The sequence below is a fragment of the Malaclemys terrapin genome, chromosome 1 (genome assembly GCF_027887155.1).
Source record: "Malaclemys terrapin pileata isolate rMalTer1 chromosome 1, rMalTer1.hap1, whole genome shotgun sequence".
Taxonomy (NCBI): Eukaryota; Metazoa; Chordata; order Testudines; family Emydidae; genus Malaclemys; species Malaclemys terrapin.
The window spans coordinates 248,530,103-248,674,281 of NC_071505.1; the positions used below are offsets into that span (position 1 = coordinate 248,530,103).

The 144,179-nt window shown below is 40.8% G+C and overlaps 1 protein-coding gene across 3 annotated transcripts; it reads left to right on the top strand.

Moving 5' to 3' along the window:
• The first annotated feature begins 9,093 nt into the window (after window positions 1-9,093).
• On the top strand, window positions 9,094-74,358 carry NDFIP2 (Nedd4 family interacting protein 2). 3 transcript variants are annotated; one of them, XM_054011859.1, is made up of 9 exons: window positions 9,094-9,241; window positions 34,376-34,529; window positions 35,788-35,921; window positions 37,103-37,162; window positions 42,080-42,167; window positions 62,071-62,195; window positions 65,562-65,628; window positions 70,498-70,603; window positions 72,580-74,358. In XM_054011859.1, exons 1-8 carry the CDS (start codon window positions 9,206-9,208, stop codon window positions 70,599-70,601), a joined length of 768 nt encoding a protein of 255 aa, XP_053867834.1. In that variant the 5' UTR covers window positions 9,094-9,205; the 3' UTR covers window positions 70,602-70,603; window positions 72,580-74,358. The 3 variants fall into 3 exon arrangements, with proteins under 3 accessions (XP_053867834.1, XP_053867825.1, XP_053867816.1); XM_054011850.1 differs by lacking the exons at window positions 37,103-37,162; window positions 72,580-74,358 and adding an exon at window positions 71,484-72,573 and having other exon boundaries at window positions 9,098-9,241; XM_054011841.1 differs by lacking the exon at window positions 37,103-37,162 and having other exon boundaries at window positions 9,101-9,241.
• The last annotated feature ends 69,821 nt before the right edge of the window (window positions 74,359-144,179 follow it).

Sequence of the window (144,179 nt, forward strand, 5' to 3'; positions counted from 1 at the left end):
ATATTTTTCTGGGATACAAAGCATGAATCTCATTTTTTGTTTTTAACAGAAACAGAAACACATAATGAATTTTACCCTGTACCACCTCCATATAGTGTAGCTACCTCTCTTCCTACTTATGATGAAGCAGAAAAAGCCAAAGTTGCAGCAATGGCAGCTGCTGCAGCAGAAGCTGCCCAAAGAGTATGTGAAATATCTCTAAAAATCTTTTGGGGAATCTGTAAACAAAGTTGATTTTGATAATGTACAGTACTCTAAAGTACTGTTTTAAAAAGCATTTAGGCCCACACTTTAACCTTTTTTTATAATAATTGTTATTGAGAGATGTCTTTTGGATGCTAAATAGCTTTTAAATTATAGTTAGATATTTGCAAGGCATTCTGAAGATGTGAAGTGCTATAGAACTGCAGAGCATTTCTTTGAAATACATCCGTTTGCTTATCACTTTAAAAAGCTACATTCTCTGTTAGATTTTGATTCTATAGCTAGTACATATCTGGAGGGAGAGGAGGAAGCAGATTCATTGAGTTAACAATTACAATTCCTGGGATAGTGCTGTGATATTATGAATGGCTTCTGATGGTAGCAAAGAGGTAACTTAAGTCAGAGAGGTATGTTGCTTTTTATTGCTGGCAAAGAAAAAATGGACACATTGAAACGAATATTTTTGATCTTTTAGAGCAGGGGTCAGCAACCTCTGGCACACGGCTCGCCAGGGTAAGCACCCTGGCGGGCCGGGCCAGTTTGTTTACCTGCCGCGTCTGCAGGTTCGGCCAATCGCAGCTCCCACTGGCCGTGGTTCGCCATCCCAGGACAATGGGTGTGGGAAGCAGCGCGGGCCATATGCCAAAGGTTGCTGATTCCTGGTATAGACACAACAATATTTTGAAAATAAAAACTAATTTGGCAGAATCACATGACACTTCCTTTTACCCTTTAGGATATCAGTGCACTAGCTGGGCTAGCCAGCTGCACAGCCTTAAAATGGAAGAGCTCAGTATGTCAAAAGGACTGAAGGTTGAAAAGTAAGTTTTTTTTGTTGTTTTTAAGGACCTGTCTACACTCTGCTGCAGTGGCACAGCTGTGCTGCTGTAGCTATGCCACTGTAGTGCTTCAGTATAAGACATCGCCTATGCCGACAGGAAGGGTTCTTCCACCTCCCTGAGAGGTAGTAGCTAGGTCAGTGGATGAATTCTTCCATTGATTTAGTGCTGTTTAAATGGGGACTTAGTCATCTTAATTATACTGCTGAGGGTGTGGATTTTTCAACCCCCTGACACTTTGTTTAAACATATCTAATTGTCTAGTGTAGACCAGGCCTAACAGTTTGGAAGTCTTTAAAAGCACAGTGCATTGATTAAGGATCAATCACATAAATACATTGTTATTACTAATGAACGATCTGTGATGACTTCTCAGTTGGGCTAGGAAACATCAGCATTACAGCTTCACTGGTTCTATGGGTCCTTCTGGCTCCATCCCATAATTCAGTCCCTCTCCTCTGGCAATTTTCTGAAAAATCCATGCTCCAAACAACACTCTTGGACACTCTGGCATAGCTGTGTCCGGTAGGGTTACCATATTTTGTGCCTCCAAATGGAGGACACTCCACGGGGCCCCGCCCCCGCCCCCAGCCCCGCCCACGCCCCTCCCCAACTCCGCCCCCTCCCCAAAGTCTCCGCCCCCTCCCCTGCTTCCCGTGAACATTTGATTCGCGGGAAGCCTGAAGCAGGTAAGGGGGAGTGTGGGGGGAGGAGGCGCGGCCCAGGCTGGCCCCCCGGCGGCTCCAGCCTGGGTCGGCTCGGGCCCTGGGGTGCCGGCCCCGGCCCCCGGCCGACCACCCCCGGCCCGCCCAGCACTGCCGGCCCCCGGCGGCCCTGCGCACCCCCCAGCTCCCGGCCCCGCGACCCCGGCTCCTGGCCCGGCCCGGCGACCCCGCAGGCCCGGCCCAGCCCCGCGGGCCCGGCTCCCGGCCCCGCGACCCCGGACCGGCGCCCGGCCCCGCGACCCCGGACCGGCGCCCGGCCCCGCGACCCCGGACCGGCCCCGCGACCCGGCCCCCCGGGCCCGGCTCCCTGGCCCCGCGACCCCGGACCGGCTCCCGGCCCGGCCCCCGGCCCTGCGACCCCGGCCTTCCGGCCCCGCGACCCCGGCCCGGCTCCCGGCCCCGCGGGCCCGGCCCCCTGGCCCCGCAACCCCGGACCGGCGCCCGGCCCCGCGACCCCGGACTGGCTCCCGGCCCGGCACCATGCTCCCGGCCCCGCGACCCCGCACCGCCGACCCCAGCCAAAAAGGCCCCGGCCGAGCCCTCCCTCCCTCCTGATTTTCCTGGACATGCCCGGCTTTTGGGGATTTCCCCCCGGACGGGGATTTGAGCCCCCAAAAGCCGGACATGTCCGGGAAAATCTGGACGTATGGTAACCCTAGTGTCCGGAGTCTCAGAATGCGCCACTATAACCATGGTTTTAAGGGGTACTATGTAGGGAAGCAACAAAATCATTCTGGGAGGGAAAGGGCAGAAATAGCTCTGTGGATCTGCTAAAACACTGAAAAGCCATTTAACATATGACGGGGCAACTTGCTTCTTGCAGTGGAAACACCCACACAGTATGTGTTGTGTTATGTTAGTTGGATACAAAAGGTTAAGTGATTTATCAAGAAACAGCCTGGAGTTTAAGCTTTGACTCTGAATTTTCCTTGCATTTGTAGCTTAACTAAAAACAAGTTGATTTTTTTTTTAAATAATCAAAACAAAAGAAGTCTCGGGGGGAAAAAACCTTCCATGTCATCTGACAAACATGGCTTGTAGTACAATAGTGATGGAAGCTTAATTAAAAAGCTTTAAGAGATACTACTTTGAGAACATACATCCTTTATAGTAATACTCAGTTGTCTGTTTGGTTTCTGTGAGCAGCAAGTGCCATCTACAATTTGGATCCAATCTGGAGAAGTGGCATGTCTTTTGTACTGCATTCCTCATAGCTTCCAAAAAATAAACAAATGTTGTAACCTAGTCTGGCAGCCTTGCTCCTAAGTTCCCAGTGACCTTTGGCTAACATCCTCACAGCATCATACAGAATGCTTTCTGCCCTTTTATTACTTGTTATTACAAGTTATTACATGACTTGTACTTACTCTTGACTCAGCATCCTCTGAAATTTAGGTGCAACTTCCTTTCCTCTGTGGTACCAAAAGGATAACTCTGTCACAAGTCATCAGATCCAAATCTAGTTATCTTTAAGAGAAACAAAGTGTGTGGGGTTTTTTTTTGTTTTTTTGTTTGTTTTGTTGTTTGGCATGCAGTAGAAACAAAGAAGAAAAATCAACACAGTAAACATTAAGCAGAGTGTAAACCTTAGTAGGTCAAATTAATCCCTACTATAACTCAATATATGTCACTGGAGTTACTCTTTAGCCCATCTCATTTAATGACTATGAAACATCTAGCTAGATAGGCTATATGTTTAGTTATTTAGTATGGTATATATGAAAAGGGTTTGTTCTGACTCAATGTATAGGCTATCTATGTGAGACACGTACTTCAGATGTACTTCTTTCTCCTCTCTTTGGTTATAGTCTCTTCCCCTTCTGAGGCAATAATAAATACTCCAAAATTCAGTATACCATAGCATAAGTGACAACTGTGTTATCTGAGTCAGTCCCTACTAGAATAATTTCCTCCTGTTTCATCCTAAATTGATTTTGAATATAGTGGAGTTACATCAGAGGTTAATTTGGCTCTTTGTGTTGTGAAACAGCCCCCTCTCATGAGTCATCAGCAAGGTTTGAATTCAGGAACTTCGGTACTAATGCACAGAGCTAAAAGAGTAATGCCATTAGGATTTGATCCAAAGCCCCAGGAAGTCAATGGGTATCTCTCACTCCATCCTATTTATATCATCCACCTAAACTTAACTTTGTCCCTTTAAAGTGCAAAAATATATGCAATGAGCTTCTAATTAACCCTTTCCCTATCTACCTTATCATAGGGCAGTGGTTTTCAAACTGCGGGTCTGAATGTAAGGCACTGGGTCACGGTGGCTCTGGTCAGCACCGCCAACCGGGCTGTTAAAAGTCCCGTCGGCGGTGCTGCTTGGCTAAGGCAGCTAGTCCCTACTTGTTCTCATACTGCGCTGCGCCCCAGAAGCGGCCAGCAGCAGGTCCAGCTCCTAGGCGGGGGGGCCACAGAGCTCCGCGTGCGGCCCTTGCACCAAGCACCAGCTCTGCACTCACATTGGCCGCTGGGTAGGGAGGTGCCTGCGAGTGACAGCTGCACGGAGCCGCTTGCATGCTTCCGCCTAAAATCCGGACCTGCTGCTAGCCATTTCCGGGGCACAGCACAGTCTACGGTGCCAGGTCAGGCAGGAAACACCCCCGCTGTGCCGCTGACCGGGAGCCGCCCGAGGTAAGCCCGTGCCTCTGCTCCAGCCCTGAGCCCTCCACATACCCAGTATGACAGGTTGGATCACAGAAACCCCCTTCGGCTGCCAACTGATGTGCGAAGACTACTTCTGCCCCTGCTTACCCTGCCCTCCCAGCTTGGGACTTCAATGCCCTGCCTGGTTTGAGTCAGACCCGCTAGCCTGCTGCAAACCCAGACCCAGGTCTGAACCACGTTCCCTAACAGCTGTAGGCTTAAATTGAAAGCAGTTTAAGAAGTGCTCCTCTCTTAAACACTCAGATGCCCAACTCCCAATGCGGTCCAAACCCCAAATAAATCTGTTTTACTCTGTATAAGTATAAGGGTAAACTCATAAATTGTTTGCCCTCTATAACACTGATAGAGAGATATGCACAGCTGTTTGCCCCCCCAGGTATTACTACATACTCTGGGTTAATTAATAAGTAAAAAGTGATTTTACTAAATACAAAAAGTAGGATTTAAGTGGTTCCAAGTAATAGCAGACAGAACAAGGTGAACTACCAAGCAAAATAAAATAGAATACGCAAGTCTATGTCTAATACAGTAAGAAAACTGAATACAGATAAAAAACTCACCCTCGGAGAAATTCCAGTAAGCTTCCTTTTACAGACTAGTCTCCTTCTAGTCTGGGTCCAGCAATCACTCACACCCCCTGTAGTTACTGTCCTTTGTTCCAGTTTCTTTCAAGTATCCTTGGGGGTGGAGAGGCTACCTCTTTAGCCAGCTGAAGACAAAAAGGAGGGGTCTCCCAGAGGCTTAAATAGACTTTCGCTTGTGGGTAGAGACCCCCTCCTCTCTCCTATGCAAAATCCAGCTCCAAGATGGAGTTTTGGAGTCACAAGGGCAAGTCACATGTCCATGCATGACTCAGTTTTTACAGGCAGCAGCCATTGTTTACATGCTACCCTGAACGTCCTCAGGTAGACTTCTTATGTTGATTGGAGCCTTCCAAGATTCATTGTCCATTAAGTATTTCTTGATTGGGCACTTAATTTGCACATTCCTTTCTCAAGAAGCTGAGCAAATGCTTTACTAAGGCTACTTAGGGCTTGGCTACACTCGAAACTCCAAAGCACTGCCGCGGGAGCGCTCCTGCGGCAGCGCTTTGAAGTGCGAGTGTGGTCACGGCGCCAGTGCTGGGAGAGAGCTCTCCCAGCGCTGCAGGTACTCCACCTCCCCAAGGGGATTAGCTTACAGTGCTGGGAGGGCGGCTCCCAGCACTGGGGCACTGTTTACACTGGCGCTTTACAGTGCTGTAACTCGCTGCGCTCAGGGGGGTGTTTTTTCACACCCCTGAGCGAGAAAGTTGCAGCGCTGTAAAGCGCCAGTGTAGCCAAGGCCTTAGAAATCAAGCAAGTACACAGCCAATATTCATAACTTTGAATACAACAATGACATACAAAGAGGATGAACAGATTCAGTAGATCATAACCTTTACAGAGATATGTTACATGGCATATGTAGCATAAAACATATTCCAGTTATGTCATATATACATTCATAAGCATATTTCCATAAAGCCTTATGTGGTGCACCGTCACACCCAGGGCCCCTTCTGCACCCCAAACACCTCATTCCTGTCCCCACCCTGCAGCCCTCACCCCCATAACCCCAACCCTCCGCCTTAGCCCTGAGCCCCTCCCACAGCCCAAATCCCTCATTCCAAGCTCCTTTGGGTCGCGGGCATCAACAATTTTCTTCAACTAGGTTGCCAGAAAAAAAGTTTGAAAACCACTGGCTTAGGGTATCACACATTTTAATATAAATTTTACACTGTGTGTGTATGTATCTAAATTTTTTATATATTTTACTTTTGAATTTCCCCAGGAAACACCCCCTGGTTCTGCTCTATTGTCCCCTCCTCCCTGCAAAACCAAAATAAGAATACTAAAAATCAATTCTCACCAAGGCCAACACAACAAAGCCCCAACTGATCCTGTAAGCAGCTCTGCTTGAGTGGACCCTTCCACCACACAGAGCCCCACTGAAGTAATAGCGATGCTCCATGGAAGCAGTGTGCAGAATTGGGCCCCATATTTGGAGTTTCTAGGCCATGCTGCTTTGGAGATATAAAGAAGCCAAAAGAGTAGGGTTGTCGATTAATCGAAATTAACTCACACAATTAACTCAAAAAAATTAATCGTGATTAATTGTACTTTTAATCGCACTGTTGATAAAATACCAATTGAAATTTATTAAATATTGTGGATGTTTATCTACATTTTCATATATAGTGTATTGTGTGTTGTTATTGAAATCAAAGTTCATATTATTTTATTACAAATATTTGCACTGTAAAAATGATAAACAAAAGAAATAGTATTTTTCAATTCACCTCATACAAGTACTTTAGTGCAATCTCTTTGTTGTGAAATTGCAACTTACAAAAATAGATTTTTTTTGTTACATAACTGTATTCAAAAACAAAACAATGTAAAACTCCAGCGCCTACAAGTCCACCCAGTCTTACTTCTTCTTCAGTCAATCGCTCAGACAAACAAGTTTGTTTACATTTACAGGAGATAATCCTGCCCTCTTCTTATTTACGTCACCAGAAAATGAGAACAGGCATTCGCATGGCACTGTTGTAGCTGGCGTTGCAAATTATTCACGTACCAGATATGCTAAACATTCATATGCCCCTTCATGCTTTGACCACCATTCCTGAGGACATGCTTCCATGCTGATGACACTCATTAAAAAAATAATGTGTTAATTAAATTTGTGACTGAACTCCTTGGGGGAGAATTGTATGTATCTGGCTCTATTTTACCTGCATTCTGCCTTATATTTCATGTTATAGCAGTCTCGGATGATGACGCAGTACATGTTGTTCATGTTGTTTTAAGAATACTTTCACTGCAGATTTCACAAAATGCAAAGAAGGTACCAATGTGAGATTTCTAAAGATAGCTACTACACTCCACCCAAGGTTTAAGAATCTGAAGTGCCTTCCAAAATCTGAGAGGGACGAGGTGTGGAGCATGCTTTCAGAAGTCTTAAAAGAGCAACACTCTGATGCAGAAACTGCAGAACCCAAACCACCAAAAAAGACAATCAACCTTCTGCTGGTGACATCAACTCAGATAATGAAAATGAACATGCGACAGTGTGCACTGCTTTGGATTGTTATCAAGCGGAACTTGTCATCAGCATGGATGCATGTGCCCTGGAATGGTGGTTAAAGGATGAAGGGACATGTGAATCTTTAGCACAGCTGGCACGTAAATACCTGGCGACACCGGCTGCAACCAGGGCCGGCTTTAGGAAGTGCGGGGCCCGATTCGAACAGTTTTGACGGGGCCCCGGCAGGGATGACTGAAAAAAAAAAAAAAAAAAAACGTAAAAAACACGTGGGGCTTGTACTCACCGGGCGGCGCTCCTAGTCTTTGGCGGTTTGTCCTTCACTTGCTCTGGGTCTTCGGTGGCCGCCGAAGTGCTGCCAAAGACCCAGAGCGAGTGAAGGACCCGTCGCTGAAGTGCCGCCGAAGACCCGGAGCGCTGCCGGGTGAGTAAAAATTAAAAAGGAGCCTCTAGCCAGGGAAGGGATTCTCGGCCACTTGCCCCCACCCCGGCGGCCGTGCCACTGGGCGCGGGGCCCTCTTAGGCGCGGGGCCCGATTCGGGGGAATTGGTGGAATTGGCCTAAAGCCGGCCCTGGCTGCAACAGTGCCATGAGAATGCCTGTTCTCACTTTCAAGTGACATTGTAAACAAGAAGCGGGCAACATTATCTCCTGTAAATCCAAACAAACTTGTTTGTCTGAGTGACTGGCTGAACAAGAAGTAGGACTGAGTGGACTTGTAGGCTCTAAAATTTTACATTGTTTTATTTTTGAATGCAGTTTTTTAGGTACATAATTCTACATTTGTAAGTTCAACTTTCATGATAAAGAGATTGAAAAATACTATTTATTTTATTTTTTTTACAGTGCAAACACTTGTAATAAAAAATAAATATAAAGTGAGCACTGTACACTTTTTATTCTGTGTTGTTATTGAAATACTGGTAATTATATTTGAAAATGTAGAAAACATCCAAAAATATTTAAGTAAATGGTATTTTATTATTAACAGTGCAGTTAATCACGATTATTTTTTTAATCGCTTGACAACCCTACAAAAGAGTTAGAAAAAATGTCAAAAGTGAAGTTCAGATACAATTTTCAAAACATCAGTTTAAAACTCCTCTTCTGTGTTTTTATTATTAATTATTATTATTATTTTTAAAAGCAGACATCCCAGAAGAATCCTGCACTGGGGTAAGATGTAAAAGTTAAAATGTCTGGAACAGGGCTTTCTTTTAGAGAAGTTAAGAGAAAGAAATCAGTCCTACAATGGGAGCTGGCCTGGGGCCCAGTGGGGAGTGTGTGTAAGGGGGAGCCCAGGGGCGTGTAAGGGACTGGGAAGGGCACAGGGAGAATGTGAGGGGCCCGCCGGGTACAGGGGTGTGAGGCGCACAGGTGTGTTGGTGTGTAACACGGGCTGGGCCCCGACGTGCACCCCCCGCTTTATTATATGCGTCACGGGCGGCGCCCTCACCTTCGTGCTCCTCCGCAGGGAAGTGGCTGTCGCGCCCCGCCCCCGGAGGGCGGGTCCGAGTCCGGGGAGGCGGTGACGGAGCGAGGGGGCCGGCTCCGGTTCAGAGGCAGCCGCATCCGGAGGGGGAAGGCAGGGCCCAGCCGCTGAACCAGGGCGGTAGCCGCGAGGGGAGAACGAGCCAGCGAGCGGGCGCGGAGGAGCCGGGGTTGGGCCGCGCCACTGTCTGTCCGCGGGCGGCCGGGATGGATCACCACCAGCCCGCCAGCCGCTACCAAGTGGTGAGTGACCGGCCCGGCTCCTTCCGCCGCGCGGGGATCCTCGCTGCGGCCCAGGCGGCTCTGCGGGGCCGGCGCGGGGGGAGCTCACCGCGGCCACTTCCCCGGCTGCGGGGCCTGTGGCCGGAGCCGGGGAGCTCGCACCCTGCCCGAGTCTCTCTGCCCCGGGCGTGGCGGGACGTGGAGCTTCCGCCCCATGGCTGTCACGGAGGAGCCGGCCTGGGTCAGTCTCGTTGCTGTGTTGTTTTGCTGCCGGGACGCTGACGCGGGAGGGGAGCCGGGGAGCCCGGCTTGTTGTGGTGGCTGTATCGGGGTCAGGGGTGGTTACTTCACAGCTTCCGCGAGGGTGGGGCGCTTGGAGGCCTTAGCGAAATGGCTCCGTAGCGCTTAACCTTGATCCCCTTTCGTGGCCCGGCGGCCGAGTGCCTGGCACGTAGGTCGTCCTCGCCCAACCCTTCTCCTGGCTCCTGAACAGCCTTATTTTTGGCGAGTTGAAGGGGAGGAAGGCTTCAGCGCTTCTGCAAGTTAAATCACAGACCGATGTCTCCAGTCATTGCTCGACAAAGATTTATCCAAAGGAGTGAATCTCAAATTAATGACTTATTTTTATATCTGCCTGGCATTGAAAACATGGAAGGGAAATGAAGAGGGGCAGGGGAATTTCCCCAGTCCGGCCTTCCTTCCTTCATATGTGGGCTGGAGTGAATTCGTGTTTTTTTTTTTTTCTTAAATCCTTTTCTGGGTAATCTGTAGTTACCTGGTTCGGAGATATGATTTCTTGTATATGGTCTCATTGGGAGAACTATTCTCCAGATTTTCAAAGAGTCACGTTCAGTTGCTTCTAGATTAAATACACCTTTCTCACTGTGTTGTTTCTCCCTTCCCCAAAACAGTACATTGTCAATGGTGACACTCCATCCTGAATTGATTGTATTATGTCTCTAGTCCCAGTACCTATATTTAACATCACATACATTATGTTTGTAAAATGTAGGCTCAGCAATAGTCGCAAGAGTGAGTTAGAGCAAGCCTGAAGTTTTAGCCTTACTCAATAACTTCCTTATTTTTTGTGGCTTTTAATCATATTTTTAAAGGACCATAATGTTAAAAAAGGTTAATTTGTGTGATGAGTCATAATTATATTTTATTAATATGAATTGTAACTAACTCACTTGTTGTCCAAACTCAGAAGTAAATAATGAAAACAAACTAGTCAGTTTCACTTATATTTAGTCCATTTCCTAGTCTTTCTGGATCTCAGAACCTATTTGGATGTAAACATTTCTGCTGCATTATTTGCAATCTAAAATAAATGTAGATATTTGTGTTGAGATAACATTTTTAGAGTCCTAAAAAACTATTTTTTCAGAACCCACAATGGGGTAGTTGTTAACTCTCCCTTTGATAGATGGGATGTCTTTCACGTGTTACTTGAGTGCTTAACTTGGGGACAGTGCTGGATCCCCATCTGCTCTTGGATAATCACACTGCAGCAGTGTCCTGGAACGTTTTTACCACCAGTACTTTGCCAGCAGCCTATTTCTTTCTGACATAGGCCTTGCTTCTGTGATTGATGTCTTTGTCACGTTGAGACTGGATTATTGCAGTGTATTCCATGGCTACACCTTAAATCATTCTGAAGAATTTGACATGGCCCAAATTGTGGCAGCCTGCTTGCTTACATACACTGCAACCAAGAGGCACTATGTTAACAGTGCTCTTTGATTTGCACTGGCTGCCTCTTGGTTTTCAGGTGGAATTCAAGGTTTTATCTTTGATCTATAGAACATTACAAGGAGAGATTTAAAAGACTGGGACTATTCTTCTTGGAAAAGAAAGGACTAAGGGGGGTATATCATAGAGGTCTAAAATCACAAATGGTGTGGAAAAAGTGAATAATGAAGTATTAGTTACCCCTCCATGTAACATAAGAACCAGGGATTACCCAGTGAAACTAATAGACAGCAGGTTTAAAACAAACAAAAGGAAGTCTTTACGCAATGCACAGTCAACCTGTGGAACTTGTTGCCAGGGGATGTCATGAAGGCCAAAACTATAACTGGATTAAAAAAAGAATTACATAAATTCATGGAGGATAGGTCCATCAATGGCTATTAGCCAGGATGGTCAGGGTGCAATATCCTGCTCTGAATGTCCCTAAGCCCTTGATGCTGGGACTGGATTTGGGGTTGGATCACTTGATGATTGCCCTATTGTGTCAAAGGGAATTAATTGGTCTAGCATGGGCCACTGTCAGAAGACCGGCTACTTGACTAAATGGACCTTTGGTTTGACCCACTATGGCCTTTTTTTATATTCAACAAAGGCCTTGCATTTTGATCCACCTAGTTATAAAAAGGGGAGAGGGCTGCTGGTAGAGAGTTCTTCATATTGGCACCTTCCTTCTGAAATACCCCATTGCTCCAAGGTCTCCAAGGTCTGAAACAACCTTCTTGGCATACTGTAAAGCCCATCTGAGCAGAATTGGCAGAGGGCGGACATTGTTGAAAGTGTAATTCGTATGGTAGGAGTTTGAAGTTGTATTAAGCCAGAGTGACATCGTTCTCCCACTACGAGAAAGGGACCAAGTTACCTTCTCCGTTGGATCATATGAATTGGTACCATAAACTCCCTGAACATTAAATCTCACCAAATGAGGGTCAATCCATCCTCATCATCATATCCACTCATTATACCCCACACCCAAACATAGCCACTCTATGAACTTCATACCCTCATATCTCAATACCTGTACTTTGACCCATCAACCTTTTACCCCCAATCGGGGATATTGCAGATTATGTATTCCTTATGCCACCTGATCTTAAACTAAACTTTGCACCCTCGATAATCTGTACGTTATTCCCTAGTAACCAGAAACTTCTATGCTCAAACTGTTCACTTTTTTTTTAACATCATCTTAATAAAATTTTTAATTCATTTGATTGATGTGTGCATGATGGAAGGAAGAAGCATATGTCAGCTTGTTTTTCATGTCCTTTTGTTTTTTAAATATGAATAAGGTGCCCAGATTTTTGGATGAGTGCCCTTGTGGGTGGAGTTCCTACAAGTGCAATTGAAATAAATGCAAGAGGTAGTTCAAATAGCTCACCACATAAATTACCTGAAAATGACTACATAAAGGTTAATGTAAATGAATTTTGTAATTATAGCAATTTTTGCTATTAACTTCATTCAACTTTTTTACATTAAAATAGTGTGCACTGAACTTGGATTAGGTCACAGTGAGAATAACATGCTTAATTTACAGTATATGCCAACATTTTGAAAGGGTTATTGTTGTATCATAGGAAGGACCATGACTGTTTCAGTCATATTTTATCCTGTCCATCAGCATGCAGACAGACCTGACACTATCAACTGTATCAAATACAATTGTGCACATACTGTAATGGCTCTAAAGGGTGGAAGAACCAAAACTGTTTTAGATTCACTGTACAATATTAGCACCTTGCCATGACAGCACATAATCTTATTTTGAAGATGGTAATAGGCGTTTCTAATACTTGGTTTTGTGAGCCTCCCACTCCCTATTGCTAAGCTCATTAAATCCAACCAGTACCATAACTGCATTGTGTGTATCTTTTTTTTCTTTTTTCTGGTATGATAATAGCAAATATGGATTTCTTTTCTTTTCTCCCTCTCCAGCTCTTTGAGCTGTTTTCTCCCCAACCTTTCCTCTTGCTGTGACTCCAGGATATTTTTTCTGGTAAATACATCAGGATGATGAATTAATTCTCCTACTATTGTTGACTGAATAATTAATGCTTCTATGGCTTTTGAGGAAGTAGATCATCAACTTCCCGTAAAAAGTTTTTCAAAAAGATCATTTTTGTTCAGTTTAATGAACATTAAGTTACAATTTTAACTCAACACACACTGTTCTGCATAAGAACTTTTGACTCCAACATTTCCTTGCTTTATTTCTTTGACAGAATTTATTGAAGATTCAAAATATTAAAAGAACAAAACTTTCTCTACCATTTTTGGATAAAAATACAAATATATTTTTAATATGTTAAATTGCAGTGTTTTAACGGTTGTATTTGCAAATACAATCAGGGGAGGGGGAGAGTTGCAAACTAAGACCCATAAGTAGATCAGAGTGTTATGTAACTTTCTCTCTCCTAGGACATGTGTAATTGGTAATGCTCTCTATACCTCCTTTTCTGTTGCACTTCTGCTGTGCTGTGAACAACTGGGTAGAATTTTGTCATCCTCATCCTATTGGGATATGACAATTGTCACCCTTTTTTCATATTTTCTTCCTTTTCCCCTCAGTAACTTGTAAACTGAAGTCTTATTGGTTCAAGTGCTTTACAATTCGAAAATCTCATTATGAACGTGAACAGTGCTGCTATGCCCTTTTCTGTTTCGCCCCTTTGTCTCCTTTTTCCTGCTCGGTTCATTGTCAGGTAATTGAAGGGAGACATCAACCCTAGTGGAATTGTAACAGCAGAGAGAAATTTCTTCAGTAATCAGTTTTCCCCACAGCTTCTTATTTGTATGCTCGTTTTCTTCTTTAATTAGGATAGTATTATTCTGGTGTCTAATTGTTTTAATTTTTTTATTCAAACATGTCTGCAGAAAAATCTGGCTTTATTTTTTTTTAATTGATATGTTGGTCCCTATTGGAGTAGAACACTAGCAATAGAGTAGTTAACTGCAAATATATAGAAGCTAGGGCTGTCAAGCAATTAAAAAAATTTTAATTAATCGTGCAATTAAAAAAAATTAATGGCACGATTAAACCATAATAGAATACCATTTAAATATTTTTGGATGTTTTCTACGTTTTTCAAATATCTTGATTTCAATTACAACACAGAATACAAAGTGTACAGTGCTCACTTTTTATATTTTTTGATTGCAAGTATTTTCACCGTAAAAAACTAAAATAGTATATTTCAATTCACCTAATACAGGTACTGTAGTGCAATCTCTTTATCATGAAAGTTGAATTTACAAATGTCGAATTATATTAAAAAAAAAAAATGCACTCAAAAATAATACAACGTGGAACTTTAGAGCCTCCAAGTCCACTCAGTCCTACTTCTTGTTCAGCCAATCGCTCAGACAAACAAGTTTGTTTACATTTGCAGGAGATAATGTTGCCCGCTTCTTATTTATAATGTCACCTGACAGTGAGAACAGGCATTCTCATGGCACAGTCGTAGCTGGCGTCGCCAGGTATTTGCTTGCCAGATGCGCTAAAGATTCATATGTCCTTTCATGCTTCAACCACCATTCCAGGGGACATGCATCCATGCTGATGACAGGTTCTGCTCGATAACAATCCAAAGCAGTACAGACTGTCGCATGTTCATTTTCATTATCTGAGTCAGATGCCACCAGTAGAAGGTTGATATTTCTTTTTTGGTGTTTTGGGTTCTGTAGTTTCCATATCGGACTGTTGGTCTTTTAAGACTTCTGAAATCATGCTCCACTCCTCGCCTCTCTCTCCGATTTTGGAAGGTACTTCAGGTTCTTAAACCTTGGTTTGAGTGCTGTAGCTATCTTTAGAAATTTCACATTGGTACCTACTTTGTGTTTTGTGAAATCTGCAGTGCAAGTGTCATCATCCAAGACTGCTATAACATGAAATATGTGGCAAAATGCGAGTAAAACAGAGCAGGAGATGTACAATTCTCTCCCCAGGAGTTCAGTCACAAATTTTAATTAATGCATTATTTTTTTAATGAGCATCATCAGGATGGAAGCATGTCCCCTGGAATGGTGGCTGAAGCATGAAGGGACATATACATCTTTAGCACATCTGGCAAGTAAATACCTGGTGATGCCAGCTACAACAGTGCCATGAAACGCCTGTTCTCACTTTCAGGTGACGTAAATAAGAAGAGGGCAGGATTATCTCCTGTAAATGTAAACAAACTTGTTTATCTTAGTGATTGGCTGAACAAGAAGTAGGACTGAGTAAACCAGTAGGTTCTGAAGTTTTACATTGTTTTGTTTTTGAGTGTAGTTATGTAACAAAAAAATATCAATATTTGTAAGTTGAATTTTTCATGACCAAGAGATTGCACTATAGTACTTGTATGAGGTGAATTGAAAAATACTATCTCTCATTGATCCTTTGTACAGTGTAACTATTTGTAATAAAAATAATCTATACTTTGATTTCAGTTACAACACAGAATACAATATATATGAAAATGTAGAAAAACATCCACATTATTTAATAAATTTCCGTTGGTTTTCTGTTGTTTAACAGTTCAATTAAACTGCGATTAATCGACAGCCCTTATGAAACTTGTAAACCATTAAGTTTTAAAGTTTGGGATAGTGTTCATGTTTGTGCCTTTCTAGGAAATATGTTGTTTTGCATTACTAATAAATTCCAGGGTAAAATTTTCAAAAGCACCAGAGTGCTTTGGGTATCTAAGTCCTATTGAAAGTCAGTGGGACACAAGTGCTTAAGTCGCTTAAGGAATCTTTAAAAATTTTTACCCATAGTACTTGACTAAGGTCCTTGATGATCTTTCAGCAAGCAATGTTTTTTCAGTACTGAAGAGTTGCCATAAGATCCAGAACGACGTTATTGTGGGACCCAAGGCAAAGTAACGTGGTTCATTCTGCCTTCCTCTGAGTAAATCAACCATGTTCATGTACAGTTACACCCCCTGCCTTCCCAGGAGGACCCCTCAGTTATGAAATTCAGTGGTTCCTGATGAACATCCCTTCCCACTTGCAACACACATAGTGGAAAACCAGGAGATGTAACCAAACAATAACCCTCTATTAGGAAGGTCCCATTTTGCTTATAAAACCTGTTGCAATCTGCCATCTCTGAGTCACATAATTCCACATATGGGAATTAGGGAGGATGCTCTGGCTGCTAGGTCATGAGTGTGTGTGTGTGTGTGTGTGTGTGTGTGAGATGTCAGGCTCTAAGTAATGGATGCTATGCAGGGTGTAGTCTACTGATGATTGCTGTGTTTTACCCTAGTGGTAGGCACATTCATTACGCTCTAATCAAGATAGATAAGTTATTTAGAAAATGTAAGATCATTGTTCTGCAAGGTACACGTGTCTGGACCTCGATGTTACAGTAGAGGCAGGTGTGATTTAGAAAACCTAACACCATACATAGTGCATTAAAAGATAAAAAATATTGTTCTTTCGCTTTACACGCGGGTATACATTGTGATGCACAGTTATTTGTGATATCAATTTAAACAAACTTTTTCATACTTCTTCACATGCTAAATTTTCTCAGTTGTCTTTTCCATTTTGTGAAATTGTGCTTTTTTCTGTATCATTACAGTAGGTTGAGTGCTTGTAGGGTTTTTGGTTTATAAAACATGCATCCAGTGCAAACACTGGCTATATTTGCAACTAATTAAAGTACCACAAGCTAGAAATAATAAAATACATCAGTCAGTTCAGCTTCTTCAGTTGTCACCATGCAAGCATTCAAATTAAATTGAACCTACTCAGGAAACTTGGAAAACGCTTTAGTTAAGTCTCCTCTTTTTTCCCCTCCCTCATCCCGGCTCCCCATGGCACTGAGCCTAAAATTTGACTGACAAAGATATTGGTTTTCCATTTTTATTGCTTTATGATGTATGTAGAGAGAGAGAGACTGTTTACATTAGAAATTCTGATCCTGTTGATCTTGGAGAACCTTCTGATGACTGGTATCACTGAATAGATCAAACTAATTTATATAACAATATTCCATTGTTTGGTTTTTTTCCCCCATTGAAGCAATTGTGATACAGTAGATACAAGGTACCGAAAATTGAAGATAGTGTTTTGCTTTTAAACATCTGTTTAAAAACAATGAAACATTGCCACATCCCAGTGACAACCTTTACAGTCTTCACTGTAATGCCTAAGACAGTCATACTGACATTTTTAATGAGTATAAATCCACTGTCCATTGAAGGTTAAAATTTTCTTCAATGCAGTGGGCTTGTGCAAGACTTTGTCCTCCTTAAGCTCCAAGTTATATAGCACAGAAGAACTAATGTAGTGAAATGAGCTGTACCCTCAAAGAACCGGCCTCTTGCATACTAGCTCAGTCTGGAATTTAGTACTGTACTGAAATATATAGAGTAACTTATTAAAAATGAGAAAATAAGTTGATGTAATCATGAATGGACAATACTTTCAGCTGCAAGTAAAAGCTTTTTTTTTTGTTTTTGGTTTAATGTCACGAGTAGGTACATTTTCATTTGAGTAACTTTAATCAGTTTTTTACCCTTTCATTAGTGAATGAAGGAAGATAGCTATCAAATTTCCTCTTGATATAACCTCAGATAGGGTGGTGCTGTTTTTAAATCTTTTAAAAATATATATATAAACAGCAGATTCTATGTGTACATAATTTCATTTGCAGGCTAAAATTAAAGTACATGGTTTTTATATACGTGGTAAACTTATATTAGTTTATGTTCGTGAGGTAATACGTGTCTTAGCTTGGCCATGTACACCTGACAGACCAGGCAAAATGGAGTGGTATACTTTTACTTTGACTAATCAGTAAATTGAGCAATATAAACAAAGAAACAAAATAAATCTGAGTTCCTCCACTGTTCTGGGTTTCTCACCTTCATGTTCCCCAAATCTAATTGTGAAATGCAAGTGCTCATTGACCTCCAGTTCCTTTTTGAATTGCTGAGCTGTTCATTAACAAGCCAATGTATGTCTTGGGTCATTGTGAAAGATAAGGTCAACTACTTTCTTACGTTTGCATCATACCTTATTTTTGGTGTTATCGTAGCGCCTAGAAATCCCAGTCATGGACCAGTATCCCTTGTGCTAGATGTACAAATGCAGAACAAAAAGACAGTTCCTGCCCCAAACAGCTTACAATCTAATATGTCACAATCAGGTATGAATGGACCTAAAAGAGTAACGCCAGTGAATAATGGTCAAAGGCTTGAATTATTCTTCTTCCAAATTATTTTCTGGTGTTTAAGAATTCTTAATACTGACTGGCAAACCCATCGGCTAAAAATGGTAAAGTGTAACATTGTGACATACCATATATTTTCTTAATTATTAGTATTTTTTCAAAGGTAATGGTTCTATGCAGGGTGGATTTGATTGAAATCAAATTGATTTAAATCATGATTGAAATCACTAGTCAGACTCGATTTAATCATGGATTTCTGCATAAAAGTGCATTCTTGATGGTTGTTATAACCTTAATACATATTCTTCACAACTCACAGATGTAGGTTTCATTTTTAGAAGGTACACACTATATTTTTAAAGTGATTTATTGTGAAAAGTTTTCACATTAGTTTTACAGCTATATCAGAAAATGACTGATTGTTTGGTTATTTCATTTATCAAAGGAAATTGAAGCAGATTTTATGAAGTCCTTGGGAGGTAAACTAGCTCCAATTCAACAGGTTAATTTTTAATATTTGGAGGGTTTTCTTGTCCTGCTATATTAGGAGGCGAACATCACTAGACAGACATTTAAATTGTTTTATTTAACTGAAACAACATTATGTATTCTGGACTTTTTTTTCTTCAACAGCAAACATAATATTTTAACAAAACAAGCATATGATATATATATTTTTAATTTAGTTAAACATTCAAGTTTAACAAAAACAAACCTGATTTTAAAATTGTTAATTAAGGTACTGAAGTCCCAAGCTGGCAGGGAAAACGGGCTCAGAGGTAGTCTCAGCACATCAGATGGCAGTCCCAACCGTCACAATCTCACTCAGTTCCTTCCAAATTTCAACAGCGTCAGCAATAAAACAGCTATTTCCCTGCATTTTGTTCTAGGCTACAGAAATAGGCTTCAGGGTACTCGGCATGTGTTGAGCATTTCTCTTAAGCCCAATGTTGAGAACTTTGGCTGTGACAGTGCCATCTACAGTAACTCTCCACTTAACTTCCTCTCACTTAATGTTGTTTCGATCTTATGTCCCTGCTCAATTATAGAACATGTTCCATTTAAAGTTGTGCAATGCTTCACTATAACAGTTTGGCTGCCTGGTTTGTCCTCAGTTGGCAGCCCACCTATCAGCTCCCCTATGCCCCCCCCCCCCATCCGCTGGCACACCCCGCGGATCAGCCCCTTACCCCTCTTCCCCCGGCCTCCTGCCCACAGCAATCAACTGGCTTGCGGTGTTCAGGAGGCAGGGGGGAGAAGCAGGACTCGGCGTGCAGGCTTCCCCTCCCTCCCCTGCCTCCCGAACGCCACAAGCCAGCTGATTGCCTTGGGCAGGAGCAAAGACTGGGCGCAGTTCCCCCCTGCCCACAGCAGTCAGCTGGCTTGCAGCGTTCAGGAGGGAGGGGGAGGACGGTGTGCGGAGTAAAGGGGGGGGAGGGGAAGAAGAGGCAGGTTAAGTGTCGGGGTTTGGGGGAAGGGGTGGCGTGGGTGGGCCGAGGGTTGAGCCCCCCTCCCCCCATCCCTGGTGCTTGCAGAGTAGGGGAAGCTGTGCAACGTGCTTCTCCTACCCTACAGCACCTTCAGCCTCCTTGCCTGCCTCATTGTCTCCAGTGCCAGTGGGCTGTGCCTGTGTGGGGTAAGGCGGGGGTACCACCCAACTCTAGTACTGTACTGTATGGCAAAAAAATTCCCTGGAACAAAACACTCCCATTTACATTCATTCTTATGGGGAAATTGGATTCTCTGAACATAGTTTGTTAGTCACATTTTTCAGGAACATAACTACAATGTTAAGTGAGGAGTTACTGTGTTTGTTTATTTCAGGATTTTGTTCACAAACTGTCATCAGATTAGGCCCCAGCCATGATCCCCGTCCTGCCCTCCGAACCCCTTGGTCCCAGCCTGGAGCACCCTCCTGCACCCCCAACTCATCCCCAGGCCCACCCTAGAACCAACACCCCCAGCCAAAGCTCTCACCCCTTCCTGCACCCTAACCCCCAATTCCATGAGCATTCATAGCCCACCATACAATTTCCATACCCAGATGTGGCCCTTGGGCCAAAAAGTTTGCCCACCTCTGCTCTAGACCTTTTGCACACTACTCAATTTCTCTTTCATATACTTTATCCAGCAATTTGCCTGTGACATCTGCTCTGTTGCGTGGGACTGTATCCTGGTCTTAATGACTGAACCATGTTAATGAAGTGTAGGTTTTCAATCATATGGAAAGGAGCGTGTGTTGCATAAACAAACTGGGCAATTTTTCCATCAATTACCTCTTCTTTGTAATCTGGTTCTTATCACAAACTTCTCTATGAAGATGGAGTGTTTTGGGTTTTTTTGCTACAGGATATACTGTGGCTATGTGACATACATGATGTGACTGAAATGCTATCATTGGCAGATAACGCTGAAACTATAGAAAATGATGGTGGTGATCTTGAAAGTGGATAGTCTTCAGAATCCTGTATGTTGAGGATAGATTCTCCTAAACAAAATAAGTCAATGCAGTTATTTAATTATTATTACCGTACTGCTCATTTAGTATTACTCATTGCATTCACTGACACTCAGTATTACTTTAAAGGTGAAATTGTAAAAGGAAGATCTGCCTATTTCAGCTATTTATTTATTTTTGATCACAACTGCATCTAAAATGATAGTACCATAGAGTAACAACTATATTTTTTGCTCAAACATGAGAATTCAAGAATAGTCCAGAAGGAAGATAGGCAGTCCTTAAGAAAGAAGTATGAAATAAAAAAGTTTACCAACCCGAAGATCCTGCATGTTCAGACATGTTCCTCTCATCATCTTCAACCCAGCTTCCTCCTGAGCATGTTATTTCTGGAGAGACAAATCCACAGTCTGAGAACTGCAAAACGAAGTATCTCTGACGGTATCTTCTAGACCAATGGTTCTCAAAGCCGGTCCGCCGCTTGTTCAGGGAAAGCCCCTGGCAGGTCGGGCCGGTTTGTTTACCTGCCACGTCCGCAGGTTCGGCCAATCGTGGCTCCCACTGGCCACCGTTCTCCGCTTTTTCAGGCCAATGGGGGCTGCGGGAAGCGGCGCGAGCCGAGGGGTATGCTGCCGCCCTTCCCGCAGCCCCCATTGGCCCTGAACAAGCGGTGGACTGGCTTTGAGAACCACTGTTCTAGACTGAGCACTGAGTCCCATTGGATAGATAGAAAGATTAACCTAAATCTTCTGTAAAGAAGCCCCTGGAAACCCATATGGTTGGGTCCCTAATCCATGAACTACTGGAACTCATTTACAAAACTTTTCTTAGACATTATGTGAATATATTGTCTCATACTATAGAATTAGAGTTTATAATCCCTATTCCATGATGATCTCTTTGAGCTATAATGCATCTGTTTTTTTTCCCTAAAAAAAAATACGATTTTTTTTTCAAACCATTGATTTTTATCCACCCTGGTTCTATGCATTTTTTCACTCATTACTTGTTTTCTGGGTAAGTAATACCATTTTTGCTCTGGTAATTGTTTGTCTCAGTGTTTGAGGGGGAAAAAAAGATCCTCTTACTCAGCCTGTACTTGAAAGTTGTTAGTATATTTATATAAACACTTAGAAGTTATTTTCTCTTGTGGGCTTTCCGAGATGTCACATCTTCTCAGTTGTAAGAACTGTAAAGGACTATCATAAATTTGTCATCTTCAGTGCTTGAAACTAATTTAATTCTTTTATCATCTTATTAGTAAGATGGGTTAATTAAGGTAATGTAACATTTTTATTATTGGCTCATTTTATTATACTTTTATTGTTAACTCCTTTAATAGAAATTTACATTAAAAGTATCAACTAACTGTGTGTCAAAGCAAAGAATCTTATACACAGAGCATGTAATGACATCTACATTTAAGGTTGCACAGGCTTTTCCATTTTTAGCTGCTTAAACTTTGTCACTATTCTACCCTTGGGGCTAAAATTTAGCAGATATGTTCTTATCCCTGGGGTGTGTGTGTTGTTTATGCAAAATCAGATGTTTTTGATGGTGAAAAATTATTTTCCCATTTTAAAAAAGCAACAATATTTTTACACCAGCTTTAGGTGATAGATTTGAAATTTGGCTAGGAGACAGTTCTTAGGTTGTGGCGGAACCTTTTGAATCATCTGCGGCATGTCATCACAACCTGCACTTAGTGTGAAGCAGTCTTGTCTCTGCCTGCTGTGGATCAGCTCGCTGAAACCACCAGCCTCTGGCAGCACAAAGCGCTACTTTCCGGGCTCACTCTTTCCGTACTGGTAGCGATAGACATGCACCAAGCCCCGTGTTGTTGGAGCATTCCATACAGCGTCCAGTCCCTTATCCCCTGAACACTCACAGAATTACCAGGCCTGCTATTCTCAAAGTAACACTATACACCAGCTTGTAAGATTCACCCCATGACCAGCACTTTGCTTACCACTACAGCACTTAGGTATATTTGTTTTGTTAATATCACACAGTTCTCTTCCTTGTTTTCAAAGATGCCTGGTTGAGACCCCTTTTTCATGAAGCAAAAGCACTGTCATCCTTCCCTCTCTCTTCCCCCCCCCCCCCCCCCCTCTCGAGTGAAGGGTGCCAGCGTGTTGTCTTGCCTCCAAATAGTAAAGCAAACCTTTGGAGTGCACCCACCAGGTAGGATTTTCTCCCCCTGCTGTTTTTTTTTTTCTTTTCTTCCTGTTTGATTCTTTTTGAAGTCTCCACAATTCTTCATTTGCATTCAGTTAAGGTTTGTGATGCGAGACCTGTTGTGAATCAGTCAATATTCAGTTTGCATGGACATTTCTTGTCTGATAGAACCTGTTTGGCACCTTTGCTGGTGACTAATACCTTTAAAACAGACTTTAAGGTCGTATTTTCAGTATATATACATAATTCCTTACATAGCATTTGTACATACATTTCACAATAATATGAATAACCAGTGACACACTGGATTTCATTTGAGACTTCACATGGTATTCTTTGGTGAACCTGAATGTACATACCAAAATCAGAAGATTGCTGTAACGTCCTTGCAAGTTGGTAGTGAGGTTCTTGGGACATGTGTACTTGTGCAGAGCCAACCATGGGAAATTCATGGGCAGAGTTGTGCATTTCTCTGTGCTGAGTGAAAGAAGCACCACTAGTGTTGAGACTTGCATTTGTGCCTTGCGGGGTGGGGGGAGAAGAGAGAGAGAGCATCGAGAGAACAAATCTAGGGAAAATGATTCTGCACAGCTACTTTCCCCACCAAAATGGCGTGGGGGTAAGAAACTGCAATTGAAGCAGTATAAGGAAAGGCGTTCTCCTGGCTCAGAGCCTAGAACATGAGTTACAAACGTAACTGGGTTTCATAAAGCTGAATGCTCACAGCCCATATTTAGCAAGGCCTCACACCTCTAAGACAAATATAATGTCATCTATGCTTTGCAGATGAATAACTGAGGATAGAGGTGGCCCAAGGTTAAAGGAAGTTTTGGGGAGAATTGAGACTACACCCAGGGTTTCTGATGTGGTAGATCCAAGTCTGCTCCATTATGCGCTAATATCTCAAACAAAAAAGTATTGCATCTCTGTGCTTGGCCTTGATATTTGAAAGATGTGGTGGCTAGTGTTGCAATGCTCTTAAATCCTCAGTTGAAAAAACACAATGTAAATGCAGACTGTCATGAACTCTGTGTTTTCCAGATTTGGAGGGGGAAAACCAGGGATTGAGGGCAAGAATTTAAAAAAATAGAGGTCTAAAATTAGGCCCTTAAGTGAGATTCTCAGAAATGCCTAAGTCATTTAGGTGTGCAAGTTCCAATGATTTTCTGACAAGATAATTAGGAGTTTCACACTCTACCCCTAAATCTGTACTCAACTTTTAAACTGTTTTAGAAAAACTTGGCAATAGGCATAACCACTGGGTGTGAAATCAACAGGCCGTCTAATCAATATTTGAGTGAAAGTATGCTGTGTTGTGCATGTGGGGTGAGCAAACTTAGCTGTGTAGTGAATGTCATTGATTGCACATTTTAAATATTGCACTTTGCCACGTGCATGCAAGCTTGGACAGGTCACTTAATTTTTCTCTTTTAAATCTTTTCCTCTCACCTGTAAAATGATGCTACTTATTAGTGCTACTTTATAAAGTGCTTTTTAAACCTAGAAATAAGTGCTGCTATTTCCGTTTCATAAATGTGAAAATGGACACACATTTGATTTCCCTGGCTGGATTTGTGGTTAGTGGATTTGTGTGAACATTGGCAAATAAATTAACTTCTATTTACTTTACTAATCCCATATCTGAAATGGGACTACACCTCTATAAATTAACAGTGGAAGCAGCAAGTGACTCAACCCTTGCTCTGTCTTAGCTCACCCCATATCACAGTCTTTCGTGCAGGTCTTTGTGGGACAGGCAAAGACTCTGATTTAGAAAAATAAAATACTAACTTTGAATGTTATGGACCTAACAAGATGTGCAAAAATCTGTCAATTTGTTTCTGTTTGCAATCCCATTCCTCTCTTTTTGTGTCATTTTAGGTTGCCGGAGACCTGTCTCCTTTTTTATTTGTAAATCACAGATTATATAGTGAATAAATATTTCTACAAATATATTAAATATAATTATGTAACACCATTAATATTTGTAATAGAATAATACTACATTTATTCATAAAGTAAAATAATGGTCTTGCTGCAAGCAGTATACCACTAGAGAAATTGGATCACAATAAAAATTTGTGAATGCATTTTAAGGAAAATAAGTCAAGCCAGCAGACCACTTCAAAAAACAAAAACAAAAAAAACCCCTTCCTCTCCCCACTCCCCATGCTTACCTGTCCAAGGCCTGTTCTACCAGCCTTATGAGTATCTTAACTTTGAGTGGTCCTATTGATTACTCACAGAAATTGAGTGAAAGTAAAGAGAGTGAGCTTAAGGAACTATTAAGCTGTTCAGTCTTAATCAGAACAAGGCTATGTGCAGCGTTCTTGCAAAATTTCACTTCCTCACTCAGTAGTATATTTAATTTCTTTTTTTGACAGGCATTTTTTAAAAATACTATTTGGTCTCTCTCCAGTGCTAAAAGCTGGATGAGTAGATTTTGTGACCCTTTTGCAAGGTTGATGTACAATATATGTCACAATTTTTAGTGTGCCAGAGCAGATTATTAACAGGGTTTTGGAAGTCATTAGTATATTTAATAATAATTGGCATGTTCACCTCCCAAAAGTGTGTGTGGTTTTTTTTGTTTTTTGTTTTTTGTTTGTTTTTTTTGTGTGTTTTATAAAGGTATCATTTTAAGCATGGGTTTAGCAGGAAAAGAGAAGTGGTACTAAGGAGGTATTAAGTCACTTCTTAAGTGTTCATAGCCTGTCATCACATGCTGGAATTAATGTTTCAGGGCAGTGAAATACTAATGTTTTGACTAGAGCTGTCCATTAATTGCAGTTAACTAAAAAAAATTAATCGTGATTAAAAAAGTTAATCTCTATTAATCGCACTGTTAAGCAATCAAATACCAATTGAAATTTATTACAGGTTTCAGAGTAGCAGCCGTGTTAGTCTGTATCCGCAAAAAGAACAGGAGTACTTGTGGCACCTTAGAAACTAACAAATTTATTTGAGCATAAGCTTTCGTGGGCTTATGCTCAAGTAAATTTGTTAGTATCTAAGGTGCCATAAGTACTCCTGTTCTTTTTGCAAAATTTATTACATATTTTTGTACAGTTTTTCTACTTTTTGAAATATGTTGATTTCCATTACAACACAATACAAAGTGTACAGTGCTCACTTTATATTTATTACAAATATTTACACTGTAAAAATGATAAACTAAAGAGAGTATTTTTCAATTCACGTCCAAGTACTGTATTACAATCTCTTTATCGTGAAAGTGTAACTTACAAATGTAGAATTTTGTTATTACATTGTCTTAGCAAATGACTGAACAAGAAGTAGGACTGAGTGGACTTGTAGGCTCTAAAGTTTTACGTAACTGTACTCAAAAACAAAACAAACAATTTTGTTTACATTTATGGGAGATACTGTTGCCTGCTTCTTGTTTACAATGTCACCTGAAAGTGAGAACAGGTGTTCCCATGACACTAGTGTATTTTTCTCCAAATGTCTTGAATGGTGGGCTCACTGTAGTGTTGTGTACTCTAGTCCTGTAGTTCTTGGATAAAATTAAGAAATTGGTGAGCATTTCAAAGGTCTCTAATATGCTCTTTGGTGTCTCAACACTTTTTTCTAAATGAGAACATTATGGAATGTGGAATCAGTTCTTGAATATAATTTAATAATTTTAAATGAAGCCTTTTTTGAACTTATAGAATGGTCTAATGATATGTGGCTTTTAAAGTTAACGTCACAAACATTTATTATTGCATAGGCATTACTAAAGTTATCTTCATTAGTCCGCGTACTCCTAGCATTACTGATTGTCACAGTTCCTAGGCTAACCACACCTCTCACTGCTTTTGGTCTCCTTGAGTGTACTTCGTCAGGCTGCTAGCTGTCACCTTTCTCAGGATAGAATCATGTGATTTCCCCCACTCTTGTACTGGGTTCTGGGAGTAGTCCTCTGGGTATCAATTATGATTACCTCTGCTGGTCTGACATTTGCCCAGCACCTAAAATCTGTTTCCTCTGGCAGCAATGACAGTGGTAACTAGTGACCAAACATCCTTCTCAAAGTAAAATATTATTTACTTAGAACAAAAATATCTCAGTGAAAACATTTTAAAACAATAAACACTCTGCCTGCATGCTTGCTTCTTTCGAAGGCTTACCATTCCCTGGAACTGGGGAAGGCTCAGGCTTGTTTACACTTCTGCAGGAGATGTGGCTGTCTGAGGTCACTGACAGCTTCTAGCCCCTGGCAACTGACAATCACCCCCCTATTGTCAGAGGGCTTTTAGCTGGTCAGTATCCTTTTGATCTCGTTTATTTGCTGGAGACAGGACATAGGATTGTGGAAGTCGGTAGTTTCACCTGTTGTCTTTCAAGTGTGTGCTGCGATATTCTTATCTGAGGAGCAATTGATTTGCCTCCCTAAACAGTCCCCATTACATTCAAGCATTATAGGTGAATAATAAACATATTGGGGCAGTAGAATAAGTTAGTCTATTTCAGTAATTAGGTTACATATCAGATCTTAAACTATTCAAAAGCATGTCATCACACTTCATTTCAGATTTATTTTAAGGAAGAGTCTGATCTTTGACTCACCGTTGCATACAATTCTGATCTAGGAAAGGGCTGTACTTTGTACAGGTCACAGCAGATTCACAAAGCTACATGCAATGTAACTGTAGTCAACTACCTATTACTGGTAAGTATTGAACCGAGAAACACAAGTAATTGAAAAGTCAGAAAATTGAATGGTGGAAGCTAATTCAGTTTGCCTTTTTTCCCTTAAGCAATAGCTTCATACAGTTATTTCTGTGTACATCAGCAAGCATACACAAGGCAGCTTCAGGAAGGTACCTTTTCTATAAGTAGTTTTAATTTCAAAGTTAGCATGTTAAATAATAGAATTTAAAATTTAAATGTTATAAATTTGCATGTGATTTAAGCTAATATATATACACATCAAATTTTAAAATAATAAAAGTACATTTTTATCCCATATGTAATTTACATCTAATGTCCACCTTATTACTCTGTATACTGAAACATCTACAGACCATTTTATAAAAACAGTTCCTCCTCTCGGTTAGTTTGTGTATGCAAAGATTAGCAAAAAGTTGAGCTGTGTGCATGCATATATGAGGTGTTCTTGTATATCATTGGTTCTCAACCTGCAGCTCGCGGGCCACTTGCAGCCAAATCAGCACACAGCTACAGTCCATGTGACCTCATTGGCATACAGGTAGTATATATATTGTGTGGATGCCACCCACATTACACAGAGAGAGCTGCATATGCAGCCTACAATGGTAAATAGGTTGAGAACCACCATTATATATGAACACACATGGTAGCTGTAAGCTGGAGTTGGGAGTAGCAGGAAGTTCTGCTCAGGGAACCCAACCTTCAGGCAGCAAAGATGATCCACTGCAGAGCATAAGGAGGATTTGTTTACAAATGTCGAAGGCTGTGTGTCTGTCACAGAATACTTTCCATGACTTCTGCAGCGGCCGGTGCTGCCTCAGGGGCTGTCCGAATTGGGCAGGCACTGGGCAGTTTGGGTGTGTGGGAGGGGGCTCAGGGCTAGGGCTGGGGGTTGGAGTGTGGGAAGATGAGGGCTCTGGCTGGGGGAGCGGGCTCTGGGGTGGGGCCTGAGATGAGGGGTTTGGGGTGAGGGTGCGGGCTCTGGGGTAGAGCCAGGGATGAGGAGTTTGGGGTGCAGGCTGCCCCAGGGGTTGCAGAGGGGAGAGAGGACTTGCACTCCCTCCCGCCCTCTCTTACCGTAGCAGCCCGGGACTGGGGGAGAGGTGCATCTGCGCGGCCCTTGACAGCTTGCTGCATGGCTGTGCGGCTTAGAGGGAACTTAAGAGGGGAGGGAAGTTGGCTTCTTATGTGGGGACCAATGCTGGAGACTAAAGATCCCAATATTTTGTATTTCTCACAGAATAGCAGGTTTAGTCTTCAGGTTGTTTGGAGAGTGGTAAAACATTAAATGCATATGTTTGAGTAGATGAATGTGAAGACATGTGAGGGGGCAGGTGGAAGAGAGTACAGAATGAGTTAAAAAGTAAAGTATTGAGAGATTTGAGAGTGAAAAGTGGAGAGAAGTAGACAATACAGTAAGACGGGGTGTGGGGGGGAGAGAAGACAGCTATAAAGAGGGGGAGATAGAGAAAGAAACAGACACTAAGGAAAAGAGAGGGGGAGAGATTCCAAGATCTGTTTCAGGAAAGAAGGGAATAGAGGAGTGAAGCCACAATGGAAAAGAGGGGATAACAAAAATGAGAAATATAATAAGTTGCACTTTTAAGTTACTAAATAAAAAGTTTGACAGTTAGCATTAAATACAGTATGCAACAGTGGTTCTCAAATTTTGTACTGGTGACCCCTATCACATAGCAAGCCTCTGAGAGCAACCCCCCCTTACAAATTAAAAACATTTCTTAATATATTTAAGACCATTATAAATGCTGGAAGCAAAGCGGGATTTGGGGTGTAGGTTGACAGCTTGCCAGTGATGGAGAATCGGTAAACTGTTTGTGGCTAACTATTCTCACTGTTAAAAATGTACACCTTATTTCTAGTCTCAATTGATGTAGTTTCAACTTCCAGCCATTAGATTTTATTAAACCTTTTGTCTGCTAGACCGAAGAGCCCAAAAAGACTCTCGGAAAGACTGTTTTGTGGTGACTGTCTTGAAAGAGAATTATTTCTTATAAAGCATTTCCTATGTGAAGGTCGTTGGTACTGTTATATGGCACAGTATCCCTTAGGATAAAATTTATCTAGTGTAAGAGGATAGTCTCATTATCCATATCTTATTTTTAATTGTTTGTATTTAGTAGCTTATTGTGGCCGAAATGCACCAAGAGTTGGCCAATCCAGTTTTAAGCCACTACTCCATGAGATTAGCAAAGGTGGTAAAATACAGTATTACATTATGACAATAACAAAATAATGTTTGAAATCACATAGACGCAGATAGTTTGAGGAAAGGGTTGACAAGTGACAACCACATCCTGTATGGCTGCATGATTAGTTATGAAGATAGCAAAAATATGTTAAGTGACTGGAAACCAATAAATGTCAATGACGAAATTCATTTCTGTAGTAACTGCCAGCTCTAGTGAAGTAACAGGGATGAACTGGGCTGAATGTGTCACAGGATACGTGCAATTCTCTCGTATAGTTTCTTTGCATTTTTGACTGTCATGGGATCTAACTGTGCTTAAAGAGATCAGCAAAATGTCACCACTATTTCAACAAGCTGAGACTTCGACATATTTGAATGAGATCCTTATTCAACTGAGTTGTTCTTTCAGCAGTCAGTCAGCATTACAACAGAGGAGAGGCAGACTCAACTTATGCAAGTAATGAGATTTATGCAAAACACACACAACCTTCTGAAGGTAAAATGAAAGGTATAGACAGAGTATATGATACAGATTTTTTTGGTTTGTATTTAGATTTAGAAATATAATGGGGTGGGGGCGGGGGGGGGAAAGCAGGCCACCTGCAGCCATTTTCTCTTCTTCCTTCATCCCCCACTCCGAAGACTTTTGCAGGAGTAAGCAGATGCCATATTGTGAGTTTAATGTTCTATTTGAAGTCGTACATCATTTGACATCACATCTGGTTGCTGTGGAAATGATGTGTCACAAATAGAAAATGAGTACTTCAGTTAGGGAATAAACTATAGAAGGAGATGCAGTGTTGTCTTCTTTTTAAAGACACATGGTTATGGTAATCAGAAGTGAAGTGTGAAAATCACAGGTAATAGTCCTATCATGCATTTTATATAGTGCCTTTCATCCTAAAAGATTGAAAAGAACTGAAAGAATTGCAGATTCTGCCACTGAAAAAAACAGCCTGTCCTGGAATTGAGTATGTCTGATAATTTTAAGTTGTCTGAGATACAAATTCTTTATAACATAACTTACAATTATTCAGAAAAAATAAACTATTTGTGTTTAAAAATTGTGTGTGATAGAAATGAATGATTTGGACTGTATTGTTTGTTCTCCAGTGATCTCCATATGTCTTTGAACCTTTGATTTCAGAAGAATCATTGTTATACCTAACTCAAGACCCATTTAGAAATCCAAAGAATTTAGTTCATGTAATGTGACCTTGATGCCTCCTGAGCCGGCAGCGTGTGGCAGCTTTGAAAGGGGGATGGGAAATCAGGCATCATATAGTCAGGCATAAATAATTCAAGGGGAATCTAAACCTGCTGATAGAGGCATGCTCTGTTTAACAGTAAAGCTTTGTACAGTCAGCAAGATATCTTGATAAGTATGTGACCTGCCATAGAATGTCAGTTAACTGCTGTCAAGCAAATTGATTTGTGCTAGAGATGGCAAACTGAATTAAGGTTAGGAAAACAAAAAGATGTTCTATTTTCTGCTGCCTTTAACTAACAGAAAATTGTAAACATGAAAAGAGAGGAACATACTACTGTTCGAAACCTGTACTTAAAATGCATGAAAAAAATCTGGTAACTGAGAGAGTTTTTCCTCAAGTTGTTCAATTAGTCGTAGGAGCCTCCTTGACACACAGTGGTTAGCACATAAAGTCTTCTTAACTTGGCAGCAATTCACTTGTTATGATGGCAAAAATAAACAAAATCTGTTTTCTCTTAATGGAATGGCATAAATCAGAATACTGTTTTAAAGCAGTATCCTGATGTATTTTTTTGAAAATGTTACTATTAAATATCAGCTTATCAGAATGTAGTGACATAGCCGAAAGAGGAATTGGCATACCATATCAGATCATTTAGTCCAGGAGGATACTGTGTCTGCCAATGATAGCATCAGGTGCTTCAGAGAAGGCCCAAGAAATCCTGTGGTGAAGGATCATGGAAAAACCTGTAGACTTGGACTTCTTCCTAATCGTCATCAGTTAAAGATTGCTTCATGTCTTGGACTGTGGGGGTGGTTATATCCCTTCTGATTTTCTGTCCAACATAACTGGCTGATCTTTTTGATCATACTAAGCTCTGGCCTCCATCATATCTTGTGGCAATGAGTTCCATAGGTATTGCTTATTTAAGTGTTGCCTTATATAACTTGTTTCTCCATTTCATAGAATGACCCCTTGCTTTTGTAATACAAGAGAAGGTAAATGTGTTGAATGATCAAAGAATTATTTTGTATACCTCTGTTATGCCTCCTCACTACACTAAACAGCTGCAGTCTTTTCAGCCTCTTCATATGGGAGTTTTTCCTTGTCTCTTTCTTTGCCATCTTTCTTTTGGACCTCTTCTATTTTTGTTCTTTTTTGAGATAGGGTAGCCAGAACTGCAGATGATATTCCAAATGAAGGTGTACCATCAGCTTCTATAAAACATATTTCCTATGTTCGGCATCCCAACACTTGAGCTGTCTCCAGAAGAAACATTTGGGTGTTTTATTGAAGACTTATAGTTAATTCAGAACCCAGCAGTTTGCATTAGTGCAGTCTGTTTTTTGTTCCACTTTGCCTTGATAGTCATGATCGAATTTTGTCTGTTTGCTACCCCTGTGCCTAAATTGTTAGGTCATTCTGAGGTTCCGCAGCGTTTTCTCTAGTCTTCACTAAGCAAAATAATTTTTTGTTACCTGTATATTTTTCACATTAATGTTCATTCATCCACTCGTCTGGATCAGTAATAAGATACTACAGGTCCTGGAACAGATCCTTGTGGTACCCCAGTATTAACCCTTTGTCATAATGAAAGTTGATCACTTATTCCTACTGATTTTCTGTTTTACCCACTTCCTGATGGTATTTTTACCTCTCCTCTGATGCATAGTTAGTTCCTTGAATAACATCTTGTGAGGGATTCTTGACCAAGACTTTTTTGAAAGTCCAAATAGCAGATAAAATATAGTTTATTTTGTGAAACATTTAAAGATTTCTAATAGGTTAAAGAGGAACTGTTTCCTTTACAGAAACTATGCTATCTTCTTATATAATTTTTCTCAAGGTGTTTTATAATTACTTAGTAACTGTCTTTTCAAACAATGTATTTGCAGTGGAACTAAGTTTATTGGTCTGTCATTTCCCACAATATTTCCTAGTACCTTTTTTAAAATGATAGGCACTGGGACAATATTTACAACTTTTTGGTCCTCTCTGTCATATTAGGTAATCTGTTTTATTTTTAAAAAAACAGGAGTACTTGTGGCACCTTAGAGACTAACAAATTTATTAGAGCATAAGCTTTCGTGGACTACAGCCCACGTATCCGAAGAAGTGGGCTGTAGTCCACGAAAGCTTATGCTCTAATAAATTTGTTAGTCTCTAAGGTGCCACAAGTACTTCTGTTCTTTTTGCAGATACAGACTAACACGGCTGCTACTCTGAAACCTGTCTTTATTTTTAAAGTTCCTCCAAATGTTTGCCATCTGTTTGGGGACTTTATCCCTTACCAAACTTATTCAACAACCTCCTCTTTTGACATATCAATCTCCAATAGCACTTTATCTTTTCTTTTTTAAACAGAGTAAGACTGAGATGGGTATCTCACCAATATCTCTTATAGTGAAGGTTGATGTAAAGAAATAAAGACATTACAGAAAAGATAACTTAAGTTATCTTCCTTAATTCTATTAATCCAAAGAAACCACTAGTCTTCATATGCTTAATTTCATATGTTTTCTTTTCTTAGCTTTTTGCTCTTCAAATCTTTTAGCCTTCCTAATACCAGTACTTTCTACCTGCCATAGCTTGTGCTCCTTTCTTTTGAATTTGTTAGATTGGATTTTCATTTTCTGAAGGTTATTTGTTTTGGCTCAAACAACCACGAGGATTTTATGTACTTAAGGGTGTTAGTGCAGCATCATGCCAAATGAGGTTTTGTTTTATTTTTCTTTTAAATCCGTATACTTGCCTACCCAAATTCTTCTCCTATAGATCATGTTTACTTGTATACTTCACTGTAAAATATCTCTAAAACACAAAGTTTAAAAAAAGAAAACCTGCAATACCGTAACTGATTACTATAAAAGTATGTGGGAAAGAGATTATTGGTAGAAGCAGGGGCTTTAATAAGAATATAGACTGTCTCAGAATTTGAGTTGAGGAGACCATAAAACAGAACATGCATGGGTACAAATATCAGATAATTAGATAAACAGACTAGGGTGTATTACTTGCCTTTGGATTAATACAGTGAAAGGGTAAGAGTTGTTCATCTGTTTTGATTTTTAAATGGATTCATTTTGTTCATCTACACATACATACCATATATTTTTTAATGGTTTAGGATCGTCAATACTTTTTTAAAAAAGCTTTTTGTTTCAGTGAAACTCATTTTAAGCATCAGAATCAGTTTGATAGCAGAGGAGGTTTTAAAATGGAATGGAATTGTACTGAACACCTTGAGGTACTTTTGAAGTGATTGCTTACAGGTTGCTGTTAGAAGTACTTCGATAAAAGTCTCTTGTGTCTATTAAATCTTAACTGTTGGGTATATTAACTTAGTCCCTGAATTTATTAGCAGAAGTTTTAAATTATTCCAATAAGCTAAAAATAGTGCTAAATTTCTGTTCTTTGGTAACATCTGAAGGGGTTAATGTCAACGTTTTACTTGTATATAAAGAATTCCCTAAATGTGTTTTGAAATTTTTGTGTTTTTCAGCTTCACAATGAAGATGATCCTCCAGAGTCAACTGTTGAGGAGCCATCCACTTCTACAGAGACTGCACAAAATTCTCAGCCAGCAGCTTTATCTGAAGCAGATGTTTCTCCTCCACCTTATTGTAGTATTGCTGTAGAAGCAGCTGCAACCTCAGGTATTTTTCCTTTATTATATAACAGCTCTAGGTAGTATTACTGTTGGAGAGGATCATGAGTCAGCTACTGATTTGGGGGTGTATGATGCCGCCTTTTTTTTTTTTTTTTTAATACTTACTGTTACATCCGTGGGTCACCTTTAATCAAGCATGTTTCTCTTTTTTTGTGTGTGTGGTTTTTTTTTTTTTTTTTTTAACCAAAACCCAGGCAACTTTTGGAATTGTGCTGACTGCCTAAATTACCATACTGTGCAAATAGCGTATTATTAGCTCAAGATATCCCTTAATTTTTTTTTTTTTTTAAAGTTCTGTGTACTTTAACTCCACAGTCAATCTTTGGCTCTTATTCAGAGTAGTCCCCAGGTTTGCAGGATCAGGGCCACAATGCATACATTTCCCATGTGGATACCATGAATAAATGTCCACACATATGAAGTATTTGCAAAAGAAGCACCTCTGCTGGCGTCATTTAATCAGCTGCAGAATCCGGTTATATGCTGATGCCGGGGTATAAAGGGAAGCCAAGTACTAGACACTTGTTAATATTGCTTGGCTTTGCAAGGTATTAATATTTTGTACACATAAGTAAAATGTCCTAAAACAAAATTTGTTGTCCATGTTACTTTTTTAAAAGCAATATTTTACATACTAACTTAGCAAAATCGAGCCATTCCAAGAATAAGCAATTGTCCTGCCTCAGTAGACCAACTTCAGTTTGCAGCAGGGCTCTGTAGTTGATGAGATGTGACATGACCAGGAGAGGCCTCAGTTCACTAATTTTTTTATTTATTTTTTTTTTTATTAAAGGATCTGAAACTTCTTTTAGGATGTTTCTTTGCACCCTTCTTCCACCATCAGATACAATAATTTGCATATGAGTGGAACACTTGCATTTGCTTTTTAGCAGAATGTAATCTCAGTTCCAAAACTCTTTGCCCTTTTGCAGTATCTAGGTCAAACTTTAAATTAATTACTTTTGAGCTGCAGCACTAGGCATCTTTAAATTTGTGATTCACTCTTTCCTGTTCTTTAAAAAAATAAATAAATAAAAAACCGAAAAACTTCTCACAATGTCTGTAAACACTTATAGGTCAAGTTGCTGTAGAACAAAGAGACTGAAATTAATGACTGTACAGTTTAAATGTCACCAGCCTTGCTGTTACTTTAGTGCGCATTCTTTAAGATGGCTGTAGTCTATGGTTCTTGTTGATATTTTTCTGAGATACAAAGCATGAAACTCATTTTTTGTTTTTAACAGAAACAGAAACACATAATGAATTTTACCCTGTACCACCTCCATATAGTGTAGCTACCTCTCTTCCTACTTACGATGAAGCAGAGAAAGCCAAAGCTGCAGCAATGGCAGCTGCTGCAGCAGAAGCTGCCCAAAGAGTAAGTGACCTATCTCTAAAAATCTTTTGGGGAATCTGTAAACCAGGTTGATTTTGATAATGTACAGTACTCTAAAGTAGTGATTTTAAAAAGCATTTAGGCCCACACTTTAACCTTTTTTTATAATAATTGTTATTGAGAGATGTCTTTTGGATGCTAAATAGCTTTTAAATTATAGTTAGATATTTGCAAGGCATTCTGAAGATGTGAAGTGCTATAGAACTGCAGAGCATTTCTTTGAAATACATCCGTTTGCTTATCACTTTAAAAAGCTACATTCTCTGTTAGATTTTGATTCCATAGCTAGTACATATCTGGAGGGAGAGGAGGAAGCAGATTCATTGAGTTAACAATTACAATTCCTGGGATAGTGCTGTGATATTATGAATGGCTTCTGATGGTAGCAAAGAGGTATGTTGCTTTTTATTGCTGGCAAAGAAAAAATGGACACATTGAAACAAATATTTTTGTTCTTTTAGCACAGGGGTTGGCAACCTCTGGCATGCGGCTCACCAGGGCCGGGTCGGTTTGTTTACTTGCCGAGTCTGCAGGTTCGGCCGATCGCGGCTCCCACTGGCCGCGGTTCGCCAGCCCAGGCCAATGGGGGCTGCGGGAAGCGGCACAGGCTGAGGAATGTGCTGACCGTGGCTTCCCGCCACCCCCATTGGCCTGGAGCGGCGAACCGCGGCCAGTGGGAGCCGCAATCGGCCAAACCTGCAGACGCGGCAGGTAAACAAACTGGCCCGGCCCGCCAGGGTACAGCAAGCCATGTGCCAGAGGTTGCCAACCCCTGTGTTAGCATGTTAAGGATGATAATGTTGCACTGGCAACCTTAATTATGGTATTTCCTAACTTTTGAGTGCTTGACTTTTCAACCTTACTGTTTTTCATGTAGCATTTTTGTGTGTAATCTGTTTTATATGATATCGGTACATGTGCTCTTCCACCCTCTCCAGCCCCAAGTTTCCCCTTGTTAATTCATTTCTTTTGAAAGATTCTAATCGCATTTTCCTGGTTTTCATTATACATTTAAATTCTAAACTAAGTGACACATTTAAAAAGTAATTTAAGTGAAAACAGAATATTTAAAATAATGAAATGGTTTGTTTGTCTGTAATAAATGGCTTTCTCTTAACACTGTTCTTTAGTTCTTTTGTCTTATGTTTGTTTTACATGCTTAGCACGGCCAGTTTAGGGAGTCTAGGAGTCTGTTTGATGAAATATTCCTCAGTCCACCAGAGGTATGGTACAGTTCTATCTAGTTTAGAAATTGTTGTGAATTTTCCTGCTGGTAAACAATGATGGGTTCCCTTACCCACTTCAGAATTATCTTATCACCATTGAAATCTCAGAATTGTTGCATATGCTAAATATGTGCCATTTTAGAATCTGTATTTGAATTATGCTAATATTTATATCAACCCTTTTTTCAGGGGATTATAAATACAGTTAAAACAATTTATTCTGAAAACCATTTGCGTTATATAGAACTGCACCAGCTAACTGTCAAACGGGTTCCTTAAGACTCTACTCTCTTAATTGACTAGCCAATTTTTCTTAGGGTAGACCCTACATGCCAAGTTTCAGTTACAAGAAAGTTATAAACCCCTGAAAAACATTCATAATGGAGCTGATGATAGAACCTTATTCATAGTGGCAGTAACAGGTGCCACTAAAATGGAAGATGCTGGAAAGTTAGTGCCTTTCTGTTTACAGGATATGCTATTGTATTTGTGATACTTACCAGATTGCAACATTTAAGGAGGTAAAACGCATTAACAATCTTGTAGTTCTGGTCTTCAAAAACAAATCAGTTGTATAGACAGAAGTATATCATAAGATTTGTAACAGTTACAAAAAATATGTATGAATTTTTCGGGCATAAAGTGACCAGGTGTCCCGGTTTTATAGGGACAGTCCTGATTTTTGGGTCTTTTTCTTATATAGGCTCTTATCACCTCCCCACCCCCTGTCCCGATTTTTCACACTTGCTGTCTGGTCATCCTATTTGGGCTGCATAATCCACTATATGAACTATGCAATAAAAGGGGTTAAGTGAATTAAAGTTTTTTTGTTTAGCTCTCTAAAGGCATCAAGGGCTTACAGTTGGGAAGCAGAGACAGGTCTTTAATTTTTATAGAATGTTTTGAATCAACATAACTGTGACAGCGTTTAAAAGAGAACTGGATAAATTCATGGAGGTTACGTCCATTAATGGCTATTAGCCAGGATGGGTAAGGAATGGTGTCCCTGGCTTCTGTTTGTCAGAGGTGGAGCTGGATGGCAGGAGAGAGATCACTTGATCATTACCTCTTAGGTTCACTCCCTCTGGGGCACCTGGCATTGGCCACTGTCGGTAGACAAGATATTGGGCTAGATGGACCTTTTGGTCTGACCAGTACGGCCGTTCTTATGTAACATTATGTGTTTGTAGCAGTTTCCACCTATTTAAAAAAAAAAATCTTTATAACAAGATATTAAGCAATAATGGGGATTCAGTTCTGGTCACCACATGTCCAAAAAATTAAAAAATTCAGAGACCCCATTAAAAACACCAGTAGGAGGCTGGGGGTATTTACTTTTCAAGAAAGACTGAAACATCTAAAACAAAACTATACAAAACAAGATTTTCTGTACAGTAACTCCTCGCTTAGTCGTCCAGGTTAATGTTGTTTCGTTGTTACGTTGCTGATCAGTTGGGGAGCATACTTATTTAAAGTTGCACAATGCTCCCTTATAACGTTGTTTGGCAGCCGCCTGCTTTGTCCACTGCTTGCAGAAAGAGCAGCCCGTTGGAGCTAGCTGGTGGGGGCTTGGAATCAGGGTGGACCGGCAGCCCCCCATCAGCTCCCTGCTCCCCTAAGTTCCCTGTGCAGCAGCCGCCCAGCAGGCTATCAATTTCCAGCAGTCCCTCTCCCCCCCACCCCCCCCCCCCACTGCCATGTGCTGCTGCTGCCCTCTGCCTTGGAGCTGCTCCTGGGAGCCTCCTGCTTGCTGTGCGGTGGGGGGGAGAGAGGGAAGAGCGGGGCTAATGTCAGGGTGTCCCCTTCCCCCCCCCCCCCCCCGCTCACCCCATTTTTATAGAGCGGGGAGGGAGGGGACACGACAGGGCTCAGGACGGAGGGAGCATGCTGGCAGCGGGGGCTGTCTCAACTTGCTGATCTACTTAAAAAGGCAATGTACTTAGAGTGGAGTTGGCGTACTTAAAGGGGCAATGCACATCTCTCTCACAGGTACACGTATTTTTGGTCATACCTGCTGAAATATTACTTCATTTGTAAAATTATAAGTTTTATATTTTGCTGTGGCTAAAAACAGTAAATAAGCAAATAAATAATCTTGCTAGTTTGGTATTATATGTCTGTTTTTCCCTTAATGTCGATGAACTAAAATAATATTAATATAAAATTAGGACTGATGTGTGTGTGGGGGGGGAGACTCTTTAAGAAGCTAAAAGAATTTATTTTTTTCTCTCCTGACCATTATGCTGTTTGCAGCAAGAGGAAGTCTGTCTTGCCACTTTTAAACAACGGCATCATAATTTTTTAGCTTTTCATCACCTTATGCACTTAGCCTTAAGTACACATCTTAAATACACATTTTCAACCCTTCTATTAAAATTCCTCTAAACAGATAATACAGATTTCACATGTATGGATAAGAATTTTATTGTGTGAAATTTGCTGTTTCTAGTTTAGCGTTTAAAATTGGACCTGGAATAAGATCAAACAACAGTGAAAGGGTCAGTGTTTGGGTGTCCAAAGTTACATGAAGTGGCTTTAAAATATTTATATTTTTGGTACTTTAAAGAGGACTGTTGTACACTATTTTTTGGTCAGTTACAACTTTGCATTTTTGCCATGTAAATTCATAATCATCAAATTAAATGAATATATTTTTTTCTCTAACTGTATCATGACACCTAAAATTCTATGTGTAGGCAAGACAAATGCCAAACTACGTATACATCTTATCTCAATCTTCGATTTTGATAAGAGGTGAGACATTTAAATCATTAAAACAAAGCAAGGATTAGGTATTTCAGTGTTTTAACATGACTGAGGAATTTTGTGGATCATTATCTTGTAGGTGTCTCCTCGTATGTGACTTGACTTCTTTAAGAAGGTAGAAAATAAACTGTGATGCTTATCCTGACCACTGGTTTACAGTTGTGCTAGAGGTCTGCTATGGCCATATTTTGAAGCCCAACCTGGATTTCCCACCCACCTGGAATCTGTCTGCACTACCATCTCTTCTTTTGGGCTCTGCCTGGTGGGGACTTTGTGCCTGTGAGCTGTCTCTAGCTGCTTCTTGCCCATGGGGTTGGTGGTGCAGCAGCTGTATGTCCCATTCCTGCCCATCTACACCTCACTGCACCGTATGGCATGCTGAGTGACTGGCACTCAGATTCATCAGCACACTCACTCCTCAGTGTGCACACCCAAACCTAACACTTGTAATTGGCTCTTGTTGGGTGCAGGCGCCTGTTGAGTTGCAAAGATCTAAATTGTGCCCCCTGGTGGTACCGTGTTAGTGAAGCTTTTGATTTGCTTTGATACATTATTTTGAAGTGTGCTACCACATGAGATTGTCTAGGATGGCAATCATTACTGTAACAGGAGCTTACTTTGTGCCCATGACAGTAGTTCATGCTAGAATTTCCCAAAATGTACATTGGGAAGCCCTAAGCAGTGTAATTAGGGCTTGAAAAGAAAAATATTTTGTCAGAGGAAATGACAGCTCTAATATAAAATGTGTACTACTTAGGTTTGATTGGATGTGGTATAGTGTTATAGTGCATTCATATTTAAATAAATCATTTTATTTAAACTTAGATTATTTAATAAGTGTGTATATATTTGGGATTATGTAAGCCTGCAAGTTTAGCATCTTAAGAAACTAGGTACTTCACTGTGTGCTATATTAAACTGACTTTTCTTATTCCAAATACTTAAATTTGGAAGCTTAAAAGCTGGAACTTACCCTACTTTGGTAGTGTAAAATGTTCTTATGTAAGTTGTCCCCTCTTCTAACCCAACAACTGAAAACTGTATGAAGATCTCACTTTAAAAAGATGAATTAAAATACTCTCTAGCTCTTGCATATAAATAAATATCTTAATACATATTATGTCTTTGTATTTGTACAGGTTGTGCCCTACAAAAATCTAAATTTTTGCTAGTGCTGGGATCTGAGGCTTCCAATAGACCCTTAAAATCCAGTCTTCACCAACAGTATTTAAATGTGATTGAATTGTAGTTACATAAAAAACGTTTAGCAATAAGGAGCTAAAATGGTAGTCATAGCTATGGGAATTATTTAAAAATGTCTCTACAGTAAACATCCTTGTGTATAATTTATAAAGTATGTTGTGTTGAAAGATGACACTTTACTTAAAAACAAAAATCAGAAACCTCAGTGAATTTTGTGGTTCTAAAAATGTAATGATCCCTTGAACTTCAATAAAAATGTCAAGTATTTCTGATATGGTAAATATTAGTCAACATACAAAATATGAATTCCTTGACAACTTAGTGGTATCCTCTCAAGTTGGAAGAAAATAATTACCTGTTACATGAGAATAAATAGCATTTATTAAAAGTAGTTCATGCTAGAATTTCCCAAAATGTACATTGGGAAGCCCTAATGCATTTATTAAAATGGATATTAGCTATTATGTCTACATATTTGGTTGGCAAGTACACTGCAATTATTGTCTTCTGTTTACATTGAGTACATGAATAGGCGATGTTAAAATACATTGGGCTAAATTCATCCATGGTGTAACTCAACTACTGAAGACAGTGGAATTACAGTGAGGATGGATTTTTTTTCTGCTAGGTGTTGCACATCATTTTGTCTCTCAAATGGTCTGTAGCTCAATTTAAACTGAATATATCAATTTCAATGTATGTGTTCCAGTTTCTTTCTCGAAAGTTCATTTGAGTTTCATTGATAACTGGGCTTTATCATAGTAAAGCAATAAACTTCATTTGTCTATAGCTTAATAGACTTAATAGTATTTTGTTCTTTTGAGGTTCATTTATGTAGATCTGCCATCAAATGGGAATCTGATGTTTTGAAAATCACAATTAATAGTTTAAATCTGCAAGATGATGCATTAGCCTAAAGTTAACTTTCCTTCACTATAAATCCAGGAAGAAGAATATCCACCTCGGGATGACTTCAGTGATGCAGATCAACTTAGAGTTGGCAATGATGGCATCTTCATGTTGGCATTTTTCAGTAAGTTATTTTTACATCCCAGATATTTGACGTGTATAGTTGAGATTTCCATTGGAACAGCGGAATATGAAAGATAGCCATAGTAAACTGCATGAACACACTGTAACAAATGGAATCTTTTTACTTATATACAGATGTAAAACAGTACCTGTTACTCAGAAAAAGCAAGTATGTTGTGTTTTTTCAGTCACTTCTGAGAATGGTGTTAAAACTAACTTACACCTGTCACAGATAGGTCTGAACAAATCCTCAGTTAATAGCCTCAGGAATATCAAGATTATAAGGTGGACTGCATCATACAGTTCTAACAGCTGCAGAACTGCTAACTTGAATTAAAAAAATCTGGATGGCAGAAATGTGATTGATTACTCTTCTACCTGAAAATCTACCTGTAATACACGTATATGGGCGGCTTACAGACTAAATAGCTATGGAGGGATTTGTTCAGACCTACATAGTATTAATTCTTTTCAGTTGAACAAACTTAGGTATGTAAAATATAACTTTAAATTATGATCAGTTTAATAATGTAAAGCACTGTCTCCAGATAATCTTTGGATTGCCACCAACACTGCCTTAGCACTTACATTCACTGAAACTGTGTGCTGTGCACCATATACAGTAAAAGCTTTATCTGGCATGTTAGGGGAATCGGGGGAGGGGGGGGCGGCGGTGCTGGTAAGTGGAAAAATTCTGGTTAACTAAGATGGAAGGAGTTTGGATGTGGGAGGGGATGCTGGATCCAGGCAGTACTCACCTTGGACAGCTCCGCATAAGCGGCTACCTGTCCCTGCTGCTCCTAGGCGAAGGCATGGCTAGGCAACTGCCTCTGCCCGCAGGCGCCACCTCCCAGCCAACGCTTGGGTTTAAAACACCAACAGGGAAGAAGGAAATGATTTAAAGTTCTGCAAGTTGTTATGTTAAAGAGAAATGGGATGAAATAACGAAAGGGGTACTTCAGCATGGAAATAAAAACTACACACTTTCCAGAGGGTGAGATCAGTAAGAGTTTGGAGAATTGTCCCCATTCCTTGGGGTATGTAAAACTAGATAATTCTGACCTATTCCCTACAGTACATTTTCTTGTGGCTTGCCCTAAGAGAGACATAACTCATTTTCTGTTGCTATGTCTACACTGCACATCACTGGCAGTGGTGTGTAAGGTATGTTTTGGTACACACCACAGTGAAAAGTAGGTAGTGTTCGCGCTGCACTGTGTAGCTATATGCTTCTGTGAAAGGCACTGGTGAGGAGAGACAGCAAGGAAAGGCTCAGCAGTGGGGAGCTGTTTGAGCACTGGGGAAACTACACTGCTAAAAATAGTTGATGTGGAGACACTGCTTGAGCGAGTAGGGTTCAGATGTGTCCTTACTCTATTTGCCTAAGCATTGCCTTACCATCTGCATTGCTATTGGTAGGGTTCGTGTAGTGCATGTGCTGTACATGCCGCTGAAAGGAGTGTGCAGTGTAGACACACCCTATGATTGCCTGACTAGCTTCCAGCTTTACATTGTGATTTTAGGTGATCTTTGGTTTAAAAAAAACCAGATTTGCCGCTTTTAGTTTTAATTGTGTAAAACAGCAAAGGGGTCATTCATTATCTAAACTTGTTTTAGCTCAACTGAAAGAGAATCAGACAAACTTCTACTGTCCAGCTGGTGTTCAGAATCAGTTTATGATCTGTAGCTACCATCTAGTGGTAAAACTCTAAATTGCATTGAAAGTCATGTTTTCAAGCCATCTAGTGGCCATGTCTGTATTTTACAAACGGGAGGGGAAACCTCAGTGCTGGTACATTTAATTATATGATTTTTTTTTTTTTTTTTTTTTTTTTTTAATCTAGAGTTCTATATAAGCAAATATGTTTCCTTATAGAAATATAAATATAGCATGTGCTGGAAGTGGTACATTGTAGGAGTAAAATAGTGATTCATATCGATAAAAACAGCAGAATGAATAGTAAATACATCTTTAGTAGAAGCTATTGCTGACATTAGCTGCCTTCGCGTCATGTAAAAAATGAGACATGGGAGTTCAGTAGCATCTTATTTTTATGCTGTAAAATATTTGTTTCAGAAGAATTATAGCTGAACAGCAAATCTGGACATAAATTAAATGATTAAAACTAAAAATATTGAACATAATTTATTTTTTCTTCATCCAAAATATATAGCAAAATTGTATGTGTCTTTAGCTGAGCCCTCTTCAGGATCACATCTTAATGTAGACTGAGTACGCGTTGAATTCCACATTCAAAGAGATTATCCAAAAATCAGATAGTGTAAGGATAGAAATGAATAAATGAGAGAGAGCCAGGTTTAGTAATGTTGAAGAACATGGCAAGAGTTTAGAACAATAAATTAATCCATCAGAGCAGATTATGCCAATTTTCTACCAATATTTGGACATAGTTGTAAAGGGAAATGCTGAGGTTAAGGAGTATAAACGAATAACAAGAAAAAAGTGCCATGCAATGAGGCTTTATGGCACATGGTAGAAATTGTGAGGATGCCAAGAGAGATATTCCTAATTGTTCTTAGGTGTGTATTTCTGGTATCTTAAAGCTTAAGAAGAGTGGCTAGTTCTTGTTTGAGTAGTGTCCCTGTGGGTGCTCCACTTGAGGTGCACATGCACCCCATGTGCCTTCGATCAGAGTTTTTTGGCAGCAGTACTCGTTCGGTCTGCCCATGCACCCCAGGCATCCTCTTGCCCTGTACTGAGGGTATTTAGAACTGCGACAGCTGAACTGCCTTGAGTTCCTTCTCAACCATGCTGGCCAAAGATGGAATGTGCATAGTACTCAATACTTGTTCTTTATATTTTCTTTTTATAATAGCTTTTCTCTTAGTGAGTTAGTGTGGTGTTTCTTTTTGGGGGTCTTTTTTCCATTGGTTGAGGCTTTTGCCTCCTACCTTCATGCCCCCTTGTTTGAAGAAATCTGTATTTATTTTTGGGGCATGCCTAAGTCCCCAGGTTTCTAACGTTGCCTCACTTGCTGGGAGTCCTTCCCAGTTAGCGATGGCAACTTGCACTGTTTTCTGTCTTCAGAGATTCACACCTGCTTTCAAAGTGCAAAATCTGCATTAGTTTTAAGAGCTGCTCCAGGAGGGGCAGGGAGATTAACTTCATCTCCTAATGATGAGACGTTCCTTTTGTCCAGTGTCCAATCCAGCCCTGGAGACCACATCCCCCACCCCACCCAGTACAGTGGTTTCCAAGCAACCATTGTTCCCCATCAGCCTCTGGGAGACCTACAAATGACATGGGGAAAGACTTCTCCCTAGAGGAGTACTGAATCTTCTCAAAGAGCATACCTCTGAGATGCATTGTAACAAAGACCCCATGCCCCTCAAAGGCTTCCACAGAAGCTTCAAGTAGTCTTGGTACAAAGAGCTCTAAATCAAAGCCCTCAAGCACATCTAAATTCCACAGTACCAACTGAAGACTTCGGTACCATAGAAACATGACTCTGCTGATAGAGATTCCAGGGACTTCACATAGAAGAAGTTGGCACCTCCGGCAGCTTTGACTGCATCTTTGGTACCGCAGCAGACATTCAAGCAGGCATTGGTGCCTCCAATACCTTCCTCGGTGCTGGAGGCCTCCACATGTGCAGCCCACCAGGTTCCCACACAACTGTACCCAGTGCTGCAGGTTCAGGTTTTCCAGGGATTTGCTTGTCTTCAATGAACTTGTTTCCTTTATTGATCTCAATCAGACCCCCAGTACTGCAACCTCCACTATCTCCAGTACCTCATATGTGACTGGTACTACCTGATTCCCCAATACCCATGCATACGGAGAGACAAACCATCATTCCTCCTTTGTTTGTGCCTCCCTTAGACTGTGTGGATGAGAGCTCTTCAGACTCTCAGATTTTGTTCAGGGCTCTTAAGATTCCTGCCTAGACCACGGTCTCCTGAATTTGCTTCATTGAGGGGTACTTGTAAGCTTGGGAGACCTCTATGTGCTCAGCACCCTCTTTGGTACAATTAGTCCTGGATACCTTTCCTGTTCCGTTGTTGTCCCTCCCTGGCCGTATTAGGACCCTTGGGCTTTTATCACCAACAGTTCTCCAGGGTTGCAGGGAATGCCAGTGTCAGCACTCAATCAGTTCCCTCCGCTCCTCCACAACAATCTACACCACTGGTGGAGAAGGTTGAGGATCAAGAAAGGAGAGCTGATAAAGAGGCGACCCCAGAGACTATTATTTCATCATCCTCCCGAGATGAAGTTGTTATGCCTTCTCTGTTCCATAGATGACTTGAAATAATTTCAGAAGTTGATACAAAGGGTAGCAGATGCTCTTCATATCCCATTAGAAGGATTACAGGAAACCAGCACAAATTGCTGGATGTTCTTCACACACCATCTTCAACACAAGTAGTCCTTCCAGTAAACCAAGTTTTGTTAGATCCTGCCAAGACAATTTGGCAACCCCCCCGCTACTGGCTCCCTGAATAGCTGAGAGAGCAGACACAGTACTACGTTATGGCTAGTGGTTCAGACTATATTCCCATTCTGCACCAAACTCCTTAGGTGTGGATTCAGTAATGAATCCACAGTCCCAAATGATAAAGACCAAAAGTGCAAAGACTTTGGTTGCAAAAGTTAGTTGTCTGCCACCCTGCAATGCAAAATTGCTAATTGCCAGGTGATTTTGACAAAACATAATGACATTAACTATTCAAAATTTAATTCCCTATCGAACATCTTCTGCAAGAGCTGAGGGAACATCTTCAGGCTCTCATCACAGAGGGAAAACTTTTTGCAAGGACATCTTTGGGAACTTCTCTTGATTCTTCCACACAGCAGCAGCCCACTCTATTTTTACAGCTGTAGTTCTGTGTCCAGTGTTGTGGAAATCCCGAAGACTGCAGCCACATGAAGTCCAGAACACTCTAAAGGACCTCCCCCATGGTGGTCTTAACTTAGTCAATAGACAATGATTTCCTGCATTTGTTGGAGTATAGGGCCACCCTTTGGTTGTTGGGTGTATATAGGCCTGTAAACAGGGAGATTTAGTTTGGTTTCAGACAGCTCAGTTTCCCATCTCTACCATAGGGTGCTGGAGCCACCTAAAAAGAAATCCAGAATGGAGAGGTGAAAGTTCTTGATCATTCCACCTGAATTGATGCAATAGCCTTCATCGACAAAGTTTTCATTCTGACCATAAACATGTCCATTATCCAGACCTGATGCTGTACATTCCTGCCCCCTCAATCGTCTCACTTTTGGGGATCATCAAATTACCTCCAGCAAATGGATTTTGGGGGTCATAACATTGGGCTTTTCCATCCATTTTTTTTAGGATCCTATCAGTATAGACTCCTTCCTTGTATTCTCTACTGTCCCTACACAGCTTCACCAATGGTGAGTAATAATCTTCTTTGAGTGCTTGCATGTGTCCATTCCAGTGTAGGGGTATGTGCGTCCCTAGATAGTTGCTGGAAATTTTTCCCGTAGTGGTATCCTTTGGGTCTGCTCTAGCACCCCCTGGTGTTACACACTCACAGCATCTGTATGAAGGGCCCTGCCAAGCCCACTCCTCTTCAATTCCTCCTTACTGCCCATGACGGTTGCTGGCACCCTCATTGCCTAGGCAGTTCCTCTCTTAGTGGATTTTCTGACAATTTTAGTGTAAATAGTTATTACAGTTTTTAGTAATTAATGGAGTTTTAATAGTTCTATATGGTTTGGACTCCTCCGCTCTTAGATAGTGGAGCTGTCCACTGTCCTGGTGCCGAGGCTTGCCTTGTTCACTGTGGTTCAAGCCTTGAGCTTCATACAATACGTCTATGCCTTTGAGCAACCTGCACTTGACCTGCCTCAAGTGTTTAGGGGAAGCTCATAGGAAAGTCCACTGCCAAATTTGCAAGGAGTTCAAGCCCCGGACCCAGAAGGACTGAGTTGCTTGATTTGAAGGTCTTCCTCATGGAGGCGTCCCTCAGACTGGCCTTGGAGCTGTGCTCGGAGTCAGCACCAAGTGCCTTGACCTCGGTTCAGCGCGCTCCTCCATCATCCTATGTCTCCTGGTATCGATTGTCTTCCCTAGTGCCCAAGAAAAAACATGTCCAGCAGTCCTCCCTGATCCTTGTTCAAAGGATAGAGATCATGGGGGCAGTACTCGACTTGATGTAAGCAAGGGCTCTGCTTCTGGACAAATGGCTCCTCTTGATTGTGTCCCTGATAAGATATCTCCAAAGTCATCGGATGACGACTGTGCAAAAGTGCCTGAGTCTTATAGGTTACGTGGAGTCATGCACATACATAGTGCAACATGCGAGACTAAGACTCAGGCCTCTACAAGCCTGGCTAGCCACAGTCTACTCCCTCTCTTGCCATCACCTGGATTCTGTGCTCATGGTTCTGGTACAGGTCCTCAAGTTGCTGATATGGTGGCTGCACAGCCTCATGGTATGTGCAGGTGTGGCCTTCTCTAGCCATCCTTGTTTCTGGTATGCAACACATCAGCCCTTGGCTGGGGAGCCCACCTGGGGTCCCTCAGATCTCTAGGTCTTTGGACTCCAAGAAGAGCTTTTCCTGCACATCAATGTCAGGGAGCTCAGGGCCTGCCAGGCATTTCTACCCCACCTGTCACACACATCTATTTCGATCCTCCTGGACAATATGACTGCTATGTTCTACATAAACAGGCAGGGCGTTCTGTGCGTTCTTCTCCGCACCTCCCCCCCGACCACCACCATTAAGCAATCAGCCTGTGGGAGCTCTGTATCAATCACTCTATCAATCTAGGGGCATCTTGCCTTCCCAGGACTCACAACCAGCTAGCAAATTGCCTCAGCAGACCTTTCTTCTCTCACCAGGAGTGGTCTCTGTCTAGACATTGAGGGACATCTTTCAAGTGAGGGGGGACTCTGTTGCACTTTATTGCACGAGTCTAAATGAGCCCATGGGTCACTGCCAATTCATGCCTGCAGCTCCTCAGGCACATGGCAGCATGAGCTTTTGTCACGGTACATGCCTGTTTACATTTACTGTGCTTTCAAGGATAGTTTATACCTTTAACAGAGACACTCTGAACAAGTTGCTCTCGATTCTCAGCCATGTGCTAATTTCTCTCAAGTAGTGGAAGAATCCAAACCAGGTATGCTGAGGAGTTCCCTTCAGCCACCCCCCTCTCCCGCTTTCACAATAGTTTTGGATGCGTCACTTCTAGGATGGGAGCTCATCTACAGGTCCACACTGTCCAGGGCACATGGTCCACCAAGGAGTCTGTCCTACATATTAACTCTCTGGAGCTCAGGCCTGTAAGATGCTTCCCATCATTTCCTCCCTGTGACAGAAGGTCAGTCTCCAGTACAGATAATGTAATTAATTGGCACAGTCCTGGACTCAACAACGGCCAGAGCTTTCCTACCTCAGGTGAGGTTTCATACAATGCAAAGCTTTATTCTAGACTTAAAGGCTCATTTGCTCACCACAATGCAAAACTGTTCAAGGCTACTCAGTAACATGTCAGAGTGCACTTGGGTAGTCCAATACGCCAGACTGCCTTTCAGACTTCTCAAGGCTGGTTGGCTGAGGTGCGCTCATCAATGAGACACCACATAGACATGTTAGTGCACATTCCAAATTGGATCCAATCTGCCTTAGATTGGAGGATGGATCCAGCCCATATTTATGAGGAATTTCCCTTTGTCCTGTCTCAGCTATCTTTTACCTTAGTCACAGATGCCTCGGACCTCGGATGGGGAGCTCAATTGGGATCCCTGCAGATACAAGGTTTCTGGTCTCTCCCAGACTTGTCTCCACTCTCTGATATTTATGTGTAGCTATCTGATTAGTTTGCATGGTGTTCCTTCTGTGCATCAGCGAAAGGGACATGTTGGTGCTGACTGACAATAGTATGGTCCTATTTTATGTAAATGGATGGTGGGACATCCAGTCCTCATTACTTTGCCCCAAAGTTATTCTGCTTTGTCTGCATTGCCAGCTCTATACTTCTGAAAGCAGCCTACCTCCCAGGGGCTCAGAACAGGATTGCAGATTGTGTTAGCGTTGTTTATCACCACGAGTGTTCCCTTCACCCAGATGTAGTAAGGTCCATTTTCCAGCTCTGGAACATCCCAAGTGGATCTGTTTACGAGAAGACGACAGAAAACGTCACCAGTTTTGCTCCTGGGCAGGTTCATTAATGAATATTTTTTCACTGCAGTGGTCAGAGGGTCTACTGTACGCTTCTTCTCTCCTGCCCCAACCCCCCTTTCTTCTGTACAGAGCTCTGTGCCAGGTCAAGCCGGACAAGGCCCAGGTTATACTGATCCTTTTGGTATGGCCCATCAGCATTGTTTTTCAGAGCTCTTGGACTTCTCCATCAGTCCACCATTGTCACTCCTGCTTCACACAGACTTGATTTCACAGAATTGTGGTCATCCCCTCCACCCCAGTCGTCAGACCCTCCATCTGACGACCTGAAATCTTCGTGTTTAATATTTAGCAGAGAAGTTCAAGATGTGCTGCTGAATAGTGGAAAATAGTCAACTAGAACCTGGCTAAATGGAACAGATTTTCAGTCTGGTCCAGACTGGAAGGGGTTTGCTGGTTCTTGCTTCTATTCAGCATGTGCTGGACTATCTTCTGTCTCTAAAACATCAAGGATGGGCAGTTAGCTTGGTCAACATCTAGAGGCTATATTAGCATTTTATCCACCTGTTGATAACAGTTCTTTTCCACCCCGATGGCTGTAAGATTTTTAAAGAGTTTGGACAGATTATTTCCACAGGTATAGAACCCTGTTCCTTCATGGAGCATGAATCTAGTCTTAACAAAGCTAATGGGTGTCTCCCCCCTGCCCTGCACACACACACCCCCAGTGACCTCTCTGTTGCACCTTTTGATGAAGCTGACATTTTTAATAGCCATTATGTCACCCAGGAGAGTGGTTGAGTTGAGGACTCTAATATCAGATCCGGCATATATGATTTTTCTATGCAGAGAAGTATGTTTTGTCATCATCCAAGTGGTCTCCACTTTTCACATTAACTAAGCAATCTTCGTAATGACCTTCTTCCCAAAGACTCGTGATAATACGGGGGAGGAGAAACTTTATACTCTGGATGTTCAAAGAGCTTTACTGTTTTATCTGGAATGGACTAAACCTTTTATGTCTTCAACTCAATTGTTCATTGCATTTGCGGACAGAATGCAGGCCAGTCCTGTTTCTACTCACTGGATTTCTTCTTGGATATCCAGTTGAACTTGTCAGTCACAAGTTGGCTAACGTGAATCTGCCAGCTAGCGTTGGGTCAATAGACTAAGTCCAAGGCAACCTCCATGACTTTTTTGGCCAGCGTTCTGGACATTGGCGAAGCGGCAACCTGGTCATCATGTCATGCTTTGGCTTTCACTACACTACCTCTCAACGACCTAGAAATGATGCTAAATTTGGACAAATGGTTCTCCAGTCCCTCTTTAAAATAGACTCTGAACCCACTTCCAATTGGGACTGCTTGCGAGCAGCTCCTTATAGTGGAATGGACATGTTCAGTCACTCAAAGAAGAAACTGTTACTAACCTTTCTGTAACTGTTTTTTGGGATGTTGCATATGTCCATTCTACAACCTGCCCTCCTTCCCCTTTCTATCGGAGTCTTCCACTAGGAAGGAACTGGGGTGTGGGGGGGGATTGGAGATGGCTCCACCCTTTACGCCTGAGCTCTGTGCAGAAGGCAGCAGAGAGTGCTCAAGCCACCCCAACTGGTACTGCTAAAGGGAAAACTTTCTGAGAACTGTGAATTGGAGTATGCGCACACTCGCAGTGGAATGGACATGTATAACACATCTCGAAGAACAACTGTTATGGGAGGGTAAGTAACTTTCTTTTGTTTTTTCAAGAGAAACCTGTCTGATCTGTTTCTTTACCATTTCTCCCACCCTGCTGAAGTTGCTTAGGAAGACTTTTGTCCTAATTTGGGCCCCTACATTATTTAGTACAGTAGTAATGAGAAGGAGTGGTTGGGAATCCAAGTAATGGTGTATTTTTTTTTTCATGTGCTCATTTCTCCTTGAGCAATTCTATAAAGTCTCTTCATACAGCAACGATTTTTGTATAGGATACTGAAGTATACACAGAAGAGTAAAAAAAAAAAAAATGAAACAACTTCATGAAAAATTGCTGATATCCCTTTTCTCTTTTGACTGCCGGATGTGATCTCTTGATATTTTTAGCCTGGGCTTTGGCTCATAGGTTAATGTATCACTATTTAACCTAAACATATGGCACACCTCTAATGTAAATGTCTACTAATGTACTATTTCAAAGAATGATGCAGATACAAATGGCAATCTTAACCCATTGCTCTGTGTTGGGATATGTTTTTACATATAAATCTTTTACATCTTTTTTTGTGAGAATCCTCTTAGGATGGTTCAGTATTATACTACTACAATTTCATAAGCCTGGGCTTGGAATTGAGCGCGAATATATCCGGTGTTCAATAGGCAGTAGAGTGGAATATCTTTAGTTTTCATTTTGAAATCCAAAGACTTCGGTAGGTGTTAATTTTGTAGGAGCTTTAAGTGAAAGTTCTAGCTGTTATCTATTTATTCTAAAGATAAAAATCTACCATTCAAAAATTTAAACAGTATAAAAAGTTAATGTATACACCTGCCAAGTATCAACTCTTGGATGTAAATACTGGAATATCATATTTGTATGTATTAACAGTGGGCATATTGACATGTGAATTGGCTAAAAGAAAACCTTAAATGTCAGATATCCAGGAAGGCAGCTTTAGTTTTGCTTCAGCTCTTCAGTATTGAATGAAGCAGTTGTGCATTGTAGTGATGCATCATGCTCCTTGAAGGCTGCTGCTGTTGATTTCAAAAACAAACCGGATTCCAGTGTTGTCACTGCAGGTAAATTAAAAAACGTTTAATTCTGAGAGCGTGACTTTAATGAAAGCCAAGAAATTCAAATATGGCAGGCAGTCTGTACTTAACTTTAATGTCACAGAGGCAGTGTCTGCAGGAGTGTGAGGAGTTCAGAGGACATTAACATGCAGCTATGTCTTGAAGTCAGCTGAGTGCTGCCTTGCCACTTGCTATATGGATAATTTCAGCATATTGCTCTTAAGTCTAATGGTGTTCTTACCCTACTTACGGGGAGTTTTAAACATTAATACAAAAAGTTTTATTTTAACCTTTTTTTAATAGTGCAAGTTTAGTAGACAATTACACCTTAATAGATTTTTTTCATGTTTTATAAATAGCCAAAACTATTTTTGGGGAAAATGACTTTAAAACTGCTGTAGAGACCTTAGCTAAAGTAATAGTATAAGGCTAGGAGAGACCCCTATATCATCTAGTCTGACCTCCTGTATATCACAGGCCACCAAAACCACCCTAAACCCTCTCACTAAACTGAACAAACAAAACTAGACCAAAGTGTTACAGCCCAAAGGAGACTAAAATATTGTGTGCTCAATGAAGAGACTAGGAGGGACCATGGTGCACCAATGCCTGAGCCCCCTGCAATGGCAGGAATTAATTGAGATATACCCAGATGATCAGGAACAACTATCCGAATTCCATGCTGCAAGAAGAAGGTGAAAACCTTCCAAGGTCACTGCCAGTCCCGCATATAGTGATCAGTTAGACCCTGAACATGTGGGCAAGAACCAGTCAGCTAAGCCCCAGAGGAGGTGTGTGTGGGGGGAACTGATGCCACTTCAGAGCACTCATCCAGTCTATCGAGTGTTCTGTCTCTACCTATTCAACCTCTGATCCTTCAGAGCAAGGAGACCAAAACAAACAACAAAAAAACAGAATATACTGGCAGTGGGGATTGGAATCCCTTCCTTACCCTGTAGCTGACGTGCTGAAGCCCTGAAGCACGAGATTTTTAGCGCTGCTGAACCAGGTGTCACGTCATTGCAAGCAACCCAGTGATATGACGCTGCTCATAAATTTGTTCATCTCTCTTAAGTGTTTACGTTGTTTGTCTGCATAGCTTCTAGTGGAAGGCTGTTCCAGATCACATTTGCCTCTTTTGCAGCTGCATCCCATTGGTGGCTCATTGACATCCTATGATCGACCAGTACACCAAGTCTCTTCTCCTGTTACTTCCAACTGATGAGCCCCCAGCCGGTAGCAGAAATTCTTATTAAGCACTAAGTGCATGATTCTGCACTTTATGCTATTGAATTTCAGTCCATTTCTGTTACTCCAGTCTTCATAGTCATCCACTTTCTGTGTAATATTCCGATACTGCTGTGTATTGACAATGCTTCCCGACTTTGTACCATCAGCAAATTTCATTAGGACATTCCCAGTTTTTGTGACAATAATAAAAATAATAAATCACGTTGGTCCTTGGGGAACTCCATTAGTAACTTCCCTCCAGTCTGATGGTTTACCTTTTAGCACAACCTTTGCCTTCTCTTTAAGCAGTAACTTACCCATCTTACTGTTCTTGTCCTAAACCCCATTTTTCTAATTTATTAATTTCCCATACGGTACTGTGTCAAATTCTTTACTGAAGTCCAGGTATTTTGGATCTACTATATTTCTCTCTCCCTACAAAAAAAAATAAATTGTTTTTAAATCAGTTTTACCTTCTCAGAGGGAAGGCAGGTTAGTTGGGCACGCTCTACTTTCAGGAAACCAATGTTGCATTACATCTGCTTTTCCATTTGCCTCCATGAATTTAATTTACTTTTCTTCATCATTTGTTCTAAAGCTTTGCATACTACTGAGGTCAGACTAACAGGTCTGTAATTGTTTGGATGACTTTTTCTGCCTTTCTTAAATATAGATACAAGGTTAGTTCAGTATGACTGGAGAATAACTAACCCCAAATAGATAGAATTAGCAAAAATCCTTGCGAATGAGCTAGCAATCTCGTGTGCCAGTTTTTTCAGTATTCTGGGATGAAAAATATTAGGTGTCCCCCCTCTCCTCCCCCACCCCAGATTTGAGTGCAGTAGTAATTGCTATTTCTATACACACATTTCCATCAGCCGTCCTGCCTTCATATCCAGGTTCCATCTTGTGATTATTGAACACAGAGGTAATGTATTAATTTAGTTTTGGGGCTGTAGAGATTATTTTTTAAACTCATCCCCATCCACACTGCACAGCAGCCCAGCCATATCCATCCATCCTTTTTATTTATATAACAAAATCTTAAATTAAAATAAATGTTTGACAAGAGCTAATTCAGCTTGACTTTGGGCAATTCTTACTTCATTCATATGTTTTCTAACCTCCATGATGTAGCTTTCTTTGCTGATCAGTCCCTTTTTTCCATTCCATATAGGCTTTCTGCTTACTCCTGATAACCTTTTTAAACTGATTATTCATCCAGTTGGGTCTGGAGCCTTTCCCTACAAGTTTTTTGCTCCTGACTTGGGGCACAAATTTCAGATAGTAACAATGGTTCTTCAAGTTGTCCCCCTATGGGTGCTCCACAACCCGCCCTCCTCCCCCTACTTGAGAGTTCTCATTTATGACTCTGTGGTACAGAAGGAACTAATGGGGATTAGCCCATGCACGCTGGCTAACCTTGTGGCGCAGCACAAAGACAACGCATGCGCGGGCCCAACAGACACTGCTACTGAAGTTCTCCAATAAGTAGCATAGGGACACAAATGCACGTACAGTGGAGCACCCGTAGGGATACATCTTGAAGAATCCTCATTACTGCACAAGGTGAGTAACTTCTTCTTCAGAGTAAGAGGGGCCAGGGGAAAAACACAAGGCCTGCCTCTGGCCTTTCCTGTTTTCTACTAAGTTCTTATGTACTATTATTTTTCCATTTCATTTTCAGTGGCTGATCTGTCTCCTTGTTTCAACTGGCATAGTATCCCTGTCATTTCTGTATTACTGTAAAATTTGTCCAATCTTTATAAAGCTAGTATGCATTTCTTTATAAATCATGACTTTTGGATTCTGTATACTCATCTGAATATGAATCCAGAACTCATTTTCCAAGTAGACTTTGGGCCCTGGATACAAGCTCCTGAATATGCACTAAAGGTATAAATATTTGTGTTCTGCAGTTGTGTATCACTTAATCTCACTTCTTGTGTTCTACTCTAGAAATGTTGTTGCCATCTAGATTGTGCTTGTGTATATTCTTTTAAAGCTTAACATTTCAGTGGTTGATATTACTGTTGGTTCTTTAATGTTTTTGCAGTTCAGATCATTGAATTGTTTTTTAATTTTTAGTTTTCTTTGATATTAGATTTTTTCTTCAAAATGGGTCTCCTCCCCTCCCCCAACATAGATAAAAGTTCAGTTGTCATCAAAGCTGTTTTAAAGATGAGGGATAATCATACCACTAATGCTTGCAAATCTTACTCTTGCCTGATTTTCTCAGAAAATCTATATTAGAGAGAGCGACTACATTACCTTTATGATTTTTTAGGAGCTTCTGAGCCTCAGATTCTCAGATCAACAGCCAAACTTTCTTAAAGAGAAAGAGTTGTATTGTTAGTATTGATAAGTATAAGTTCCAGCTTTTTGTGGGCCGTTGAGTCTGATAGCTTCACCGCCAGAATCCATCACACTTCTCCCTTCTGTCAATTTTGATGATATTGAGATTTGAGCATGTGCAATTTAAAAAAAAAAAAAAAAAAAAAAACCACTATCCTACCAAACCAAAACACTAAACCCACAATTTTCCCCCTGGGAAGAGGGTCTGAGAGAGAGAATAAACATGTATCAGATGTTAGCCTGGTGATTGTGTGCTGCTGAAAGTAGGGTTACCATATTTAACAAATAAAAAAATGAGGAAGCTCTACGGGGCCCTGGCCCCGCCCATTTCCCATTCTCAGCCCTGCCCTGACTCCACCCCTTCCCCGCCCTGACTCCCACCCACACGAAAAGGGCTGCCCGAGCGCTACCGGTTTCACAGTTTGCCGGGCAGCCCCCAGACCCTGCGCCCCCGGCCGGCGCTTCCCAGCGCAGCTGGAGCCCGGGAGGGGAAGCGCCCAGCCGGGGGTGCAGGGTCTGGAGGCTGCCCGGCAAACCGTGAAGCCAGTAGCGCTTGGGCTTCCAGCAGCCCCTATGCCTCTGGACCCTGCGCCCCCGGCCGGGCACTTCCCCTCCCGGGCTCCGGCGGCGCAGGGTCCGGAGGCATGGGGGCTGCCCGAAGGCCGTAGCGCTCGGGCAGCTCGGCTCTTAAACAGAGCTGAAGAGTCGGGAGGAGCAGAGCCGCCGCAGGAGGGGAAGTGCCCGGCCGGCATTTTCCCGGACATGTTCGGCTTTTTGGCAATTCCCCCTGGACGGGGGTTTGATTGCCGAAAAGCCGGACATGTCCGGGAAAAACCGGACGTATGGTAACCCTACTGAAAGAGACTCAGATGGTGGTGGGGGCAGTATAACCATCAGTGTAGAACAGAATGGAAAGGGAGTAGAGTAGAGCTCCTTTGGCACCGAAAATATTAGTGGTATTTTAACTGCTGAGACTCTTTGAGGCTTATGATTTTTTTCTTTTTTTAACCTTCTGCATCCTCTGTTGCATGGAGTTCCTCTGAGTGAAGTTGTCCTGTTCCCCCGCCTTTAAGGCTTAAGACACAGAAGGCCATGTTTGACCCAAATAGGATCATAATAGGAAATGGCAAAAAAAAAATTTCTTTATAATTTTTCTTAAGAGCGAGAGATGTTACTTGTAAAGGTTTTTTTAAATGTGGCAACTTATGTTGCTGACTCTGAGTTCTTAAGCTGTTTCAATACTGAGTAAAGTGGTAGTGTTTTTGGCAGATCCCGGATGGATAGTCCTGGAGACTGAAATCTTTCCATGGTACAGTACAGTATGAGCAGCAGCAGTGACAACTGCTCTGCTAATAGGCTTCAATCATATTTTGGAACAATCCTTCTACTGAGAGCGAAGAATCTAGAACTCCTCCTTTTTGTCCCTTACACAGTGGTGCCTGCTAGCCCACAAGATGGTGTATTCTATACAGAGGACCAAAGAGGGGCTGCATTGCCGCCTGTCCCCAGATTGGCAGAGGGTAGAGTAATTCCATCTTTCCCATCAACTTAATTTTGTACACAAATCCTCTTTGTGCAAGACATGGCAGTTGGGAGGTACAACCCTAGAGGGTAACTAAACCGTAAGTGAGAAACAGCATGGGCTTTATATAGCACTAGTAATGCCAGACAAAAACTTACTCTTTTTTAAATCAAACTACAGAATTAGTGGAAGAAAGGCAACAGATGTTGCCAAATTTCAGAAAACCATCTTACGATATCTTACTTGAAAATTTCATATTAGCTGAAGTCTAAGAGGAATGTCATTTTAGAAATGAAAACTGGCAAGAAGTGAAGACTACATAAGGTAAAAAGAAAATTGCACTTAGTTAGGAAATGTATGCTGAACACTGCCTCTAATCAGGAGAGGGCTTTGTGTGCAGAAGTAAGTTTGGTGGTTTTTTTTTTTTTAACTTGCAAGTTTTTAAATGGTAATCATGTACATTGAAAGCTGTTTCCACAGCCTTGTTATAAGCTTGGTAAAGACTTGAGGGCTTTCAAGACAAATTTCTGGGTTGAATTCCATTTCACTTCATGTGTGCACTTCAAATATAAAGTAAACAAAACGTAATGATAAATAGGTTCCACTATAGTAGATAGCAAGAGTGCTTTATATAATAAAATTAAGGGGTCCGTGTCCCCCCCTTCATTGGTATGCTTGGGAGATTCTTTAACTTTGATGCATGTTTGATAAAATAACTTTGGACTTCTGTCATTTTCCCTTCAAAATATTTAGGCGGCTCTACATCAAGAGGAAAAATTTTGTCATACTTAAGTTTCACTTGAGTTTTCCCAAGTGAGTGCACAGAAGTTTGTAATAGCTTGAAAGTAAGCTCTATATTTTTATTTTTGTCAGTTAAACTATTTTCCCTGTAGAGATTTTTTTATACAATTCTTTAGACCAGTTTTTTAAAAAAAGCTATTAAGAATTCCAAGATGTACTGATATCTAGCTCTATCATACTATACTATAGAAGTTCTATTTATTTATTATTGTTCACTATTGAGTGTAAGAGTCTGCACTTCATACCAAATAATTTGCTGTCTAACTCCTCCCATTGAAAAACCTATTCTTTTCAAGAATGAGTAATAAAGTAAAAGGGCTTTGATCAATGTAGTTGTAAGAGTGAGTGCACAAAATTTTATTTTGTAAAGCGCCTTTTGTGTTTCACAATTGTGTTCAGAGTACAAATTGCGGCAAACTAGCGCGATTGACTGCACAAGTGATATAGTGCTAAAATTAATGGCACCAGCCTATAAAGAAAGCAGGATATAAGTGCATTAGTGAGAGAGTAGCTGAACTAACTGAAACAGGGAGTGGTCTGTATTGTAGAGTTATTTGATTTTTCAATGAGAGCACCCAATGCAGGAACACCTGGGCAATGTTCCTGAAGCCGAAGGCCTTGAGAAGGAGCATGCAGCAGCTGCTCCGTCAACTTTTGCCTGTCATGGACCCACTACTGTACTGTGATGCACCAAAGAGGGCAGTGCAACTGGCAGGCAAGGAGGTGCCAATGGGGCCTGCTGTGCTAGTGGGGAGAGCTGGTCCCTTGACAGTGGGGCCTGGCACATGTCTGGTTGGTACCCATAACAGGCACTCCCATTGCACAGCATAATGGGCAGCTGTTTCCCACTGTCCAGCACATGGCCCAGACTTGCTCTTCTAGCTGTACCCCTTTATTGCCCTGGGGGATTCTGTGGGGAAGAGTCACCCTGATGTGCTTTTACCCTGTCCTGCCAATAAAGTTACTGCAATTGTAACATATGTCACAGCAAATGCTTGAAAGGATTCTGTTTAACAAAGATAGCACCTGCGACTCATCAACTCACCTTTGCCTTGTGACCATGCCCTGTTCAGGGCAGAGAGTACTCCTTGCCTGTTGACCCTATGCAGGAGGTTGATTTAACCCTTACAGGACAGGAGCCAGTTTTGCCACTGAATCTGTTTGACGGGTGGAGGAACAAGAAGCAATTAAGGGGGGACTGGAGAAGGAAAGAGCCACATGAGGGGTCTCAGTATTGGGGAAGGCGGGGACTCCTGTGTAAAGGAACCTTAATCTAACCCTGGACTGGGGGTGCAAGGACTCGCCTTGTGGAAAGGGCGAGCAGAGGTCACAGACCCTTCCTGGATCTTGGGATACTGTATATCTGGAACATTGGGATGGGGGGGACTAAAAGTAGGGAAAAAAGCATAGGCAATTACCTCCAATGTATTCAAATATCCAGAAACCAAGTATTTGGAGTGCTGTTTTCCTGACAAACATTAACTGTAGCTCCAGTCAGCTAAGTTATGGTGCAAAGTATATTGTTTTACACTGGATTTCATTTATGGCTAGAAATTCTGACTACTGAAAGACAGCTCCCTTTGGAATATAAATGTACTAGACAGTAATCAGGAGGGGACAAGCTCAGCTTACATCAACCCTGTATGGATAAGTCATTGAAGCTTACAGCTAGAAATATGTAAGGAGACCTTATTGATCTCCCTTTCTCTAAGCTAAGCAAGAATTCTGGCAGACCGACTTAGCCTCTATAGTCTCTCCCAAGTGGTTGACAAATCAGGAAGTAAGACACAGTATGTCTGCACTGCAGATAGGGCCATGCCTCTCAGCCCAGGTAGACAGACATGTACTACCTTTGTTTGCGCTAACATGCTAAAATAGCTATGAGGATGCTGCAGCGCAGGCAGTCGCACAGGCTATCCACCTAGGTACCTACCCACAGGCTTAGGCAGGTTTATACTCGGGCAAATAGCTTATGCTGCACCATCCGCACTATTCTTTTTCACACACAAGCTTGAGCAGAGGTTACATGTTTCTGTCTGCCCAGGCTGGGAAATTATGCTCCCAGCTGCAGTGTAGCCAATACCCTTTGATCTCTTCAGTTTCCCACCGTCTCATCCACTCCAGAACTCTTTTAATCTTTCTTGTCCTACTTCTCTCTCCCAAGTGTTCTGGTCCCTTTAAAAAAAGAAAAAGGCCAAAAGCTTCCAGTTACTCCCACTGCTTGGAGACCATTTTATTGAGAATTCGCACGCTTTGTCCATCACCTACAAGCTGATGTCAGTACAGACCAGACATTATCATTCTCACTTGCTGACTGCTGCTAAAACTGTAAAAGGCCAATCATTAAGAACTTGTATGAAGAATGAGATTGGTCTGTTAGAGCAGTATGAAAATTTTAAGCACAGTGGTATTTTTGTGAGACTTCCCATGAAAATAGATGTTATCAAAATGTATCCCATTTACCTGAATAATATATTGCAGATTATATTATACCACCAAGTCCTGGTATCAGATTTCATTGATACCAAATCATGGTGATCACAGAGTCCTGTTCTTGTAATATGTCAGCCTCTCGATAGCTATTTTCACCTTATCAATTTATAGCGCAAAATAAATATATATATTTTTTTTATCCAGACTCGGCAAATCTCTGCATAGAATGAGTCAAATGTCTGTAATTGCATTTTCCTTATTGTTAATCTTACTACGATTTTCATAGTTCTAAGACAAATGTATCACTTCATGTATTTATCTAATTCATAGTGCTTATTCGATGTTTATTCCTGTGGTTCTGTAGCTTCCAGTCAGAGTTCTGTGGAGGATAGAACACTTCTTTTTTTTTTTTTTTTTTTTTTAAGAGGGAATCTACTTATATTTGGTTTTCTTCTCTGTTCAAAGTAGCTGGGTGATAGATATTAGCTATTGTACTTTTTAAGGCGTATATACCATTAGGAACACCTACATTTCTGAAGGATACTATTTTTATCTGAAATACTAATACAGACCTCTAATCTTGTAAATATACTTATTAGTACATTAAAGTAAATTAGTTATATATATTTTATATGGCTAAACAAGAGTGCACTGTCACTAACACAACTACTGTTTCTCTTGGTCTTAGTGGCATTTATTTTCAACTGGATTGGATTTTGTTTATCCTTCTGTATAACTAACACCATAGCAGGAAGGTATGGTGCAATCTGTGGATTTGGCCTATCGCTGATCAAATGGATTCTCATTGTACGGGTAAGGTTCTTGATGGATATTTTGTGCCTGTGTTTTTATGGAATGAAAATAGAAAAATGATTCATGGTGTCTAGTTTCTTTAAAATGCAGTTTAAACTAGTGTCTTGACTTTTATTAGATGTTCTAATATTTTAAGTTAATGCAATAAATATTTACTAATGTGGAAATTGCAACGTTTTGTCAGTGAACTTGATTATTTTAATTCCCTTAACAGCTTTTACTGTCTTGTAATATGTAGATTATTTAATGTTACTTTTTTATCTGCTGTAATAATTTTACCTTGCTACATGCCTGTTTCTGTCAAAAAGGATTCAACTGTGAAAGATGATTTGTTTTTTGTATAAAAGTGCATAATAAGGTTGGCTTCTTATCTGCAATCAAATCTATCGGTCCAAGAGCCTATGTAGAATATAATAGGGGACTTTTAAAAATGGTTCAGGGCCTCCTTTGACCTTTTTGGGAGGTGAAGGCATTTTAAGGCTCTGTCCTCTTTCTGAATAGCTCCATTGCTGTTTTCTGTGACATTCCCTGAATCTGTCAACACAGTGACTCCACCAGCAGACCTTTGTTTTCCCACTAGGATATTTGCTTATACCTCTCTCTTTTTAGATTTCCCCCAGGGATTATTTATTTTAGAAGAAAATAGACTAAGAGGAGACAATATGATAAAGTATATAAAATAATTAATAATAAAGAGGAGATAATACAAGAACAAGGAGGCATTAAATGAAACTGAAAAGTGGAAAATTTAAAACTAAAAAGAAACACTTCAAAAAAAAAAAAAAACAAACAAAAAGAAACTATGGAACTCATTACCACAGTCTGTTGAAGCCAAGAATTTGTCAAGATTAAAAAAAGATTTGGACATCTTATATGGATAACAAGAATATCTAGAATGATACTGGAATACTATATCCAGTTCTGTTAACCTTTTTAAAAAGGATTTTTAAAAATTCAAGTGTGTGCAAAAAAGAGCTGCAAAAAATGATTCACGGACTGGAGAAAATGCCTTACAGTGAGAGACTTAAAGAGCTCAATCTCTTTAGTTTATCAAAAAGAAGATTGAGAGGTACCTTGATTAGCGTATAAATATCTTCGGGGGGGGGGGGGGAAATGACACCTATGAAAGGTCTTTTTAATGTAGTGGGAAAAGGCATAACAAGAAGTTGGAAACTGAAGCCATACAAATTTAAAATAGAAAAAAGGCACGTTTTTAACAGTGAGGCTTATTCACCACTGGAGCAAACTACCAAAGGAAATGGGAGATTCTCCTTCTCTTGTTGTCTTCTCTGGATGCCATTCTGGGAGATAGGTTTTAGCACAGCACAAGTTACCAGGCTCGATGCAGGATTAACTGGGAGCAATTTAATATTTTGTGATATACAGGGCAGACTAGATGACCTAATAGTCAATTCTGGGCTTAAACTCTATGAGTCTGTGAAACTGAAGCACCTTTTTAGAGGCACAGCACAGAACTTTCAGCCCAGTCCAAGGAAGGTGGAGGCTAAGGCATTAAGCCATCTTTTGTGCCCTCCCAATTCTGGGCTGTTCTAGGGGCTGCAGCAGCTATTGATGTAATTCAGCCTTGGAGGATTGTCTAATTTATGACAACCTCATTTGGCTGCCTTGAATGCAGCATCGTTGCCAAGAATCTCTGTAGCACTATGTGCTGTGGCCTCTGCCTAATATGTCCCACCCCTCCCAGCCATGCCTCCTCTCCAGTACTTGTGAGCAGCGGCTTCTCAGAAAGACAGCCTATAGCTGTTTCCTCAGTTTCTATGCCGAGGGAATTTTCTCTTGGCTGATTCGGGACTTTTAGAGTCTCTTTATGCTACTTTGGTCCTTTTTACCTAGTGTACAAAGGCCAGGGTGGGTGGGGTTCAGAATCTCACCCTTGTTAGAAATTAGAAGGAGGCTCTCCTGAGATTATTCAAAATAAGCCTACTATGGGGTTTCTTGTGTACGGATGGTCTGTTTACTTGGTCCTGCCTCAGTGCAGGGGGCTGGATTTGTGACCTTTTAAGGTCCCTTCCAGCCTGCATTTCTATGATTCTGTGTGTCTGAAGCAACTGATGCTAACCATCTAGGAATCCATGAGATATGAATTTGATAACTGAAAAAATTATTAAAATGTCTCTACTCCCAATTCCAACACAGACTCTTCCCTACGTGAATACTTGATTTTATTATTTATTTATTTATTATTTCTTTAAAAGAAGTTGCTTGGAGTGAGTGAATGCTGTTTGAAACAGAAACCTTTTGTAATTAAAGAATGAAAATCATTCATATTTTTTTCAGAGTGAAAATAAAGATCATAAACCAAATCCTCACTGGTCTAAATCTATAGAATTCCATTGATTTACTTCAAGTGAGGATCTGAGCACTATCTTCATTTTAGTACAAGTGTTGTCTGAACTTAAACATATTTTACAAAATGTGCCGGAAATGATGACCTAGGCAACCTCTTGACACATACTGTCACAACATGTTGAGTAGTGGTAGGACAGGAAATGTACAGAAAATTATTGAACTGCTGCAACTAAACAAACTATTTTTGTTTGTTTTTAATAATTTTTAGGGAAGAGTTAGAGTTGGAAGTAGGAGTAGTGAGAGATCTGAAGTGAGCTCTGGAGGCATTTAATTAGCCTTTTTTATCAGTGAAGCATGCAGTCTGGTAAAGGAAAAGATACCGGTCTCCAGTACCATCACACCCTGCCCTCCAGCTGCCTGTTCATATTTCCACATCACAGAGAGGACAAGACTGTCTACCATAGTCACTAACAGGAACAGTTGAAATGCCACTTCAAGGTTCATTTAGCTGTGTTCAGTTCACTGCTGGGAACTGAATGCTGGAGCATCTAGCTTGAAAATGAAAAGACTTTTTAATGAGTTGGGGGTCTTTATGGGACTGGTATTCTTGGCAGCGATTAACAGTAGGGGGTGTACAGAAGGTCAAAAGCTCTTCTTTTGAAGGGTCAGCAGAACATCCCCGTCTGATAAGATTAAACAAATGTGGCTTTTAGTGTTAATATCTAAAGCAGCAGGCTGCTGTAGTGTGTTTGGGATGGCAGAAATTGAAAAAGAGCTGACAGTAATTCATTATAATAGAAAATGTCAGATGATTCAAATGAGTAATATGATACTTTTTCACAAGAGAGCCTGGAAATTCTTTGTTTGAAAAACACAACACTGAAGCTATTTGTGTATTTTACAGCTTCTCCAAATATTTTTGCTTTTCTACTCCAATGCATTATTTTATATTTAAATGTGCTAGTTTACTGTTTTTTTCTTTTGTCCTAGATGCATTTTAAATATTAAATGTAATTTATATTGTGTATTACTGTGGCTAATCCTTGTCTGTTTTAGTTCTCAGACTACTTTACTGGATATTTCAATGGACAGTACTGGCTTTGGTGGATATTTCTTGTACTTGGTAAGTTATAATTCAAAACACATCTTATTTTGATGGAGAATTTCTTAAAGATGAGTTGAGTATATGTTTAAAAAAATCAAAACATTACAGTAAATACTAGAAAGCTGTATGTTTTTTCTCCATCTACTAAAAATCTTCTTTCGTACTTTTTCCATTGCTTTCACCAAAGTCTTGGTTGCCGTCCTATTCCTGTGTGAATTTCTGATTGCTGTATTTCTCTTCAGTTCAGAGTTCTATGCTGGAAATATTATAATTATGCAGATGTTTGATTTGTAACTTGTGTTTTAAAACAAAGATAAACAAACATGGCTGATAAGATTATAGAGTTACGCAGTTAAAACTATAAACTTTAAATTAAAAAACATGTTAGCTATAGGCGTTAATTTTCAGTATCTACTTGTGTAACTTGTACGTTAAAGTTCTCAGAAGATTTTAAGGGATATGACAGATACTACCATCCAAAATGAGTCTTTGAGTCATGAAAGTATCCTTTTTTGCCTTTGAAATGCATATTACATTAATCATTATTCAGTCAGGCAAGGGGAAAGGCGTCATGCTTTTTGATCACAGTACTTCCGTTCAGTCTGTTTTTTCTTGAGCATGAAGCTAAACAGACTTCTGAGAAGTTTTCATAGACTTCTAATTTTTGCTCCTTTGTCTCTGCTTTAGTTAAATAATTATGATGTATAAACATAGTACCATTGTAGCTTTTTCCTTACGTGAGAGTTCAGTCTATACCATTAATTTATTTTAATTCCTGCCATTTTCTAACTGGAGAAATGCATTAAAATGTGATGTTGCTGAATCAGTAGGTGGCACTCTTTCCTCTGAGATGTAAGGGACCTAGCAACAGTATGTTAGGGCCTTACGCTGTTGGCGAGATGTAAAACCCAGATATTGACTGTTTATGATCATTAAAGATCCTTGGAACACTCTAGCAACCTAACATTTCCCCTTTCACTTTCAGTTGGCTATGAGGGGTATTCTTCACTTTTTATCCTCAACTTGCTTTTGTTCTGTTGCGGTGCACTGTTGGGGCCAGAAATCAATGGGAATTGCAGTTGCTGAAAACCTCTTAGCAACAGGTCTTTAAATAGCTTTAATGTTTTATGCCAGAGGTGACTACATTTCCGCAGTGGATGAAAGGATTCCGTGCATACATATAAAATAATTTTAAGACAAAATTTTCAAACTTGGGTTCCTAAAGTAAGGACTCTTAACTCATCTTTGCCCACCTATATAAAAGGAGGGTGCTTTTCAGAGGTTCTGTGCACCTGCAACTCCCATTAATTTCAGTAACATCTTGTGGGTACTCAGGACCTCCAAAAAAAAAAAAAAAAAAAAAAAAATCAGGCCACTTTTGTTTAGATACAAATTAAGAAGCTTAACTACAGTCTCTCAAGTTTGAAAATTTTGACCTTAATCTGTAATATTTATAATATTTTTTGGAATCCTTTTGGGATGAAAGGCACTACCTGGCATTTAGATGTAGAGAATAATTAGAATTCACACTTTCTAAAGATAGCTACATCAGTCCAAACGTTAATTTATGTGAATAATTTAAAAGTAGTCTTTTTTTTTAACATCTTGGGCTATGTGTTACATTGGCTACATTCTGACCCTGTAATTTTTTTGTCAAGCAGATACTCTTAACAGAACATGGAAAAGAATACTCTGAACTTGAAGGGACATAGTAATGTTTATTTTTATTGATTTATTATTACTTAAAAAAAAAACCTTTCTGGTTGGAACATGGTTTAAAGGGCATGATCTGTCCTTTTTTTTTTAAATCCTTTTTAAAAAGGAAAAACTGAAAGTTTTTCTGCTGTCCTGCTCATATTCAGAAGGATCTTTTGGACAATACTTTGAGTAGCACCATCAAACATGCTCAAGCTCACTCATCATCTCCCTTTTCTTTTTTTTCATGGTTAGATGCCTGTTGCATGCATACTTCTCTTTTTTAGGGTCTGAAGAGAGGGGTGTATTACCCCAAAAGAGTCAGACTGGCTGCTCACGAAGTACTGTCAAATGCACAAAGTAAACACACTGAAAAAAAGAGAAAATACTAATTTTAAAAAAAGTTGCTTTGTTTCTTTTCTTCTCCCCCCCCGCCCCCTATATAGATAGATAGATAGCCAACAGTGCATTTTTTTTATATATCTAAGTTTCCCAACTGGGAGAAATGCAGAAAGTTGATTGAGCTTGGATCTGCTGCTCAATATACATACTATGCAAAAAAGAGCTTTCAGCTGTGGCTCCTTGAAAGCCACCTGTCTTCCCTTCCTGCTCTTGCACAACCCCTACAGCTGGACATGGAAGCAGTTTGTGTTCATGGTTGCAGGTTCATGCAGTAGAATACCAGTCTAAACTTCTCTTTTCTGTTCCCACAGCATTCAACTTAATCACAAAAACATATGACCTGATCTTGGGTAGAGCTGGGTGAAATGTTTTGGCTAAAACTTTTTTCCACCGGAAAAATGCAGAATCGGGTCAACCGAAATATTTCATGAATTCATGTTGATTTTGGTGAATTGTTTCAGTTGAAAAAATTAAATGTTCATTGGGCCAGAAAGAGTACGTGACAATTTCATTTTACTTTTTTAGTCCAGTTAACAAGGTACGCACTTTAGGGATTGGTAGGGAGACACCTAGGTTCCAGTCCCTACTTGAATGAATATTTAATTTATACAAAGCAGAACAGCTGCAATGGGAGAGAGAGACCACCACAGAATAGGCTGGTGGTTAGGGCACTCTGACCTGGAGGTGGGAGACTTGGTTCAAGTTCTTGCTCTAGAATGGGAATTTGAATCTGGATCTTCCACATCCCAAGGGGTGAGTGCCCTGATCACTGGGTTATTAGGCACGTGGAGGGCATCTGTACCTACTCAATCTTGTAAATGGTACCGAAGTTCCCTTGTGAACTTAGCCTTTTTGTTTCCAAATTTTTTTTGTTTTTGTTTTAAAAGGTTAAAAATGCCCAGACATGAAACATTTAATTTCAAGTCAAACAAATGTTTAATTTGACCCTAAACTATTTTTTTTTCTATTGGCTGAAAACTCAGGAAAATTTTGGTTTTGGGTTGATCTGAAATTAATTATTTTCCAGACGTTTTTGGAACTGCCAATGAACCAAAAAATGAGTTATTCACATTACTCTAAGTCAACAATCCACAAAACTTTCCATAGCCCCTGGCACCATTTGGTGGTGGCTGGGTGAATGAGTTTACTACTTTAGTAAACTAAATTTCTACACAACAAAAAGCAAAAGAGTTCTCCCACAATGCCCTACACTAGCAGTTAAATTGGTACAAACATTCCTGGTGAGGATGTGCACCCCTAACACGAGGCATAGTGTGGATGTGTAAAATCAATTGAATTACTGTGCTGGTGGTACGTCGACGTAACTTAGGTTGACTTAATTTTATAGTGTAGACTTGCCCCATGTAAGCTTAGCTATACTAGTGAGAAATATCTACATGGGCTGGTGAAATTAATTTTTCAGTATTCTAAAAGAAGCTTGCTAGCCCTAAAGGGGCACCATCAACTTGAACGTAGGAGTTGCTGTGCTAGATCATACCCAGAATCCATCTAGTCCATTATACTGTCTCTGACAATGGCCAGTAGCATGGAAGAAATTGCAAAAAAAAAACCTCACAATAGGCAGATGTAGTATTAGTGTCCTCTTAATGCCTAAAAGTTAGAGATTGCTTTAAAACCAGAATGGTACCTTCTACAACTACTTTTTTCAGTATTTACTGTAATAATAATAATTAATAATACCACCCAGCTCTTAAATAGCCCCTTTCATCAGTAGATTTCAAAATGTTTTACTTACCTCCTTTATATCATTATCCACATCTCACAGATGGGGAAATTGAAGCACAGGGAGGTAAAGTGAGTTGCTCAAGGTCACCCAGCAGGGGAGTAGCAGAGCTGGGAATAGAACCAAGGTTTCCTGAGTCCCAGTATTGTTTATCCCCTAGGCCATACTACCTGCCTTATACTCCTTGATAGTCTTTTTAGTCAAAAAATGTCCAGTCTGTCATTGAATTGCTAAATTGTCATCAACATCATGTGAAAGTGAGTTCATATAATTATGCATTGAAACTTGAAAAATAACTTCCACCTGACCAGTTTCTACCTACTGTTATAAGTAACTCCCTCATCTTTCAGCTCTAATAATTTCGAGAAAGTGTGGTGTTAATTTCTAAATGACTTACACCAAAAAAGCATGTGTTTACAACTAATGCTCAACAAATCTTGTGTTAATCAGTCAACACTCTGCCTCTTCTTTTAGCCAGCCAAAAAACTTCACCTGTCCAAACATCAAGCGGTCATCTACTGCCATTTATTATCTTCCTGCTAGAGCATTCTATTTATTTATTTGGTTGGAAGTACGTTTACTCTCCTACATCATCTATATATTTCTGGTTATGTTTTAGAGTTCAGATGGTCTTCTGACACAGCAGCAGTTTTATTGTTCTGAATTAAAAGCTATATTTAAAAAAAAAAGGAAGAAACCTAGAGCAATGCTGTAAAACTGTATTGCAAACATCCTTTGTGTACTTCAAAAAAAAATGTTTTGTATGTTGATACTTTACATGTTTAGTAACCTAAAACCCTGAAATTCATTTTAAATTCTTTCCTGATGTTAGAACTATCATATTCATATAATTTATATATCTAGATATAATGGGACGAGACACTAAATTTATGAGACTCATAACTCATGGGTTGATTTATGGAAGATCAGGGTTATACAAATAATACTGACTTTTTACATTATTAGCTGCATTAAAATAATCTAAACTATTAATATGACTAAGTACCTTTAGCACTTCTCATGATGTGTATTTTAAATATTTTCAGGTCTCCTCCTGTTCTTCCGAGGGTTTGTCAATTACCTTAAAGTCAGAAACATGTCTGAAAGCATGGCAGCTGCTCATAGAACAAGATTTTTCTTCTTGTATTAGAGGTAAGCAGTTTTGTAAATATTTAATATTAAAACTTATGTCTCTAGAACAGTGGTTCTCAACCTGCGGCCCAATCAGCACACAGCTGCTGCCCACATGACCTCCCTGGGGCCATACAGGTAGTATTGCATGCGGCCCACAATGGTAAATAGGTTGAGAACCACTGCTCTAGAGGTAAATGCTGAGCACAAAGAAGCTGATATCAAGATTTATTTCAAGGAACATTAAATCTTGGTCACCAAAAGAAGAATTGTGTTGTGCCATGCATTCTGAAAGTACTTTAGAAGTATGATGCTTTTTATAACTCTACATTTTGAAAGTAAAACTATTGTTTTCTTTTGAAACTAGGATTCTAAAGCTAAAACAAACTTAGACGTTAAGGTGAAAATTGTTCATCTTGCATAATCAATCTACAGCCAATCAGGATAGTCATTAGCAAATGTGAACTGATTTGGCTCATCAGTCAGATCAATGCTTCCTTACTGGCAATCTCAATATTCAATCTGATTGACATGTATTGACTCTGTACATGACAGTTTTAAGCCACTTGTGAGCCATGATTTTTGTTATGTATCTCAGTGTGCTCTGAATAACCTTAAGTTAGCTGACTAATCAGTTTGGCACATGTCCACTTTTAGGCTCCTGTAGACTTTTTATCCATTAGGTAGATCTTTTGGATTTTGCTACATAACTTAATACAGGGATACTCCTTTGCCTTTAGCATTACTAAACACTATCTTCATGTCCATAAGTAACTATTGTAGCATTTTCCTTATTTCATGAACAACTTGAAATGTTTGGTATTGGTTCTTAATTTTATTTCGTTTAGAAACTATATTTAACTTAATAAAGATGATTTTCTTAACTTTTTTTTTTTTCAAGATTGGCCGCAGGATCAGTATGAAGTAACCAGCAACACAGTATTGGAAGTCTGGGGGGAAAAGCTGAGACACTTAGTCTAGAAATGATGGGTCTTTTATTTAAGATGGTGGCATCCACTCAGACACCTACAGATAAAATATGAAAAATAATTACTTGTGCTGTGCTTTACAGATCTTGATCAAGAAATAAATCTAAGTGATCGAAATTACAATGTACTATGTTTTTACTTTGTGCCATTTTGTCAAAACTATGCAGTAAGGTAAACTCCTAATAATAAAGAAATATGTCATTTAAAAATTAGCCTAAGTTAGTGGTGTCCACACTGCAGTATTTTATTCTTTTCATAGCAATAACATCTTTCATTTTCCGAGCAGAACAGTGGAACACTGCATGAAAACATCTAGTAACTATTTGCTAAATAATTAAGTTATGGTGATGAACAAAATATATGTGCAGGGATAACTTTTAAAACTCAGGTGTACTAAAAATTAACTGCATACGTTGTATCTGAACACAGTGGCTTTAAGGAAGAACTAGGAGAACCTGTGATGGTTTGATCTGTGATTCTTTCATCTGAGACTGAAATCTGGTATAGGATGGAAGATGAGGGATTTATGCAGCACCCACTGAAGTCAACTTATTGACTTCAGTGGGTGCTGGGTTGGGCCCCAGACTTCTGACCTCATCACAGTGAGGGCTGTGGGGAAAAAAGCTCTTCAAGAGCTGGAGAGAGTTTATATTTGTTCAGATGTTTTAAGTATTAAATTGAAATAATACACTCCAAGCAAATGCCAACAAGCATAAAAGAATGTATTTTATTAATTTAATACAAGGAATAATTGCACTGGACAGAAAGTTACTTACCTGTCAATGTTAGCAGCTCTAAAATAACATGACACACACACATCTTTCAAGAGAAAAACTATAGAATATTTTTGAAAGTTAAAGGTTGTTTTTTTTTAATCCTGTCACTTTCTTCTGTTATCCTGATTTGGGGAGTAACTGCTCCCCCTCTGTAAATCTTAACTCAATTATCAGTGTTACTTACAGGTAATCAGTCTGATGAACTGAAGTATGATTCTTTCTTTATCTCCAGACTGCATCAACCAGACATTCCTTTCCTTTACCAATGTGAAATTTCCAGATGATCGGTAGCCCTCCAAGTTAATAGGATAGAAGACTACTAAAAACAGAAGACAAATTTGTGAAGAAAAGATACAGCTTCTAAAATGAATGACAGGGTGGTTTTTGCTTAAGTGCCAGTTCTGTTCATTCTAGTAAATATTTATATTAAGTATTGCCTTTGTTTTTGCACATTTGCATATGTGCTAACTAAAGGATAGGATTGACATGAGAACAAACCATACATACAGTCTGATGATAGAGCTTAAGTACAGTCAGACTTGGTTAATCTGTGCTTGTTGTTTGTGAAAGATTTAAGTGGCGGTTTGTCTCATAGCATGTATGTACCATTGTCTTGTTGATCTGAAGTTAAATTGGGAGTAAAAATGGGATATACTAAATGATTCAGATTAACCAGGTCAGACTTGTAGTTAGTTTTTTATGTAATTTAGGTTCATCTAATGATTGTGCAACATACAACCTTTTTGTTATAAAGTTTACTAAAACCTGCAGCTCCTGATTATTATAAACCTGTATCGATCAGCTTTTATCAAACTCTGACCAAAATATCAATTGATTTAAAAATGAAATACCCCTTCTAGCTCCTGTGTAAATAACTATGCCTAGATTACTGTTTAGATTGCTTCTTAGGAATTATGTCAAAATATATTTGTAACCACAGTATTTTCTCATTCACTGTAAATTTTGTTTAATCTTATATGGACAATATATATACACACTATTTTTTGCTAATTTGGATGTTAAAGTATAATTTTATTTTGGGTATAATTCTAAAAGAGGGCAAAAGCTTTTAAATGTCCATCTGAACAATTTAGTTTCCTCACAGTATGATTTGAATAACTAATTTGGGCCTGGTCCTGAAAACCCTTACTCACATGGAAAGTCCCATTAAAAGGGATGGTGCTACTTTCACAAGCAAGCATTGGGCCATCAGGCCCTGATCCTGCAACTGGATCAGTGTATTGGGCCTCTGCTTCTGCACAGGGGCAATTGCAGATCAGTTACTTGGTTTGTAACATTGATCATCTTACTTAAGAAGGTTGGTGTTATATAAAGGCAATCTGTTTTATTTAAATTTCTCAAAAGGGCTTTTATAGCTGTCTTATCATGCTTGTTTAGAATAAATACTCCAGTGTTACATAAGAATGAAGCTGATGAGTACATTTTTGTCACTTTGGAAATAACATTTTTTTTCTTCATAGGTGTTTTTATTTAAGACTCTACTAGCAAAAATAGGAACAGTGGGCTCTTGATAGTATTTACTTAAAATAGCGGTATTACTCTAAAATATATCATCTCTAGAAGGGTGCGTTCTCCTGTTCATACACATACATAACTCCCAATAATGTCTGTGAGACTTATGATTCTGACACAATGGGAGAATAGACCTCTTAATTCTTTACTACAACTGGAATCTCAGTTGCAGCCAGTAATCAATATATTTTGCATCTTTGAAAAACATTTATTTTCTTTCTGTTTTTTTATTGGAACTTTGCTTTAATGCTAACATTAAAAGAATGAGATTTATGTTGTCTTAAGTTAGTGCTATATTCAATTTTGTATCTATACTGAATGTTTTAAAAAATGCATATGTAAACTGGTCACATTGTTCATTATTCTTAATCTTTCAAAACTACATAAAAAGTAAATGATCATGGACTAACACTTCAGGGTAAAACTCCTCTTTCCAGTCTTTCCTGAAAAAAAATAAAATTCATTATGTTTAATAGTTGATTTGCATTTCCCTTTGAATTTCATCTGTATTTTTTTGCATTCATTGTCCTTATGTGAGAGAGAGAGAGAGAGAGAGAGCGCGCGCAAATAAAGCATTAAGTTTTGTTTTGCTAATTATGATGATTGCTTTTGGATTTTTCACCTTACGCTAGAGATTTACATATTTGCAGTATTCACGCATGTCAGTTAGCATGCAATTACAAGTAAATTTCTGGCTAAATGAGTACAAATCCCAGCCTTCTATACTTATTCTCCCCTTCATTCCATGCTTTCTTACTTAAAACTACTATATTGACATTTCTTTTCACTACTTAGTACAAACATGAAAAGCACGTAATGCTGATTTCCTTTTTAAATTTACCTTGGTCACCTAGTGCAGTAAATACCAATTTTCCCAAGTTAAATATCAACCTTCCAGTTCATTTCTCTGTTTACGCCAGTACATTTTACAATATTCTTTCTTCTGAATCAGAATGTTTGTTATTTCCAGGCTAGCTTGAAAAAATTCTCCTTTGTTCTGACAAAAAGAATGGGTAGAGTTAAAGCCTACATGTTATCTAATCCTCTGTAGTTGATGTAGCACTTTAGTAGCCTGAAATCTCATCAGCAGGAGGAAAGGAATTAGGACAATATTTTCAAAGACACTGCAATCTCTTCCAGATGTGTCAAATGCTGTGTACTTTTCTTGCTATTTCCTGTGAACTTGGGTAGGAGCAGCTGCCTCCATGGTTTGGAGAAATTTGGCCAGCTTTGCTTTGTGCCTTACAGTTAGAAAATAAACAAATAGAGTGAGGTTGGCTGTAAACAGTTTTTGCATAAATGCAGAATAGGGTTTTGATGTTTGAGGGGAAAAAACATTAAATTTTTGAGTAACTTGCACAAACCCTATTTATATAGCTTTCTTCTTGCCTGTTTCCTTTGTCCACCAGGAATGTGGTTCAGCTAGGCTACAGTTTATTAATGCATCTGGGAAACAATCTGGCAATAACCTGTCAGATGCAGATCATCCTTTCGTAATCCGTACCACCTGGTGAGGGCTCCCTTCACCCATCCTCCTCAACCCATTTAAGCTGGTCCCACTGCTGTTGCTGGGACCCATACTGCCCTTCCCATGTACACAAGTTAATGAGATGGACGTAGAGGGGTTGACCCCTCGTTGTACCAGTCATTAGGAACCCTGGCCCCATTCTCCACATTCTTTTAGAAATGCCTTCCCCTAATCCAGTTCTGGTTTATCGAGGGACCAGACTTGTTCTGGACATCTACCAGATTGCCAGAACATGAACTTTACAACTGACCCTAGCCACTGGCTCCTGGGTTGCTGCAGGCCAATCAGGCAATGAGGGAAATATTCTTTCCAGGCAAAAGCAACTAGTGTGGTGCCCACTGTAAGGACAACTAATCCCAAAGGGTGGAAGGATGGTAGCTATTGCTCCCCACTACAGAATGGTCCCCAAGCAGGGGAAAGGGCGTATAAAAATGAAGAAAACCACCTTCCTGGATGCACGGGAGCCAGTGGGCTTCTGATATGCCCTTCCATCCAGCCAGTTCATTAGGAACCCCCAGATGCCCATAACAAAGCTGAGCTCCCACAAGGAGTGGAAGGGGAGGGGAGCAATCCTTAAAGGTGCACTAGAGTTTTCTTTCCTCCTACTGACCCAGACAGTTTCCCCACCCCTGAAGTTTGGAGTGGGGAGAATTTTAGCCATATGGCAAATCTGTCTTGGATAATACTTAGGGTATTCTGATAATGTAACTACAGTAGGAGCCTACTCACTGTCAGCCATTGTGCTGCATTGTTTTGATATTTATAAATGGCTGGATTGGTGTGTGTGTTTTTTGTTTTTGTGGGGTTTTTTTTGTTTTTTTGTTTTTTTTACCAATTTCTAGCTGATTTGGTTTTAATACATATTTAAGCGAATACTAAATATGGGTAGCTAAAGTTAATCTCCTAGGTCCATCAGCACACTTGAAAAGCAGACTACTTAGGGGCCTACATATGTATTTGGGAGCTTAATTTTAACTTACTTCTACTACTGAAAATTTTGCCTAAGCTTTTAAGGGGGAAACCCTTCACACAAACGAACTCTGGTCCACAATCTGATTATTTTTTTTTTATTTTTTATTGTATGTTTCTTTTGACCTAAAGTGTGACAGACTATATTACTCCACAAAGTAATCTAGGAAACTCTTGTCACATGTTTATGTATTTTTCACTATAGAAAGTTAAACCGTTTAAAATATATTAATCAAGCACTAATATATCTATTCCTGGCTTGACAGCTAGTCTAATGGATCTCTGTTCTGTAATACCAACAGAAAGCAGTTGTCAGATAGCAATGTCAGGCTTGTATCCATGCTGATATTTTCAAACATAATTTGTGTGATGGTACATGGGTAGGTGTAATACCGTGGTTGCAGTTAAACATTTTTCCACCAGTTTGATAGTTTTTACTAACATTATTGGTATTGCTTATTCTTTATGCATAGACCCTTATTTATAAAGGGAACTCTCTCAAACCAGTGACTTTTGAACTAGTGGAAATTTTACACATAGCCACCGTTTGGTTGCCATTCTCCACTTCCTAGAATTGTTACATCTGTGAGTGACCACACAATACTGCAAGTCCGAACTGGCTTGAATTATGGTTTGGGTGGGTTTTCCTTTGCTTCTGCTGCATGGTCAACGTCATGCCTTCTGATATCACACAAGAAAGAACAATTAAACGGTGACAATCTCATACTCCTTTTCTGTATCTTGTGCTCCCTGTTTGTAACCTCTTTCTACATTAGCAAACTAGTTACCAGTGAGATGTTAAACTATTACAAATAGCAAAGGCTGTGCAGCAGTGGTTAATATTAGGTCTGTCGATTAATCACAGGTAACTCACACTATTAACTCAAAAAAAGAATCGGGATTAAAAAAATGAATCGCATTTTTAATCACACGGTTGAAGAATAGAATATCAATTTAAATTTATTAAATGTTTTGGATGTTTTTCTACATTTTCATATATTCTATTCTGTGTTGTAATTGAAATCAAAGTGTATATTTTTGATTATCAATATTTGCACTGTAAAAATGATACACAAGAAATAGTATTTTTCAGTTCACCTCATACAGGTACTGCAGTGCAATCTCTTTTTGGCGTGAAAGTGCAACTTACAAATGTAGAATTGTTTTGGTTACACAACTGCACTCAAAAACACAACAATGAAAAAATTCAGAGCCTGCAAGTCCACTCAGTCCTACTTCCTTGTTCAGCCAATCACTAAGACAAACAAGTTTGTTTACATTTACAGGAGATAATGCTATCCTCTTCTTATTTACAGCATCAGAAAGTGAGAACAGGCATTTGCATGACATTGTTGTAGCCGATGTTGCAAGATATTTACGTGCCAGATGCACTAAAGATTCATATGTCCCTTCATGCTTCGGTCACCATTCTAGAGGACATGCTATCATGCTAATGATGCTCTATATATTCTACCATATATTTCATGTTATAGAAATCTCCGATGATGACTGTTCTTCATTTTAAGAAGACTTTCACTGCAGATTTGACAAAACGCAAAGAAGGTACCAATGGAGATTTCTAAAGACAACTACAGCACTCGACCCAAGGTTTAAGAATCTGAAGTGCCTTCCAAAATCTGAGAGGGATGAGGTGTGGAGCATGCTTTCAGAAGTCTTAAAAGAACAACACTCCAGTACGGAAACTACAGAACCCGAACCACCGAAAAAGAAAATCAACCTTCTGCTGGTGGCATCTGACTCAGATAATGAAAATGAACATGCGTCGGTCCATGCTGCTTTGGATTGTGATCGAGCAGAACCCGTCATCAGCATGGACTCGTCCTCTGGAATGATGGTTGAAACATCCAGGGACATATGAATCTTTAGTGCATCTGGCACATAAATATCTGTGACGCTGGCTACAACAGTGTCATGAGAATGCCTCTTCTCACTTTCAGGTGACATTGTAAACAAGAAGCAGGCAGCATTATCTCCTGCAAATGTAAGCAAACGTGTTTAAATGATTTGCTGAACAAGAAGTAGGACTGAGTGGACTTGGAGACTCTAAAATTTTATATAGTTTTATTTTTGAATGCTGTTTTTTGTACACAATTCTACCTAGTAAGTTCAACCTTCATGATAGAGATTGCACTACAGTACTTGTATTACCCTGTTTCCCCGAAAATAAGACATCCTCCGAAAATAAGGCCTACTTACAGTTTTGCCTCTCGTTGTAATATAAGGCATCCCCCCGATAATAAGACCTCCCCGATAATAAGGCATCCACCGATAATAAGGCATTTTTCATTTCTGAAAAATAAGACATCCCCTGAAAATAAGACCTAGCGCATCTTTGGGAGCAAAAATTAATATAAGACACTGTCTTATTTTCGGGGAAACAGGGTAGGTGATTTGAAATATACTATTATTTTTTACAGTGCAAATACTAATCAAAAATAAAGTGAGCACTGTACACCTTGTAATTGAAATTAATACGTTTGAAGATGTAGAAAACGTCCAAAAATATTTAAATAAATGGTATTCTTTTATTGTTTAATAATGTGATTAATTGTGATTAATTTTTTAATTGCTTGACGGCCCTAGTTAATATCCATCTCATTTAAAATGAGAATGGATACCTGATTAAAGACCACATTTTAAACTATTTTTGGTTGGATATAGCAACCTTATACCTCTTCTTCTGTCTGCCTGTCTTTGTTGTTGTTTTTTTCTTCTCCTGTGGCCTAAAAACCTGTCTGTTTTGGGTGGGACCCTTAAACAAATGAGCAGTTACTCATTGGTTCCTCATTATACATGACTACTCAGACGCATGTCCCTCTTGCTTGTAGTCTTGTAGATTGGTACCATACTGTGATTTGCAAATGTCCAGATGTGGTCTCATAAATACAGACTGTTGCTGGCATAATTTGTTCTGTTTAAAAATAACATAGCTATAAAGCAAATTGGCACACGTACACATTCATCTGCAATACTCATTTGGCATTTCCCCATTGCTGGCTTTGTTAAATGTGCTCCCTTTCTTCCTTCTGTCTGCTGTAGTATCAGTCAGCTGGTGCTGCAGCCACTGTAGTGTTCTTGGCAGCTTCACAATCCACATTCTGAAGTGTGTATTATATTTTTCAGTGGTGTCTGGGTGTTGCAGAGCTAAGTTGGCAGGCCTTTCTGGGGCATCTATTGGAAGAAGTCGCTGCTTAACTATTGTAAAACTACTGATGGGAATGTCTGTGGGATCAGTCTGCAGCTAGTTTTTGTCTTCCAAGATTTTTTCTTTAACTTATTTACCCCTGCATTTGAGAATGTCTTCTGCAATTTCCTTAGAAGCTTAACGTGCAGATTTATTTTATAATTACATCAGGGGTGGGCAATAATTTTCACAGGAGGGCCACTCCACTAATTTTGGTAAGTCATCACGGGCTGCACATTTCTACTATATTAATGGAGGGAGTGTGAGGTCTGGGAGGGAATTGGATGCAGGAGGGGGTTCTGACCTGGGGCAGGGGATTCAGGTGCAGGAGAGAGGGTGCAGGGTCTGGGAGGGAGTTGGGGTGCAGGAGGGGGTTTGGGATTGAGGTGCAGGAGGGGGTGCGAGATGCAGACTCTGGCTGGGAGGTGCTTACCACAGGGGGCTCCCGGCTGGCGGCACAGCAGGGCTCAAGCAGGCTGCCTGCATGCCATGGCCCCATACTGCTCCTGGAAGCAGCTATGCTGCTGCTGGCATGTCTCTGCATGCTCCTTAGGGGCAGGGGGACAGCGGGGTCTCTGTGCGCTGCCCATGCCCGCAAGCACCACCCCGGCAGCTCCCATTGGCCGTTTTCTGGCCAATGGGAGCTGTGATGACGGTGCTGAGGGCCAGGCAGCGCACAGAGCTGCCTTACCCCCCCTTCTCTCCCCCACCAAGGGCGCGCAGAGACATGCTAGCAGTAGTCGACCACTGCTGGGAGCAGCTTGGGGCCATGGGGGACTTTTTAGCGGCCTGGAGATCGTGAGGGGGCAGCCAAAGAGCCTGGTGGGCCGGACAGAAATGTTAGACGGGCTGGATCCAGGCTGTATTTTGCCCGCCCCTGATCTATATGGATGAAGGAAGGTAGAGCTAATTATTTTGCCTGGATCAAATTCATCCCTTATGTAATTCCAGTTAAATCAGTGGCAATATATTATTGCTGAATTTGGACCAATGTGTTAATGTTCTGTATACTTCTTGCTTTTCAAAGTCATTGTGCATCTCATTGACAACCCAAAACATTTATTTGTGGTAGATTTAGAATGAAGTCTGTTCTAGGTCCTAAACTATTTCAGAGCATGGTCTTGGTCTGTGATTCAATGCGAACTGGAATTTGCGTTTATAAATAATTATCTTGTTACTAGCTAGCTAACATTCTATTTCCCTGTCACTTTTGCCGTTAGCGTGCTGGAGAGTCAAGTGTTCAAATTTGCTGGTTAGATCATCCATTCAAAATATCTATCTAGGTTTCTTACCTTGGTGCTCAGCACTGTAACCCTCTTTAATGAAGTCCATAACATTTGGACTTACTTTTTTCATTTAATACATACTTTTGGAATGCTAATGTAATGCTGTAGTTGAGGAATCCAAGTATAGGTATTCAGGAAACCCAGTTAAGGGACCAAATTCAGACTTGGTGGAATTACATCAGGTCCCTATTTGGCACATTGATTTTCATGTAGTGTTAAGTTTGCCACATTACACATCCTGGATATGTTAGTGTATTGCAAACCTGAGATATTGCCGTTAGTTTATTTTCCATTATTTTGTGTCAGAGAAGTGTGCAAAATAAATAACTAGCAGTAATTTTGACTTGCTGGAGACCAGCAGCTATGGAACAACCTTCCCTGCATTCTGGACACTGAGGGAGGCTTCCCATTTGTTGCCCAGTAATACTCTGAGGCTTTGTCTACACTAGACAGCATTTGCTAGTATATAGAGACAACCCAGGCCTGCAAATAGTGGGGTGGCAGAGTGAAGGCAGCTGGCTTCAGGAGTGTTACTGAGCATGCGCCGTACAAGCCAAGCACCAAATCTGGGTGGCACATGTTCCCGCACACGTTGCCTCTGCTGGTATAGATAGCCAAGTATAACTATATTAGCAAAGTGACAGGTTTCAGAGGGGTAGCAGTGTTTGTCTGTATCAGCAAAAACAGTGAGGAGTCCTTGTGGCACCTTAGAGATGAACTCCACTGAGCTGGGGTGGAGGGACAAGGAACCTGTGTGCTGCTGCCTGTGGTTCAGAAGTGGGAGCTGCTGCTGTCTGAACAAGCCTTCACGCTAGTAAGTGCTCTGTTTAAAGAGGCAGCATGCTGACACACTCACTTCCCCCAGCACACACTCTGTCTCTCATACATGCCCCCAACCCACACACACACTCTCTCTCTCTCCCTCTCTCTCAGCCACTAACCGTCTCTCTCCCACACACGTTTCCCCCCCTATCCAAAAATATTTAAATAAAGTGGTATTTTATTATTCTTTAACAGCACAATTAAAACTGTGACTAAGCATGGTTACTTTTTTAATCTTGTGATTAATCACAATTAAAGTTTCCTGGGAATTTATCAGTGCTTATTACAAAAATTAAAAAACAGATGAGTCAGTGCAAAAAATTAACTTCATAGTTAATCTTGGGGTCAATATCTGGGGATCGAAGGATGGAGATAAAAACAGCTAAGTAAGCATGAAAGTAAAAGTAGTTTAATACTATGGTTTATTTCATGGATTGTACATAACAGTACATGTATGTGTGTATGTACATGTGTGTATCTTCCACTACGTTGTCTTACCTTAGGATACAGCCTCACATTTGCACTTGGACTGGTTTATTAATACACACATGTATGTAATGTAAAGTATTGGATTTTCATAACATAATCAGCATTTTCATGTATGTAAGTGGTCCAAAATTCAGGTGAAAATCAGTAAAAACCAAATAGCTTTAGTAAAATCTGGGAATTTTCAAGTAAAAATCAGTAAAAACTGAAGGGAAAAAAAAAAGGACTAAACTGTAGCTTACGAGAGAGAGGCCTTTGTCTGACACAAGATGGGGGCTTAGGAAATCTGGGTTCATTTCCAGACTTCCTGTGTGAACTTCAACAGGCCATGTGATCTCTCTCTGCCTCTCTTCCCCATCTCTAAGATGGGAATAATACTCCCTTTCTCCCACCATTTTTAGGTTTTCACTATTTAGGCTAAAAGCTCTTTGCAGCAAAGCCTATGTGTTTTGTACAATATTTAGCATAATCAGTCCCTGATCTTACTTTGGGGCTGCTAGATACTAGTTCTCGTCTTCCTCATTTTAATCCCATCCAGTGGGGTCCACTCTGAGTCCTCTCCTCCAAGGTGCTCTGTTCAATGTTCTATCCTCTATCACACCAAATTCTAACATGTCTTTAGGTGCCTACAGGATTAGACAGCAGCTGAGCCAGTGGTTTTGTGAGTGACAGAAGTACCTAAATGTTGGACTCAGATGCCTAAATCCCCCTTGTGAACCTAGCCCTGAATCACAGGATTTGAAGGGTCTTCGGGATGTCTTCTAGTCCAGTTCCCTTCATTCAAGGCAGAATTAAGTATTATCTAGACCATCCCTGACAGGTTTTTGTTTAACCTGCTCTTAAAATCTCCAGTGATGGAGATTCCACAACCTCCCTACGCAACTTATCCCAGGGTTTAACTATCTTGACAGAAAGTTTTTCCTAATGTTCAACCTAAACCTCCTTTGCTGCAGTTTAAGCTCATTGCTTCTTGTCCTATCCTCAGAGGTTAAGAAGAACAATTCTTCTCCCTCCTCCTTGTAACAACCTTTTATGTACTTGAAAATTATGTCCCCTCTGTCTTCTTTTCCAGACTAAACAAACCAATTTTTTTAATCTTCCCTCATAGGTCGTGTTTTCTAGACTTTAAATCATTTTTGTGGCTCTTCTCTGGACTTTCTCCAATTTGTCCACATCTTTCTTGAAATGTGGCGCTCAGAACTTGATGCAAGACTCCAGCTGAGGCCTCCTCAGCGCAGAATAGAGCGGAAGAATTACTTCTTGTGTCTTGCTTACAACACTCTTGCTAATATATCCCAGAATGATGTTTGCTTTTTTTACAACAGTATTACACTGTTGACTCATATTTAGCTTGCAGTCCATTATGACCCCCAGGTCCCTTTCCCACAATATTCCTTCCTGGGCAGTCATTTTCCATTTTGTATGTGTGCAACTGATTGTTCCTTCCTAAGTCAAGTACTTTGCATTTGTCCTTATTGAATTTCATTCTATTTACTTCAGACCATTTCTCCAGTTTGCCCAGATCATTTTGAATTTTAATCCTATCCTCCAAAGCATTTGCAACCCCTCCCAGCTTGGTACATCTGCAAACTTTATAAGTGTACTCTGTATGTCATTATCTAAATAATTGATGAAGATATTGAACAGAGTTGATCCCTGCAGGACTCCACTTGTTATGCCTTCCAGCATTACTGTGAACCACTGATAACTACTCTCTGGGTAAGATTTTCCAACCGGTTATGCACCCACCTTATAGTAGCTTCATCTAGGTTGCATTTCCCTAGTTTGTTTATGAGAAGGTCATGCGAGACAGTATCTAAAGCCTTACTAAAGTCATGATATACCACATTTACCACTTCCCCCCTATCCACAAGGCTTGTTACCCTGTCAAAGAAAGCTATCCGGTTGGCTTGACACAATTTGTTCTTGACAAATCCATGCTGACTGTTACTTATCACCACATTATCTTCTAGGTGTTTGAAAATTGATTTCTTAATTATTTGCTCCATTATCTTTCCAGGTACAGAAGTTAAGCTGACTGATCAGTAATTCTCCAGGTTGTCCTTATTTTTATAGATGGGCACTATATTTGCCCTTTTCCAGTCTTCTGGAATGTCTCCTATCTTCCATGACCTTTCAGAGATAATTGCTAATGGCTCAGATATCTCCTCAGTCAGCTCCTTGAGTATTCTAGGATGCATTTCATCAGGCCCTGGTGATTTGAATACATCTAACTTGTCTAAGGCCTGGTCTACACTGGGGTGGGTGGGAGGGGAAGGGGGGAAAGAATCGATCTAAGTTATGCAACTTCAGCTATGTGAATAACTTCAGCTACATAGCTGAAATCGATGTACTTAGACCCACGCACCGTGGTGTCTTCACTGCTGAGAGTCGACTGCTGCCACTCCCCCATCGACTCTGCCTGCACCTCTCGTGGCGGTGGAGTACAGGAGTCGACAGGAGAGCGCTCGGGGGTCGATTTATTGCGTCTAATCTAGACCATCCCCGGTGGATTGATCACTGCCTGCCAATCCGGCAGGTAGTGTAGACATTCCCTAAGTAATTTTTGACTTGTTCTTTCCCTATTTTAGGCTCTATTCCTATCTCATTTTCACTGGCATTCACTATGTTAGATATCCAATTGCCACCAACCTTCTTGGTGAAAGCTGAAACAAAAGTCATTAGGCACCTCTGCCATTTCCACATTTTATCTTATTGTCTTTCCTCCTCATTGAGTAACAGGCCTACTGTCTCCTTGGTCTTTCTCTTGCTTCTTACATATTTGTAGAATGTTTTCTTGTTACCCTTTATGTCCCTAGCTAGTTTGATCTCATTTTGTGCCTTGGCCTTTCTAATTTTGTCCCTACATACTTGTGTTGTTTGTTTATATTCATCCTTTGTAATTTGACCAACTTTCCACTTTTTGTAGGACTCGTTTTTGAGTTTTAGATCATTGAAGATCTCCTGGATAAGCCTGCGTGGACTCTTGCCATACTTCCTATCTTTCCTACAGAATGGGATAGTTTACTATTGTGCCCTTAATAATGTCTCTTTGAAAAACTGCCAACTGTCTTCAATTGTTTTTCCCCTTAGACTTGGTTCCCATGGGATTTTACTTACCAACTCCCCGAGTTTGCTAGTGTCTGCCTTCTTGAAATCCATTGTCCTTTATTTTGCTGTTCTCCCTCCTACCATTCTTTAGAAACATGAACTCTACCATTTCATGATCACTTTCACTCAAGTTACCTTCCACATTCAAATTCTCAACCAGTTCCTCCCTATTTGTCAAAAACAAATCTAGAACAGCCTCCCCCCACTAGCTTTCTGAAATAAAAAATTGTCTCAATACATTCCAAGAACTTGTCGGATAATCTGTGCCCTCCTGTGTTATTTTCCCAACAGATGTCTGGGTAGTTGAAGCCCGCCATCACCACCATGTCCTGTGCTTTGGATGATCTTGTTAGTTGTTTTAAAAAAAGCCTCATCCACCTCTTCTTCCTGGTTTGGTGGTCTGTAGTATCCCTACCACGATATCACCCTTGTATTTTTACCCCTTTTATCCTTACCCAGAGATTTGTCCAATAAGTCTGTCTCTTATTTCTATCTCAACCTCTGTCCAAGTTTATACATTTTTAATATATAAGGCAACACCACCTCCCTTTTTTCCCTGCCTGTCCTTCCTGAGCAAGCTGTACCCTTCTATACCAATATTCCAGTCAAGCGTATTATCCCACCAAATTTCCATGATGCCAACTATGTCATAGTTGTGTTATTTACTGTCATTTACTAGCTTGACTGTGAACCACTGATAACTTCTTTGATGCTCAGATTCTGCTAAGAATTTATCATCTCACAAGACTCCTACCCAATTTTTGGATGGTATTTGTAATTAGGGCTGTCAAGCCATGAAAAAAAATAATCGTGATTAATCACACTGCTAAACAATAATAGAATAACATTTATTTAAATATTTGTGAATGTTTTCTACATTTTCAAATATATTGATTTCAATTATAACAGAATACAAAGTGTACAGTGCTCACTTTATATTTATTTTTTATTACAAATATTTGCACTGTAAAAAACAAAAGAAATAGTATATTTCAATTCACCTAATGTGAATACTGTAGTGCAATCTCTTTATCATGAAAGTTGAACTTACAAATGTAGAATTATATTCAAAAAATAACTGCATTCAGAAATAAAACAATGTAAAATTTTAGAGTCTACCAGTCCACTCAGTCCTACTTCACCTAATCGCTCAGACAAACAAGTTTGGTTACAATTTGCAGGAGATAATGCTGCCTGCTTCTTGTTTACAATGTCACCTGAACGTGAGAACAGGCGTTCATGTGGTACTGTTGTAGCTGGCAACACAAGATATTTACGTGCCAGATGCGTTAAAGATTCATATGTCCCTTCATGCTTCAACCACCATTTCAGAGGACATGCGTCCAGGATGATGATGGGTTCTGCTCGATAACAATCCAAAGGACTGCGGACCGACTCATGTTCATTTTCATCATCTGAGTCAGATGCCACCAGCAGAAGGTTGATTTTCTTTTTTGGTGGTTCAGGTTTTGTAGTTTCCACATCTGAGTGTTGCTCTTCTAAGACTTCTGAAGCATGCTCCACACCTTGTCCCTCTCAGATTTTGGACAGCACTTCAGATTCTTAAACCTTGGGTCGAGTTCTATGGCTATTTTTAGAAATCTCACATTGGTACCTTCTTTACATTTTTTTTGTGAAAACTGCAGTGAAAATGTTCTTAAAATTAACATGTGCTGAATCATCATCTGAGACTGCTATAACATGAAATATGTGGCAGAATGTGAGTAAAACAGAACAGAAGACATACAGTTCTCCCCCAAGGAATTCAGTCACAAATTTAACTAACGTGTATCATCAGCAGGGAAGCATGTCCTCTGGAATGGTGGTCGAAGCACGAAGAGGTACACGAATGTTTAGCATATCTGGCACATAAATACCTTGCAACACTGGCTACAAAAGTCCCATGCGAACTCCTGTTCTCTCTCTCTTTCTCAGGGTACATTGTAAATAAGAAGCAGGCAGCAGTATCTTTTGTAAATGTAAACAAACTTGAACAAGATGTCTGACTGAGTGGACTTGTAGGCTCTAATATTTTACATTTTGTTTTTGAGTGCAGTTATGTAAAAAAAATCTACATTTGTAAGTTACACTTTCATGATAGAGATTGCACCACAGTACATGTATGAGGTGAATTGAATAATACTATTTTATCATTTTTACAGTGCAAATATTTGTAATCAAAAATAATGTGAGCACTGTACACTTTGTACTCTGTGTTGTAATAGAAATCAATATATTTGAAAATGTAGAAAAACATCCAAAAATATTTAATACATTTCAATTGGTATTCTATTGTTTAATAGTGTGATTAATCACAATAAAAAATTTTAATCGTAGTTAATTTTTTTTAGTTAATCGTGTGAGTTAACTGCAATTACTTGACAGCCCTATTTGTAATGTATTTATTTATCAGCTGATCACTTGCTGGATAAATTTAAGATCTAAAATGATCCAAGTCCTTTAGATGCTGCAGGTCCCTTACATTCCTGAATTAATCTCACCGCAAAAAAAGGCAAGGGCTCTGCCAGTGATGAGTCCTAAAATGCAGCTTGTCATATAAGGATTGCTGAATCCCAGTGAAAAAGGGTTGCTCTGAAAATATTAGTAAACAGTGTATGAGCAAGGTTTAGGAAGGTATGAGATGTTCTGTTTGTTCTTAGTAAAACTTATTTTCACATGTGTTTTGGGGGACTTTTTTAGACCCTTGTCTACTTACTGTAAATTTATTCTGTGAATTTACTCAGTTGCAAGTTCAGGCAGGTAATCCTGGAGCAAGGCCATACGCGCATTAAATAGGTAACCATAAAACTTTTAAACCTGTCTTTCTGAGCTACTGGGAGCCAATTCAATATCGAGCTGAATACAACCAGCACTAATAAAACCTTAAAGAAATCTCTCTTTCTTCAGATTCTTTTGTGTATTGTAATGACTAAATCTGAACATTTTTTTTATTTATTTGTGAAGTGAGAACAAGGTCAAGGAGCATGAAGATGGAAATTACTAGTACTGTAATAAAGTATGGAGAGATATCAAGCAGTACTCCACAAAGGTCAGTATATGGGATCCAGGATTATAGAATATTTTAAAACCTCCAAAACCATTAAGTTTGCAAAATGCAAGTCAGGTAGCTGGAGATGCACATTGTGCAGTCTAGATTGATAGGTATTCACATTTTATTTACTATCAAGCCCTAAACCTTTTTCTGTAGTATCAATTCCTAACCAGTATTCTCAGAGTAGAACTTTAGGTGGTGTAAATTTGTCATAGCCCCATTGAAGTCAGTGGGGCAACACTAATACTTGGGCCATTGTTTTGGGGAGTATGTAGAGTAACTTGTGTTTTGATTGTTTTCAAATAAGGAAAGTTTCAAATTCCATTGTGAGACTGTATAACTAGTTTCACAAATTCTAAGGCCCCCATCCTACAAACACATACATGCATGCTTAGCGTTATATGTGTGAATAGTTCTATTGATGTCAGTGAGACTACTTGTGTGCATAGAGTTAAGCACAAGGGTAGGTGTTTGTAGGATTGGGGCCTAATTTGTTAGGGTCCTTCCTTTGTTTTTCAGGTTGCTTTATGACATTCCCTTATTGGTAAGAAGCAGCATGAAGGTGACTTGCTTAATATTGTAGCCAAGTTTTACTACTTAAGGTTTCCGTAAAAAGGAACAAAAATGATTACTGAGTTGTTTGCATAAGGGTAAATAATAACTGAATGCTTACTGAGTGGCTAGATAAGTATCTGAAAGGTAATGTTTTATGTAAGCTTTGGATTCTGCCTGATGGTTGTGCCCACCCAGAAGGCTCAATAAAACCCTTTCTTCTTTACGGTTGTTCAGCTTAGAGGTGGCCTTCCTGAATTCAGCTATATAAACTTTTAATGAGTGACCTATTTGCAAAACTCTTTTCCGGATTGGCAAATAAGAGTTGATATGGAACTTTTAATGCCTTTTGTTTTGTAACCTCCCTTTCCTCTCTTTCCCCTCTGGCTGGAACATGACCAAGGCAGGAATAGCATAAAGTAAACTTAACAGCAATGAAATATAGTGCTGACAACAGCTGTCCACAGCATTTCTGCACTTTGCTCTCACTGTGCAGCAAATTAGGCACATTGTATTGATCCTGATGTTGTGTGTGCTGTCTGCTTTGGTCTATGTGGAAGTTTTTAGGCTGAAAGTAAATAGCTCTTGCTAAATGCTGGGCCCTGTGCAATTGTTGATATAACGATAAAGCAGCATTCATAGAGTACAGTGTTTTCTTTCAGTGCTCGATTCCTTTTTTAAAAAAAGGTGTAGTGACTCCTGGAACTAAAAGAGCAATGGATTTGTAGCTGGAATGCCTTCTTTAAAAGGAAAGCACTAGTGTTCATCTTGATAGGGATAACAATGTTTAAAAACAGTCTTTCTTTTTCTTGCTGCAAACATAGGAAACTTTTTTTTTAGTTTGTCCATACAAAGAAAAGGCTCTTTACCTGTGGTACTGTTTACTGTACACTTAAATTCTTCAGACGTAGTATATTAATTGCTTAAATGGGTATTGTGGACCATAAATTTAAAAAAAGGGACTAGAATAATGGATAAAAAGTGACTTTTAAAAAATAGTTGAGTTGCCCTGGCTTCAGGCTATGCAGGAAACCATGGTAGAAGTAGGCTTCAGAGTGGTAGCCGTGTTAGTCTGTATTAGCAAAAAGAACGAGTACTTGTGGCACCTTAGAGACTAACAAATTTATTTGGGCATAAGCTTTTGTGGGCTTATGCCCAAATAAATTTGTTAGTCTCTATGGTAGAAGTAGTTTCTAATGGAACAGCCAACATATCCTGTGGCACTCCATCAAATATTGCAAGAAGAGCATCACTGCACAAGTGCTTACAGTTAAGTGCTTTGATATCATGGACAGGAAATAGGGAAGAAGACATCCAGACTTGCCTTGAGGTTCTACTTACACAATGAGTGTAAAGTGCCTGTTTTCAGTATCCACTGAGACACTCTTAGTATCGAGTTCCCGCCAGTCAGCCGCCCTGTGTGTACATCAGCAGTTCAGGAAGTACAATATAAAAATATTTACTCTGGGAGTATTAAATGATGATTTGCACGTGCAGTTGATTGTGTCTGAATATTCCTTCAGCAGTTGACTTCAGGCACAAAATGAGATTGTTTTTGAAAGTTTGGCCCTAAAATGCCAACTTTTTGGTGGCTATGTAATGCCGGGGTTTGCGTAGCTGTCTGTCACCTTTAAACTTGAGTTCAAATACTAGTTTGGTCACATGTCAGAAAGAGTTTGCTGGTTTAGTTGTGTGCCTCTCAAAACCACTGCATAATTTGGCACAGGTCATGAATAGCTGAGATTTTGCAGGTCAAGAATCGAGGTCAATTGGCAGAGCTGTGAGGAAGCTTGCACAATACCTCCCCACAGAGTTTCTGGCTCTAGTCAGTACCAATAGTCCCTTACTGTCATGAACAAGAAATTCTGCACCCACAAATAAAAAAACAAAATAAAGAAAACCCCAGCAACTTCGTAAACGCTTATATGAAACTGCAAAGAAAGATGTGGTTTATCAATAATCTGGGGATTAGAGAGGGAGAGACTCAGCCTTTTCAGTCCCTTTCTGTCCTGCTGTGTGCATGTATTTGGACTCAGGTAAGGTCTTCTGGAGCTTTGCTGTCAAAAGCCTTCGTGAAGTTCTCTGCAGGAATATGAGGTAATAGAGTGGCGGTTCGGTGAGAAAACTAAGGGGACAAAACTAGACTTATAGAGCTGGCCCAGCAGACCCTTCTTTCCATATGTTATTAGCATTAGCTGGCTGGAGAAATTAACTGTCGCATTCTACGCATTTTGAGCCGACATAACTTGAAAACAGCTTATAATAAATGGAAAAGGTAAAATGAGTTTTTGTCAAGTGAGAACTGATGGCAACTTTCCAGGCTCCAAAGGTCAGAGCAAAACTTACCATGAGCAGGGGCCTGTACACTCCATGACATGATGGGACCACATTCTGCTGCAGGAACTCCTAAATTATACAACATTATTTCATCACCTTGACCTACTCTTTGTAACCATCTTCCCTCCCATAGAAGCATTCACAGCTATAGCTTATAACTAAAAACACTCATGGGATGTAAAATTCCTTGATGTCTTTTTTGCAACAATGCTTTCTACTGTGGATGTCCATCCCTCCCGCCCCCCCCCCCCCCCCCCACACACACACTATTCTCCAATGGTTCTGGCTCCCCAGGAGGGAGCAGTGATGTTGTCCAGACAGAACAGCTCAGACGCTCTTTCCCGTCATGTGGGGAAGCTTGTAGTTGGCTTCAGCAGCTCATCTCCCCAGCTCCCTGGGCCTCAGCTGGCCAGCCTATACTTCTGGCTTCTTCCACTCGCTGGTTACAAGCTGGAGACTAGCTTTGGTTCCCCAGACCCCTACTGCCTGGATCCATGAAACAATGCAGGGAGCACAGGAAAGCCAGAGAGTGAGAGGCAGCTGCAGGCATTTCCCCATGAGAAAGGGAGATTGAAAATTAAATATTGTGAATTGCTTGCAACAAATTGGTGAATTCCTTGTGATCTTGGAAAAATGCCACATGTCATGGTTGTAGAATCACAGACCCGATGTGACCCTGGAGGAGCTGAGTGGAGCAGTTCATATGTCTAAGAGCTATTGTTTCAGGCTGTCTGCAGGCACAGGCAGACATCACTGCAGCAATTTTATACCAAGTTCATGTTTTCAAGCTTCTCTCTGCCACCAGAAAGGCTAGAAAAACAACGTTGTTTTCAATGTAATCTGAGGTTCTGGAGCATAGTTCTGCAACAAGGGGTGAATTTTGGGGACTCATGGAATACACAAAGCCTTGAGTTAACTCCTGTTTGCCAACAAATGGGCTCTCATTTGGCCTACATCTAGCACTAATTAAGTAAGCATACATCACTTTGAAGTCTCAACAAAATGATGCAGACTTGGAGGAGAAGACTGAAATGTTGCACCAACCAGCACCAGTGGACTTTAATATTACTATAAACAAACTTACTCATGATTCCATTGGCGGCTCATAGTCATCCTGTGATCAACCAATACTCCAAGGTCCTTCTCCTCCTCTGTTACTTTCAACTGATGTGTCCCCAGCTCATAACAATAATTCTTATTAATCCCTAAATGCATGACCTTGTACTTTTCACTATTAAATTTCATCCTATTACCATTACTCCAGTTTACAAGGTCATCCAGATCTTCCTGTATGATATCCTGGTCCTTCTCTGTATTGGCAATACCTCCCAGCTTCGTGTCATCTGCAAACTTTATTAGCACACTCCCACTTTTTGTGCCAAAGTCAGTAATAAAAAGATTAAATAAGATTGGTCCCAAAACTGATCCCTGAGGAACTCCACTAGTAACCTCCTTCCAGCCTGACAGTTCACCTTTCAGTACAATCCGTTGTAGTCTCCCCTTTAACTAGTTCCTTATCCACCTTTCAATTTTCATATTGATCCCCATCTTTTCCAATTTAGATAATAATTCCCCAAGTGGAACCGTATCAAATGCCTTACTGAAATCGAAGTAAATTAGACCCACTGTGTTTCCTTTATCTAATAAAAAATAATAATAATATAATATATGGAGATATACCTATCTCATAGAGCTGGAAGGGACCCCAAAAGGTCATCAAGTCTAGCCCCCTGCCTTCACTAGCAGGACCAAGTCCTGATTTTGCCCCAGATCCCTAAATGGCCTCCCCAAGGATTGAACTCACAACCCTGGGTTTAGCAGGCCATTGCTCAAACCACTGAGCTATCCCTCCCCATAATCTGTTACCTTCTCAAAGAAGGAGATCAGGTTGGTTTGGCACAATCTACCTTTTGTAAAACCATGTTGTATTTTGTCTCAATTACCATTGACCTCAATGTCCTTAACTACTTTCTCTTTCAAAAATTTTTCCAAGACCTTGCATACTACAGATGTCAAACTAACAGGCCTGTAGTTGCCTGGATCACTTTTTTCCCTTTCTTAAAGACAGGAACTATGTTAGCAATTCTCCAGTAATACGGTACAACCCCTGAGTTTACAGATTCATTAAAAAATCTTGCTAATAGGCTTGCAATTTCATGTGCCAGTTCCTTTAATATTCTTGGATGAAGATTATCTGGGCCCCCGATTTAGTCCTATTAAGCTGTTCGAGTTTGGCTTCTACCTCGGATGTGGTAATATCTACCTCCATATCCTCATTCCCATTTGTCATCCTGCCATTATCCCTAAGCTCCTCATTAGCCTCATTAAAGACTGAGGCAAAGTATTTGTTTAGATATTGGGTCATGCCTAGATTATCCTTAACCTCCACTCCATCCTCCATGGTTAGCGGTCCCACTTCTTCTTTCCTGGTTTTCTTCTTATTTATATGGCTATAGAACCTTTTACTATTGGTTTTAATTCCCTTTGCAAGGTCCAATTCTACATGGCTTTTGGCCTTTCTCACTTTATCCCTACATGTTCTGACCTCAATAAGGTAGCTCTCCTTGGTGATCACTCCCATCTTCCACTTCTTGTAGGCTTTCTGCTTTTTCTTAATCCCCTCTCTGAGATGCTTGCTTATCCAGCTTGGTCTACAACTCCTGCCTCTGAATTTTTTCCCATTTCTTGGGATGCAGGCTTCTGATAGTTTCTGCAACTTTGACTTAAAGTAATTCCAGGCCTCCTCCGCCTTTAGATCCACAAGTTCTTCAGTCTTAATTTTTTAAAGTTAGTCCTTTTGAAATAAAAAACCCTAGTCACAGATCTATTTTTGTTTATCCTTCCGTTTAGTTTAAACTGAATTGGCTCATGATAGCTCAAACCAAGGTTGTCCCCTACAACAACCATTTCTTCTATGAGGTCCTCACTACTCACCAAATCTAAAATGGCATCCTCTCTTGTTGGTTCTTCAGCTACTTGGTGAAGGAATCCATCAGCTACTGCCAGGGCCAGCTCTGGCTTTTTTGCTGCCCCAGGGAAAAAAGCCTCCCGCCACCGCCTCCCTCCCCCCGTGGGGAGCGCGGCAGGGGAGGGCGCCGAGCCCGGCCGCGGGCCCGCTCTTCCCCGACCGGCCAGAGCGCCGGGGGGAGGGCGGTGAGCCCAGTCGTGGCCCCGCTCTCCCTGGCGGCCGGAGCGCTGCGGGGAGGGCGGCGAGCCCAGTCGTGGTCCCGCTCTCGGGCTGGAGCATCGCACCGCCCCCCTCCAGGTGCCACCCCAAGCACGTGCTTTGGTGGGCTGGTGCCTGGAGCCGGCCCTGGCTACTGCATTTAGGAAAATGAGTCCTATTACTATTAGTAGCACTTGTCCTCCAGTCTATATCTGGGAAGTTAGTCTCCCATTAGTATTTACTTCATTAAAAACATTAAAAAGGTCTCTATCCATATCCAAATCAGATCCCGGTGGTCTATAGCACACCCCAAGCACTATCTCAGGGGAGGCTCTAGTAGGTTTCTTCCCCAATGTGATTTTTGCCCAGACAGACTCTCTTATCCATTCCATCCCTTCTTATTTCTTTACAGTCTATCTCATAATTGATATACAATGCTACTCCACCACCTTTGCCTTTATTTCTGTCTTTCCTAAACAGCACATACCCTTCAATACCTGTACTCCAGTCATGACTACTATTCCACAATGTTTGTTATCCCTATAATATCCGGTTTCACTTCCTGCACCAGTAACTCTAGTTCCTCCATTTTGTTCCCTAGGCTCCTTGCATTGGTAAAGAAGGTAAACTGAGATCAAAACGTACAGAGGAGAACTTCAGCCTACTCTGTGGAGTCTCTGCCTACATTGTCCCCAGGATTTCATACCATTAAGTGAAGCATTCTTGGAGGTACCTATTAACCCTATGCCTAAGAAGTAACTCAGAAAAAGGCACACAGCAATAGGTTGAACTGGTTCTTTGCAGCACAGAGAGGTAAGAAACAGTCTTTCCTATTCTTAACTTCTCCGTGGGGAGGTAGTACTGTTATGGGGGCCACCCTTGACTTACATTGGTAGCCTATGGCAAGCTAGTGCTTAAGATGATCCTAACTTGTGAACTTGTAATATAGTATATTATAGTAGGTTTCATATAGGGAATCAAATGTTGCATAGTGTGTGTGTTTTCCCATCATGCCTTCCTCTTTCTCTTAGGCCACACCTCCATTAGATTTTGTTTTTTCAGCTAGTCTATAGTGGCATCACCATCTCTAGGTTTGATTTGGGGGCCCATCTTATGGTACAGGTATGGAAACATTGAGAGTAATTTAGAAATAATCTGTACATGAACCACAGGAACATACGAACCTAAATAATTCATTTTGCAGCACTCAAATGGTTGTGTAACATGATTTTCTATATTTAGGATACCATTCCATACGGCTAAATGCAGTGCCTTGCATGGTGTCAAGTATCAGAGGGGTAGCCGTGTTAGTCTGAATCTGTAAAAAGCAACAGAGGGTCCTGTGGCACCTTTGAGACTAACAGAAGTATTGGGAGCATAAGCTTTCGTGGGTAAGAACCTCACTTCTTCAGATGCAAAAGTACTTGCATCTGAAGAAGTGAGGTTCTTACCTACGAAAGCTTATGCTCCCAGTACTTCTGTTAGTCTCAAAGGTGCCACAGGACCCTCTGTTGCTTTTTACAGATTCAGACTAACACGGCTACCCCTCTGATATATTTAGGATATCATTAATATTTTACTTTTCATCTGGGGAGAGGCTGGGTGGACCACTGGATAAGGCACCTGGGAGTGAAAACACCTGAGTTTTATTCCTGGTTTTGCCACTAACCTGCTGTCTGATCATGGGCAAGTCACTTCCTCTTTTTCTTTTTCTGTCTTGTCTATTTAGATTGTGAGTAATTTGAGGCAAGGTGTGCCTTTTGCTAGGCTTATATAGAACAATGGTACCCAGATCTTGGTTGGGCCCTCTGTCACAGTTACAGGGCAGCTGTGCCTACGTTTTCTTTGTGGTCTCTTTGAATGGATCCCCTCAGGTGTCTGGCCTTATGTCTTTACCTCTCCTGATGCAAAGAGCCCTTGGAGATGCCTCCTCCAGCCTGGGAAGGAGGAGAAAGGATCTTGCTGTAGCCATTCCAGGCTTGGAAGGAGGCTGAAGAACCCCAGCAGGAGCAGAAGGGAGACTGGCGGACTGAATTGATGGGTGCTGTGTTGGGGTGGAATTGGGGCTGCTGGAGGGCTAAATTGATGAGGAGGCAGGGGTCTCTTTCCCAGTCTCTCTCTCTCTCTCATATGCGTACACGGAGGAGTTCAAAAATTATAATAAAAAGTCTAGCCTTTGGCCAAAAAGTCATGTTTTTATTAATCTCATGATTTTGGGGGGTTCAGCTCATGATTTTTTTTATCTTGAAATTGGTGATTATAACCTTGGCAATCCCAACTTCTGCAGTCACCCTTGTTCAGGTCTCTGTGTCTGTCTAGTTTTCCCCAAACACTCCCCTCCCCTCCGTCCCTTGAGTGTGTGTTCCTTTTTAAACCTGCCATGGTTTTTTAAAATTTCCTGTGAGTGTGGCCCTCTTCATGTCCTGGTTCAAACCAGTTTTGTAGGTTAGCTGCACAGGAGGCAAAATCTCCTAAGTTAATAGTCCTGGTATTGTCCCTTAACACCCCTCGAGTGTTTGCTGTGGGTGGCTTATTTTGAACCATTATTTCTTTCCTGCTTGTTTTTCTTGAGCACTCTCCCCCAAACTAAATCAATATATTCATACAGCAAAATAGCCCTATAACCAGGTCAATATGAGGTATTCACAAACTCTTTCAGAGCAGCTCCACATCTGTCATACCCTCTAGGTGTTACTGTAATACAAATAATAACAAATAATTTAGAGATGAGCCCAGGCTGCAAGATCTAGAGATTGAAACACCCTAAATTTAAAAAGTTGGATGTACTCCTAGTTGGGGAGTTTGGCCCATTGTGGGAGGTTGCCATATTCCACTAATTGCACAGCACTGAGTTACAGATCTGAATACAAATCTAGGTTCACTTTGAGAAACCCTTGGGAACTTTAGAGGGAGGGAATTAGTTGGAGCTGGGATTTCAGTATTGCATTTGGTTATGAATGTTTTGACTCACATGTGACTCAGTCTCTTGCTGCTCTGCCATGTTTAGATTTAGCCCTCTGCAATGGTTCATTTTGTACTTGGAATTAGTCATGAGAAGAAAAAAAAAGTGACATTTTCCAGTGTACGGTCTTTTCATGCATTACTCTGCATCTTTTCTAATGGTTAAAATAGCTATAATGACAGAGGCGGCATCAGACATAATAAGCGGCAAGCTGTCCAACTCAGAACTCCTTTCTCACGCTATTTCCTGCAGAGTGAGATTGTATGGATAGCCGCAAATATCTAAACGTGGGGCAGCATTTGAACATCCCTATTACCTTTCTGAGCTGTCGAGCCAGCTCTTTGATTTGTTCTCTCAAGCTCCTTAAAGCTACTTCTCTGCCAGTTTGGATGGTATGTAGGAGTCTGTGATGAATACATTCATTATCTAATACAAAGTGGCATAGAACACTCATGCCATGAACCCCACCACACAACTCTACCCTGTTGCAATTCTCTGATTCATGCTGCACGAGATTAATAGCATTTATGTTATTCATATATCTTGGTTGACCTTGATCTGCTAGAAACTCCCTCCTTTTTATCTCTGTCCCATACTGGGGAGGTTTTGTCCCACATTAACAATGGATCTTTTGTACTTCAAAGCACATTCCCCCCACACCCAACATGCTGAGTTTTAATTTTCCTTACATATATATCTGTTCCTTTCTCTTTCCCTCTCATATTCTTACCTATGTTTAGCAGACTGATAATATCTTGGGAGCTGAGAGCTTTTATTTTAGTTAAAAAAAAAAAAAAAAAAAAAAAAAAAAAAAAAAAAGCATTCATGTTAACCCTTCAGAAGCTAAGTGTGGGAAAAAAAAGACTTAGATCCTTTTTTCTTTTTCCACTTAAAGAAATATGCACATCCTTTCTGAAGAAAAGAATACTTGTTGAGTTTCCTTCCTGTAGTTTTTGGGACGGTATATTATGCCAGATGGTAAAATGTACAGTGAGGTGTATGTATGTGGGGTGGGAGAGAATGCCATACGTATCATTTCTCATGTGGCTGCTGGGGCAAGTTACAGAACTCTGGCTTGTTTGTGTTTTATTGTTTTCCACCTATGCTGAGGGGGTGAATTATTCTCCACACTCATTCAGCTTTCACTCTCCCATCCCAGCATGTTATCCTCATGTCCGCCACAGGCAAAACTCTTTACCCTGCACATAGAATGTGAAGCAGCTCTCACTCCAATCTGGCTCATGAGATAATAATTTGGGGACCTTCACAGGGTCTCTCCACTGCTGCTGCTCCAGGAGACGGTCCAGGCTCTGGAGGATGCTAGCAGGACCTCAGGAGTCACTTGGGGAGGGTGGGGGGCAGAAAGGGGAAAGAAGGCCAGATGGAATCAGTGGCTTTCTTCTTGGATGCTCAGGGCATGTCTTCGCTACCCGCCGGATCGGCAGGTAGCAATCAATCTATTGGGGATCGACTTATCGCGTCTAGTGAAAACGTGATAAAATCGATCCCCGATGGCTCTGCCATCGACTCCGGAAATCCACTGCAGCAAGAGGCGGAAGTGGAGTCGACGGCGGCATGGCAGCGGTCGACTCGCTGCCGTCCTCACAGCCAGGTAAGTCGACCTAAAATACGCAACTTCAGCTACGCTATTCACGTAGCTGAAGTTGCGTATCTTAGGTCGACCTCCCCCACCCGGTAGTGTAGACCTAGCCTCAGATGGAGAGGAGTTGGCCTAGGTAGCATAACAGTGCTGAGATTCCAGTGCGATTGCTCTTACTAGAAATAGGTAGACAGACAAACCTAGTACTAGGCCTGGTATTGGGGAGTGTACCTTTAAGGACAGAGCGTCCCAGATGGTGAGTTTGGGCAGGACGCTGTGAAGCACTTGTTATGCCCAGCCAGCAACTTTAAACCAGAAGCCGAGTAAAGCAGATCTCTTGCAAGCACATTAAGCACTGACTAATCACTGACCACTACAGTTGGCAGGAACTGCTGAATGAGGACTGAGAGGGGACCGTACTGAGTAGCATGGAATTGGACAGAAACAGACAAAGAAGGATGGGGAAGGAACAGAAACAAAGGGCAAAAGTAGTGCTGGTCCTAAAGGTCGGCATATCTTCTCAGCAAGATATCATATGACAATAAAGTATAGTGTAAACAATACAAATTGAACATTTAGTTAAAGGCCAGATTCGACACTTGATATTTGTGCAAACCTCCCATTGTTGCCAGTGGGGGCTCAGCTTTGCATTGAAGATACTATGCAATCCTGCACTGGCCACTGACCATAATTAAAAATGGAACTCCACTCCTTCCACTGAATGAGCTTGACATTCCCTCATTGGGAATTGTAGTTCCTTTCTCCTTTCTTCCTCAGCATATGCCTGCATTTGCAGCTGCCAAAAACAGGTATGCTCCCGTGTCAAAAAAATGTAAAATTAGCTCTAGGCAGGTATCATTTCATTCTTGACCTGAAGTTATAACAAATGGGAAGATCAGCTTTCTGCTTTATTTATTTATTTCTCTGGGCCCTCTGGCTCAAGATCAATGGCTCATTAATTTTTATTTCCCACATACTTTCTAAGAGGTTGGAGCTGTTAGAAGAATTATGACAACCCAGAAAGTCTGATCCCATATATCTTGTTTTGTAAGAGATTGGCTGAAAAACAAGAACTGTACCTAGCAATTAATACAGATCCTGCTAGTATTTCACTGCAGTGAATAAGGGAAGTTCTGCAAATGTCCTGTTGTCTTAATTCCAGTAATTTACGGTGCATGGCTTGCTATGGCCAATGATTCCAAAGCAGATACAATTTAGGGTCATCATATTTGTTGTCCCTCAGGGCTGCCAGCATATTAACTTTCAGTATCATCTACACTGTATCCTGTAAATTAAGTGGAAAGAGAGAGAACCCAATTAAACATACTTTTTTTTTTTTTTTTTTGAACATGCGTTTTAATTCTGCAAAGGAAACATGACCCTTTCTGAAAAAAATTCCTGGGTGATAACCTTATCAGTGTTAGACAAATAGTTTAACTGTGCTGGGTCTGTTAAGGGAAAACACTGTTGACTCTGGATTTGAAAACAGAGCATGTATTACTTTCACTGGATTAGAAACCCATATACGTAGGCCTTGTGGAATTGTTTTGCTTTCTGTGCATGTTCCAACTTATTGGGGAAGTGAAGGACTTCCCTTGTGAAAGACTCTGCTGACTTCATTTCTTTGTGCTTCAAGTTTCTTAGGAGATCAGTTCTTTGTTCATTTTACATTTATTTATATTTTTTATCACACATTTGTGTCTCTTCTCTTTATTTTTTTTTTTTTTTAACTTTCCTCATATTTCCACAGAGCCAGACTCTCAAATCCTTCCTCAGGGCTGGCCTATTCCTTTAAGGCACAGCTCTGCAGTAAGTTAAGTTAAGGGAATGCAGAGGGGACTACTGTGCAGAAGGAGCCCCAAGAAGTGTGCTGATTGACTCAACCACCATCCCTCTGGGGCCCTTGGGGAGTTCTGCTACTCTCCCCCTCTTCTCCCGAGTGCAGCATGCACTTCCTTTTAAGCCTTGCCTCAGATTGGACAAATATTTCCTAAGTCTGTGACCCACCATAACTCAATTCACTTTAGGCCTGACCAACTCAATTCACTTTAGGCCTGACCAATGGGTTTAGGATCAGGCCCTTTAAACCCTGTATATGTCTTGGTTGAACCAGTGGCTCAATGTGAAGAATTCTTGCAAAATTGTTCATCGTCTTGCAGTTAGACTGAATTCAGATCCTAATTATAATACTTAGCACTGACATAGTATCTTACGTTTTCAAAGCAATGCAAAAGCATTAATTAAGCCTCAAAAGTCTCTGCAAGGTAGGTACGTAAAATGTGTAGCCATTGATATGAGGCTGAGTCAAACAGCTCTAGTTTTGCCCAAGTTAAGAACACAAATAGGAAAAAAGCATTAAGAGAACTTATTAATATTGTCACCCATCTGCTGAGTGGTAGCAAGGCCCTGCAAGTTGGCTTCTCATTCAAGGAGCTATCAGGGAAACAGAGGCTCTGTCTTTGCTTAGCATGAGTTGTTTTATTTACACACATACAACAGTCCTGGAACAGAAGTGGTCCCAAAAGGGAATGCAGGGCAAATCCTCCCTTTCATAAATCACAGCCAAATACCAATGCCTGGTTCCCAGGAAGCAACTCTGCCCCAGAATTGAGTCTTGTTAGAGAAGCAAAAGCAGAGAGCAAACTATCTTGCTGGCTTGCAACTGTTCCTCAAAAGATTCATTATCATCAAAACTATCAACATCACAGGATTCCTTCAAAAACTGATCACAGTTTGCGCACTAAAATAAACTTAAAGATCTGTATATCACCACCATTGGTGAACCACCTCATGCCAATATATTTTAAAACAACCAACATATTCATCTTTCTTGAATAGTTTTAAACAAAGAAAATTGTTTTAAAATAAATAAATAAATAATAATAAAAGGGCAAATGCACATCCCATCCCAGAAGGACAATCTAGTTTACGATCCTCTTTCCAGGATATTGCTTTTCCAAACAGCAACGTTTGTGTAATTCAGTTGGTTGTTCATCCCTTGGCGTTCTCTGTTTCCAAAAGAAAAGATGTATACTTTGGTTTATAGTATTGTTAAATATTAAGAACTGACAGGGGATTCTAGTCTAGGAGTATTGATGTAAGTATTTTCCCAAAATTTGCTCCAGGGTACTTAGAATGGATTGTTTACAATATATTCAGCAACATTAGTACAGAAAGCAAGAACAAATATAACTGGGTGTGACCATATGTGTATTTGCAAGACATGTATCAGAAGTGAATACTATACAAGCCTTTGGGCAGGGTTTTCAAAAGCACTTGGCTTTGGCCTAACTCTGGTCCTTTAGAAGTGAATGGTTTAGCTCTCATTAACCTCAAGAGGAGCAAAGGTAGGTCAGTTCTAAGCATGCTTGAAAACCCCATCCTTTGTGTTCAGTTGAAAGAGCAGAGATAGGCTGATGTCTGGAACCAGATGCTATCAAAATAAGGAGGGTTAATTTTTATCTGAATCCTGACAGTGGGCCAGTTTCAAATGCAGGTCTAGCCTGTGAACCAAAATGGTGAAAAATTAATGAGAACACATTTTTCTGATGAGATCCCTTATTTCTCCTTTCCTTCAGCACCCTTCCTATCCCTTGTTCCCTCATCCCAACCTTTGTTATCTTTTGAGGGTCAGGTCCACAGCCATCCATCAACCGTCTGGGTATCTCGAGAGGTGCCCTTTCCAACTGGTTGTTCAGTTGGACTTTCCATTCAGACCTTCCCGTCTCCTAATTCAAAGGGCTTTCATAGGTGTTAGTAAGTCCAGCATGTACTAATGGATAGGGCTGTGTTTTAGTCACAGGTATTTTTAGTAAGTCATGGACAGGTCACAAAAATTCACAGCCTGTGACCTGTCCATGACTTTTACTATATACCCCTGACTAAAACATGGGGGTGGTAGCTCGGGGGTGTGTGTGTGTGGCTTGGGGGTGCTGAGGGGGCAGCCCAGGGGGTGCCACGGATGCCTGCGGGTGCTCGTGGAGGGCGGGGGGTGTTGCAGGTACTGGGGTGTGTGTGGCAGGGCCGGAGCAAGTTCCCTACCCGGCTCCTGGGAAGCGGCGACCTCCAGCTCCTATCTCGTGCTGCCTCCGCTCCATCCCAAGCCCCGGTTCTGCAGCTCCCATTAGCTGGGAACCGCGACCAATGGGAGCTGCAGAGGCAGTGCCTGCGGATGCAGCATGTGGAGCTAGGAGCTGAGGGAGGGGATTTCCTGTCGCCCTTCCAGGTAAGCTCTGCCCCACACCCAATCTCAGCCCTGAGCCCCCACCCACCCACCCAAACTGCTGCTGCTGGGGGGTGGGGAGGGCCTGAGACTGCCCCTGCAGCAGCCAATGTGACTGGCCCAGGGGCTGTTCGAGCTACTCAGGTGGCTCCTGGGGCAGCTGCACGTGTCACTGAAGAAGTCCCGGTGGTCATGGAAAGTCACAGAATCTGTGACCTCCTTGGCAAACACGGAGCCTTACTTATGGGCCATGGAGAGTGGGGATAACAGCATAATCTGCTTCCCACTGCTTGTGCTACTTACTGGAACAGAAAATCCCAGAAGCCTTTGCACGGCCCTCAGAAATGGCTGACCAGATTATCTTCAAACTCTTGGGAAAAAATTCACTTGTGGACAGAGGTCACAGACTAAGCCCCAAAAGAAAATTCTTCACAAAACTGAGTGCAAATGGGGGGTTATAATGGGACATCTGAGATCACTGTTTTACTCATTATTCAGTGGAATAACTCCTCTTAAATCAATGGAGTTACCTGGCATAAAACTGAAGTAATGCATTGGTGAGCCAGGCCCTTTGTGGTGCAAACTGTAGCATTCCTTGGTGCCAGCTCTATAATATAGATCATTTAGAAAGAATGTAAAAAAATTTTAATAAGAAATTTGAGGAAATGAGCTGAAGTGGATTAGCTGCTATTTCCATGAAACCAAAGGATTGTATTCCATTGTCTCACTGTGTGTGTGTGTGTGTGTGTGTGTGTGTGTGTGTGTGTGTGTGTGTGTACGTACGTACGTACGTACGTACGTACCTGTAGCCCTGCTACTGAGCCCCATACAACCATCTATGATTGTGGTATGCCTTGTTTGGAATCTGGACACTAGCTGTATTTTTGTCCTTGACTTCAAATGTTGTCAGTGCTTGGCTCCAAATTGCACAGGCTCTTGAGATTGCAATATTCATTGTTTGTGACTGAAAAGTCTTATGTAACATTGATTTGGAACATGGGTAGATTTGAGCTTCCCCAGTGCCTAGACTCTGCAGTCACAGTAATTATCTGATTTTATACCTACCTGTGATAGTGATATAGATTAAGCCAAAATCCCTTCCAGTATGACCTGAGACAAGCAGGGGGAAATTTCTTACTGCTCGGATGTTATTTTATTCTATTGTATTATTGTGAGCAAAAATCCCTGAAATTAAACATCCAATCATATATATAGATAGACAGATACAGAAATTTCCTGCTTAAGATCTAGAGGTTCTGTTGTGTCCAAGTTATTGTCCATTTTTTATTGAATCCAGTTAAGATGGGTTTTGACAAAACCGCTTAAGCAGGAGATTTCTAACACTTTTGAGGGGGCGGGGAGCCTCTAGTAAGTATCTAACTCATCTTCAGGAGCTCAATCCTTCACCACTGAAGTCAATGGGAGTTTTGCTATTGAATTGTATTGGAGTTGGATCAGACCCTCGCTCAGTAGCATGCTAAGATTTCTTTGCAGAACACTATGGAATAGGCCTGAGCCACTTCTGTAGAAATCTGGAAATTTGGTAATGTTCACTCACATGTGCACTCAATGTAGGCATTGATAGTTTGTAAACAGAAATCTAATCAATTGTTGCTCTTGATAGAGTGGTGAACAGTATTGTATATCTCATATTATGTGTTTACTTTCAATTTATATTGTTAGCACTGTTTATTGCCTTTTATTAAAGCTCATTAAGATGATTGGTTTAAGGTCCCGTTATGAGAAGAGAGACCAACACAAGCATGTAGAATGACCACAAAATAAACTAAAAGTGGTTGAAAGCTACTATACTCAAAAGTATTATATTTGTGTTTCCTGTGTGGGAGTATTTACTTGCGAAAGACAGGAAATTGATTATCAAACATACAATTAACTGGAAGGATTCTGTACATGTTGTATTAGAGCAAAAATATATTGCACAAAGACTTTAGTGGGTTTTTTTTTTAACTTATTCTAATATTTTCTGAGTTGCTCATATAAGTAAATTAACACTAGGTGGTGTTGCAATATGTTATAATAGAAGTTGAATAAACTGACCGGAAAATTTGGTAAAGCATTAGATTCTGTGGAATCTTTTAGGTAAACAGCTACTTCCTCATCTGTATGAGCAAATCTGTCCTTTCAGGATAATTTATACCTGGGTCATGCATTGATTTTTTTTTTTCCCCAGGAGATTATGATCCTTCCCGCTGACCGGCTGTGTAACACAGGCCATAGAACATCAGCAAGTGGTTCTTGCACCAGGCCCATAGTCTCTAAATAAGCTAGAGCACATCTTTTAGCAAAACATCCAGGCTTGACTGACATTGTTTAAATGCAGTACACTATTACTTTCATTTTAACCATTCCACCGTGTTTCAGAAGTGTTGATTGTCACCACTCTCTTCCATTGCCAGGCATTATAATACCTTGGTGTTTTGCTTTATGCTTCCCACAGTATGTTACAGACATGCATAGTTTTTATTTTTGCTCATTTGCCTATTTATGCTTTATTCCTTGCTACTTTTCTGGAATGCACCTCTGTAATCTGTCTTTCTCTCCTTCTGTTCAGTTGTCATTTCTGTCATACCCTTTACTATCAGATACAGAGTTACCTTTGCATTATCAACATCTCTAGCAGATGTCTTTGTCTGACCTGTGTACTCCTCAGCACCTGTCAGCTTTTTCCCCAGGTCCTAGTCCTAGTATTCCCCCTAAAAGTTGTCTGTTTCTGGACCAGCAGCCTGGCTCCACTATGTTTAGAACCATCCCTTTTGTATGAGCTTTTTGCTTCCCAAAAAATTCTTCAGTGCACGTAACCCCCTTCTCTTTACAATATCTTCCTATCCACACACTAGCACCAAGTCGACATTAGAGGTTTTTGCTGGTATAACAATGTTGGTTGTGGGGAACGATTTTTTGGCAACCTTTCTGCACTGCCAAGAGCCCCAGAGTCGACACAGTTACACTAGCAAAAAAGTCCTTTTGACAGTATAACTTGCTTCATTCAGGGAACTGATATAGGCTATACCAGCAAATAAAATTGCCAGTGTAAGCCATGTCTCCACAAGAAGGGTTTGTCAGTACAGTGATATCAGCAAACCCTTTCTAATGTAGACGAGGCCCAAGACCCTGAAGTTCCCGCTTTCCAGTTGACTCTGCATGGGGATCTGGAAGGATTGAAGAGATCCTGGACTTAAGCCTTTCTCCTAATAATCTAAGTGTAGCTTCCTTGATCTCTCTTTTACCCCTCCCTATGTCATTGGCACCAATGTGTATCACGACCACAGACTCCTTTGCAATGAAGCCACGTTGATATTTGAAACAATGATGTCAATTTAGGAAACAAGAAATACCTGAAAACATTCTTTAATACAAAGTATAACCATGGGGCTAATATTTTTGTGGTCAGCACTTTAGTATACTTTTATCATTGTGTTAAATCTCACAGCATAGTTTATCAGACAAACAGGAAAAGAGTAAGTAAGGTGTAACACTCATTTTGAACACTCTGTATGAACAGTGGTTTAGCACATAGAATAAAACAGTATTCTATTTAAAGCTGAAGATGACTTTGCTCGTTGCACCTATTGTGAAATTTCCTAAGAAAATGTTTCTTCTTACTCAAAAAAGAATGCGTTGATTGCAAGAAAAGCTGAAAACCACTTGACCTACCACAAATTCTTCTTCATGTTTGCATGTGGAAATATGACCTATGCAAACAGATCTATCAATTGGATTTAAATTTTAACAGGACATCTCAGCATTTTTTAACAATACGATGATGCAGTACAACTGTTTGAATTTGAAGGTGTTTTGAAGCTCAGGTTCAGGGACTGATTGAGTGATTGGTACCCATTCTGCTTCCAGTCACTTTCACAGCCAGTGCAAAGAAGGGCAAGATTTTGCCCTTAGTTTGAAGACATGGGATATTTTTCTTCACACAATGACTTCATCTGGACATTGGCCCTTGTTCAGCAATAAACTGTGCATATGGGCTTTTTTGTTTGTTTTGCTATGGTTTCTTAATGAAGGATAGAAATACATGGAAGATGTTGGAAGGAAAGGAGGCAAATACCCACATGAGTGGCACCACTGATCTTCCAATGTTTTTAACCTTACTTGGACCATACACCCACTTCTCCATATTACTTAGCAGATGTAGGGCACATCTGTTAAGGCCTGCAGCTACATTGACCTTTGGATTATGACATTAAGAATGGCATTTGTACAATTAAAAATGTTATCGCTCAGGGCAACCCCTGTTGCCCTCTGCCACCTTTTGATAAATTGTGTTGTAAGAAAGATTTTTAAAAATTGCTGGAACTGATTCTTTTGCTGAAACATCTAACAAGTGTGTCAACTTTCTCTGATCTTGGCCACGGTAGACTATTGCTCCAGTTAACATCCTGTGCTTTAACTCACTGTCTGAGATCCTCTTTCCTGCAGTGTGTTTTCTTCATCAGTTTGTATTTCTGCCAGTCAGTGTCACAAAGCACTTCCTGTTTCATCCCCACTTGACAAGGTTAAGCCATGCTGATGATCTGCAGTTGTGTGCAGCTTCATTTTTCATAGATTCTTTCTGATAACCATAACATGAACTCTGGAGTATGTGTTAGGAACTGAAAACAGGCCAAGTGTTTTGTATTAGAGTCTGTATTCCCACATTCACCAATTCTCCAAGGGATGAAACTTCACCAATGACATGTATGAGAAAAAAGGATCAAGGCTAAAAACAATTTTCTCCCCTCTAGTTTACATTAAACAAAATCAAAAGCACAAAGAGCCTTACTCTCTTTTCACTCACACTGGTAAAACTCTACTGAGTTCAATAGAACTACTCCGGATTTACACCAGTCTAACTGGGAGGAGAGTCAGGCCCAATACTGCAGACATCTATGGCTTGAAAGCAAAATTATGTACAATAGTTCAATCTTTTTTAAAAAAACAACAAACATTTATTTAGTCTTCCTATTTTTATGCATTTGTACAGACACTGGGGAATCAGATTAACAGAATCTTTAACCCCCCAAATAAACCATTGATACTATTTATACATGATTGTCTTTGAATATAGTAATGACTGCTACAGAAGAGTATGTGTGGTGCTAAATTGTTAATTTTAAAACAGACACAAAACATAAGTGCATAAGATTTAAAAATACAGCTCTAAATAACAAAGCCCTTTCTTACCTCCAGTTAGCATTGTCTATAGAGTTGGTTTCTTTGCATTACACAGCCCTTACTTCTGTTGACAAAAAGGGGACTTGAAACCACAATGGTTCTTTAAACAAAGTGGAAAAACTATTTTGGTGTATGCACTATTAATAGATGTCTGTTCCTAGAAAATGATCATTAACTGTGTTTGTTCCCTACAACTCACAACCCTCTTGCAGAGCCACATTAAAAAATTCTGCATCATTAGCTTTCAGGTGGATTTCCTGTGGCCCATTTTTAGCTGTGCACACAGTCAATTAGTGTATATTAGTCACATCTTTTAAAAATCAATAGTCACTATAATCCAGAAGCATACGTTAACCTGTGTTTTGTGGGAATTGTGATTTTCTTGGCATGTATCCTATTGCTCACCAAGATGGTGAGAGCCAAAGAATTGGATGTAATCAAGGGTGGTTGGCTGTCAGGAGTAAAAAAACAGAAAAATATCATGACGTTCTTTGTGCTGTTGAAGCACAGGAAAGGAGATGGAAGGCCATTGGATTTCCCTGGGTGATCGGGAGTCCCAATCTGGCTGTTAGTTGTCTGTACCATCTCCTCCTGCAGCCCTTTGGTGCAAGAGATGTGTTTGAGTTATGGAGAGTATGACTGCAGTGCTACCACATTTCAGCTGCTCCTCCACTAGCTAACTGTGGTACTTTACTGCCAATCTTAGGCTGCTCTAGTTTTATACCATGGTCAGGGCTGGCATAGAAGTGGCCCCCAGAATCAGGTAGCTGTAACCATCTCCCTACTTCAACTATGTCAAGCATTGAGTGGGTTCAGCTGAGAATCTATCCCAGTATTTGAATTAGTATTGCGTTGTATATCATGGCTATTATGAGAAGTCCAATTAATTTAATTTATATTGCAATAAAAAGTGGTTCCTATTTTTTGTCATGTGACAAGCACACAAATTTAGGTCGAATGAATGTGTAGAAAGGGGCTGTCATGCATTTTTGCAAGCAGCAGTAAATGTTTGTGCCAGAACTTCTCAAAGAAGTTGGTCTGAACAGAGGCAAGTGAGAGATCTGGCACTGGTAAAGTGAATGTTGTTTAAGCCACAGTTTGATGATGTAGGATAAAAAGTTACCACAGCCAGAAATACAAAATAAAAGCAAGAGCATCTGAGAGACTGGCATGCAGGGCTAATGTTCGAATGCTGCAGTAATGGCTTTGAGGCTTTTCCTGCTAATTGTTTTGGCTATCAGGGACCGTACTGAAAATCTTCTACATGCTCCAAACATTTAAGAGAAGGACAAAGAATCAGGAAGATTTAATTTATTAGGGGAGATTTCTAACATTGTATCTATGCCTGTGCAGTCAGGCCTGCTTTCATTATTGTCAATGGCAAAACTCCAGTGGATTACAAAGGGAGCAGAAAGGGGCCCTACATGGATACTTCTTACATTTTAAGCCTGTATTTTCAAAAGGGTTTAATGATTTTGGGTGCCTCCATTTTTGGGTGCCAATCTTGAGACACCTTACAATTTCCTGATTTGTAGAAAGTGCTGAACACCCGACGTCTGAAAATCAGCCCCCTTTAAAGTGTCACAGCTAGAAACCCCAAAATGGCAGTGCCCAAAATCATTAGTCACTTTATAAAATGTAGGCCTAATTAGTGAATGTAATGCTCTGGAAAGAAACTAGCTTGATGGCCATGATGATTGAATTCCACTGTTTATTTACAGAACAGGTACAGCGTTGGCAAGGTCAATAGACACTTCATCATTCTGCTCTGCTATTGCTATTGCATATCAGCCTTCTTCGGAAAGGACAATGTGTGTGGGAAAGGGGGTATTTTAGTCTCCATATCCATTCGGTCCTCGGGTCCTCTGCTGAAAATACTAGCAAAGGTGCCAATCAGTATCCAATGTGACAGTAGTAGTTTGCTGATGGGAACACCTGTGAGCTGATTCTGCTCTCACATAGGTTTTTCACCATTGTACCTCCAGTGATCCCAGCAGATCCACTCCTGATTTAGGCTGGTGTAAATCAGATCAGACTCAGGTCCCTGTGGCATCAAACCTTCCACTGACCTGCTCTCACTTCCAGGCACTTTCTTTCAAACTTTCATTTTATTTCTGTTCAATTTAAATAGCAAGCTCTTTGGGACAGGTACAGTGTTTAAATATGTGTTTGTAATGTGACCCAACTAATAAGTAATGCCCTGTTCAGTAGGATCTGTACATAAATTCTCAATTTATTTCACATAAGCCAGCAAACAGCCAGCAGATGAAAAGCATTTTCCTCTAGGGCCTGGTGTATTCTGTGATTCTCTGGCTGTGGATTTGATGCTGGTGATCCCATCACAGTTATGGACTTATTGATTTTCATAGATATCAGGCTAGACTTTGTACATGTCATGTGAAAACACATTAGCCCAGTTCTGCTGTTACACTTGTGATACCCCACTGATTTCAGTTCCAGCCTTGATTGCCTATGCACATGATAACCAGCTACCTGTCAATTTGAAACTACTTGTGACCTGCTGTAACTGCCTACCAAGTTCATTGATGATGTCTCAGTGTAAGTCCAAACAGCCTGATCCTTCATGCAGGTGACAGATGGGGGGAGGGCATCTTTCACCTCATGCTTGCTCCTCTCACACATTTACTTTGGCTGGCGGGTTAGAGTCAGATGCAGATGATGCTATGATTTTGTCATTGTTAGGGCTGATTCAATCTGCTTGACTCTTCAAGCTCCTGAACATTTTTCACATATGTTATGAGTAAACTAAGGAATGAGTTCATTCTGCTTGGAAGCATCAGAAGAACTGCTCAGGATAGAAATTGTATCAATGCTAATTAGCTGAATATGAGCTCTGCTTTAAACCCTAGATAGCACTATGTGGTGATAAATTGCTAATCCTTCTCCAGCCATTTCTGTTATCCAGTTTGAGATATTGGAAGTAACCCAATAAAGTGGAAATTAATCCTTATTAAATAAATTTCAGAATGTGGATTCTTGGCCATGTCTTTCATTTAAACTAACACCTACATAAGTGTGTCTTGTTTAAGAGGCATTGACTCTAATTACAAATGGTAAGGGTGTCTCAGTAGTTCAGTGCTTCATAACCAGCTGTCCATCTGGATAGTGGCTTTTATCATTGTTTGTTATTTGTACAGTACCCACAGTCTGATGGGCTCCTTAAAGGCAAGTTTCTTCCTGCCCCAGAGAGTTTGCAGCCCACATAGATAATGTAGGAGAGAGAAGAGCCACAGATTCACTACTTAGCAAATTCACCACTCTACCCTCTGGACTGCTCAGCAAAGTCATGGCTGAAATAAGATAGTGGGAAAAGAGGGAAGGAAACTGAAGGGAAGGAGGTAGAAAGGACAGCAGGGAGAGTGAGACGTGCATTGGGCAGTGAGAGCAAGGCAGAGCCATTGCTGTGGTAGGTGAGAGGCAGGATGGAAGGCGAACAATAGCCTAGGGCAATAAAGTAAATGAGAGCAATGCAGCCAGAGCTGAGTGAATGAAGATTCCAGGAGGCTCTGAAGGCACCTCCCAGTGGCTGCTGTTGTCACACCCCATGTGGAGGTGGAAGGGCTGCCATTCTGTGCGGTGGCTGACTTTGACCCTTAGCACGTTATAGCAGCTGTATGCAACAGAGCATGGCCCTCAGTCTATGAAAAGGACATGATTGCCGAACAACCTACTGCCCCAGAAAAGCTTTAAAATGCATAAGGCTGAAATGAAGCATAAAACCAACTAACAAATACATTGCTGATTACCACCGTGGTCCCTACTTTTGATTCTTATTTTTTAGGGGAGTGAAAAATATATTCTAAAAAAATAAGGTCACTGAGAGAAGCTTCTTTGGCAAAAAAAGAAAAAACATTTTAAAAGCAGCAGGAGACCAAATACCAAGGCAGCTCTTGGACAGCAGTTGCTATGGTAATTGTAACACAGAACTTTCCTGCGCATGCAGGACATTTTGGGTATAAGTGTGCAAGTCATAGGGTGGAGAACAGCTTGTGTTTTGGGGAAATTTTCAAAACCTTGAAATAATGGAAGATCTGTCTCTTTAAGGGACAATACAGTCAACGACGTCCCTCCACAACGTAGAACATGGAACAAAAGGAGGGGGTGTGGGGGGGGTTGTTTTAAGAAAAGATTTGGCACTGCTTTCTCAAATGATATGTGAAGCAGAGGCTGACTTTTTAAAAACACAATACTCAGAGACATTGAAAAATAGTGCTCATTTCCTAACTGCTGCCCAGTAGCAAAGTTCCATCTTAGGTGCTTAAAGGGCAGTGCCATGTTCTCTAAGAATCTCACAACTTTAATGTATCTAACCTCACATCCCTCTTGTGAGATAAGGACATACTATTCTCCTTGTTTTACAAGTGGGGAGCTAAGACACAGAGGGGCAAAGTGACTTGCCCAAATTCATATGGGCAGTTTGTGTCAGATCAGAAAACCAGGCCTTGGCCATTAACCTAACCCCTGGACATCCTTACTCTCTATTCCAGACATTAAGGTTAAAAGAGATTAACTAAGTTTTTATTTTAAATGTGGTTGATTTATAAATTTGGGGAACCTGTTAGTACTGTGGTAAACTCACCAATAGGTGAGCCCTGAATGAGCTAATACACAAACTGAACTCTGAGAAAGGGCTCCCGGAACTCACCTTGCATGTCATTAATGACTGCTTAAAAATGAAGAACAGAATTTAAGGCCATAAGAGGGCCAATAGATCATCCTGTCTGACCTGCATATCACAGGCCACCAACACCCCGCAAGCAACCCGCACACTAAACCCAACAGCTGAAATTCCACCAAAGTAGTAGAACTCTCAACAGACTAAGCTAAGAAGTATTGCTGTAGCAAAGCTTTTAGTGTTTTTGGCGGACTCTGGAAGGGTGTTGTGTCAGTGTTAGGAAAATAATCAGAAATAGGTCAATAACAACTGTAACTATATGGGCTGCTAAGTAGGGGTCGCTACAGAAGTACTGTGGTTTAATGATGGCTACTGTGTATGCAACCTTGAAACAGACTATTGGGACCTAAATAAAGTCAATTCTGCTGTTGATTAAGCCTGTCTGAATTATTCCCTATAGATACTATTCTGATAAACCAATATTTATTGTGCTAGTAAAGGGTTTTAAAATTAGGAAAGAGCTACATTTGGGGTTAAACATTGAATTCAATGACTAAGCTAATTTTGAACCCAGCTGCTTTGACTGGGGTTTAGGCTCCAGGCTCAATGGAAGAGTGGTCTAGAGTAAAGAGAGAAAACAGTGGTTTTAATTGTGGATTTAAAAAAAATAATAGAGAGATGACAAATATAGTGGGACAAGGAAGCCTACTTGCCCTTAGCTGAACCTGCATAGCAGGGAAAGAAAGGCCTCCCACAGGCCTGAACACTTTCTTTTTTCCCCTCTCTATTAAACATGGATATAGTAAAAGGTTTTTGAGGCTTTTTTTGAATTCTGATAACTTCAAATTTCCTCTCTATTTTTATCGTATGCTAATATTTAATGTTTTTTAGTCTCTAATGCAAATTAACCTTTGTATGCTGATCAAATCTGTACATTTAGTAAGGAAGTGACCAGAATAAGACATAAACTGTCCTCTGGACTTAAGTGTCAGTTGCTGCTTTAGAGAAGCAGCATGGCCTACTGAAGTGGTCCCCAAACTTTTTACCTCACTCCCCATATTACCCTTCTCCACACCCCCACATCTGGAGCCGTGGTTGGGAGCTGGGGCTGGGAGAAGGGCCGTGGCTGGGGCCAGGGCCACAGCTGGGAGTGGGTCTGGGGCCATGGTGAGGGCCAGGGACTGAGGCTGGGGCTGGAGCTGCGGCCGGGCTGGGAATTAGGGCTGAGGCCAGGGCCGCAGCTGTGGGCAAGTCTGGGGCCAGGAGCGGGATGGGGTGCTGTGGCTGTGTGCCCTGGGCCCCACCGTGCCCCCCCAACGTTCCTCCATGCCCCGCTATGGGGGCACACCCCACAGTTTGGGGACCACTGGCCTAGTGGATTTCTGGGATTGATGTCCGCATGGTCTAGTGGCTGGATTGCTAGGAATCAAGAGAACCTGATTCTTTTCCTCACTCTGCCATGAGCATGTCATGTCATCGCTCTGTGTTGCTGTTTCCTCTTAGGTTATAAACTCTTTGGGGACAGGAACTGTTTCTTCTTCTTTGACTAGTGTCCCCATGGGTGCTCCACATCAGGTGCGCATGTCCCCCATGTGCCATTGATTGGAGATTCTTGGTAGCAGTGTCCATTTGGCCTATGAATGCACCCTACACCTCGTAAGCCATACCAAGGATGTATAGGGCTGTGCAGGCGAACACCTCTCAGTTCCTTCTCAACTCCTCTACAACCTGAGACAGAACTTTTGGCAGTGTCCGCCTTCTGCTTAGTAGCTATAGCTTCAAGTTCTGGTTTTGAAATTTAGTGTTTTCATTTATCGTCATTTAACTTGATTGTATTTTTGGACAGTCTGTAGCTGTTCGGTTTTATAGTTGTAGACAATACCACACCATGTCTACCCCTGGTGATAAAGACCAAAAGCTCCTCAACCATTTTGGACACAAAAGCTACTCTTCCACAACCCTCCAGTTCAGAATAGCTAATTATCAGGTTTTGAAGGAGAAATATAATCACACAAAGTACAGCAAGTTAAACACTTTCATTGAACCTCTTCCCTGGAATACTGAGAGAAATTTCAAGCCATCATAACTGAAGGGTCAACTCTTGGTTAGGACAACATTGCAAGCTCCCCTAGATGCAGCCAACTCAGTCTATCTCTACTGTGGTCATTGTGTGCTGAACATCTTGGTTGTAGCTGTTGGGTTTTCCAGGAGAAGTCTGAAATACTGAAGAGGACCTACCTTTTGATGCTCTGAAACTCTTTAATGAATCTGCTGATGAATCCTTACACATGTTAAAGGAATCAAGGGCCACGCTCAGGTCTTTAAACACTTGCAAGTAAGAGAAAGTCAGTCCCATATGGTAGAGATCCCATCAATTCAATTCTCCAGTTCTCATAAATCAGCTGATCCACCTAAAAAAAGGCTGAGGTATCAGAAGAAGATGCCTCCTACTATGACCACTACCCACCAGCTCTCCTCATTATCAAAGGGTCAGTTTTGATGGTCTGGTCAACGGTCAAGAACATTCCCATTGGAAATTTCAGGTGCTAATTACCTCTCTTCTTTGGATGCCACAACATCCAGCGCTTATCTTTCTGTGGACAGATTTACAACACTAACAAATTTTATTACCAGGATTCAAATAAGTCCCCAAACTACAGCAAGCAATTGCCTCCAGCTGCTGGGTCACCTGGCAGCTAGTACTTTTCATAACACAACCTACCAGGCTCCATCTACACTGACTTCTGGGTTGACTCAGAACAGTTTAGATCCCAAATAAACATAGGTTAGACAAGTTCATATCTGCCCCTTGTCAGGTGTTAGATTCTTTCAATGGAGTTAGGATCCATCCAAAGTCTGTGCCAGAGTCCTTTTCACCCAGCCTGCACCTACAATTACTATAACTTGTCTTTAGACACATTGCTTGTGGGATAGGGAGCTCATCTGGGGTCACATGCCATTCAAGGCAAATGTCTGCCTCAAGAGTCACTCTTTCATATCAACCTCCTATAGTTGTGAACACTCAGAAATGCCTGCATTCATTTTATTCCATTAATCAGAGACAATCCATCAAAATCATGACAGACAACATGGCCTGCAAGTTTTAAATAAATCATCAGAGTGTGGGCCAAAATTCCCTTCCCTGTGTGCCAAAACAGTAAAGCTGTGGAACTGGTTTGTAGTAAATCACATTCTCATTTCAGCCTCTTCACTTCCAGACATACAGAATATCATGGCCTATGATCTGAGCAGACATTATCTGGACAGCTCTCTGGACAAATGGGACTGAACCTTTAAATCCTCAGGCAGATATTCCTGATGCGGGGGTTTCCATAAATGGAACTTTTCATGACTGCCATCAACAGGAAAAGCAAAGAGTTCTGTTTGAGAGGAGTTCTGGGTCCTCAATCCTTGGGAGATGCCTTTCTCATCCCTTGGACCAGGCGGCGTTTGTATGCATATCCTCTGACACCACTGATTTTGTTTTGAACAAGATCAAATAATTCAGAGCCAAGGTCATTCTAGTGATACCAACTTGGCTAAGGCAGGTCTGGTACCCTTACCCGATTCACCTCGCTGCTTGTCCAGCAAAGCCCATTCCCCATCTGCTGTCCCAAGATTCCAGTTTGTCTCTTCACCCTACCATGGCCATCTTCTGACTCTGAGCATGGCTCCTTGATGGTTCTTGGGAACAGAGGATTCCTGTTCATCAGAAGTAAAACAAACCTTATTAAAAAGCAGAAAGATCTGTATCAAAATATTCTAGTAAAGAATAAAATTGTCAGACACATTGAAGAAGATAAATTGTTGGGCAAAAGTCAACATGGTTTCTGTAAAGGGAAACCGTGTCTTATTAATCTATTAGAGTTCTTTGAAGGGGTCAACAAACATGTGGACAAGGGGGATCCAGTGGACATAGTGTACTTAGATTTCCAGAAAGCCTTTGACAAGGTCCCTCACCAAAGGGTCTTACGTAAATTAGGTTGTCATGGGATAAAAGGGAAGGTCCTTTCATGGATTGAGAACTGGTTAAAAGACAGGGAACAAAGGGTAGGAATTAATGGTAAATTCTCAGAATGGAGAGGGGTAACTAGTGGTGTTCCCCAAGGGTCAGTCCTAGGACCAATCCTATTCAACTTATTCATAAATGAACTGGAGAAAGGGGTAAAAAGTGAGATGACAAAGTTTGCAAATGATACTAAACTGCTCAAGATAGTTAAGACCAAAGCAGACTGTGAAGAACTTCAAAAAGATCTCACAAAACTAAGTGATTGGGCAACAAAATGGCAAATGAAATTTAATGTGGCTAAATGTAAAGTAATGCACATTGGAAAAAATAACCCCAACTATACATACAATATGATGGGGGCTAATTTAGCTACAATAAATCAGGAAAAAGATCTTGGAGTCATCGTGGATAATTCTCTGAAGATGTCCACACAGTGTGCAGAGGCGGTCAAAAAAGCAAACAGGGTGTTAGGAATCATTAAAAAGCGGATAGAGAATAAGACGGAGAATATATTATTGCCCTTATATAAATCGATGGTATGCCCACATCTTGAATACTGCGTATAGATGTGGTCTCCTCATCTCAAAAAAGATATACTGGCACTAGAAAAGGTTCAGAGAAGGGCAACTAAAATGATTAGGGGTTTCGAAAGGGTCCCTTATGAGGAGAGATTAAAGAGGCTAGGACTTTTCAGCTTGGAAAAGAGGAGACTAAGGGGAGATAGATATGATAGAGGTACATAAAATTATAAGTGATGTGGAGAAAGTAGATAAGGAAAAGTTATTTACTTATTACCATAATACAAGAACTAGGGGTCAATAAATGAAATTAATAGGCAGCAGGTTTAAAACAAATAAAAGGAAGTTCTTCTTCACACAGCACACAGTCAACTTGTGGAACTCCTTGCCTGAGGAGGTTGTGAAGGCTAGGACTATAACAGCGTTTAAAAGAGAACTGGATAAATTCATGGAGGTTAAGTCCATTAATCGCTATTAGCCATGATGGGTAAGGAATGGTGTCACTAGACTCTGTTTGTCAAAGGATGGAGCTGGATGGCAGGAGAGAGATCACTTGCTCATTACCTGTTAGGTTCACTCCCTCTGGGGAACCTGGCATTGGCCACCGTCGGTAGACAGGATACTGGGCTAGATGGACTTTTGGTCTGACCCAGTACGGCCGTTCTTATGTTCTTATTCCCCTTCAGAAATGGAAGGGATTTCACTATTGCTGTTCTCAGCATCAGTTTTCACCTGTTCTTGATTACCAATTGGAATTAAAGAAGTCAGGTCTTTCTATGAGTTCAGTCAGAGTTCACTTGGTGGCTATTACAGCCTTTCATTCCCCTATACAGGATCTCAACTTGGTCCTTAATGGTCTTATGAAACCTCTCTTTGAGCCATTAGCTATGTACTTTCTGTTGCATTTATCTATGAAAAGCATTTTTAGTGGCTATCAGCTCTTCCTGCAGTGAATCAGATCTGGTGGTCCAGGGAGAAACTAAGTCTTGTTCTGTGCATGCCATGTCCACCAGCAGGGTTCTGTGCACCGATCAGTAGCAATGCATAATCTTAATGTCATAAAGGGGCACTTACTTCTACACTTAAGTATTTTATCATATCAGATCTCTTACTAGCTGAAAGAAGGAAAGCTGGCCACTACAAAGTTAAAGGAATTAAAGGTATCGTCCAAATTTTCAAACAGGCCAGGCTTGAGGTCATTACTCACTTCTTCATGTAAAAGTGCTATTGGTCTTGGGGAATGAGAGACTTACCAGAGGAAGGATTGAGTGAGGGTGGAGGATGGGGCCCTTTTACATTATACTAGCTCCGTTTGTAAAAGGGGGTGGCTTGCGTTTGTTGTATTTCAATTAGAGCTGTGCGAAAGGACGGGTACTTTTAGTGAAAAATGTCTCTCTTCCTAAACAGGATGTTTCATGCCTCCTGGCATTCTGCACATTTTGTGATATTTCAGGGCAGTGGCTATTGTTCAAGTTAAAAAGTCACTTCTATGCAAAATGGGCTTGTGAAATGGGTTATGAGCTACAGAAGTGGCAAGCAAAACTGGGATATAAGCAACCTTTGCCACCTCTTTTTGGAGAGGAGAGACAGAGTCTGGCACAGGAGCCCACCCTACAGAGGAAGACGTGAAATTCCCAAACTATAATTCCTATATACATAGTTTTTTTAATAGAAGGGGCATATAGGAGGATGGGGCAGAGAGCAGCAGGGGAGGGAAGGTACACGTAAAGTGGTAGAGGAGATAAAGGAATACTTTACCTTCATGAGGAACAGACCTTGCAATGTTTTACTAAATGCACTGTATGAAGGCCGTGAGCCTGAGTCAGGCATAGGAACTACAGCAATGGGCGTATGCTTTAAGAATCTTCCCAGAAAGGGGAGGTTGAACTTTTCTTTCCCTCTTAGGATGTGTAGAACATTCCTTTGTGAAGCCTACATAATGAATACAGTTCGATTCCAGTAAAAAGAGAGAGGCATATGAAAGAACACTGCATGCTGTAAATTTTCTTCATCATGTGATCTTGACATGTTTCATTATTTTAAATCCTTAATTGTGCTGTTTAAAACCTTTTTTAATCATCCAGTTCTCTAGAGGAATAATTATGGTTTTTGCACAACACTCCTATGTTGGCCCTTAAGCAATTATTGAGGAAAACCTGTGAAATACTATATTAGAGAACTTCAGAAACAGACTTCAAAGAGAAACAGCAGAACTAAAATTCATTTGCAAATTTAACACCATTAATCTGGGCTTGAATAGGGACTGGAAGTGGCTGGCTCATTACAGAAGCAGCTTTTCCTCTCCTGGAATTGATACCTCCTCATCCATTATTGGGAGTGGACTACATCCACCCTGATTGAATTGGCCCTGTCAACACTGGTTCTCCACTTGCGAAGTAACTCCCTGCTCTCCATGTGTCAGTATATAATGCCTGCATCTGTAACTTTCACTCTATGCATCCGAAGAAGTGAGGTTTTTACCCACGAAAGCTTATGCCCAAATAAATCTGTTAGTCTTTAAGGTGCCACCAGACTCCTTGTTGTTATTATATGGGTTAGTTATAGTATAATGACTATTGTGTATACTTGCTAGCTTCCTGTGACTATGTATGATGCTGAACAACTTTATCTCCTGTTGAAGTCAGATTGCTCAGTAGTTTATAGTAATCTGAAAGACAGGCAGGCCTTTTCCCCTTCCTCACTATTGGAGTAACTCAGGCATACCCTACAGGGCTAAACTTCTCATCCACTGTCCTGAAGAGCCAGCCTACTCTGCTCCACAAGCCCTAAGATCCCACTTACAGGTCTGAGGGTAAATTTATATTGGAATCCTGCTCTCGGGTCTAAAACTGGAAACCTTCTCTCTGCAACTAGCTGCTGGGGATCTAACAAAGAAATAACAGGAAAACAAAACAAGTTTGTTAACAAATGCTGGCTTCTTCTCCCAAGACTTTTTTCCTTTCCTTCAATGACAGACTGCCCGGTCACATGCCCCTTATGGCTGGAACACCCTTCCTGAACAGTTTTGCAAGGTTCCTTCCCTCTCCGTATTTAAGTTCCTCATAAAATTCCACTTCTGTCATAACATCTACATAAAACTAGCCAACAATGGAGAAAGTCAGAAAATGTTTTTCCCCTCATAGAAAAATTCAAAGTTTCAATGAAAAATTAAAAAGGGTTGGATGAAAATTGTTGGTTTAAAAGAGAAAAAATTTGATTTGGAAATACCGTGGTGCCTCGTGGGAATTATAGTTTGGGAATTTCACATCTTCCTCTGTAGGTGGGCTCCTGTGCCAGACTATACACCTCTAACCCCGATATAACGCGACCCAATATAACACAAATTCAGATATAACACAGTAAAGCAGTGCGACGGGGGAGGGGGGGGGGCTGTGCGCTCCGACGGATCAAAGCAAGTTCAATATAATGTGGTTTCACCTATAACACGGTAAGATTTTTTGGCTCCCGAGGACAGCGTTATATCGGGGTAGAGGGGTATATCCCATGATGCAGCATAATCTCCCCTCTTGCTGAGAACACTGCGTGCAACATAGGAGTCCCTGGCTGTAATGGATGATGGGAGATGTAGTACAGCTGGGGGACCCAGTCCACAGAGGATAATGGGGGTATGAAGCACCCAAATTACAGCTCCTATGATGCATTGTGGCAGCATTTCTGAACTGAATTTTTTCAGTTTCGAGCCAAAACCAGAAAACTATTTGGTTTTCAGGTGTTTGGATATTCAATGAAAAATCAAAATTTTCTATGCCGGCAGATGATTTTTGCAAAAAATTGCATTTTGTTGACATTTTCCCATCTCCTCAATCTTTCTTCTACCCTCTCCTCTTTACTGTCTTGTTTCCCCCTTGCTATATCATGTCTAATTTAGGGTCAGAGTCTTCTATCTTTATTTGGGTGGTATAGAACCTCATTCTGCCATTAGTCCCATTGATTATATACAAAGTAAGATACTACTCAAAAGGAGGCAGACTCTGACCCTTAATTTATGAACTCCTTGGAACAGAGTTAAGGCTTTTTCTCTCTTGGGAGGCAGAAATAATAAATACTTATAATTAACAAAGAGTCTCAAGCCCATCTTTCTCATCCTTTTCAACTCAGCTAAGAGATATCATGCTTGATTTTTTTTTCTCTTGTTAAATCTCTTGTATGTTCCCCTCTCTTTCTTATGGTCCTGTGTTGTTTTTTAATTTCTTCCATGCTGTTGCAGTAGTGCAGGGCCGGCTCCAGCATTTCTGCCACCCCAAGCAAAAAAAAAAAAAGAAAAAGAAAAGTCGCACTTGGCAGCGGCAATTGGAAAAAAAAAAAAAAAGCCGCGATCGATCGGCGGCAGCAGTTCAGTGGCAGGTCCTTCACTCCTAGAGGGAGTGAGGGACCTGCCGCCCCCGAATTGCTGCAGGTGCCGCCCCTCTCCCTTGGCTGCCCCAAGCACCTGCTTGTTAAGCTGGTGCCTGGAGCCGGCCCTGGCTGAGTGATGATGAAACAACACCAGGGCATTACAGTAATGTGCTCCAATATTATCCTTAATGTTAGCCATAATAATAATTAAAAAAAAAAATGACGACCCATGGTCTAATCTTGTGCCATCAGAATCAATATAGTTTTATTAATATTTATGAACATCTTTTACTCTTTAATATGACAAAATCTATATCAGTTAATAAAAAAATTATGTCTTTTACCAAATCACATCTCTTATTTGCTTAAATTTGCAGCTCTAAACTGAGAGTGTGTGTCACATTTTGGTCCGATAGGGATGCACATAAATACAAGTTGCGAAACTTATCAAATGCCAACAAATTAACAAGCGTCTAAATTTGAGGCCCCCTTTGAGCTTGAGGCCCAGGCCAAGTGGCCCTCCTGACCCGCCCCTCTGATTGGCCCTGGACTGGACCATGATGTTCATTTGAGGAATATCCCTGGGCAAAGCAGATATTTTTAGAGGCAACTGCCAGCAATGAGTGGTTCAAAACCAGTTCACCACCATGTTTAAAATAATCAACATCTTCCTCTTTCACCTTGTGGTTCCACAGTAGTTTTGTCTTATACGTGCTTTAGATTAGTCAGTAGCAGCTGCATATATTTGATCAGACTCAGCTGAATTCCATCAGGCTGCTATTGTATTTTACAGGCCCCCCTTCTTTATGAATACAAATATTCTAGCATTAGAATTTTCTAAATTACGTTGCTGAGATTGACCAGCATGAGAATTTTGCTACTGCAGATTGAATAAATGCCTTTCCTACAAAGCTCATACTATTTTAATTCCCATTTAAGTCATCAAATTGGAAATGTGATACGTTCAGTTAATCTTCAACAGGCAATTTCAGATATTATAGATCCACTTATATCTTGTGATGAATTACTTCAGTGTTTGGCAAATGCTAAATAACATTGTTTGTTGTCGTGGAAGTGTGACCTGCAGGCTGCAGCTGGTTCCAGTGTTTGTTACTGTTCATGTTCAGCCCGTCTGTCTCTTCTTCTCCCTATTCTCCCTTTCTCGAAGCACAGCTGGTTTATGTCTGTCACAAGCAATGGAAGGACATTTCCGAGCTGGAAATTACTGAAAGGATCCGGTGCTGATGGCTTTTGGAGCTGCCAATCCAGAGAGCAGCTTTTGGCTCCTGCTGAGTACAGTATGTCTGCAGTTTGACCATTTATCTCACTTTACATACTTGAGCTGGAAAAAAAAAAAGGGGTTGTGCAAACACTCACAGCTCATTCCCTCACACCTCTTCCTCCCCACCCTCTCCTTATCAAGTATTGCAGCAGCACTAAAATGTGTCAAATAAGCTGAATGAAGCTGTCTACTTTTGAGATATTAACAGGGAATTACATCATGGTGTAACATGTCTGACTTTGAAATGATCATTGGCTAATGATTATGTGGGAAGAAAAAAAAAAAAAAAAAAAAAAACAGTAAAACTCTCCCAACCACAATGGGCAATGCCAGACTAAATTACAGTTAATTGCTTTAGGCCCAAATTTTCAAACTTAGGTGCCTAAAGATGGGCATCTAAAGCCACAGTTAGGCATTTGAGTAAGTGAACTGCTGTTCAGAGGTGCTGTGCTTAAGAGCAGCTGGTGCTCAGCTCATTTGTGGGGCGGGGGGGGGGGGGGGAAATATCAAGGATTTAGGTGCCTAACTTCAGGCATCTAGTTTTGAAAATGTTGGCCTTCAGACTACCTGGGGCTAAAGGAGAATATCTCCAGCTTCTAAGCTGCGAGAAAAAAGTGAAATATATATTCCAGGATTTTGCTGCTGTGCGTAGAAGAAGCAGCAATCAGAATTAACAATGGGGAGGCAACATCTCCACACCAAGTACATTCTATTTATCTTGGCCTATCGCAAATGGTTCTACAGAGGCAGCACACCCTGCTTTCATTGGTTCAGTAGAAGGTCAGGAATTTTTGAACCAGACTATAGTGAGGTTGAAGGAGATCTGCTAAAATAAATGCTGTTACTGTTTGTTCTACCTTTTTTATTAAATTTTAAATTGCTGCTTAACGTTCCTTTGGCTTAAAGAGGCCTTGTTTGTCTGCCCAGTCATATAAAACAAGAGTAATCTTGGCTGTTTAATCTCTATGATATAGTTCTTTATGCATTCTTCTCATTCTCAGTCTCTCCCATGCCCTTTGTTAAAGCCACTTTAGCTTTAACCAGTTGTTACTCTCCATCACAGTCTTCATTTCCTCTCCCTCTGCCACTACGTTACTCTAAAAGTATGTTTATACAAGGAGGAATGCTATCTTCCTGCCCTGGGCATTTTAGCTCACCTGTTGGTCAAAACCATTCACATCCACCTGCTTCTCAGACTCCATGGAGACTGCATGTAAAGCTGAAATGAGGTGACAAAAACATCATAAAAAGGTCTGTTTGCTTCAGGTCAGATATTGAGGAACTCCTGATATGTAGCCACCAGGTAAGTGGAAGTAAACATCCTTCTGACTATACAGGATAAAGAAAGCTCACAATAATGTCTCTTGTTTCTTATCTTTAGTCTTCAATGAGGTGTCACCAGATGTCAGGAACTGGAATGAGCTTCACCCTCCTCCACCTCCCGCCCCATTTCACTGGCAAATTATGCCAGCTCTGTATCAACTGAGTTCAGGTGTAGCATTTGTCATGTTTGACAGAGATGAAATACCCATTTATAATTTCTTTAATCAATGCTTTCTTTCTCTTCTACTGATAGGCCGTGGAGATAGCAATTGTTTTGACTATGTTTTGAAGAAGCAGTGGGAACTGAACCAGCCTATTTACAGCACACACCCCTTCCAGTTGATGTTCAGATACGCATGTCAATAGTGTGACATAATATTTGTAAATATAGAGAAAGAATGGTGAAAGTTCTAGTGCACCCGTGTCTACTATACCCGGGGCTAGTGCATAGATTTCAGGTAGGACAGTACTGAAGATCCCACTAAGGAAGGAATAGTTCAGCTCACGTTAAGTACTAAAATAATGGAAAGACTCCTTCACGAATTAACTATTTGCAGATTTACAGAGAAACATTTGGGAATAATTTGATTAATATTATTTGCTCAGTGATGCTGCAGGACGAACAATGGGAGGGAAATTATTTGAATAATTTGACAATTGTTGGAAACAACCTGTCTATTTACTATTTATCCTAAAGCGTGTTTTTATTGAATAGAAAAGCTCTCTAAGGCCTGGATCTTATAACTGGATACATGTGGGTGGACCCCTCAGCCCATGCAGAGCCAACTGGGCTTCATGCAAGTGCAAGGGTTTGTCCATGTCGATTCAATTGGAGGTTCAGGCCTTGGCCTCCCTCAGTGTCTGAGGAAGTGGGATAGCTTGCTTCATGACATTTGTCGGACTTTTGCAGAGAAGACTGAGGCTCAGTTAATGCAGTGTTGAGGGCAATATAGATTAAAAAGTTGGTATTTTTATCTTATATCTACCCCAGTTGCATACAGGTTATAAGTAAAATTGTCAATAATCAAAAAATGTTCTGTGCAATAGAGTCTGGTAGAATGATATCAACCATCCTTTGAAATGATCAACCAGGGAGAATTCCACTGACATGCAGATATTTACTTCCAGGTGCCACTGAGACCTTAGCTATAGCATACTGCCAGCATCAAGGCAGCAGCGTCCAACCCCTTCCCAGGCTCTCCCTCAATTAAGCTGGAGACTCTGCCTCTTATATTTCCTGTTCTGCCCCTCTGCTTCCGGCGCAAGGGGCGAGCCTGGCCTGGCTCTGCCCATCAGGGGCGGGGAATGGTTCCTCCCTGTCTGCATCAGAGGGAAGCCATTGAATCTCACTACAAACTCGTTTCTCTTATCAACTCAGCTAATTATTATTGCAATTTCCTTAGCAGGAAAAGAGGTGTGCAGTGGTTGAGGACTTTATTTCTTTAATAGGTAATCATTTCAGATAGGGTAACAACATAATGTAGCTATGTATGATTTGGCAGATTTGTTGTACAGAACATTTGTTCTTTGGATAGCCCTGTTTCCTTAATAGATATTTGATAAAGTAGACTCTGAGGTATGGAAATAAAAACTTCATTATGATGCATTGTAGGGTTATGTAAACTTAGATTTATGTTTGTCTCACTTGCTTTTAATGCATTTGTGCTACTTTCTCAATAATTAACCCTAGAATGGATTTTTTGACTACTTTCACTAAACACTTTTAACATCTAGAGTTAAAAAGGACAAAATCAGGGCAAATATACCTATTCAGCCAAGTAATTCCTGACCACCAGAAGTCCTATACTTCAGTGTTTACAAATTCAGATGAAAATATTGGACAAAGGAGTAATTTCTCCCCTGCATTTATAAAAAGGTTTTTTAAAAAAGCCGTGCATAGTGGTGTACATTACAGCCTTATAGTACCTACCATCACAAAGATTTTAAAAACTGCAGGCCTGATTCTGCTCTCATTTACCCTTGCAAGAGAATCAGGTTCTATATCAGTCTCTTTTCTTTGACCTAACACTGAAATAGTTACCCCAGCAATGGAGCATAACTCACTATTATAATAACAAGAGGAGAGTCTGGAATCCAATGCAGGGGTTAAAATTGTGGGGAAGGAGGTGACATGTTAGGAGAAGTTGATGGGGAAGATAAACTTATGTGGTACAGTTCAGGAAGCAGTGTGACCAGAGGAGGGAAGCTGGTAGTAATCAAGGTGAGAAATGACCAAGGGGATGGACCAGAATTTGGTGGTAGGGATGGGAAGTATGAAATATGGAGATCTTACAGAGGAAGAGCCAGCAGGATTTAGCAACCAAGAGCAGGGACTAGAGAGCCTCTGTTAACTAGAAGCTGGTAATGGGCAACCGGGGATGGATCACTTGATTGGCCACTGTCAGAAGACAGAATATTGGGCTTGATGGACCTTTGGTCTGACCCAGTATGGCCATTCTTATGGCCCCTGAAACGGGACTGAGCTGTATCAACCCCTGCCTCTGGAGAAATATACAGGAGTTGCCACCTGGTGAATACCCTGAGGAGCTGCTGGAACTATTGGTTGCAGATTACCCTAAAGAGCCTGAGGGCCCATTAGCAACAAAGCCCTACGACCAGGTAGGGGTAGGAAGTAGCCCAGGGAAACCAGACATTAGTCCAGTTGTGTTTGCTGAAGTCATGGTCAGTATGTTTCGGCAGGATCCCTGCTGACCCAGTCGGAGGATTCCCCACCACTGTTAGGGCCCTGGGCTGGGACACGGTGGAGTAGGGTGGGCTTGGGTCCCCTTACCTCCTGCTGCCAACCCCACCCCTGGGATTGCAGCCTACCTACCTTAGGCCAGACAGTCTGCACTTGTTTGCTGTCTGCTCCCACCAGGGAGTTGGGCCACCAACTGCTTTGCTCATTCCTAGCCAGGGAGCTGGGCCAAAGACAGCCTCTGCTCTGTCCCAGCCCGAGGGCTTGAGCCTGACTGCTGGGTATTGCTTGGCCCCGCCCAGAGGACTGAGCCTGATTGTGTTTGCGGCCCACCACAGCCAGAGGGCTGGCTACAGACTCTTTACTGACTTACAGTGCCAATCCCCTGTTGATCGGCTCTCATCCGTTAGGTGGCGTAGTGGCCTCCCTCTGACGCAGACTGGGAGGAACTATTCCAAGCCACTACAGAGCTGTTAAAATAAATCTTTTAATTTACGCCAAACCACAACAGGTGGATTAATCCAATGGGGCGCCTTGGAAGAATCCATTTGTTAACACACAAGATTGTGCATTATATTTTTTTTCTGCTGTGTTAAGTGATAGCGGTATAAGCAGATGCAAACAGCAGATGTCACACAGATTACAACATTCAGGGTTGAAACCAAGTCTCTGAATATTGCAGTGGCATTCAGGACATGAATCTGACAAAAGTCTCTTTGACAGTCATGAAAGAACTTTTAAGAGAAATAGTAACTAAAATGTAACTTCTTCTTAGGCTTATTTCATTTTACTGCTATAGATGAGACTGGCATCTTTTGAGAGACTGAATCACAAAAAGTAAGATGTTTCAAATGACAAGTGTCATCTCCAAGAATGACTGTTAGCAAGTTCTCTGGCAGGTAAAAAAAAAAGGGTAATTGTTAGAGGTGGACTTGGGCAGCTGTGTTTTGGTTTTGAAAAGCTTCAGTCATATCAGTCAACAAGTCATGACTTTTTCTTCTGATCAGTGTTTTAGAGAAATAGGGAATTGTAATGTTTCTGCTGCTGCCTTATGATATCAAGTTAAATAAAAGTCTTTTTTCTCCCTTTTAATAATTCTTCCCCCACATCTAGGAGGAATAAATTAACATGCAAAGCCTGGGCTCAGAGCTACAAATCTCCATACCATAAAAGACCAGTGTAAATCAGCCTCCATCATTGTCAAACTACCCAAAGGGCATGGAGTTAACAGGTTCCTTGGAATTGCTAAGATTGCCATTTGTATTTGTTGCAGGTGCTGGTGAAAACTCAGGGGCAAGGTGGGGTAGATGTAAGAATAAAGGTCAGTGAACAAGTGAACTGGAAATGAGGGTGGAGGGGGAAAATAATGGTTGAGTCTACATGGGGCATTGACACAGGGTCTGCACAGGTTCCCTTCCTCTCATCCCTGTGCTCAGGCTGGTCAAAGAAGGGATCCTAACGCCTCTCTCAGTTGTTTCACCTGTGTCTTTTTATTTACAGTGCTCAGTGCAGCCCAATTCCCCCAACATCGATCCCCACACTGACCCTTCCCTAGGTCTCTTAGCCCCTGAGGCTTCCTGTAGTCAGTAGAGAGAGCATTGCAGTCCCTCTGTCTTCTCCCCTGGCTAGCCTCCCACTGAGCCTTTCTCTGGGCTTATATCTCCTCAGTCACCAGCCCAGCTGGCTCCACTTGGCTCAGCTGATTCCCCTGAGCCTGCCCTCATTAGGGTCTGCAGCTGAGCTCCTTGCTGAGTATCTGGGCCTCTGCACCCAGCTGCCCTGCCGGGAAGCGGGGGGGGGGAGCCACCCCTTTAGCAGGGCATCCAAGGGGTTTATACTCCTGCTCTGCCACGGGCATCCTTTCTACCCCCACAGTTTGGATCAAGCTCAAACTGAAGACTCGCCCACATCTCAGAGCCATCGGTGTACATATTATACACAGACAATGATTAAACTGAGGGGAGTTAAAGTCAAGTGTTGTGAGCTGCTCAAAATACCACAAATTTACTATTATGCATATTGTTCTTTAAAATGTATGTTGGGGGGAGGATTACTCACTTACCTGGTGATTTCATCTAATTCTGTGAATATTCAAAGATAGGGTGGTGAATCTGTACATAAAAGCAAATATTCTGTGTGCTTTCATTTGTTGTCACACCTTCAACTAACATTCCACTTTACCAAACACCATTTTAAATTAATTTATTTCATTTCCTTTTCTCTTTTCCTTTCTTTCTACCTTAGTTTTTCTTTCTTCCCTCATTTGTGTTCTCACTCTTCCCCAGGGTCTTTCCTGAGAACCCCTCCTCCTCTTCAGTCTTTCCTGCTTTCTCTTTGCATCCTAACCACTTCCATCAGGTTTGTCTTCTGCATCTTCCCAGGCTCCATCTTCCTCCTGTTCTCATTTCTAAATTAACCTCCACAGTATCTCCTTCCAATCTCTAGTTTTCCTCCTCACACCCATTGTGACAGTGTACCCCATAAGGCTTTATGGGGGGGTGCTTATAAATGTATGTATGACATAACTGGAATATGTTTTGTGCTGCCTGTGCCATGTAATATATCTCCGTAAAGGTTATGGTCTACTATATCTATTCATCCTATTTGTACATATATATCATTTTCTACTTGAGGTTAAGAATATGGGCTGTATGCTTGCTTGGTTTCTAAGTAAGCTTTATGAGGCTTTGGTCAGCTCCTTTAGGAAGGAATTTGCCAGGTTAAGTACCTGATCAGGAAACACTTGGGGAACAATGCATCTTTGGAATGCTCCAATCCACATAAGAAGTCTTCCTGGAGACATGCAAGATACCATGTGGACAATGGCTTCTGCCTGTAAAGACTGAGTCATGCAGGAACATGTGACTTGCCCAGGTGACTCCAAAACTCCATCTTGGAGCTGGACTTTGCATAGGAGGGGAGGGTCTCCACCCACAAGACAGAGTCTATTTAAACCCATGGGAGACCCCTCCATTTTGTCTTCAGCTGGGTAAGGAAGGAACCTCTCCACTCCCTCAGGATACTTGAAGGGAACTGGAACAAAAGACAGTAACTATAGGGGGTGTCAGAGTAGCAGCCGTGTTAGTCTGTAGTGATTGCTGGACCCAGGCTAAAAGGAGATTAGCCTGTAAAAGGGAGCATTCTGGAACTGGTGAGGAACTTATCTGTATTTAGTTTGATTAGACATAGATTTGCGTATTTTATTTTATTTTACTTTACGTGGTGACTTACTTTGTTCTGTCTGTTACTACTTAGAACCACTTAAATCCTACTGTCTGTATTTAATAAAATCACTTTCTATTTAGTAATTTACTCAGAGTATGTATTAATACCTGGGGGAGAAAATAACTGCGTATCTCTCTATCAGTGTTATAGAGGGTGAACAATTTATGAGTTTACTCTGCATAAGCTTTATGCTGGGTAAAATGGATTTATCCAGGTTTAAACCCCATTGGGAGTTGGGCATCTGAGTGCTAAAGACAAGCACACTACTGTGAAGTGTTTTCAGGTAAACTTGCAGCTTTGGGACAAGTGATTCAGACCCTGATCTGTGTTGGAGCAGACGGGAGTGTCTGGCTCAGCAAGACAGGGTGCTGGAGTCCTCAGCTGGCAGGGAAAACAGGAACAGAGGTAATCTTTGCACATCAGGTGGCAGCTCCCAAGGGGATTTCTGTGATCCAACCCGTCACACCCATTATTCGTTCACCACCACATCAGGATAGGATTCCTTTGCCCTTCCTACTTGGCCCTATCTGACTTGTATACATCCAACACTCCATTCCTTCACTGTGCAGGAACAGTCCCTAAATGTTGTTTAAAGGAGACAATCATGGTCTTTGGGGACACATGGGGACAATGGGACTGTGAATTCATCTCAGAGTTCCCACAAAGAGGTATTCTTGATTCTGGACTTGAAATCTTAGCCATAGTCTCTCATTTAAAAGTGACTTCTGGACACAGCACTAGCAGGTGTATGCATCAGTGAAAAAGGAGCAACAGTTGAGGTATTGGGTAGCAAAACCAGATGGTATGCCACATGAGAGCACTGATTGACCATTCTCATCAGCACAAGGGTGCTTGTGGCGGTATAAGAGAGGGCATGAGAGGAGTGGGATGCTGAATGCAGGGAGGTGAAGTCCCAGTGGAAGTTAGTTCTTAGAGAACTAGACCTGCTACTGCTCTTCATACCCCTTTCAGAGATAAAAGAATGTTTTATTCCCCTTATAAAATGTTACCTTTGAAAAAATTTGTTTTATTTATTTAGAGATGTTTTCGTGACTGGCACCAACTTGTTGTCTGAGCATCTCAAAAAGATTTATCCTCCCATCGCCTTTCTAGGGTACATTAAAGTGTTATCCACAGACACAGCGAGATTCTGGGTCTGATCCTGTACAGTGCCTCCAGGAAGGGCAGCACAGATGGTATAGCTCAGGCATAGGGGTGGTGAAGGTAGCTACCATTGCATCCTTCAGATTGCTGCTCCGTGAGGTCAAAATGGCCACCACATTAAGATGGAGCAGATAAGGGCTGCTGTAATATCTAACAGACCCATCAAGCTGCATATGGGCTACACTGCTGCCCAGAAACCTCATAGATCATGCTCCACCGGCTCTCCTACTCCTAGCCCTCAGCCACAGCCCAGCATTCCCTCCACACCACCATAAATGGTCCTACCCTGTGCCAAGGGAGTTCTCCCGTGGTCTTCCCTAGGCACATTACCAGTGGTGTATAGGGGCCTGGACAAGGGGAGAAGTATAGGGGAGGAGCAAAATCTGTCATTTTATGAGTTGTCCATAGTGTCACAGGGAGTCTGTATGAGAGCCAGGAATAGAGCCCAAGTCTCCTGCCATTCTACTGCCTTAGCCAGAAGACCATATTTCCATTTTCCAGGGAGAAACCTTGTTGTCCAATTCACTTAAATATCACATTGTATTTAACTGAAGTTGTTTTGCTGATGTGTTTTTGTACTAACTCAGAAAAAGGAAGAGAGGAGGAGTTGTGATTTGTAATTTGCATGATGAATGTTCCCAATCAATAGATAAAATGTAACATATGCTGTGGTTAGCAACCAAAGAATTCTCTGGAATTACAAGTTCAGTTTAGGCAGGATATTTTCACAGCATACAAACAAAAAATGATAACACAGATTTTTGTGGTGCAATGTTATAAAAATTATTATCTGCCAGAAAAAGAGAAACAACATTTCTGAAGCACTCTCAGCTATTATGGCAGTTCAAGAAGTTACCTCATGGTGTCTTTCCACAGAATGACATCTTGGGAGAATGCACTGAAATTAAGATGCTTTAAAATAGAAAAACTTCATCTCTAAAATACATATGAATGTAAAATAAGTCAATGAACGAATTTTTGATAAAACAGGTGAGTGGTGAAAAGGTTATTTGAAAATGAGGGCGTTTTCAGTACTTTTGGGGAGACAAAGAAAAATATTAGTAATTAATCAGAACTATGGATCTTAAAGTTACAGATATGCTTAAATCTATGCACATGATGAGTCCCATTGAGTTATGCGAGTGTTTAACTCTTTGTGGGATTGGGGCTTATAATACATTTATAACACATTCTGTATAATCTGAAAGATCATAAATGTACTCTTATGTGTTGAGAAAAATATATATGCCTACAATAGTTGATCTGCTACAGGAAAAAATAAAACTATTGCCTAGTTACTTACTAATATTTGTGCATCTTTTGATTTCCTTATTTTCAAGAAGGATGAGAGGACACAAAGGTGTCTTCCTGAGGTTCTTATTTGTAGAGCTGTCCTTTTCATGGAGGATTTTGATATTTTGAAATTTGGTTGTACTCTGGTTTGGATTGGAACGCCCCCACTTCCAAATTTCAAAATTCTCTGTGAAAAAGAAAGGAATCCTGGCTCAGGTATTGCTTCTGGTTGACTGCCCCAGAGCTGTGGACCCTGGAAGCCCTGGGGTCCTGGGCTCAGGTGCTAGCCACCTAACAGGCTGCCCTGGAGCTGTGGATCTTAGAAGCAAACAAAACCAAGAGATAACTGATAGCTCTCACTTCCCTACAAGCTGAACTGGATGCGTCCGATATAGTGGTGGGTACTACAGTCACATCTGTGGTGACGGAAAGATTTTCCTGGCTCCAGTTCTCAGAGATTCCAGGGATGTCTTAACTACAAATGAGGTCCTTTCCTTTGAAGGCAATGAACTTTTATATTCTGAGATGGATGAGGCCCTCCATTTGTTAAAGGACTCCAGGGAAACTCTGCATTCTTTGGTCCTCTTTCTCAGCCACAAGAAGTATGCAAGTGAGACCACAACATCCCTTCAGGCAGCTGGCCAGTACTATTATGAGCCTCAGATAATCTTGGAGCCGCCAAGAGAGAAGCAATGGTGACCCTCCACATCTTCTGCTATAGCATGATCTCTGTCTTTCACCGGGCAGGAGGTTTGATGACAGTGTCAAGAGCCTGACAGAACCTCTTGTGACACCCTTCCTTTCTACCACTAACCCTCTGGCAACAACCTCTTTTACTTCTGGGAAGCCTGGACTTGAATCACCTCTGATCAGTGGGTTCTGGGAAATGTCAAAAAGGGATATTCTACCCTATTGCAGTCCCTTCCCACCTTCCCCATTGCTTTTTCAGGGACCCCTCTCATGAGATATTGTTGAAACAAGAAGTGAACTCCCTTTTACAATTTGGAGCAATGGAGGAAGTGCCCTTAAAGTTCAGTGGCAGTGGGTTTTTATTCCCAATATTTTTTCATTGCATAGCAAAAAGGGGGTAGGCATCCCAACCTGGAGTAGTGGAGGAGGTGGTGCCTTTAGAGTTAAGAACAAGAAATGCCAAGTGTTTTGCTCCAGAGAGTGCTTTGTGCAGGCTCCCTGTCAGATGCCTTTCTCATGCCTTAGACACCAGGACTGAGGTATGCCATCCCCTCTGTTCCCCAAGATTCTCAGGGTCCTGAATAAACAGAGGCAAGATACTACATTGATGATTATGACAGCCCTGGCATGAACCAGGGAGTTCAGGTGTTTGGATCCAGTGAACTTCTCAATGCAGCCCCTGATCACTTTGTTCGATCTGCCTGACAGAGTCTCACAGAACAATGGCCAGATCCTACACACAAATCAAGCATCCTCACATCTAAAAACTTGGATGCTGACTGGATAATGTCCACCAAAAGAAGCTGTTCAGCTGAAGTTCAAAACATTCTGCTCTGAAACAGGAAAATCTCAACTTCAGACTGACTTATAAAGCTGAGTGGAAAAGTTTTCTATTTTGGGCATCTCAGCATCAGCTGTCTCCCTTGACATCACCTGTTTCAGCCATATTGGACTATTACTGGCTCTGAAACAATCTTGACTTTCGATAAGTTCCATAAAGGTCCATCTAGTAGCAGTATGTGTACATCACCCTCCTAACCAGGACCACACTGTACTTTCCCAGCCTACAGTGGCAAGTTCCTTAAGGGCCTAACTCATTTTTACGCCCCAGTTTGGGAGTCCCCTCCCTTTTTACGACTTCATACAGTATTAACAGGATTGATGGGTCCCCCATTTGAGCTCTTAGTAACTGTTCCCTATACCATGTATCAATGTAGATTGCCTTTTTAATAGCAATTACATCAGCCTGAAGGATAGGGGAGATTCAGGCCCTCATGATAGGTCCCCCCTATGCAGTGTTTCATAGGACAGGATTTCTCTCAGGCCTCACCCCAAGTTCCTGGCCTAAGCTGTTTGAGTTCTGTATGAACCAATTTATTAATCTCCCAGTTTTCTTCCCCACACCTCACTCAACCTGTGGAGAAGCTAAACGTCACACACTTGATATAGTGAGAGTACTGTCTCATTACTTGAACAGAACAAAATTATTCAGGGACACACCTAGACTGTTTGTGGCCTTTGCTGATAGAGTTAAGGTCAGGCAATAGTCTCACACAGATTATCAAAATGAGTCTTCATGTGCATAAGAACATGGGATGAGCTAGCCAGGTTTAATCCACCTAGCCATATTCCTTTAGTGCTCAGGCAGCCTCTGCTGCCAGTTCGAAGAATGTCCCTATACTTGAAATTTGTAGGGCAGTAGTGTGGAGTTCTGGTCACACGTTTCCAAGACACTGTTCTTTAGCAGAGGTTTCCAGATCAAATGCCCATTTTGGTAGGGCTGTCTGCAGTTATTACTTAAGCAGGAATCCAAGATCCCACCTCCAAGAGGACAGAACACTGCTTGTTAGTCACCAAAAGTTGAATCCCTGTGGACAGTCATTTGAAGAAGAAAGAATGGTTACTTATCCTAAGTAACTGAGGTTCTTCGAGATCTATTGCCCACATGGATTCCATGACCAGCCCTTATTCTCTGCTAGTACTGTGTCCTACTCATCTGGGATTCTGTATTCCTGAAGGAACTGAGGGATGGTTGGGCCCGTTCTACCCTTTCTGTCCTTGGGTGGCAGCATGCAAGGATATTTGGGCACAGCTGCAGTCCCAACTGACACTAACAGCTAAAAGAATCCAATCTTTTTCTTTCTGTACATCTCTGGGAGGTCTTGGGATACTGTACACAGTTCTTGACACCTCCAAATATATATATATATATATATAATTATATCCATCTACTAAGTGCATTAGATGTTATGGGATCTAAAGAAAGATTGAGGGAATGTAAAATGTACAGTTTGAAGAACAGAGGACTAAGGAGGGACTTTTGAGAAAATGACAGAGAGGGAGAAGAATGATTTTTATAGTGATTAAGGATGAAAATTTAAACTAGATCTTATAATGAGGTTGCAATGGAATATTTCAGCCTACTGAAGGTACTGTAGACATAAACTAATGTTGAGAACAAGATCAATGCTTCACGAGCGCATTGAATTTTAACTTGGTTCATATTTTGTTGTCTCTGTGGAAGCCAAGGCTTCAGAGCAGGGGTGGGCAACCTGCGGCCTGTGGGCCGTACAGGGCCCATCAGGGTAATCCACTGGCAGGCTGCAAGACTGTTTGTTTACATTGACCGTCCGCAGGCACGGCCACCCATAGCTCTCAGTGGCTGCAGTTAGCCATTCCCGGCCAATGGGAGCTGCGGGCAGCTGTGCCTGCGGACAAACAATGTAAACAAACTGTCTCGCAGCCTGCCAGCAGATTACCCTGACGGACCATGTGCGGTCTGCGGGCCGCAGGTTGCCCACCACTGCTTCAGAGGGACAGAGTGATGTAGAAAGGAGGAGCAGGAGTTTGGATTGTGCCCCAAAAGGACACTTCAGAGTAGAGATGAATGCAGCATAATGCAGCTGATATGCCTTGGTGCCTGCAAATAAGTCCCCAATACTTTACATAATTGAAACCAAAAGTAGCTACCATGGTAACATCTGTCAGAAGTTTCCTATGCTGTGCTACTTTGGGAGTAGCAATATTCAAGATGTTGGTACTTGAATAATCCATAGCCACAAATGATTACACATTGACATCACCACTAGCAGAAACTCCCACAAAATGTAGAATGAAAAAGAAACCTCACAACTTTCTGCTGCAAAAGAAAGCAGGCCTCCGTCACCTGAGCTAGCGAAGGAAGATTCTGTGTGGCTCCAATATTTAGACTTGTATCCTCTTTTCTCACTAACCAGTAAAGGGCAGCATTAGCACAGTCACTTGAATAGGTCTGATTCCAGCCAGCAAGGAGCAAGGGGTACTCAGACAAACACACAATCATTACATTTTTTCAAAGATCGATTGAACTGTATAAACACCTGGTGCATCTGTGTAGCTATGAAAACACCAGATCTTGCTAAACATTTTGGGCCAGTCTCTGCTTTAAAGTGCTTTTCCCTCCCTTGAGCTTAGTAGGGAAGGAAGGGAAGTGTGGATTGAAAACACTTCTGAAAATTTCATTTTTTTTATTATTCTGGAAAAAAAATACCCACTATTTGCTGAGAGCTAAAATAGCATATTTAAGTTCCTTTCGGAAAGAGGAGGGGAGATTTCTCCATTTACCTTAATTAAAGTTCTTCAGTAGCTTTTCCCCCCTCTCCCTTGAGTTTGAAAGCTTGGGAGGCTTTGTTTTGTTGTTGTTGTTGTTTTTTAAAATCCAACTTACTCACTAGGCAATTTTTCCCATGCTTTCAAAGCTGTTCTGTTTAGGCAATCAAATGTAATCCAACCACAGTCTAGCTTTTGCGTTCTTCCCAACAGCTTGATATCTATTGGCATTAACGTTATACCCCCAGATCAAGGGTAGACAGTGATGTCGCTGTCCAGCACATGAGTGGTAACTAACTGCAGCACAAATAATGAATTGATAACATGCATGTGTTCCTCCCCCATGGAGTATGTGCAGGGGTAAGTCAGCTGTAACTGATTTATACTACGTACCAAAGCTATGCTAAATCAAGCCAAATAATATTGGCCTTTTTAAATGAGCGAAGTATTTCCCACGAAGCTGCAAACTTGTAACTGTTAACTTACAAGCCATATAACCCAATATGTTTGTTTTGTCATTCAGTGGGAACCATCAGAGAAAACTGAAGACAGTCTCCAGAGGGTTATGCTAACTTAAAAGCTGAGAGAGCAATTATACCACTAAAATGAAGAAGGCACATTCAAGAAAACAGTGCGGGTAGAAGTGAAAATCAATAGAATAAGAGACCTCAGCTTTTGAAAATATGTTTTTAATTGAATCTGATTCGCTATTGGTTTCCTCCACTAACCTGTATAAAAGCAAACTGGTGCAATACTTGGCTCGCACAAAACTTGAAGGGTACCTTTAATTTATTAATGTTTATCTAGGATTCTGGTTACATTTAGCAAAGGTAGACAAAATATGTATAGAAAGTTCTTTTAAAAAAAGGTTTGTTCCCTCTTTTTCCAATGTTTTAATTGTAAAGAAGATGTAGTAAAACTCACATTGAAAATTGTAACATTTCTTCATTAAAAGCTAAACTTCATTGACAGTAATTTAGCTATGATTGTTTTTGATGGTAAACTGGAAACAGCATACATTGATCACTACCACATGTAGTTATACTTGAGTTGGCTAGACTTGAATTCTCCCAGGGAAACTGGGTAGCTCAACTGGATTTCATTTTTTAAAATTTCCAACTTAGTTTCCAATCTGTTTATTCACAAGAATTCTTAGGGTTTCCACTAACTGTTGCAGATGTTCTTTTCTACTCTGGGTCCTGCAGTCTTGGAACAAGTTCTTAGGAGAGAAAAGATCTATTTTATAGGTTCAGTCTGTCAGTTAGCAGTTAAGTCTACTGATCAGCTGATCTAATATACTGTAGAGCATAGTAAGTTACTTTAAGAAACACCTTTTAATTACCTATCAAGATCTGCATTCCTTCAGGAGTAAATTTATGAGGGCAGATGATGGAGAGATGAAGCAAGTGAGGCAAAGGGAGAAAGACCAAACTCGTGTCCTAATCCTACTCTCATCCATGATAGATGAAGTTTCCTCTTTAATGTCATTGGGAACGTACGGCTGAGGTTCTGATCTTGTTCTCTGTGGAGTTAAGAACTCAACTAAAGTTTGAAACTGGGGCAGCAATTGCTGGATCTACAGCTGCTGTGGCCTGCCCACCTGGAGGAGCTTACAGGATCAGGGCCTAAACCCTGATGCGTCACTGTGAGGGCATCTCAGATTTCAACCCACATCTCAGGGATTTTTGTGTGCAGTAGTTAGGTGGATGTGATGGCAACAGATGAACCAGTTTTATAGAGACTCTTGAGGTCGGCCAGATAAAACTAGGATTGTTTGGAAGGCTAAGAGAGCAAAAACCCATAAATAATTGTGCTGTCCTCCTTCCTTCACTAGTGCAGCTGTGGGGCACATCTGGCAGCAGGCAGTGTGTTAGCACTGTAGCTATTTTTAATGAAATGGTATTAAATTAGTTGAAAGAGTTTTTATTGAAAAAAAACAAAACAAGTTATTTTAATTAAAATGATGTGTCCCTTCCCCTTCGCCTGATGACTTTTGGCATTTTTACTGTAAATTCATTATAATTTTTTCTTCCATCACTAGACCACTTTGACAACAATTTCCACTCGAGGGAAAGTCTGAAATCACTTAAGAAAGTATTTGATGCCTATTTTCCAGATGGGAAAACTGAGCAACAGAGAAATTAGGGGCTAGTCAAACTTAGGGTGACCAGATGTCCCATTTTTAAAGGGACAGTCCCGTTTTTTGGGCCCTTTTCTTATATAGGTGCCTATTACCCCCCACCCCCATCCCATTTTTTCACAGTTGCTATCTGGTCACCCTAGTCATGCTACAACAGGAAAATGGTCACCAGTTAGTATCCCTCAATTAAGAAAGATCTTCTTCTAGTCCCCAGTCATGAAAGTCCAGGGATTGTCAGTAAAAGTAACTCCCCTGATCTCAGGTGCTGTGATGGAGCACAAAGAGAATGGTGATCTCTCAAATAGCCTTGTTTCTAATTTTATAGGGCTGTATATATCGAAACCAATACTGTGAATTGCCCTCAGAAGAAGATAGAAAGCTATACCTAGAGCATAGATGAAACACACATTTTGACCTGCTACATTAAGTACGTGAGGCTGCATTTTAATTAAAATCATATCATAATGCATCCATATTATGTAGCAAAGCTAAATGCTCTATGGCATTATTTTAGGTCACAGTGAACAGGTGTTTTCACTAGCCTAAGCATCATTATGACATGACCCATGTGACTTAATGCACTATGGGAATCAGAACATACAGACTCCGTGTATCTGAATGTTAGAGGGGAAATCTTTTTGAGTTGGTTACCATTCCTCCTCTATAAAAATAAAACCGAGATTAGTCACAAAAATGAAATTACATGATGAGCAGAGAGTACAGAAAATTTGCAAGACCAGAGCTGGCAGGTCACATGTCTGTAATATTTGGCTGAAATTTCTTATATTTAAAAACAAAAATCTGCCCCCTCCTCTTGGCCGTTTGCATATATTAACTTTGGGCCTCACCCTCAGCCCATCATTGACCCTGTTGCTTGCTTTTCAAAAGGGAATCCACCTTTAACCTATCAGTCCCAGAAACTTCTTGGAGCAGGTGTATTGAAAGCTCTGGGGAATCCAACAGACTGCAAAAGAAATGCTCCCAATAGCCTCCTGTCATAGCCCTAGAAACTACTTCATTCGTTGTGTTTCTTTAATGAAATGCAATTTTTTTTTATAGTCTAGATGATACAGACAGCTGTTCAGTTTGTTTCAAATGCTCCCTGTTTCTGGTGTATTCATTTAGAGCTTAATCTCTGAGCAATGTCTACTTGACTTCATAAATTAGGGTGAAAAAACAGATCATGGATTGACGGGAACTTTTGCATAAGTTTTGGTAGTTCTTGTTAATTACTTTCAACTTTCTTATTTTTCTTTTCATCTTGCAGCCAGACAGTCTTCCCACAAAAGCTGGAGGGTATTTTTAAAATGACTGTCTAAAATTAATCTGCAATATAATCTTCTTTTTGGTGAGGATTTTGCTTTTTTCTTCCTCATATTTTTTCTTAGTCACTCCATGATGCTGCCATTTCAGCAACTCCAGCAGTTGTAACTCATGCCTTGATCTTTAAGGGAGATGGGTCATGTGCACTCGCCCTCCTCATTAGCATGGGAGGAGAGTTCTGGCAATTTCACTAGTGTGGCTATTGGTTCTAATTTAGATCTGGTTTATGCTGGCTTCATCAACAGAAAAGTTAGTAATGCTCTACTTAAGGTGGCACTATCAGAACTGTATTGTCCATGTCACTGAACAGTCAAATTGGTGTTACTGGTGGGAAATATAGTTATGTAATGAACATGTTCTTATGATGGTGGTGCCATCTGTGTCTATATAACTACTCGGCTTCCATATAAAAGTTCCAGGAAAAGTTTATAAAGAAACACAGTGGCAAAATGAATGAATTACAATGATCAACAGAAATGACAGACAAAGTCAGCAACTGGTCCATCCCAATGGAAATGGAATATTGGGCTAAAAGAAGAGTAAAGTGGAGGAACATCAATGCACTGGAGTAGATAGCATAAACGAAGGAACTGAGCTTGGCCACAGTTCTGGCCCTAACCACTTCTTCTCAGGACACAGGGCTCCATTAGCACTACAAAGCTATGCTTTCTGGCCAGCCCAGGAGTGGATGAACACAGTCTTCAGAGAGCCACCAGAACTGGCCTTTCTAGGCTACAAATCCTGAAGCTGGGCACCTCTTTCCTTTCCCCTCTTATTTTTTGGGACTTTTTTACCTATCTTACATGAGTGCTGTGGCCATTAGTTCAATTAATTTGTAAAGAATTTAATGGTATTATGGATGGAGAAAGAGAATACTAGATGAGGGAAGCTTGAACAGGAAGTGGAATACAGGTGGAAGTAAGGGAGACAGTAACTGGAATGCAGGGAGGAAAGGAGAAAGAAAGAGAGAGAGAGAATAAACTTGGAATTGTCAAGAACAAACAATGCCAAACCAACCTTATTTCTTTGGGCTGGTCCACACTAACCCCCCAGTTCGAACTAAGATACGCAACTTCAGCTACGTGAATAACGTAGCTAAAGTCGAAGTACCTTAGTTCGAACTACAAGGTACTTACCGTGGGTCCACACGCGGCAGGCAGGCTCCCCCGTTGACTCCGCGTACTCCTCTCGCGGAGCAGGAGTACCGGCGTTGACTGCGAGCACTTCCGGGATCGATTTATCACGTCTAGACAAGATGCGATAAATTGATCCCAGAAGATCGATTGCTTACCGCTGAACCTGGAGGTAAGTATAGACGTACCCTTTCTTGGACAGGTTTACTGACCTAGTGGTAAGGGGAAGCAGTAGATGTGATATCACTTGATTTTTAGTAGGGCTTTTGACACAGTCCCACATGACATCCTCATAAGCAAGCTAGGGAAATGCAGTTTGGATGAAAGAAGAGTAGAAGGATATTGGGCCTTGCCCATTCCAGATGTCAGCCTAGGTTGAAGGAGCACCTGGGTTTGTTGAGGAGGGGAGCTGTGTGTGGGGAGAGAGGGTTGTATGGTTAGGGACAGGAACCTTAAAAATAAGATAAGCATGAGTGTTCTGGATACTTGTCTGAAGTGAACCTAAATTCCAACCCTTTTTAAGTTCAGGAATCTCTCATGAAAATCAAACAAGTGTTAAGAGGGAAATATGGTTTTCATTCACTAATATACTGGCAGAAGAACAAGTTAATCACTGTCAATTTTTTTCATTGATTTTTAGGGAAAATAACTCTTAAACCAATTCAAAGATCTGAATTACAGAGCATCAGTCTGAAAGGAGACAAGTGCAGTAGATTTTTATGAACCATTGCATAATGGCAAAATATTTTTTCATTGTGATGGATGCATATTCCAGATATCCGTTGTTGGCATTTTTTCATCTGCTCCATCGGATGCTGTGCTTCCTGTTTGGAATCATATATTGTGCACATGTGGTATTGCAACTTTTATCAAAACTGACAGTAGACCACTGTTCAATGGTCTAGTTTTTGAAATATGTGGAACTTTAGGGATTTAAACACATGGAAGATCACACCCTATTGGCCACAGTCCAATGTAATGGCTGTGTGCTTTATGCAAAACAATGTACATTGAAGATCGTAAATGGAATTCTATTAAAACAATCTCTAAATCAGTTTTGAGATATTACAGGGCCATGCCTTATCCTGCAATGGGAAAATGTCTAGAGTATTTAATCTTTTCAGAGGCAAGTAAAGATGACTTTTCCAGAAATCAAGCAGAGCAAGATGGAGTGTGACATCTCTGTAAGCAGTCAGGTCACAATTACCAATGTTAAAGCCAAGAAATCCATTATAAGGGACGGGAAGGGTGACAAAGTCCTCTTTGGAAAGTGAGGGCTCATTTACTTGTTGAAATATTCACAAAGCCCAAAACAACAAGATTCTTTTGAACTCTATTTCCTACAAAGGAATCCAGCCCTTACGGGAAAGTCCTACAGAAGTTGAGAGAATATTAACCCTTCTCTAGAATTTGTATATCAACCTATAGAATTCTAAAGCAGGGATGCAATTCTGTATTAAATATTATTGGTTGGTTTACAGATTTATAGAAAGGAGCTCATTATTTGTTAAATTCTATAGATCCCTATTGTACAACGCTATTGGTTTCATCCCTATTACATACTATAGGACTTTTCCATAAGGGCAAGGAAGGCCCTTAATTACTGATAGATATGAAGGAAGACAGATAACTGGAGACTCATGCTTCACCTCATTGGGATTATCCCATTGTTACAATTAATTCTGAAGGAAAGAGAGGAGTGAAAGGCTCAGGGCAGATTCTCAGCTGATGCAAATGGGTGTAGCTCTGTTTACATCTGTGAAGTTATACACATTTACACCAGCTGAGAATCTGGCCCTCAGTTTCTTCAAAAGCAGTAGGTACATTTAAAAGTTCAGTGCATTCTATGGTTCCTTTGTTGTCTTTTACCTGTTTGCACAATGCAGTCATGATCTTTGACAGGAGCTACTGTTAAGTAATAGAGGGTCCTGTGGCACCTTTAAGACTAACAGAAGTATCTGTTAGTCTTAAAGATGCCACAGGACCCTTTGTTGCTTTTTACAGATTCAGACTAACACGCCTACCCCTCTGATACTTGTTAAGTAATAAAAAGTCTCACTGAAGAAAATGAACTTTGTCTTAATACGTTTAGATCTATGATGATGTCAAGAAAGAGAGGTCTAAGCTGAAAAGTTTAGTTAGAAGTTTAATGTTGTGAAAGGTTAAATGGAAAAAAATATGAAGCAGGAGTAGTGTTCAGTAACACAACTAATAAATGGAACCTCTGTGTTCCTTTCCAAGTGTGTGATAACACACAGTATGAAGGCTAAGGAGATGTGTGTGGGCAGTATAATACAATGCACTAGCATGGACAGAGTTGCAACAGCAAGTACAGGACATATAATAAATACATTTTCTTATTTTATTTTATTCCAAAGTCTGAAGAAGCATAAAATGCTTGTGAATTTGAACAGATCTAATTTTGTGAGAGATGCCCTC

What these genes read in the sequence shown, in the direction of transcription:
- NDFIP2 (XM_054011859.1), top strand. Translation starts at nt 9,206, where the DNA reads ATGGATCACCACCAGCCCGCCAGCCGCTACCAAGTG. An exon ending in CCGCCAGCCGCTACCAAGTG is followed by an intron (nt 9,242 to 34,375) that starts GTGAGTGACCGG and finishes TGTGTTTTTCAG; the next exon opens with CTTCACAATGAAGATGATCC. An exon ending in GTGGATATTTCTTGTACTTG is followed by an intron (nt 65,629 to 70,497) that starts GTAAGTTATAAT and finishes AAATATTTTCAG; the next exon opens with GTCTCCTCCTGTTCTTCCGA.